The sequence below is a fragment of the Peromyscus eremicus genome, unplaced genomic scaffold (assembly GCF_949786415.1).
Source record: "Peromyscus eremicus unplaced genomic scaffold, PerEre_H2_v1 PerEre#2#unplaced_106, whole genome shotgun sequence".
Lineage (NCBI taxonomy): Eukaryota > Metazoa > Chordata > Mammalia > Rodentia > Cricetidae > Peromyscus > Peromyscus eremicus.
This window is the reverse complement of record NW_026734345.1, coordinates 417,438-561,616: the sequence shown is the minus strand read 5'-3', so window position 1 is coordinate 561,616 and position 144,179 is coordinate 417,438. Positions and strand designations below refer to the sequence as shown.

Sequence of the window (144,179 nt, the reverse complement as noted above, 5' to 3'; positions counted from 1 at the left end):
TAGTTACAGAAGAGCCAAGGTTACATGAAGAAACCCTGTCTTGATGCCTCCTACCCCGCCAAAAGAAAATGTCTCCATGAGATCCAGCTACAGGGCATTTTCTTAATTAGTGATTGACTGGGAGGGCCCAGCTCAAAGTGGGTGGTGACAATCCTAGGCTGGTGGTTCTGAGTTCTATAAGAAAGCAGGCTGAGCAAGGCAGTAAGCAGCACCTCTCCATGGCCTTTGGCTCAGTTCCTACCTCCAGGTTTGTGCCCTGTTTGACTTCAGTCCTGACTTCCTTCAATGATGGACTCAAATGTAAAAGTATGTGCAAAATAAGCCCTCTCCTCTCCAACTTGGTTATTGGCCATGTTGTTATATTGCAGCAATAGAAACTCTAACTAAGACAAATTGGTACCAGGAGTGGGGTCTTGCTTTGACAGACTTGACCATCTTGTTTTGTAGGAGGATTTTGGAGGGACTTTGAAACATTGTATAAGAAAATCCTTTGAGTGTTTTCTGAATGGTGAGCTGTTCTGCAGTAGCTTGGAATATAAGCATGTTGAGGGTAATGCAGAAGATGGGAACATGGCTTATGAAGTTTCAGAGGGAAGTTTAAAGTCTCTGTTGGGGCAATTTGTTATTTTGAATTAAGATTTTTGTGGCCCAGGTTAGCTAGGGCTGAATAATCATCTATGATTAACAAAATATCTGAACTACTAAAATGAAACCTTTGTTTTATGGAGATACTCGATGCTGGTTGGCTGGAGTTGAGAAAATAGTGTTGATTAAGATGAGCCCACAGTGGTGGCGGTGCTGAATGACTTTAATCCCAGCCCTCAGGAGGCAGAGCCCGGTGGATCTCTGTGAGTTCAAGGCCAGCCTGTGTATAGATTGAGTTCCAGTACAGGCACCAAAACTACACTGAGAAGTGTTGTCTCGAAAAAAAAAAAAACTAAAAAAATTTAAAAAAAGAGGAGGCCAGCATTGCTGAGTTGAAATCTTCTGAGAAATGTTTCCTGAGAGCACATGGGTGCTGTGTCCCAGAGGCAGTTGTATTTCATGCTGGCAGTCAAATTTGGTGGTGTGAGAGTCACCCAGGTGGTACTGGTTTTGAAGGCATGAATTGGTCATGGATTCCAGCAGAGGCTCGGTACTGTGAGAAGCCAGGAGATGCCATTGGTGAAGGTGGAAGTACACTAGCAGTTGAATGTCTAGAATTAAAGGAGTCATACAGAGAATTTGAGACTTGGAACCATGAAGAGAGTCCATGAGAGGCGTTGATGAAAGTGCAGCCATGTTGCAGCAGAAGACCCAGCATTGTGGTTGATGTCAGTACTGTGGGGTGACTGACAAGAACAGCAGCAGCTATAGAGTGGAGCCATCATGAGCCTGGAAGGCAAGCTGTGTGTGCTGCCGAGGATGGAGCTGAAGAAGTGACCTTTGGAGAAGCCCTTTGGAGAAGCCCAGAAGACAGTAAGTGGATCCAGACATTGGAAATCAAACTATTACACAGTTGGAGAGTGGATTTTATTTGTCAGAGAGAGAGAGAGACTTTGCCTTGTGCCTTTTCCTCTAGAAGTAAGGAATTATTTAATCTAATTTTTATTTTTTTAGGAGCCCACACTTGGGAGATTTCAAACTTTTAAAAGCATTTTTGGGTTTGAAAAGATACTAGATATGATAAAGGGACTGATTTTTCTGGTTTTTTTTTTTTTTTTTTTTTTTTTTAGACAGTGTTTTTTTGCGTAGTACTGTCTGGCCTGGAACTCACTCTGTAGATCTGACTGGTTTTGAAGTCACAGAGATCCACCTGTCTCTGTCTCCTGAGTGCTGGGAGTAAATGTGTGTGCCACCACTTCCCGGCAGGACTGCATTTTTAAGAAAGATTTATTTATTATGTATAGTGTTCTGCATGCATGTGTTTCTGAATGCAAGAATAAGGCACCAGCTCTCATTATAGCTGATTGTGAGCCAACGTCAAATTGCTGGGAGTTGAACTCAGGACCTCTGGAAGATCTGCCAGTACTCTTAACCTCTGAGTGAAATTTTAGTGTGTTCCATTGTGGAACTTTTAAAACTGTGGGACACGTAAAGTTACTTATGTTTTTAAAAATACTTGTTTATTTTTATTTTATATGCATTGGTGTGTTGCCTGAATGTGTATCTGTGTCAAGGTTTTGGATACCATGGAACTAAAGTTACAGACAGTTGTGAGCTGCCATGTTGGTGCTGGGACTTGAACCTGGCTTCTCAGAAGGAATAACTAGTGCTGTTAAATGCTGAGCCATCTCTCCAGCCCCTTCATAGAATTTAATGTGAGATCTTGGGGATGAATGGGTAAGGAAAAGCAGCTTTGTAGTGATGTATTTGTGTGTCAAATTATATGGTGTCAATTGTGCTCGATAGTTTTCTAACTTGATGACTTGATACATCTGAGTCATGACATCTAAAGTCTCTGAGAAGAGGGGACATCAACTAAAAGAATGCCTTCAGCACTTAAGACTACAGGGCCAGCTCTTCAGACCACAGGGCCAGCTCTTCCACATGAACCAGGCATTGCTGGGTGAGGGGAGAGGGAGGAAGCAAGCTAATGCCTATCCCATGCCAACATCAGACAGATGGGTACTAGGGAGAGCATGTCCTGTGGTCATAGGAATGGGAGAACTATCCCTGACCCCCAGAAGCTGCAACACTTGGGAGAGAAAACCCTATACTTCATGAGAAAAGCAGAATAGAGCCAAATTTGTTAGTGTGGTTGTGGATTAGCCAGCCAAAAAATTGTGAGCATGGGAGATTTGTCCCAATTATGCATCTGTCTTGTGGTAGCATCTGTGGAGGAGCGTTAGCCTCTTCCCCTATGCCCATCAATATCTGGGGTTAGTGATAGAGCTGGCTTCGTGGTCATAGAGTGGGAGAGCTATACATGACCCCCACCAGCTGCAACACTTTGGAGAGCAGGCCCTGCACCTCACCAGAGAATCACAATGGAGCCATCCTTGTTAGTGCAGGTGTGTGTGAGCCAGACCAGAAGTTGTAAACGTGGAACAGTTGTCCCCATTTGACATCTGGTAGACCAATCCCATAGCTTCGCAGTCCCAGACCCAAGGATATGACTTGGCCTGCCCCACAATCCACCCCATCTATGATCTGCTGGAGCTTGTGAAGGGACCTGGACTGTAGACCTAAAGTCTCAAGATTTCTAAAACACAGGGCAACAACAGGATATCCAGGAGGAGCCCTAGTTAGGGCCCAGCATTGATAAAATAGTAGAAACCAAAGGCCTCGAACCAGACCAATGACTCTTTGCAATGAACACTTGCAAGTAAAGATAAATGCACAAAGTGGTTCACGGCATGAATCATTGTCTCACACTGCAACTTCCATGATGAGATTAAAAAAATTTTCCCTTATTTTATTTTATTCCATTTTTCCTTTTTTCTCTTACATACACACTTTTTCTCTTGCACACACACATGCATACAAACACAAACACACACACACACACACACACACACACACACACACTATTTGAATGGAGCAGCCAACTGAACAAAGTGGATTTCCATGAGAATGAGGGAAATGCATCATGGGAAGAGTCCTGGGGCTTTAGAGACACATGAGGCATCCTCTTCCTCTTTTGGGGACCCTGTGTGTATAAGAGTGTGTGCCAGTCCCTAGCTTCTTCAAGGATTATTATTTATTCTTGTCTTCCTGACTGATCTGGCTTTCTCAGACATGGTTCATGAAGTCCTGTTTCACATACAGGCATCACACAGACCAGTTGCAAACTTCTACAGCCACTTTGGAAGTCTGTATAGCCGTTTCTCAGAAAATTGGGAATTAATCTCCCTCAAGACTCAGCTATACCATTCTTGGATATATACCCAAGGAACGCTCAATCATACCACAAGGACTCATGCTCAACTATGCTCATAGCAGCATTATTTGTAATGGCCAGAACCTGGAAATAACCTAGATGCCTTTCAACTGAAGAATGGATAAAGAAAGTGTGGTACATATACACAATGGAATACTACTCAGCAGAGAAAAACAATGACATCATGAGGTTTGCAGGCAAGTGGATGGAACTAGAAAATATCCTGAGTGAGGTAACTCAGACTCAGAAAGTCAAACATGTTAAGTACTCACTCATAAGTGGATACTAGATGTGAAAGAAGTGATGACCAGACTCCAGCAAAACCTCTTTAGAAGAGCCAGTGAAGTATACTTTGTACTCATTAAATGAAAAATCCAACAATAGAGTATTGCAATGCTAATCTTGTACACATCAAATACAGGAGTCCCCAATTTTACTAATTGAGGATTCTTAGATTTAAAGCATAGATCAACCCCAGCACAGAGATGGTGGGTCATTTCAATACTCCACTTTCAGCAACAGACAGGTAACATGAAAAAAAGTAAATAGAGATATTCTGAAGATAAATGACATCATAAGTCAGTTTTACCTCTATATTTTACAAACCCTGTGGACTTGTAAACCTCTAGATAGAGAACATATTTACAGAAAGTACTCTTTGTCCACTATTCACAAAGCAGCCTTAAATAACACATCAACATAAAACAATACTTTCAAAATATCCTCAAAATATGAGCATTCTGGCCCAGAAACTTTCCATTTGTTAACAAGCATTGGAATATGAAGCTCAAAATTGTGAGCAGACAATTTAAATACAAAATATATTAGTTTAAAGCATTTAACATATACAGAGCCTGGATGATTTCAATAAGGACTCCTTTATGTTTATATGCACTGTGTACACAACAAGGAAAAACTAAATGGGATGGTGGTTATCCATTTCATTGTGAGAATACAGACTTAGAGCTTGGCATTTTGTTCTCCTGGGAACCAAGATTCGAACACACTGTGGGTAACTCAAGAGGGGTATATATCTTCCCGAAATACTATTATATGTGAATTTTTCACTAAAAGGTATTTACAAACTATGATGTTTTAAGAGTTCTAATAAAGTAAGAGAATCTAAAAAGATATTTCTCAAAGAGTACTCAATATATGTATTTGCATGTTCCAGAATTTCTATGTAGTCCATGCTTGCCTTGAAAACATAGGTTGACCTTTCTGTGCCTCACAAATGCTCAGATTATTGGCATGCACCACCATGATATCCAGTAAGATGCTTGGTTCTGATAAAACATGGCTTTTTATAAAATGGATAATTAATATGATTAAAACTGAAAAGAAAGACATGTTAAATTCCATAGTTTAATCACTGCACGTATTTATATATGATGAATTATCATCCTCTACCCCCTAGATACCATTGTCATGATGATAAATGAACATGTATAAATATTACTGATAACTATGACAATGCAAAACTTAAAGAAAATAGTTTTAGAGCAAAGCATGAAAGCTGTGCCATTTCTGAAAAATAGTTTTGATCACTGATAAATAGACCTTGTACAACTAAAAGTTTGTTTTATTTTATACTTTCAATGTGACATACTATAACTATTAAAATAAATAATACCTTGTAAAAATAGTTTCAAACATCCAGTGAGCAGATATTTATGTCTTTTAATTAGAAAAAAGTATCAGCTGAAATATATCCCTAGTAAAATAGAATAAAAATTTTAAAATCTGACTTTTCATATTGTTCTAATACATCAATTGTTTCAAGTTATTAATATATAAATATACACATAATTGAGACAATGCAACTTGAACATACTAAGTCAGCCATATTTTTAAGTTAGTGTTAAGGAAAAGCTTTCCAACATAGTGGGAAACTGTCATTATTACTTTGCAGGGAAATTAATCACCATGCATAAAGATTCTATTAGTGTACATTGTAGAAATAACCGTCTTATTCAATAAGAAACACAGAGCCAGTACAGAGATGAAAGCCAAGAGGTCAGAGCAATAGCTAAGAGCTAAAAACCTTACCCTTCACTGTTGCTGTACCTCTCTGAAAGAGACCTACTTCCTGTGTCTGTCTTTTTTTTTTATAGAGTTTCTGTTCTGCCTTCTTATTCGTTGTAAACCCAACCACATGACCTCCTAGTAACTGCCTGTCTGTACAGACCTCCAGGTCTCTATGGTTAGTATTGAGATTAAAGGCATGTGTCTCCAATGCTGGCTCTATCCTGGAACACATAGAGATCTACCTAGCTCTGCCTACCAAGTGCTGGGATTAAAGGTGTGCACCACCACCACCCAGCTTTTGCTATGGCTTGCTAATAGATCTGACCCCCGGGCAACTTTATTTATTAACATACAAATAAAATCATATTTCAGTACAAATAAAATATCACCATAGTACATCAACATGTGCTTATGTAGATTAATCTGCTTTAATCAGATGGTAGACATATATTGTACCTATTAGACATTATTCAGTACCTATCAAACATTCATTTACTGTCTTCTTAATTTTGACAAAAAGGTAAATCCAATTAGAAAATTAGACTACACAAAATTAGTGTCATATAAAATAATGCTAGCTCTATGACTTATGTGCTGTGGGATGTATGGCAAATGTGTTGCTAATTAATCAATAAAACACTGATTGGCCGTTGGCTAGGCAGGAAGTATAGGCGGGGCAAGGAGGAGAATAAAGCTGGGAAGTGGAAGGCTGAGTCAGAGAGACACTGCCAGCCGCCATGATGAGAAACAGCTTGTGAAGATGCCGGTAAGCCACGAGCCATGTGGCAAGGTATAGATTAAAGGAAATGGATTAATTTAAGCTATAAGCACAGTTAGCAAGAAGCCTGCCACGACCATACAGTTTGAAAGCAACATAAGTCTCTGTGTTTACTTGGTTGGGTCTGAGAGGCTGTGGGACTGGCAGGTGAAAGAGATTTGCCCTGACTGTGGGCCAGGCAGGAAAACTCCAGCTACAAATGGCATCCAACGTGGTGGCAAGAGTTTCCACCTAAAAACTGAGAAAAAAGATTCTAAAACGGAGCTAAAACCAGCTTCCTAATTGTCTCTCTCAAATGAGCGGCAGCTGCCAGTTGGAGCTACTGGCAGGAATGAGGCCTCTGCAAGTGGCACATTAAGCTGCATGGTGGATTTAGACATTGACAGTACAAAACAAAAAAAGAGGTTTCTGGACTACATGCTGCTTGGATAAAAGCATAGACCCACGATAGCTCCCAGAGCTGGTGGTAAACGTAGCCATGTTGGGAAGCTGAGGTGGGCAGAGCCAGCAGCCACAGCTGCTGCAGTTTAAAGCAATAGATTCACAATAAGACAGATTCAGGTGTAATAGTTTACAATGTGTGTAAAAATGTACGTAGGCTTGAAAGAGAAAGAAAAAGAAATATATACAGTTATATAAAGAAATAGTTTTTAAAAATAAAGTCTTTAAAGAGACAGTAAAGGTAGTATAAAAAATAAGCCATGTATAAATGGATATTACACAGAGAATCTGGATTATGTTGTCTTTGGGACTTTTAACTGCAGAAAAACATTTGATCATAAAAGATGTTGAGTTAAATCAAAATGTATATTTTAAAGGTACCTTGACTTCAAAATTTGGATATAAGGATATGTTACTTTGGAAAGGAGTCTCTGCTTTTGTTCCCACAGAAAGCCAAAGGCTATGGATTTGTTCCAGATTAAGATACATCAGGTTTGACCAGCCAAGACCCCCTTAAGGTCTCCAATGACACCATGGCCCAGATGATCCAACATCCAGAATGGTTTGAAGGCATCTGGCTCAGATGATACAGCCTCATGGACTATTCCATAATTCTAAAATTTTCTTTGTTTCCCCATAAGATACAGCGCCCCCTTCCAGCAGGAAGTAGTAAGAGAAGCTACGCCCAAATTCCCAAATTATATTTAATTTTACTTTGTTAAGGTTAAAACCTTCCTTTTTGAAAAAAAAAGGGGGGGAAGTGCTGTGGGATGTATGGCAAATGTGTTGCTAATTAATCAATAAAACACTGATTGGCTGTTGGCTAGGCAGGAAGTATAGGCGGGGCAAGGAGGAGAATAAAGCTGGGAAGTGGAAGGCTGAGTCAGAGAGACACTGCCAGCCGCCATGATGAGAAACAGCTTGTGAAGATGCCAGTAAGCCACGAGCCATGTGGCAAGGTATAGATTAAAGGAAATGGATTAATTTAAGCTATAAGAACAGTTAGCAAGAAGCCTGCCACGGCCATACAGTTTGAAAGCAACATAAGTCTCTGTGTTTACTTGGTCGGGTCTGAGAGGCTGTGGGACTGGCAGGTGAAAGAGATTTGCCCTGACTGTGGGCCAGGCAGGAAAACTCCAGCTACACTTATGGTGTTTTTTAGTTATTTAATTAAGATAAATATACTTATTCAGCCACAGTGAGGAAATTCAACTGGAGAATGACAGAACAATCTCTCTTTCAAATTACACACATAGTTCCTCACACCTATGTAAAAAATTTTTATCAAAAGCATGAAAGTGGTTGTGAAACTTGAAGTGCATATGCTTGCATATGTCTCACTCTCTATTGAAAGTATAAATTGAAAATGGCTTGTCTAATCAAATATGTTAAATGCTTATAGCTTTTATAAGTTTATTTTAGTTTCTTTCTGACTTCATAAGAGATCAAATCACATTGACAAAACACTCTCTTCTTGCACACATTAGACAAGCCAGCCACAGAGAGATCATGTAACTATAAGTGTGATCTCTGCATGCATGGGATTGCTGCTGTAGAACCTGGTGCCTGAGCTGCTGAGATTGGAGAGCAGAGGAGAAGAGGAGGAACAGGGAGGAACAGGGACACCATCTGCTGTAAAGCAGAGGAGTCTCCTAGCGTGCAAGATCCAGTGTCTGGTAGACCATACAGCACTGTAACCTTACATGAAGTAAGCAATGTTCCCTGGAGCCAGTTGACTCTTCCATAGAATATTTTATCTAAATTAAAAATTTTAAATTTTTAATGGACTTTGATAAGTCCATTTCACACTAAACCTATCACAATATCCTTTATGTCAAATGACCTTTCACACTTGAACATTTTTCTTCTTCCATTGCTGAACTGATGACTTACTCCACAGCCATATTTCAGCAGTCACAGTAATGTCAAATGGACAACAATCCATCTGTATTTGTTTTAGGTGGGTTTCCATCCAATGCTTCCAACCTAATTCCTGAATATATATATATTCCATGTTGCCTTTGTTGAGTACAGACTTGAGTGTAAGCTGCACTTCTCATTTTCTGATACTTATTATATAGTTATCTCCAGCTATGGGCATGTCAGCCTGGGATAAAATATACCTGACTTCTTTCAAATCCTAACATACATGATTATTTCTCTTTAGCAGGACCAAAGACACTCACACAGATTAGTCTGGCAGTATGCCTTAATCTTGCTTCTTTGAGAATGCCTAGAAACATCCTTCAGAGTCCCAATCAAGTCAATGTGTGCAGAGAAACACATTCATAACAATGAACAAAATACACTTTGGATAAATTATATATGCAGCAAACAGGTGAACAAGGTACATTATCAGATAATACAAATAATAAATGTCAGATGAAGGATCTGAGACAGATGAAAGCATTTCTAATGCATAGAGTGGTTCCCAGTGTCTAATTCCTACATTATGCTCTGAAATCTTCTGCAGCAAACCGAGACAGTATTTGTCACTATAGCTTCACACAAGGAAATTGCTAGTAACTAACTTTAGTGACATCATCCCTCCTCACAGGAGCATGTCTACACTTCTAGAATCCCCTCAAATATTCTGTAAATCCTCTATAATATAATCTTTCTCTTTCAGAACTAACATTCCAAACATCAAAATCCCGAGGAGATATAGGCATGACAGGGAATATGGGGGAAATTCCTTATGTCTACAACAGAAAAGAGAAAGAATAAAACCCAAATTCCTTTTTCTATTTGAAAATACTAGAAGAGTCACTATGAAATACCTTTTTTATTATTATTTTATTTTATTTTACAATATAATTTATTTCTACATATCAGCCACGGATTCCCTTGTTCTCCCCCCTCCCGCAACCCTCCCTTTCCCCCGCCCCACCCCCCATTCCCATCTCCTTCAGGGAAAAGACTCCCCTGAGGATTGAGATCAAGCTGGTAGACTCAGTCCAGGCAGGTCCAGTCCCCTCCTCCCAGGCTGAGCCAAGTGGCCCTGCATAAGCCCCAGGTTTCAAACAGCCAATTTATGCAATGAGCACAGGACCCGGTCCCACTGCCTGGATGCCTCCCAAACAGATCAAGACAGTCAATTGTCTCACCTATTCAGAGGGCCTGATCCAGTTGGGGGCCCCCTCAACCATTGGTTCATAGTTCATGTGTTTCCATTCATTTGGATATTTGTCCCTGTGCTTTATCCAACCTTGGTCTCAACAATTCTCGCTCATATAAACCCTCTTCTGTCTTGCCAGTTGGACTCCTGGAGCTCCACCCGGGGCCTAGCCGTGGATCTCTGCATCCAGTTCCCTCAGTCATTCGATGGGATTTCTAGCACGACAATTAGGGTGTTTGGCCATCCTATCACCAGAGTAGGTCAGATAGGGCTGTCTCTCTACCATTGTCAGCAGTCTTTTGTGGGGGCATCATTGTGGATTTCAGTGGGCCTCTCTAGCACTTTGCTTCTTCCTATTCTCATGTGGTCTTCATTTACCATGGTCTTCTTTTCCTTGTTCTCCCTGTCTTTTCTTGATCCAGCTAGGATCTCCCTCTCCCCTAAGCTCTCTTTCCCTCGACACTTGCCCTTCATTTCCCCTACTCATGTCCAGGCTGTTCATGTAGATCTCATACATTTCTCCATCATTGGACGATCCCTGTGTCTTTCTTGGGGTCCTATTTTCCAGGTAGCCTCCCTAGTGTTGTGAGTAGCAGTCCAGTCACCCTTGTTCCACATCTAGTATCCTCCTATGAGTGAGTACATACCATGTTTGTCTTTCTGAGTCTGGGTTACCTCACTCAGGATAATTTTTTCTAGATCCATCCATTTGCCTGCAAACCTCATGATGTCATTGTTTTTTTCTGCTGAGTAGTATCCCATTCTGTACATGTACCACATTTTATTTATCCATTCTTCAGTTGAAGGGCATCTAGGTTGTTTCCAGGTTCTGGCTATTACAAACAATGCTAATATGAACATAGCTGAGCAAGTGCCCTTGTGGTATGATTGAGCATTCCTTCTGTATATGCCCAAGAGTGGTATAGCTGGGTCTTGGGGGAGATTGATTCCCAATTTTCTAAGAAAGCACCATATTGATTTCCAAAGTGGTTGTACAAACTTGCATTCCCAACAGCAGTGGAGGAGAGTTCCCCTAGCTCCACATCCTCTCCAGCATAAGGTATCTTCAGTGTTTTTGATCTTAGCCATTCTGACAGGCATAAGGTGGTATCTCAGAGTTGTTTTGATTTGCATTTCCCTGATGATTAGGGATGTTGAGCAATTCATTAAATGTCTTTCAGCCTTTTGAACTTCCTCTGTTGAGAATTCTCTGTTTAGTTCTATAGCCTATTTCTTAACTGAACTGTTGGGCACATTGATGTCTAATTTCTTGAGTTCCTTATATATTCTGGATATCAGTCCTCTGTCAGATGTGGTGTTGGTGAAGACCTTTTCCCATTCTGTAGGCTGTTGGTTTGCCTTGTTGATTGTGTCCTTTGCTCTACAAAAGCTTCTTAGTTTCAAGAGGTCCCATTGATTGATTGTTTCTCTCAGCATCTGTGCTACTGATGTTATATTTAGGAAGTGATCTCCTATGCCAATGTGTTCAAGACTACTTCCTACTTTCTCTTCTAGCAGGTTCAGAGTAGCTGGATTTATGTTGAGGTCTTTGATCCACTTGGACTTAAGTTTTGTGCAAGGTGATAGATATGCATCTATTTGCAGCCTTCTACACATTGATATCCAGTTATGCCAGCACCATTTGTTGAAGATGCTTTCTTTTTTCCATGGTACACTTTTGGCTTCTTTGTCAAAAATTATATATTCATAGGTGTGTGGATTAATGTCAGAGTCTTCAATTTGATTCCATTGGTCTACATGTCGGTTTTTATGCCAGTACTAAGCTGTTTTTATTACTGTAGCTCTATAGTAGAGCTTGAAGTCAGGGACTGTGATGCCTCCAGAGGCTGTTTTATTATACAGAATTCTTTTGGCTGTCCTGGGTTTTTAGTTTTTCCATATTAAGTTGAGTATTATTCTTTCCAGGTCCATGAAGAATTGTGTTGGTATTTTGATGGGGATGGCATTGAATCTGTAGATTGCTTTTGGTAAGATTACCATTTTTACTATGTTAGTCCTGCCTATCCATGAGCAAGGGAGATCTTTCCATTTTCTGACATCTTCTTCAATTTCTTTTTTCAGGGACTTAAAGTTCTTGTCATATAGGTCCTTCATTTGCTTGGTTAGTGTTACCCCAAGGTATTTTATGTCATTTGTGGCTATTGTAAAGGGTGATGTATCTCTGATTTCCTTCTCAGCCTGTTTGTCAATTGTATATAGTAGGGCTACTGATTTTTTTGAGTTGATCTTGTACCCTGCTATGTTGCTGAAGGTGTTTATAAGCTGTATCAGTTCCTTGGTGGAATCTTTGGGGTCACTCAAGTATACTATTATGTCATCTGCAAATAAGGGAAGCTTGACTTCTTCCTTTACAATTTATATCCCCTTAATCTCCTTATGTTATCTTATTGCTCTGGCTAGAACTTCAAGTACTATATTCAATTAGTATGGGGAGATCGGACAGCCTTGCCTCATTCCCGATTTTAGTGGAATTGCTTTTAGTTTCTCTCCATTTAATTTGATGTTGGCTGTTGGCTTGCTGTAAATTGCCTTTATTATCTTTAGGTATGTTCCCTGTATTCCTGATCACCCCAAGACCTTTATCATGAAGGGGTGTTGGATTTTGTCAAATGCCTTTTCTGCATCTAGTGAGATGATCATGTGGTTTTTTTCTTTGAGTTTGTTTATGTGGTCTATTACATTGATGCGCTTTTGTATGTTAAACCACCCTTGCATCCCTGGGATGAAGCCTATTTGATCATGGTGGATAATTGTTTTGATGTGTTCTTGGAGTCTGTTTGCCAGTATTTTATTGAGTATTTTTGCAGCAATGTTCATGAAGGAGATCGGTCTGTAGTTCTCTTTCTTTGTTGTATCCTTGTTTGGTTTAGGAATCAGGGTAATTGTAGGCTCATTGAAGGAGTTTGGTAATGTTCCTTCTGTTTCTATTGTGTGGAACAATTTAGAGAGTATTGGTATTAACTCTTCTTTGAAGATCTGGTAGAATTCTGCACTGAAACCGTCTGGTCCTGGGCTTATTTTGGTTGGGAGATTTTCATGACTGTTTCTATATCCTTAGGGGTTATTGGACTTTTTAAATAGTTTTTCTGGTCTTGTTTTAACTTAGGTGTGTGGTACCTATCCAGAAAATTATCCATTTCTTTTAGATTTTCCAATTTTTTGGAGTAGAGGTTTTTGAAGTATGACCTGATGATTCTCTGGATTTCCTCAATGTCTGTTGTTATGTCCCCCTTTTCATTTCTGATTTTGTTAATTTGGATGCTCTTTCTCTGTCTTTTGATTAGTTTGGATAAGGTCTTGTCTATTTTGTTGATTTTCTCAAAGAACCAACTCTTCATTTCATTGATTTTTTTGTATTGTTCTCTTTGTTTCTATTTTACTGATTTCAGCTCTCACTTTGATAATTTCCTGGCATCCATTCTTCCTGGGTGACTTTGCTTCTTCTTGTTCTAGAGCTTTGAGGTGTGCTGATAATTCACTAGTGTGAGATTTCTCCAACTTGTTTATGTTGGCATTTAGTGCTATGAATTTCCCTCTTAGCACTGCTTTCATAGTGTCCCATACATTTGGATATGTGGTGTCTTCATTTTCGTTGATCTCTAAGAAGTCTTCAATTTCTTCCTTTATTTCTTCCTTAACCCATTGGTGATTCAGTTGAGTATTATTCAGTTTCCATGAGATTGAACGTTTTCTGTAGTTTTTCTTGATGTTGACATCTAACTTTAAACCATGGTGGTCTGATAGAACACAGGAGGTTATTCCAATTGTTTTGTGTCTGTTGAGGTTTGCTTTGTGGCCAAGTATGTGGTCAATTTTAGAGAAGGTTCCATGGGGTGCTGAGAAGAAGGTATATTTTTTTTTGTTAGGATGGAATGTTCTGTAGATGTCGATTAAGTCCATTTGAGTCATGACATCAGTTAAGTCCTTTATTTCTCTGTTAAGTTTCAATTTGGGAGATCTGTCCATTGGTGAAAGTGGGATGTTAAAATCTCCCACTATTAATGTGTGGGGTTTTATATGTGATTTAAGCTTTAGTAATGTTTCTTTTACATATGTGGGTGCCCTTGTGTTTGGGGAATAAATGTTCAGAATTGAAACTTCATCTTGGTGGATCTTTCTTGTGATGAGTATGTAATGCCCTTATTGATCTCCTTTGATTGATTTTAGTTTGAAGTGTATTTTGCTGGATATCAGGATGGCTACACTTGCTTGTTTCTTAAGACTGTTTGATTGGAAAGTCTTTTCCCAGCCTTTTATTCTTAGGTAGTGTCTATCTTTGAATTTGATGTGAGTTTCTTGTATGTAGCAGAATGATGGGTCCTGCTTTTGTATCCATTCTGTAAGCCTATGTCTTTTTTATAGGTGAATTAAGGACATTGATATTAAAGGATATTAATGACCAGTGATTGTTCATTCCTGTTATTTTTTGGTGGTAGTGTGTGTGTACTTCTTTTCTTTGGGGTTTACTGCTGTAGTATTATCTATTGCCTGTGTTTTCAAGGGTGTATCTGACTTCCTTGGTTGGAATTTTCCTTCTAGTGTTTTCTGTAGGTCTGAGTTTGTGGATAAGTATTGCTTAAATCTGGCTTGGTCTTGGAACGTCTTATTCACTCTGTCTGTGATGATTGAAAGTTTTGCTTGGTATATTAGTCTAGGCTGGCATCAATGGTCTCTTAGTGTCTGCATTACATCTGTCCAGGTCCTTCTGGCTTTCAAAGTCTCCATTGAGATATCGGGTGTTATTCTGATGGGTTTGCCTTTATAAGTCACTTGGCCTTTTTCCTTTGCTGCTCTTATTATTCTTTCTTTATTCTGTACATTTAGTTGTTTAATTATTATGTGGCAAGGGGACTTTTTTTGGGTGTAGTCTGGTGTTCTATAGGCTTCTTGTATCTTCATAGGCATTTCCTTCTTTAAGTTGGGAATGTTTTCTTCTACGATCTTGTTGAATGTATTTTCTGTGCCTGTGAGTTGGTATTCTTCTCCTTCTTCTATCCCTATTATTTGTAGGTTTGGTCTTTTCATGGTGTCATGACTTTGTTGGCTTTAGTGTTTTCTTTGACTGATGAATCTATTTCCTCTACCATATCTTCAATGCCAGAGATCCTCTCTTCTATCTCTTGCATTCTGTTGTTTATACTTGCATCTGAAGTTCCTATTCTATTACTCAGATTTTCAATTTCCAGCATTCCCTCTGTTTGTATTTTCTTCATTTTTTCTATTTCCCTTTTCAGGTCTTGGACTTTTTCCTTCATCTGTTTCATTGCTTTTTCATGATTTTCTTTCAGGGCTTTATTGTTTTCTTCCAGGGCTTTATTCTTTTCTTCTACTTTATTTGTCCTTTCCTCTGGTTTTTGATAGTGTTCTTCCCATTTTTTGTTTGTCTTTTCCTCTATATAAGCTTCTACCTTCTTCATGATCTTATTCATAAGGCTGTTTTCTTCTGCTTCTTCCAATTTTTGATGTTCAGGTCTAGATGTTGGAGGAGGGCTAGGTTCTGGTGATGCTGTGTTGCTCTTCGTTTTGTTGTATGTACTTCTGCCTTGATGTCTGCCCTTCTCCTTGTGGTTCATTCTTGGTCTTATCAGTGCACTTGGTCCAGACAGAGCTGAGAGATTCAGGAAGTCTCTCTCTCTTGTCCAGATGGGAGCTCTCTTGTCCAGATGGAAAGTCTGGGGCAGGATGGGAGCTCTTGTCCAGACAGGAAGTCCATGGCAGGATGGGCGCTGGGGGCCGGTCTCTAAGTTTCAGGAAGTGGCTGGGGTCTTGGGCGATGATGGGTGTGGGGGCAGGTCTTGGAGATTGCAGGGTTTGCCGGCGGTCTTGGAGAAGGGGAGCCTTCCCAGTAGGGGTAGAGGTAGAAGGGATCCTGCCCGGTGTCCAGAACCTGGGGCCAAGTTGGGCAGATCTTTCCCTGAGTGGCTGCCAGGGATGGGATCTAGGCTGAGCCCATGCACTCACCTCTTGATCAGAAGGGAAGTTCTGAGGAGGATGGGAGCTGGGGACCAGTTTCTAGGTCTCAGGAAGTGGCTGGGGTCTTGGGCGATGATGGGCATGGGGGCAGGGCTTGGAGACTGCAGGGTTCTCCAGGGGTCTTGGAGAAGGGGAACCTTCCCAGTAGGGGTAGAAGGGAACCTGCCCGGTGGCCAGAACCTGGGGCCAAGTTGGGTAGGCCTTCTCCGGAGTGGCTGGTGCCCAGGGATGGGATCTAGGCTGTTCCCAGGCACTCACCTCTTGTCCAGAAGTCCGGGGCAGGATCACTAGGAAATATCTTAATGGGATAGAGACGGAATAATGTTTGAGTCTGTACTTCCCCTAGGGCATATGAATGTCAAACCTTGAAAAGGAATAAATGAATAAAAGACTTAATCATAATATCTCTGTTAAATTTAGCCATTGTCCAATCAATTGTTTTGTTGAGTGGGTAGACAGTAAAAGCTGGGAAAAATCCAACAATCACCACATTTCCTTCACCAGTTAAATGGTAGTTCATTCTGACTAAGCACTCGCTGCTTCTGTAGGAACACACAAGAATAGGAATCTGCAGAAAGCAAGAGATAAAAATCCAAGAGCACAGTGTATTAACGAAGTATCTGCCCACCCTTGAGTATAGTAAGGTGGACTCTGCAGGTTCCAGCCCGTATATACATAGCTCATGTATGTAAGTATTTGTTTATAATTTTATTGGTAACTGGAGTTATCCCTTGAAACATCCCAAGTTCTTTCTGAAAGGATTCTTCACTCCTCCTCTGTGGAATTACCCAGTGATTACTTCCCTCAGGCATTGAATCTGAGGCCTTGCTTTCAGAATAACAAACAGTATGCATAAAAATAATTTTGTAGACTCTTCTCCGGCCACAAGCAGTATGATTTCATCCAAGACCATAGAGAACAATTCCCAAGACATGAAATACTCTTAGTGGATTCTGCCACAAGTGTGAACCAAGTGACTGTTCATGGTTAATCCATTTATGGTGATACAAACTTTTTTATACTAAATGATGCCATGGTAAACAAAAGGGAAAAGGGCCATAAAGGTCCCATGGCAGGTCTGACCATGTCACAATAGCAGACACCATGTTCTGTAGAACTGAGACTCTCCATCCTAGTTTTGCTTTCCTGGAGTTACAGAGTGTTCCTTTTTCTACAGATGTATGTGTGAACACCAATATTACGTTCATGCCCCTCTGTAAACAAAACTGTCTCTTTCTGATGAAACTAATGGTTCTACCAAATTGATTTCCAAATGTTCAACTTCATGTTAATGCAGAAATCAAGTTTTCTTTTTGAATCTGAACTGTGACTTTCTGTAATATTCTTTTAACCACCATGAACCAATGAATTGTCATCATATGGCCAATCCCATAACATTGAGTCCACCCACTAATTATCTGTATCTGAGAACATAGTGCCATAAAGAAATATAGTACTTTAGAAATACATCTAGGTTTTTATCCCTCCAAACACCGAGTCAAGACATTAGGAGAAGGGCTCTGTTTCCAAAAGCATGGGGATCAGTTAAGTCAGTGACTCCACTGTGTGTGTGTGGCACTGTAGCCATGATGCAGGTTAATGTAGTGGTGACCACAATGAAAACTATACACAAAGTAGAATGTGAATCATTGTGCAAACAATGACTTCTCCTTGATAGTGATGAATCAGTATTACTGGACTAGGACACAGCTAAGTGAGGTTCACTATCCTTCTTGCCCTCCTCTACCTTAGCAGTCCAGCTACAGGAGTCCTGCTCCCACCCTACCTCCACACCCTGAGGTTTCGATGGCTTGAATAGAATTGTACTACCACCAACATTTGTTGTCCATTGTTTTGTTAATCTTTGCCATTGTGACAGGTAAGATGAATTATCAAAATTCTTTTGATTTGCATTTCTCTAATAGCTAAGAATGATGATATTTTTGGAGGTTTCCTGGCAATTTTTCTTCTTTTTGTAACTCTCTGTACAGTTCCCAGGCCCACAGTTTTGAATTGGTCATTTTTTCTTTTTCTTTTTTTTGACTACTGTTTTTGGGTCTTTTTATATTCTGGATATTAAATTCTCTGTCGATATCTAGCTGGCAAGGATTCTCTGCAATACTGTGGGACTTCTTTTCATCTGGTGGATTGTTGTTCCTTTAGCCATGCAGAAGCTTTAGTTTTATGAAATCCCACTTGTAGGCTGTTGGCTATTATTCTTGTGTTAATGGAGGCCTATTCAGAAAGTCCTTTCCTGTTTGAATATCATGTGGGGTACTGTCCGTGCATCCTTCTAGAAGTTTCAGGTTTAGGTCTCTAATCAATTTCAAGTTTGTTTTTATGTAGGTGACAGACAATAGTCTAACTTCATTCTTCTGTATGTGGACATCCAGTTTTCTCAGCACTATTATTTGAAGATATTTGTTTTTTCTGCTGCATATGTTTGTGACATCTTTGTCTAATATGTCCGTTTTCCTGCCAGTGAATAATATTTTTATTACTATGGCTCTGTAATTTACCATAAGATCTGGAAAATAATACCCCAGGATTGTTTCTTCTGAATTATTTGGACTATCTGGGGTCTTTTGTCTGAGGTCCATATGAATTTTAGGATAATATTTTTCTGTTTCTAGGAAGGGGGAGATGCAGATTTTGATTGGGGTGCAGTTATAAATCGCTTTTGGTAAAATGGTGATTTTTACAACGTTAATTTTACCAGTCCATGAGCATGGAATATCTGTTTTCTATTGTATTTCTTGGTCTCTTTCTGAAGAGGTTTAAAGTTTTCATCATAGAGTATATTCACTTCTTTGGTTAGATTTATTACTAGATAGTTTTTGAGACTCTTGTAAATGGGAGCATGTTTATGAATTCCTTCTCCGTGCATTTGTTATTGATGTATTGAAAAGATGTATTGATGTATTGAAAAGATATTTATTCGAGCAAGTCGACTCTCTTTATGCCCAAATTGCTGAATCAGTTGATAATTTCTAGAACTTTTTTCTGTAGAACTTTTGGCATCTCTAATGTATAGCATCATGTCATTCACATATATAGATAGTTTGACTTCTTTTTCTCTCTGTGCTCTCTTTGGCTTTCTTCTCTTGCCTTATTGCTCCAGTCAGTACTCTAACCACAGTTCTGTAAAGGAGTGGGGAGAGTGTGCATCTCTCTCTTGTTCCTGACTTCAGTGGTGTTACTTCATGCTTTTTGCCATGTGAGATCAGGTTGTCTGTGGGTTTTGTTCCATGATACGATGGTAAAAGTTTACTTTGGCTCTTTTGCAGAACAATATAACAAAATGCAGATGGTATTCCTCCCCTAGTGAACACTACAGCAGCTTCTCTATAGATCATTGTGCACAGATGGTGAGAGGGTTCTTATTCTGAAAACCACTCAGCATTAACTGTCACCTTGCATCCAGTTTCCTGTACCTTGTGGAAGATTATTGTGTCTCACCGCAGGTTTTAATGATAATCTAATCCCTGGTATCCTGTAATTCTTCTTTAGGAATTGGTTGTTTTTTGAAGTAATCCAATAAGGATAGGTAAACTGTGGATGGGCTTCACATTATTTGGTTTCTTTAATAAATTACAGCCTATGTCCTGGCTTAGATAAAGAATAAGGTGTTGTAACAACAATGCAAGGGTGTCTAAGGTTGTCTGTAGTGGATTCGAAGAGACAATTCTTTCTCCATCCATTTCAGAGAATAAAAGACACAGTGAAACGTTTTTATTCTCAATGTCCCAGGATCATGGGGTCTATCCATCTTTTGTAAGAAGATACAAATTTTTTATTCTGTGTTACAATCATGCTGGAAAAAGAATATCAGTAAATAAATGGGTGAGTTCATGAAAGACTGATTTTGAGAATGACATGCCTTATACAATTCCTTCAATACAATATGGGATGTTTGTTGTTATTGTTGCATTCCTGTTTTGAGTCTGAAATTAGCTGTTTAACTTTAGCTCTCAGAACTCCATAATATGTTCCATGTTCAGTCATATGTATCCTAAAACCAAGTTCGTCTATCAATGTGAGAAGACAAATGTGACTAGCTCCTAGACAACACATGCTTGTTACATACATGAATGAATAATAACCGTGCTTATATGTATAAGGCTTCAAAGAGATCAAGAAAGTAAGCAATTTTATCATGGAAAGGGTAATTGTTTCATGATTCTCACACACAGTTGAGGGGTTGTGGATTTTTTTGTGTTTGATTTTATTTTTTTTTGAAAATTTAAATTTATATAACAATGAATTAAAATCAAAGTCATCAACATAGAAATGAAAGTAACCCTCTACAGGTTAGATATGGTAACAACTGGCAAGGCAGGATATGCCTTATCTGTAGTTGTGGCACAAATGTTATATTGGTAACCAATTACTTTCTTATTGGATTTAAGGTGTGCTCAGTAGACAGCAATACATGCCTGGTGACATATTCTGGCCAAGATCCCCAAGGGCATATCACTTCCATTAATTATCTAAGTGAACTTGGTATCAAATAGTCCTCTAAATTCATCTTCATATCCCCTGGTTAGTGCAACTCTACACTTAATTAGTGAAGCACATTTGTGCAGTGGACACTCATTAACACAGATACCCAGAAGTCATCAGAGTGCAGAGAATAAGTGACAGTAGAATGGTCAGCCACATCTGGAAATATATATTAACCCACTGACATAGGCTCAGGGACCACCATGAAGGAAGACAAGAACAGGTTTTCAAGAATCAGAGGTTAGGGATCACCTGATCAAAACAATATCTTCTGTACCAAATTGGACTGCAGTACTCATGAACTAATACCACTGTGTTTGCCAGAACAAAGCCTGTAGATGAGCAATCCATTTAACCAAGAATGGAGATGGGAGTGGCTCCTTAATCCCCATGGCTAACTGAGAAGCTACTGAACTGTGAAAGCCTCCAGAAGGAGAGTCAGTTTTTATTAATGGTATGGCACCTGCTAGGTTAACCATGTTGTAGTAAATGACCTCACAGCCAGTAGTGTATGGGCAACACATAGGGCACAGTGGCTTACCTAAAATACAGAGGATAAAATGCTGGAGTCATTTTAAGAGAATACAATCAGTAATTTTGAATTTTGAATTTTCAATAAAAGATGAGATACTAGTCTAAACATCCATATTTTTATTTTCATATAAGGCATAGTTTCTAGTTAATACTATTTAATTATAGGATTCATTTCTACCAGAGACAATTTTCTCATTCATGAAGTCCTTTAAAGTTTCAAGTCATCATGGTATCTCCTTCCCTGCTCTCCCACTTGGTCCCCACTCCAGCTCGACCCTCCTAGTTCCCTGTTCTCACCCCCTTTCCTTGCCCTCCATAACCCCTTGCACCCCTAGCCCGCTCATGCAGATCCCATCCACTTCTCCTTTGCTGGACAATCCATGTGTCCCTCCCTGTCAGCTAGCCTCTCCAAAGCTATAGGCTGCAGTCTGCCATCCCTTGCCCTACATCATGTGAGTGTGAAGAGGCAGGGTGCCGGGGAAGCTCTCAGGAATCCACAGGGATAACCCCACCTTGGACTGCTGGCAGTGATGGAGTGGGTTCCTGGAGTGGTCTACTCTGGTGACCGGTGTTGTGAATACCCTGTGATCATAGGACCTTTTCCCAGTGACTAATTGAGGTAGATGCAGGGTTCCACAGCCAGGCACCAGGCTGAGCTCTGGGAATCCAGTGGGTGGGAGAGAAGAGGGATTCCTGGGGTGGGGGTGGATGGGGAGATCATGATGGGAAGACATGCAGAGATGACCAGCCATATTGGTGGAGACCCATGAACTGTGGACTAGTAGCTTTGGAGCCCCCATGGGTCTAGACTAGACCCTCTGGATATGGGAGAAAATTGTGTAGCTTGAGCTCTTTGGGGGACAACAGGGAGGGGAAATGGGATTGGTCCCTGGTGCATGGGCAGACTTTTGGTAGCCCAGTGCCTGCTCTGTGGCACCTTGCACAGCCTTGGTGAGGAGGGGAGTGGCTTGAACCTGCCTCAGCTGGGTGTGCCGGGCTCTGCTGATTCTCCATGGAGACCTTGATTTGGAGGATATGGAGATAGGGGGTGGCTTGGGAGGGAAGGCTGGGGGTGGGAGGAGGGAGGAGGTGGGAGATGTGGATGGTATGTAGGGTGAGTAGAAAATTTCTTAATACAAAAAATGGGAAAAATAATTAAATTAAATGTGAAATGGAGACCGTGGTTTCCTTAATTTTTCAGTAAAAATCCTAATATAAATATTATGTAGTTTTAAACACTTTCCTTTATGAGAGGAATTAGAATTCTCAGAACAGAAAATCTACAAATACAACCACATTAAAAAATTGGCGACTAGAGGAACTGTCAGCCACCTTGATTTTTCTCAAATAAAACTTTGAAGTGTTACATGAACATAAGCATTCAGATGCCATGACCGTCAGTCTGACAGTGGGTAGTTTGTCCAATATGGACATGTTGGACAAAGTTATTCATGTCTCAAGTAAGAAAGAATGAAAAGACACAGTATTTTATCATGTTACTTAAAATGACAATAACTTGGAACTCACGAATGACTTATATCTGGGATTTTTCCATTAAATATTTTCAGACTCTTGTTGGCAACGAGCACTGAAACCATGGGTACTGGGATATTGAGTAATTATATCTTAGGGACTGGAGAAGCAGCTGATGGAGTGATGAAATATTCCTGGTCCCTTTGTTTCCCCAACTAGAATCATTTGCTAGTTCTAGCATGGCTTCTAAACTGCCATCTTATCTGATCAACTTCAATTCTTAGTAACAACAGCAGATGTACTAAAAACTTATTCCAAGGCCAGCAAGATGTCTTGGTGGCAAGAGACACTGATAGACCTGAAGCTCTGAGACCAACCCCAGGATCCCACAGTGACAGGAGAGAATAGATTCTGAGAACTACCCTCTGACTTCCACACCCACACTTTAAGTGTCTGTATTTACATACAAATGGTGCTTGCATGCACACACACACATATACACACAAAATAAAAAATAATAAAAATTAAAATTCATACAATATTAAGAGTGTGATTTCTTAGTCTTTCATAAAAAACCTACCAGAAAAATTGTCATGCTAAATGATCAAATGGTAACAACAAAAACAACTTGGGGTAATTGGGAAAAGAACCTGAATTCCCATTATCTCCACTTTTACCCAACACTCTAGTTTAATCAGGCAATGAAAAGAAAATTTGATTGTGAAGGGAAAAAATAAATTTGTTATTTCCACTGGATGAAATTATAATGGTTAGATAGTCCAAAATTTTTAACTAAAGAGTGAATGATGAACTGAGCAGGTCTGTATGACTTTCAGCATACCTAGAGGATATTGCAAATTCAATGTCACACCCCCAATAAAGTAAATATTAAAAAAGATTATTGTTACATTGTTTAGTAACAAGATATAGCCAACCCAGTATGGACTCAGTCTCCCCTATTATCAGGAGATCTCATGAGGATCCCCTTCATATATTTTAGGAAGTCTTCAATGCACTAGGTTTCTAAACCATCCATCAACTGCTCCTCAATTTCAGCTATCTCTCCCCAGATTCCCTTCCTCAAGCCCATTTCTCTTCACACTGCCCACCTGACACCCCATTCCTGTCCCCCACCCTTATTCCACCCATAAATTCTATTCTATTTCTTCCCCTGAAAGATTCATGCATTTTCCCAGAGATTTTTTCTATACCTAAGCTCTCTGCGTCTGTGGGTTATAAGTAGGTTATCATTTATTTAATGGCTAATACCCACACATATGTGAGCACTTACCATATTTATCGTATTGGGCCTAGGTTATCTCAGTCAAGATGTTTCTTTCTCTAGTTCTATCCATTTGCTTGTAAATTTAATGATGCCATTTTTTGTCTTGTTTTTTGAGATAGGGTCTTTCTGTGTATCTCTGGTTGAACTGGAACTTTCTCTGTAGATCTAGCTGTCATGAACTCACAGAGATCCCTCTGCCTCTTCCTCTTGAGTCCTGGGATTAAAATCATGCACCACCATTGCCCAGCTGATGATGTCATTTTTTAAATAGCAGAGTAACACTCCATTGTGCAAATTTACCACATATTCACTCATATGAAACACATACATACATATGACATGAACTCAGAACACAGCTACTTGTGCTGAGTAAAAAAAATCAATAGTAAAATGAGTGACAAATGTGGGTAATAAAGGAGCAACCACAAGTAAAGTATACATCTATGAAAATGCCGCACTAAATCCCATTATGTTATGCACTAATTTAAAAACTAACAATAATTAGTAGAAAGAAAGCATTAATCCTGAATGCTGTGATCAACACAGATTCAGTTTTGAAACATGAATTTTCTCATTTTCATATGAACATCTACTCCCATCACATCTGTCTATATCCACATCTTACACAGTCTTAGGCAGCTCATCACGGAACCAGGGGGCCATGCATGTGTTAAATGTTGATTTTTAAATATTCCACAAGATCCAGAGAATAGCAGCCCTGTGTACCTCATCTCCAGTAATAAATAACATCTACCATCCTCACACCATGTAATTGCCCTGCTTTTGTGCTGTTTGCTTTATAGTCCATATCATCTAAAGGTGTTTCCTCAGCCCACACTCATCAATGAGCTCTCCCACTGGCAATACATATTCTAGAATGCAGCCACAATTCTATGAGCATGACAATGGAATAATAACTACTTACACACTGAACACAGGCTTTATTCCCAGTTACTAACGTGTTCTAAGCTACTGGACACAGTGCTGCTTTGGAGTCACTACTCAGATTTGAGATAAGCATGAGCAAATAGATAATGAAGGATAAAGTTGAAGAAATAGGTCACCAGAAGGAATTGAATTCAGAGAAGGAGATTATGTTTTATATCCAATTACTCAACTTAGTTTCTCATGGAGAATGATGGCCTGGGCATTTCTGGACACAGTATAAGGCAAGAAATTTGTGGATTTGACCTGATTATTGGAGCATCACACAATGGAGAGCAGGGATACTGGTTGGTTATATTGTCTCTGTGACTGATGTAGCATGGTCCATACTGCTCATGATCTATGAAATGTGGATGCCTTACACAAGAGAGTGAGGTTTTCTCATTTGCTCTTGGGAATAGAACACACAGTGTGTCCACATGAACTCTGATAGTCATGGGTCGTTTCAATTCTTTAACTTCACATCTAACCGTCCATCTTCTGATACATTCTGCTGAGATCATTTCTGAAGGTGTTGAAACAAATAACTCATTGACGCTGTCCTGGGACCAATCTGCCCAACATTGCTTTCTCCCATGGGCCTCAATACCCAGGGATATGAGCTGATGTCATAGGACCTAAGGCTGAGATGTCCTCAGATTGTTTTCCAACCCATGTTTTTGTACATCTGCTGTGGACCTCACCTGCAGAGCCCTAGGTCAGAGACTGCTTGACATTTCTCCAGGGTAGTGGAGCCACGTGGAGAGCAAGGCATCTCAGCCACATAAGTGATCTCTCCAGTAGGCAGCAGACATAAAAGCAGATGTGTATACATGGTTATCTATTTGATAAACCCTTCTGTATCCACAGACCACACTACCGGCTTAGAGATTTGGAAGCAGGACCTGATGCTCACTCTGCATTTCTTCTTCTGGCTTGTGAACATCCCCCTCCTCATGTCCAACCTCACTCTCCCCAAGTGCTTTTGGAGAATGAAGCAGAATGAAGACAAGCATGGAGCAGTGGTGTCAGGTTGTGTCTTTTACCTTCTTGCAGCGCAGAGCAGTGAAGTGCAGATGTACTTAAAAGGCTATTTCAGGTTTGCCCTGGATGTGATGTAAGTGTATTTGGATTTTTCATATAAATGTCATGATATATAATGCATGATAGGTGTGTGAATGGGCAGAGCAATGCTGTGATCTTCCATCCTTTTCTCCCAATCTGATGCAAAATACATTTTGATTTTCAATAGTCACTGTATTCATAGTAGCAACGTGTGAGATTTTTAAATTTATTCCAATTAGCCTCCATTTACATGGCTGAAAGCGAAGTTGAAAACAACATTCTTTACTTTGTTCTACCATAGGTAACCTTCCTTTTCACAGGTGCCATTGTGAGGTAGACAGTGGTGTCCTAAGACAAGAAACTCCAGACTACCACAATGAGTTCAGTAGTCACAAGGTGCATTCAAGTCTCTTTCCGAGTCTTCTAATGTCACATGTATGAGTGTGTGACTCCTAGTTCAGAGGCAGGGTCTCTAATATTTGTGCCACTCCTCAGTGGGGAGAGTATCCATGTAGCCATTTAGTTAAGCTTTCAGATACTCTGCATGTGATCACTCCACACCTCTGCAGCTGTGAGGAGAAGGATGTATGAGATCTGTCTACTGTCAGGTACTTGGGTGTGTCCTTTGTCCCCCCTCACTTGAACACATGCACAGTCATAGGCTTTTAGGGGTTGCAAAGGTCAAGTCTGTCTCTATCTTCAAAGTCAAAAAGGAATGTCTGCATTTCCAATGTTGTGTTTTCATCCAGAAAATGATAGGATATCACTTATAGTGGTGACTCCTTACTCCCCTTCTCACTTGTTAGAGCGACAGGTGCTGCCTGTTGTAGCTGTCAATGTTTGAGAACTGAGATGGAGACACTGGGTCATCTCTGCTACTGTAAATGATATGTGTGTCTGATGTTTTAAGTCTAAATGTTTTATTCTCTGATACTTACATTTACCTCTACTCTTCTTTTTCTTGTTTCTTTTTTTGTTAAGGATTTTTTTTTATTAATTTTACATACCAACCGTGTACTCCCTCTCTTCCCTCCTCTCACACCTCCAGCTTTCTCCCCTCCCCAAACCACTATTCATTCCCTCCTCCAATAAGGTGTCCTCCATGGGGAATCAGCAGAACATTCAGTAGAGGCAGGCCCAAGGCCCTCTCCCTGCATCAAGTCTGTAAAAGTTGTTCCATCATATATAGTGTGCTCCAAAAAGCCACCTCATGCACCAGGGATGGATCCTGATCCTAATGCCAGGGGGCCCATTAATCAGATCATTACACAATTGTCTGCCTTATGCAGAGAGCCTAGTCCAGTCTCATGGAGGCTCCACAGCTGTTGGGCAAAGTTCATGAGGTCCCACTAGTTTGGTTTGGTGTTCTCTATAGGTTTCTCTATCATGATCTTGATGCCCCTTGCTAATAGAATCTCTCTTCTCTCTCTTTGATTGAAGCCCTGGAGATTGGCCTGGTGCTTGGCTGTGGATCTCCACAAGTGCTTTCATTAGTTACTGGATGAATGCTCTATGATGACAGATAATAATATTCACTGATGTGATCACTAGGGTAAGCCAGTTCAGGCACCCTCTCCACCATTGCTAGTAGTCTAAGCTGGGGCACTCTTGTGGAATCCTGGGAACTTCCCTAGTACTCAGTTTCTAGCTATCCCCATGATGTCTCCCTTTATCATGGTATCTCTTTCATTGCTCTCCCACTCCTTCCAAATTCCAGTTCGACCATGCCGTCCTCCTATATTCTCTCAATTAAGTTTTAAAAGGAAACATTTTCACAATATTGAGTATCCATATATATATATATATATATATATATATATATATATATATATATATGTATGTATGTATGTATTTATGTATGTGTGTGTGTGTGTAAGATTTCCCCATCTACTAATGATATATTCAGTTTCTTCATTATTTTGAAGCTTTCATTATTGATGTTTTTCAAGTTTTTATTAAGTTTATTTTACCGTATTTCTGAGGCTATAGTGAACTCGGTTTCTTTAATTTCTTTCTCAGCAAATGTGTTCTTTGTATGTAGGGAAGCAACTGAGTTTTGTGGTAATTTTGTATTCTGTCATTGTGATGTAAATATGTTTCTGTGGAGTGTTTAGGATCTCAAATATGGAAGCCTGTTGTTGGTTTCTACTGTGTTCATTGATATGAAAAGAGGTTGAATTTTTGTCCCAAGTATTTTTGGCATCTAGCCAGATGACACTGTGATTCATTTCTTAAGCCGTTTATGCAATACGTTACATTCTTAGATTTCCTTATCCTGATCCATTGTTGCATCTCTGGAAAGAAGCCTACGATCATTGTGAATGATTTAATCTAAGGTGTTCTTTAATTGGTTTTAAAAGTACTATATTAAGAATCTACAAATAGCTGGTCATGGTGGAGCATGTCTGTAACCCTAGCACTCTGAAGGCAGACATAAGCAGTCTCTGGTGATTTCAAGACCAACCTTGTCTACATTGTGAATTACAGGATAGCCAGGGAGACATAACTGACCCTGTCTCAAAAAGATATAAGAGTGTTTTATTAAATGATCATATGTTTTGTTTTGTATAAATCTTTTTTGGACATCAGAACGACACTTCCTTCATATCTATATTTAGAAAATACTTCATCCATTTCTGTTGAATGGACTAATTTAATAGCTCAATAGCATTGGTGTTAGTTATTGGAAGATTTATTTCTATCTAGTAGTGACTACTACTACTCTGGTGGGTTTTAGTTGGAAAACTGCCAGCTCCCACCGTGACAAGTGAGCTGTAAGGTACCGGTAAGCCATGAACCACGTGGCAAGTTACAGATTAATAAAAATGGGTTAATTTAAGATATAAAAACAGATAATAAGAAGCCTGCCATACCCATACAGTTTGTAAACAGTATAGGTCTCTATACTGTATAGTGTTTACTTGGTGGGGTCTGAGCGGCTGTGGGACTGACGGATGACAGAGATTTGTCCTGACTGTGGACCAGGTAAAAAACTCCAGCTACAGATACCTTAAAAAAATGCAACAAGAATGTCATTCAAACAATTCTCAGAAATTTAAAGGAAAGTAATAGAAACAATGATATTTTAAAAACTCAGTATATCCCTGACACCAAAACCAGACAAGGAATCATCAAAACAGAATAGAGGAAAACGCAATCATAGGCAAAGATTACTGATGTACTTAAACCAAATATTCTCCAGAAAATACATGCAATCCAAATTCAAGTATGTATCAGAAAGATCCACTATGGACTAGGTAGCATTATTCCAGGGTTAGAAAGATGGTTTAACACCAAAACTCAGTGAATGTCACAGATAGCTTTAATAGACAAGGCAGGCATGACATGATCATCTCAACAGATGCAGAAAAGGCATCTGACAATCTACAGTATCCCTAAAACTTTAGGGATAGAAGGATAATGTCTCAATGGGATGAAGTCTGCACAGGACAAACCCATGTCAAGCATTATACCAAATGGAGGATATCTGAGAACCTTTCCTTAAAAACACCAAAGGAGGGAAGATGCTCATTCATGTATCACCAAAGTAAATCTTGTTCATATTCTGCTAAAACAATAAGCCCAGAAAAACACTGAATGAATCAAGAAAAGAAGTCAAACATTTTCACCAGTAGATAGTATGAACTTGTACATGAGGTGGTCAACACTCCCTGAGTGTGTCTTAGACCTAAAGTATACAATCAGGAATAGAGGAGAATACAAAATCAAGATACAAAATATCATTTTTGTGTACAAGGAATGATGATACTGAAAATAAGTCAAGAAAGCAATCACAGTTACAATAGCTTCCCACAATAAAACACCTGAGAAAAATGCAACCAAGGAACTCATGGGTCTTCATGGTGAAGATTTTGTAACTGTAAGGAAAGAAAGAGAAGACAATGGAAGATGAAACTATCTGACATATTGATGGGTTTGCACAATCAATGTGTACATTAATACTTGGTTGCATTACCAATATAATCTAAGATTCTATGCAATCTCCATCAAAATTCCATTGAAACATAACTAATAAACACAGGCAAAAACAAAGCAAAATTTCCCATAAAAATCAGACTCCAGATAGACCAAGCAAAGGTGAAGAAAGGAAACAATGCTGGAGTTATCACAATGTGTGTGTCCAAGTTATAACCTAGGGCAATAGTAACAGAGGACAACAGTGCTAACTCGGTATTATATAAATGTTTCAAGAAAGCAAAATGGAAAACTCATAATTCAATTCTATGAGTATAGTCACCTGGGCTTTGACAAAGGGTTCAGCAACAACCAGTGTAGAAGAATCAGTCTCCTCAACAAATATTGGTAGGAAAATGAACATTAAAGATTAGTATCACAAATGTATAAGAACATCAAGGAAATAATAGCCAAATTAAAAATGGGGTAAAGAATTAATCAGTGGGATCTCAGAAGATTAAACACAAATGTCTGAACAACACTTAAAGAAAACATTCTTAGCCATCACAGAAATGCAAATAAATACTCCTTTGAAAATTCTTCTTACATCAGTCAGAATGGCCAAGATCAATAAAACAAATGACAGCCTATGCTGGTGAGGATTCCAGGAGTGGGGAACACTTATTGATTGCTTGTGGGGGTAAAAACATGTGCAGCCACTATGGACACCAGTGTGACAATTCCTCATGAGGTTGTGAATCTATCTCCTTCAAGATCCAGCGATATTATTCTTGGGCACATACTCAAAGTATTCTGCATCTTGCTACACAGACACTTGTTCATCATTTTCTCTCTTGTTTTATTTATAATTATTGGAAATTGTAAGCATCCTAGAACCTCATCAACTGAGGAATGGATAATGAAATCATAGCACATTTGAACTATGAGGTTTTTTTTCAGTTGTAATAATTTTTTTTAAAAGGAATTCCGGAACAATGCCAGAGGCCCACCTATGGTGATATTTTATTTGTACTAAAATGTTATTTGTATGTTAATAAAAAAAGTTTTCCAGGGGTCAGAGGTATTAGCAAGCCATAGGAAAGCCAGGCGGTGTTGGTGCATGCCTTTAATCCCAGCACTTGGTAGGCAGAGCTAGGTAAGTCTCTGTGTGTTCAGGGATAGAGCCAGCATTGGATACACACGCCTTTAATCTCAATACCAACCATAGAAGACCTGGAGGTCTGTACAGACAGGCAGTGACGAGGCGGTCATGTGGTTGGGTTTACAACCAATGAGAGGGCAGAATAGAAAGTCTATATAAAGACTTTATCACAGGAAGTAGCTCTCTTTTGGAGAGGTAGGACCACCGCAGGAGGAAGGGTAAGGTTTTAGCTCTTAGCTCTGACCTCTTGGCTTTCTTCCTTGCATTGGTTCTGTGCTTCTTATTTAATAAGACTGTTGGTTACATCTACACCCACCATCAGACACTGTTCTGTGTTTAGGGATTCCTACTGGAGAGAGAGAGAGAGAGAGAGAGAGAGAGAGAGAGAGAGAGCAAGGAGCGTAGGATGCAGAGTGATCAAGGACATCACAAGAAAACTCACAGAAACATCTAACCTGAGATCATTGTGGCTCACGGAGACTGAACCAACAACAGGGAGCCTGCATGGTAGTGACAGTTTTGTAGCTTTGTCTTCTTGTGGGACTCCTAACAGTGCGAACAGGGCCTATCTCTGACACTTTAACTGGCATTGGAACCCTACTATTTATCCTGGGCTGCCTTAACAAGGGGATGTGCTTAGTCTTCCTGATACTTGGTATGGCATAATATGTTGATAACCATTGGAGGCCTGACCCTTTCTGAATAGGAAAGTAGGAGAAGTGGATGGTGGAGGGGAAGAAATGAGGTGGGGGAATGGCTTGGATGAGAGGATATAAAATAATAAAGAATTATTTTTAAACTGCTACTTGTAAGTTTCCTAAAGTATTTACATGTGTAAAGGAAGTCTGAATGGAATCACCAAATAAAGGGGGGAACAGTGCCCCAGCTAGACATTTTCTGCACCAAATATTTATCTAATGCCAGGAACAGGTTTCATATCTTGTTGAGTCATTAGCCAAATTGAATCCATCGAAACTACCAAACATCATTGGCTGTTCCCAAGGCTATGGGTTACTCTACACAAGTTTCTGTAAAGGCTTTATTGCATAAGACACCACTTATTATTTCAATGAACATGGAGAAGTCAAGCTAGTGCTCTCTAAAGCCTTCACCACCACTGACTTGCATTCATGGTCCTGGCAGGTATTCTGCATTCTACCAGAGGAGAATTGTAACCACCAATCCAGCTACAGACTTTGTGATCTACAGTGATGACCTGCCTGTATGATACATAAGTACAATAATGGCATAAATACTAGGGGTTTAACCAACCAATGTCTGACTGGATTTAAAGTCCACTCCATGAAATGGAACTCGACCTGACATGGATAAAGATTCCCTGAACTTCAGAGTATACATGTCAAAGACATAGGGGGAAATTTAGTAATATTATTCTGTTTAAGGAACACAGTAATAAATTGAATTCTAATGATATTCTGCTATACCATTGATCAGTGCATCACTCAATTCTCATCAGAGAAGATGCTTCTTGTAGTAGATGGGAACTAACCCAGAAATCCACAAATGAACAGTGTACAAAGAATGAGGAACTTTGGAGCACATTGTCTTCAGTGAGTTGTCTCATCAATTCCTTCAACTCTAAGCTCAGAGATCTAAGTGGAAGAGGAGACAGACAAAATGATGAGTCAAAGGTGGTAAATAACTGCAAGGAAGTAGTGTCTTCCATACACTGTTACATATATAAGCTCACCCAGACTGTATGAGCATGCCGAAGGCCTGTTGAGTTTCAAATGGTACAGGTTCATATGGTGTCTCATAATTGTGAGGAGCAAGTGTACACCAATTCTCACTCCTAAAAAGGAAGCTATTTGAAATTGATACTTGCTTTGAAAAGGAAAATCTGTTTTCTCTAGTGGAGTCTCACTGAGCATATTATTAGACACATTTTAGGACCAGTCCCATGCACAGAAGTAGTTGGATAACATAAAATGGAGAGAATGGTATTTTTTAGACTTTTTTGTCTTAATTTGCTTCCCTTTGTCTTCTTTGTGTATTTGTTTATTTTTCAATTTTTATATTTATTATTATATTTTATTTATTTATTTCTTGATTTTACATTCCACCCAAAGGTTCCCCTCCTTACCCTCTTCCTAGGTCCTCCTCCTTTATTCTCCAACCTCACCACATCCAATGTTCCTTCACTGTTATTCTTTAGATACAGGCAAGAATCCCATGGATATCAGTGAGTCCTGGAATATCAAGCTGCAGTGAGAACAGGCAACCATTCTTCCACCAAGGTTGGATCAGGCAGTCCAGCAGGAGAAATGAGTCCCAAAAGCAGGCAACAGAGTCAGAGACATCCCCCTGCTCTCACTGCTAGGAGTCCTACTTGAAGACCAATTTACATAATTGTAACATATAGGCATGGAGTCTTGGTCAGTCCTATGTAGGTTCCCTGGTTGTCCTTTCAGTCTCTGTGAGCCCTTCTGAGCCCAGGTTAGTTTATTCTGTGGGTTTCCATGTGGTGACCTTGACACCACTAGGTCCTACAATCCTTGCTTTCCCTCTTCTGCAGTATATTTCCCATGCTCTGCTCAATGTTTGGCTGTTACAATTTGTTCCACCTACAAGATATGTTGTGGTAAATGTGGTGCAGAAATTGTGGGAGTGACCAACAGATAAATGGAACTGCTGGAGGCCCATACCATGAGAGGAAATAACCCTTGAGGACCAGGACTCAGAATCAGGATATCCAAGAGACCTAGGATAGAACCAAACAAGAATGGAAAAAAAAGTCAATGGAGTGATTCCAAATGATATCCCTTTATAGTCATAAACTGATGTCTAGACCAATTGTCATAAGAGACACTTCACAATCAGCTTGTGGAAAGAGATGTCTATTTGGTTTTTGATGTTTATTTTAATTTTCCTTTTTTTCCTTTTTTTTCTTTTCATAGCTGAGAACCAAACACAGGACCTTGCACTTTCTAGGCAAGTGCTCTACCACTAAGCTAAATCCTTAAACCCCCTTGTGGTATTCTCTTTGCACTTTTCTCCTCTTTTTGGTTTTTTTTTTTTTAATGAAAAATAGAGGACAAAACAATATAAAGGGAGGTAGGTAGGTAGTTGAGGAGGACCCAAAAGAAATTGGGAGAAGAGAAAAACATTATCAAAAAACACTCTAGGAACAAATTCAATTTAATAGGCAATCCCCACATAGATAGAGTGGAGAAGAGACAGCCTACTCAAGAAATGCTAGTGGAAAACCTGCCAACCAGGGGTTGAAAAGAAGTATCTCCCAACCATTGTCCTGTTCCAAAATCAAGTCCAAATGTATCAAACACTTTAGTGTAACTCCATAAAGCATGAATCTGATAAAGAAAACATGGAACAAACATTTAAATATATAGAATAACTCAGGAAATAAGACCACATTTTAACAAGTGTGATTGCATAAAACTAAATTTGTTTGCATTCAAATATGTTATGAGGATGTTAAGAGGCAGCCCACACACAGAGGGAAAAATATCTACTGGCTGCACTAGACTGAAGAATATCTAGAATATAGAAAGTAGCAATAGACTGGGGCTGTAGACACGAGTCATTAGGTAAGAGCACTTGCTGATCTGTCAAAGGATCTGAGTTCAGTTTCAACCACCCATGTTGGCAGGCACCTCAAAACCACTTCAAATTCCAGCTCTGCAGGATCCAGCTTCCTCTTCTGGCCCCCAAGAAAACTGCATTCTCAAGCTTCCTACAGATACACACACATATCATTTATCAAATGTGAATCCATTACTCAAATTGCCAAGATCAAATTCTCTGTCAAAGTGGACAAGAACACATTTCTCATTTTTGTGACATCCACTCTCATCAACCATTTAAGTTTTTTTTTAAGCTCTCAAGCATCTCCTGTTTTGCCAACTTGACAACACAGGGGAATTTGTCAATCTATATATGAAAATGACATCGAATGCATGATAATCCTTGTATTAACTACAAAGCATTCATCTATAGTGCCTTATCCATACTAAAACCTGTGTCTTTATTTTCAGAATACCACCAGCAAATCAACAGTTTGCTCTGCCTCTGGCTTTTGCTGTGGACGAAATCAACAGGAATCTATATCTTCTACCAAATGTGTCTCTCATATTTTACTTCTTCACAGACCTTTTTCATGATAAACATGCATTTCAAAAGTTCATATACATTACTATGAAAAGGCATAGACCTCTTCTTAACTACATCTGTAAACATAAGACCAAATGTCGTGTAATGATTACAGGACCAATGTTAACCCCATCCATGAGCCTGGCACAATTATTTGAGCTCTACAGATATCCACAGGTGAGGTTGTTTGGGTGTAAATTATGGAATCTTTCTCATTTTTTGGCTAAGCCTGATGCTGAGGAGAGCATAAGGGGGAGATTGGCTTCACATTAATGTAAATCTGGTTCAAGTGTAATTAATCAGCCACTCAATAGGTCATTCCCAATTCATCATTTGATATGTAGATGAGAAGAAGAATTAGCAGTCAAGGTGATTTTCCTTGAACAAATTGTATAAAGTTGATTTTCTGCAGGTTTCTAAAAGTGTAGTATAACTGTAATAATAGGGAAAATTGCCCTTCCTGTCATTTCAAACTGGTGCTTCACACACTTCAGGGCTCCCATTGAGATTTCTGACAGTCTTCTACCTCATGCTGCTCCCTGTGTTTTATGTCCTTCAGCTCACCTATGGACCTTTCCATCCTATCCTGAGTGATCATGAACTATTTCCCAGTCTGTATCAGATGGCCCCCAAGGACACAGCTCTGGCCCTGGCCATGGTCTCTTTGATGATTCGTATCAACTGGAACTGGGTTGGGCTGGCCATCTCAGATGATGACCAGGGTCTCCAATTTCTCTCAGATCTGAGAGGAGAAACTGAAGTCCAAAGAGTCTGCTTAGCCTTTGCGATCGTGATCCCAGTCAACATGGACTTATACATTTCAAGAGCTGAAGTGTATAACAAGCAAATTGAGACATCATCTACAAATGTTGTTATCATTTATGGTGACACAGACAGTACTCTAGCTGTGTGCTTCAGAATGTGGGTATCACAGGGTATACAGAGAATATGGGTCACCACCTCACAGTGGGATGTCACTACAAGTAAGGGAGACTTCACAGTTGACTCATTCCATGGGGCTCTTTCTTTTGCACATCACCATGCTGAGATTTCTGGTTTTAAAAATTTTGTTCAGACATTGAACTCTTCCAAATACACAGACCTATTCCTGGCACGACTGGGGTGGATGTACTTTAGCTGTGAAGCCTCCACATCTAACTGTAAGACACTGGAGAACTGCTCATTCAATGCCTCACTGGAATGGTTAAAGCTACAGAGTTTTGACCTGGCCTTTAGTGATGATGCTTATGATATATACAATGCTGTGTATGCTATGGCCCATGCTCTCCATGAAATGCTTCTTCAACAAGTAGAAAACCAGGCAATCAAGACTCAGAGAAGTGGATTCTGACTGCTCACAGGTACTGTATCTTTCAATGGATGGTACTTGGTGCCATCAATTTTATAATCTTTAAAGAGTGTCTCACATGCTGAAACCAATATTTGTCATGTATGTGTTGTTCACTATAAGGGATGGTGTGCATAAGTGTACACACCTGATTCTGACACCACTGTAGGCTCTGGGGAACTTATCCGTCATGATTCAAGATATACTGCTGATTCAGTTCAGTAGTTACTTGTGTACCTGTGTGTGTGAGTATATTTGCAACTGATTTTCTGTATGTTTTTGTGTTTGTTTCTGTGTACGTGATTGTGTCTTTGTGGGTGTCTAAATGCATTTCTGTGACTTTGTATGCATGTGTATAGATGTGCTACTTTGCATGTGTGAATATCTCTCTCCTGTGTATTTTCATGACTGTGCATATTTTTATTGTGTGTGTCTCTTTGTGAATGTTTCTTATCAGTGTGTGTCTCTCTGTGTGTATTTTTTGTCTTTATGTGCCTATGTGTTTCTGTGTCTGTGTCTGTATTTGATTGCTTAGGTCTGTCTGTATGTGTGTGTTAGTGTGTATGTGTATTAATGAGTGTGGCTGTATTATTTGTGTGCCTCTGCATGGGTGTCTGTGTGGAAGTGTTTGTTGGTTTGTTTGTTTGTGTGTGTGTGTGTGTGTGTGTGTGTGTGTGTGTGTGTGTGTGTATGTGTGTGTTTATGGTGCATATTTATGTTTGATGTTTGTGTGTTTGTCTTTGTTTGTGTTTGATGGTTTCCCCTGAGAGAACTAAAATTCTAGGGACATAATTATTTTATTTATTCACATGCTTTCATTGAGTTTCTCCCTTGGGCACCTTCAATGAATTTGCCTTAGGATAAAATAAAATCATTTTCAGACTTAAAGGAATATAGAATAAAGAATATTGCCTATCTTCCAGCTTCACCTATTTCTGAAGAAGATGCACTTTGTTAATCCTGTTGGAGATGTAATAAATATGAATCAGAAAGAAAAACTGCAAGCAGACTATGGCATTTACCACATTTGTAATTTCCCCCATGGTGTTGGACTTAAGGTGAAAATAGGCGAGTTTAAGCCATATTTTCCACATGGTCAACAGCTCCATGTATATGAAGATATGATAGAGTGGGCCACAGGAAGTAGACAGGTAGGTCTGACCAAAATGTATTGATGTACACTTCAGAGTTGTAGCCACTGTCAAGTGAGGCCGTTTGGGTTTCTCTGTGACTTAGTGAAATTAGAAGGATGGTCATGTAAAGACTCAATTTTAAACTTCTAGATAATGTTTCTTCCCTTCAGATTTTAAAAATATGATTTTTTGGTAAGTTTTTGAAAATCTAAGACCAACATATGATGTATTTTTATCATATCAAAAACACTCTGATTTATAAACAAATATAAAACTAGATATGACCAACATTTGATGTTATTCCCAGTAAATTTATCAATATTTTCTTGGTTCCATTGATTACTGCCCATTTATTTTCTTCTCTTCTGTTGAATCTCTAATCCACATGCTGGAAAGACTGAAGCTATTTGTAAGGAAAGATTTGGAACTAGGAACAGATATGGAAGTCATTAATTTATAGTCTATAAATTTATTCAAGTATGTTGACTAGGAGGTCCTAAACTGCCTACTTGTCTAACAATACGTTCATATTTCATGGGCCACCTTAGATATTTTATTAATTAAAGTTTGTTTTTTAGAATTTTTATGTATATGGATGTTTTGCCTGTATATATCTCTTGCATATGAGTATTAGGTATGTCAGTATGCCCAGAGAGGGATTATGACACACAGGAACTGAAGACCATTTTGAGCCTGTGTGTAGGAGTTGGGAGATTGAGCAGCAAGTGTGGTAGGTTGCTAAGCCACCTCTCCAGCCCTCAGTCATAATTTCTAAATGAATCCTTTATTAGAAGAGCATTGCTTTGCACCTTAATTCTTGCATAACTATTCAAAAAAACAAACAAATGAAAAAATAAACAGAAAGATTTGTACTGTTTTTTTTCTTTGGTTGGGCAGGCACTCATAATTTGGCTTTGAGATAATTTGAAAATAAAATATCCCATTATGTGTCCCCAGATATATCATAGTTACTGATTCTGATTTGTCTAGTTTTATAGTATCTGAACTACATTGCCTAGTACAATATTGTTTGTTGCATTTGAAAGGGTTTTACTTCCAGAAAGTGTGCAAAATTAATCTGAAGTGATATCTCAAGTTGCTATGATAGAGTTGAATCAAGATTTAATATTCTATTTTCACAGTGATGAGAAAATTATGGTCAGAGAACAGAGCAAATGGGTTCAACTTTTAGCTACTAGCCTGTACCACTAGATCAGATGTGAGCAATGAAATCACAAGTCTGCTTCTACCAGGCCTAACTTGAATGAACATTACAAAACATCAACCAGAAGGATAGGGAGGACTAAAAACAAACCCATATGTGCCATATTCTAGATATGCAAATTGTAAGCAGAAATGAAACTTGCAAACAATGAGGAAGCAGGACTCCAAATGATACAATCATAGGCTTACATGACAGTGAACTCAATGACATACTAAACAAAGACTTCAAAGAATAATTATAAGAATGTTCCAGAAATCAAAGAGCATACAAATTACGTCTAAGGAAAATCCAATTAGATCACAAACACTTGCAAATAATAAAGAATTTTGTGAAGATGTGACAAAAATTCAATAAAGGTACAATAGCAATGAAGAATTCATACTTACATTCTGAAAATGAAAGACACAACAATTCACACAGCAAACTGTATCAAATATGTTACTAAGAGAATAGCTCAAGTAGAAGACAGGCTATTGAGACTTGAAAGAAGACAGATGAATTATAATTCAGACTATGACAAAGATAAAACAATAAGGAAGGATGAAGAAAACACAAGAGATATAGGGGATATCAATAAAAGACCAAATTAAGAAAGTACAGGCACAAGAGGAGGACAACATGTGAAAGGACCAAAGGTGTTTCTAATAAAATGACAGCCAATATTTTACCAAATGCTGGAGAAATATGGCCATCCAGATACAGGAGGCAGTCAGAGTGCCCAACAGACAGGTTCAGAAAAGGACCTGCCTTTTTAGAATATTCCTTAAAATCTCCATTATGCAGAATACAGAGGAATTTTAGGTTAAAGGACAGAAGGTCAAAATCATTGAAAGTCCTCATCATAATCACAGTATCTTTAATCATAGACACTTTAAAATGAGGGAGTATCAATTATGTGTTTCATACAGAGACAAAATTTACAACTTCAATTACTATACCCAACAAAGCTATCCTTCATAATTTCAGGAAGATAGAAAAACTTGTAATGGTGAACACAACTTGCAGGAATATTTAGCTACTGGAACATCATTAAGGAAGACACTCCCACAGTGTCTTTACACATTACACACTCCTTTAAAATGAATATTAAGTTAATCAGTAGATGTCACAGGAATGTGTAGACTACACTAGATCACTAGACAGAAGAGCATAGGTTTGAAATTCATCAAAACTTAAAAAAAAACACAAATTGACAATAATCACAAATAACTCATTAATAACTGAATTTGAAGAATCCCACTCTCTAACCAAAGGACACAGACAAGGAAATTTAAAAAACAAACAAACAAACAATATTGTCTTGCTAGTGCACTCATAAAAAAGAATAGAGTCTCTGCAGTACAGGAAAAAGACCATTCCAGGTGCAGTGAAATACAAAGAAGAAAATTGTAGTCCAATCAATGAACATGGGTGGAGAAATTCTCAAGTAAATACTAGGAAACAGGTCTCAACAGCACATCAGAAAGATCAATCCCTACACACAAGGTGACTATATTACAGGGATGTAAGGCTGGTTCAACATATGCAGATCAATCATTTATAATATGTCACATAAATATATGCTAGGACAGAAATTATATGCTCTTTGAAAAAGAGGCAGAAAAGGTCTTAAACGATGTCCAGCATCCCTTCAGAGAAAGCAAACAAAGAAACATAAAAAAAAACACATTTGAAAAATAGAAAGGACATTTTTTTGACAAAATATGTTTTTTATAAAAAAGAACATAGAAAACATTGTACTGTATGGAGAGAAACTTAAAGCATTTCCACTAAATTCAGAAATGGAATCAAGTGTGGTGGTGGTTCTCAGAATTAATGAAAAACTAAAAATTTGGTCAACAATATGACCAAAGACCAATTAGACAGAGACAACTTCTGAATTAAGTCTCTCTTTTTTTGTTGTAGCTATGCTTTGTGTCAAGTTGACAAAACTAAGCTACACAGTGGGAGGGTGGGTTGTTCAGTTCAGTCATTCCAGTGGTGATACAACATATACTCCTAGATCTTCCTGAACTTTTAGTAGTTCAGAAGCACCTCAACACTTCATCAATTTATTCTCACTTATTCATGTGTGGACTTGTACAATGTACTGAAAGAAATGTGTTCACTCAGGTCATGTATAGAAAGAAAACTTGTTAACTACTCAACATGATGAGATGCTATAACTATTGAAGGAGTAGTCAAACTCCTGCCCAGCATCTGTCTGCTTTTCCTCAGATGCCCTCTGCTGTGTGCAGTGGTGATTGTCCCCCTGGATTCATTAAAATCCATCAAGAAGGAATGGCAGCCTGCTGTTTTGATTGCACCCTCTGCCCAGCAAATGAGATTTCCAATGAGACAGGTAAGTGTTTACTGCAGGGAGATTGACTGTCTTCTGCTATCCACACTGCACTTTCGAAGGGGCCTTGAAGGGTGCTGCACTGCTGTGTGATATTCACAAGAGAAGACTGCTCGGACATAGGTTTAGGCCAAATAATGTCTTCATTAGCTGGATGTCATCTACAGTTGATGTTTAGGACTCCAGTGTAGCACTGAGCCTTTCTCAGGGTGAGATTTGAAGCAAAAGAACCATGTTCTGGGTTGACATACTTCAGTTACCAAGAACAGTGAGCCAAAAGCAGATCTACAGAAGCTAAAATACAAGATTAGTACATTTTGAGACTTTCCCAGAACTATAAGGCGTATGATGGATTAGGCCTTTGCTTCAGATTGGCAGGTGGTGCTGCTAGGTGGTGAGTTTTATAGTCTGAGTGGTACTTCTATCATGGAGTCAGTTGATCTAGGGAGGGTCTGGGGACCTACTAAGTTCTGTGGCCCTTTTGCAGCACAAATAAAATCTATTCCTTTCTTAATTTTGTTTTTACAACTATGTGATCAATAATCGTGTCCTCATAAAGAAAAACCTGTGCCTCCACATACATCTTTGACTCATTGTAAAATCATTGTTGTTAGTATTTTATAAAAGAAGTGTTTTGAAAAATCAAACAGCCCTGTGATGTAATTCTACACTATATCTTTCCCAATGATTATATCCCTGTAAAGGTACATGTAGACTAGATTTTTAGTCATGAGTCTTTATAAATATTTGGTTATTCATTTATCCTCCTTGAATGTATGTATGTGTTTCTGTGTGAGTTGATGTGCAGGAGATTGTGGAGGCTAAAACAGTACATACAAGCCCCTGGACCTTGAGTTACAGACAGGTAAAAGCTTCCACATGGATGCTGAGTCCAAACCCTTGTTCTCTGCAAGCTGTAAGCACTCTAACTGTTGAGTCATCTCCCGACACTGAAGTCATGAATTCTACACAACTTGTTCTTGCCACTTCCCACAACATTGCTGACAAAGAGAGATATTGTGTCACTGCACATTGGGATGGTAAATAAGTATTGTGTGGTGGTGGGCATGCTCTTTATACAGCATTAGATGAATGGCTAGTATTTTGTGTTGTCATTTAGCTGACAGGAGATTGGGGAAGACAGCATGATGATGTGAATTCAGGGTGGTACCATAAGGCTGCAAAAAGGAAACTCTGGGATGATGCAAGTGCTGTTACTTCCATGTGAGGGAGGTTTTAAGAGAGTTCTGAGACTGATGCCATTGTAGGTTGTGGTGACTAAAGATTAGTACTTGTGGGCAAAATTACTAGATAAAGCTATAGTGAGACAGCTCTATGCCATGCATTTTCTAGTGCTCCTGTTTACAAGGTCAATATGATTTTATATCAAAAAAGAGGGGAAAAGTGTGGACACTTGATGTTGAGAAAGACAGGTGTCCTACTAAAGATTTTTGTACACAGCAGTAATGAATAATGTCACAATATAATAAACAAAATAGCTTTGTAGTGAAGAGAAACAGCCACAGTTATTCCAATTATAGTGTGGCATACATAATCCATATAAGTCAACTGGTTATTAATTTGGAGATGGCCAAATTCAAAGGTGAGGCCAGAATTGTTTTTGACTTTTATTGCCAGTCATTGTCTATAATGCAAAGAACAATTAAAAAAGACCTTTATGGCGTTGGAGAGGTCTTTCAGCGGTTAAGAGCATGGGCTGCTCTTCCAGAGGTCCTGAGTTCAATTCCGAGAACTACATGGTGGCACACATCTATGTGTAATGAGAATTGGTGCCCTCTTCTAGTGTGTAGGCATACATGCAGGCAGAGCACTGTATACATAATAAATAACTAAATCTTTAAAAAAAGTATTTAGGATCAGTGAGAAGAGTTAGCATGTAAATCTCTTGCCACAATTCTGATGACCTGAATTCATCTTAGGAAGCCCATTGAAATGAGATGGAGCCAACTCCTACACGATGCCCTCTTGACACTTTGTACTGTATACACACACACACACACACAAAAAAAAAAAACACTCACACATATTTGTAAAAAATAAACAGAATGTAATAAAATTGATTTAAGGTAATAACTATAAAGGGCATTTATAATAATAAATACCAACAAAAATAAACAAAAACTTTATGTTTATATATATATTTGTGCTGTGGGATGGTCTGTATGTCAAATGTGTTGCTGATTGGTCAGTAAATAAATCACTGATTGGCCATTGGCTAGGCAGGAAGTATAGGCGGGACAAGGAAAAGAATTCTGGGAAGTGGAATGCTGAGTCAGAGAGACACTGCCAGCCGCCACCATGACAAGCCGCATGTGAAGATCCCGGTAAGCCACGAGCCATGTGGCAAGGTATAGATTAATGGAAATGGATTAATTTAAGATATAAGAACAGTTAGCAAGAAGCCCGCCACGGCCATACAGTTTGTAACCAATGTAAGTCTCTGTGTTTACTTGGTTGGGTCTGAGTGGCTGTGGGACTGGCGGGTGAGAGAGATTTGCCCTGACTGTGGGCCAGGCAGGAAAACTACATCTACATATTTGAATTAGGCATATGTAGACAGTAGTAAGTCCATACAGGGCCAGGTCCATGTGATGGCCACTGGAGGCATCTGATGCCTTTTGTACCAGAGTTACAGGTAGTAATATGACACTTCACATGTTCTGGGAACTGGACTTAGGCCCCCTGTAAGAGCAGATCATGTTCTTAACACATAGCCATCTTTCCAGCCCCTTAAAGAACAACAAACAAAAAATGTAACCATAGCTGACCATAAATGCTAGGTTGGTTTTGTTCATGGAATGACTTAAAATCCTGGAAGCACTTTATTGTTCTCCATTATTATCCACAGTTTAGCCCAATTACAATCATATTTCCCTTGCTTGCTGTGGTGGAAATTACAACTTATGAATGGCGTATTATTGTTCAATTCAAATATTCTGTGTTACCACTCTCACTTGGGAGTTCTCATGTTGTCTTGTTCATGCTGTTTTACCAATAACTACTTCACCATTGAGTACATTAGTAGAACCTCGGTCGGTTGGAATCCACAGAAGTTTCCTAGTGATATCTGTGCTTGCTTTCCCAGTAGGGCTGCATAAGAAGATGATTGGACCTCAGGCCTGGGTACTAGGTGTTTGGTAGCGTCTACATTTAGTTGTATCTAGTAAGGGGGATGTCTTTTGCCTCCCTCCTTGGCATTGATATAAAAAGCCCTTTGGAATAAAGTTCTGAGCTGGTGGATTAAGATCTAGACCTCTCTGAGGCTATCCTGTGTTCTCTCTCTCTCTCTCTCTCTCTCTCTCTCTCTCTCTCTCTCTCTCTCTCTCTCTCTCTCTCTCTGTCTGTCTCTGTCTCTCCCTCTATATTTCTATCTAAATCTCTTATCCCTCACTCCTCAAGAATACCCAGGGGGAAAATGTTGTGGCAAGTCCCCACACAGGTCTCATATAGAAGGAAATTAGGGAAGGAAGTAAGTGCTCTGTGCTCACAAAGGTGATTATATAAGATACAAGACTTATGGGTGCTATGTGTGTATAGAGTTTTCTACCTTAACAGCAGGGTTATTTCATATTATACATTGCTGCGTATCCCTATTTCCTGATGAGGATACAACTAAGGGCATTATATTTCATTAATTTTTCTTGAGAATTTCATACATCATTATAAAACCTCCCTTTGTCCCCATTCTCTTTTTAACATATCACATGCAAGAAAATCTCTCAAACTCATGAGCTCTTTTTCATTTATTGTTTTCAAACACTCTTTTTTATTTACTGCTTTCTCATACACATGCACTTGCACACACACACACACTAGATTTTATTTGTTGTTGCTCGGCTACTCATGTGTTTGGTGATGATCATATGGCAATAAAAAAAGGTATAAGAAGTTTGTTCCTGGATAAGACCAAGTCTCCATCTCTCATGAGGGCATCACTTCTAATTCAGACAGAAAAATTCATGTTATAGTGATCTGCGTTTGTCCTTGTAGAAGATAGGCATTATGAAATGGAAGCATTGCTCTTCAGAAAAGTATCAATTACATCTTTATCAATGAAGTATGTGGATGTTGTAAAGTTCCCAAAATACACTGGCATGACCTGTCCATAAGAAATACTGAAGTTGCACTAACAATATTTTTGCTTTCTGCATCAGATATGGATCAGTGTACGAAGTGTCCAGAGGACCAGTATGCCAATGCAGAGCAGAACCACTGCCTGTACAAAGATGTGACCTTTCTGGCCTTTGATGACTCCTTGGGGGTGACTCTGTCCAGTATGGTCTTGTGTTTGTCTGCATTCACCATTCTGGTTCTTGGGATCTTTGTGAAGCACCAAGACACTCCCATTGTGAAGGCCAATAACCTCACTCTCAGCTACATCCTGCTCATCTCCCTCATCTTCTGTTTCCTCTGTTCCTTGCTCTTCATTGGCCATCCCAACTCAGTCACTTGCATCCTGCAGCAAATAACATATGGAATTTTATTCACTGTGGCTGTTTCCACTGTGTTGGCCAAGACAATTACTGTGGTTTTGGCTTTCAAAGTCACTACTCCTGGAAGAAGGATGAAGTGGCTCCTGGTATCAGGGGTACCTAACTACATCATTCCCATCTGCACCACCATCTAAATTATTCTCTGTGCAATCTGGCTGGGAATATCTCCTCCCTCTGTTGACATTGATGCACACTCTGAGCATGGCCACATCATCATTGTGTGCAACAAGGGCTCAGTAACTGCTTTCTACTCTGTCTTAGGATACCTGGGCTCTCTGGCCCTGGGGAGCTTCACTGTGGCTTTCTTGGCCAGGAATCTCCATGACACATTCAATGAAGCCAAATTCTTGACATTCAGCATGCTTTTGTTCTGCAGTGTCTGGGTCACTTTTCTCCCTGTCTACCACAGTACCAAGGGCAAGGTCATGGTGGCTGTGGAGGTCTTTTCTATCTTAGCCTCCAGTACAGGCTTGTTGGGATGTGTCTTTGTCCGCAAGTGCTACATCATTTTGTTAAGACCAGAGAGAAATTCTCTTCAAAAGTTAAGGGAGAGATCATCTTCCAGAACTCACATTTCATAAATTTTTAAATGACATATGTAATGTTGGTACTGAACAACCTATTAGGATACGATGAAAGATTATTCGTTAGCTAGTGACTCTCACTGTTTCTTTTAATGATGCTGTTTATCAGTATACTACTCTATACTACTTTTATCTACATGGTCTCCCACAATCTTCCACTTAGCCACCTATTTTTACAAGACATGGCTGTTCGACATTAGTGCAGAGTAGTAATGTTCTATTTGTCTCATATATACTGTAAGATTTATAATAAAATCTGAGGCTTCTTTTTGATATTTTAGTGAATGTAAGACTTTGATATCACATGAATATTGAAATAATCTGAAGGAAGTTTGTGAACTCATGTTTGCAGATGAATGCAAAACAATGCTAGCCCTTATAGGGGGAAGACTAGAGAATCCTGATGCATCCTGGGAGTTAGAGGAGTAGAATTTAGGAAATCAGAATGTTTTGATAAACACACTATTGCAGAATATTGCAGAAGCTGGAGATATGTCTCAGCAGACAAAATCATGTGCTGCTCTTGCAAAGTGGCTGAGTTCAATACACAGCCCTCATAAAATGTAGTTCATACCACTTGTAATGGTAGCTCCAAGGGATCAATGCCCTCTTAGGGCCTCCAAGGACTCTTATATACACACATGCACATTACAATACACTCATCTCACACACACAAACACACACCCTTTCACACACATCTGAATCCAACACCTTTCTGTCTCTCACTAGAAAGCAAAGAGGTTTCTATGGGATAATAATAATATAAAATACATTACAGAAATTATACTAGGATAAAACAAAAAAAAACACATTAGGTTTAACAAAAGGAACAAAGAGAAAGAAAGAAAGGAGCCCAAGAAAAGTCAGATGAAGCAGAGACCCACTTGCTTGCACATTCTCAATCCCATCAAAACTTAAAGTGATAGCCATTGTATATACTCAAAGAAACTAATAGGGTAAAGTAAGAGAAGAAAAAAATAAGAAGACAAAACAACAAAAGAGGTTAAAAACAGCAAAGAACAAACAAGAAAGTAAAAGACCCCGACATGATATTGTGAGACAAGAAACATCCAAAGAAGCCATTGAGTTCATTCATCTGATGGCCATCTACTATTGCACATGCACTCTACCCTCTAAAGTAGTTGGTTTCCCCAGTGAGGCTCCCTTGGAGGAAACTAAACTTTCATTAGCAGCTGGCTATCAACTGGATATTTCTTCTGGGTTAAGAATGAAGCCTGTGTCCACTTCTCCTTTCAACTCAAGTACCCTGCACTGGATAGTTTTTGTCAATCTGACACAATCTAAACTTATCTGAGAGGAGGGAACCTCAGTTAAGAAAATGTTTTTAAGCTGTCGGTGGTGGTGCACACCTTTATTCCCAGCACTTGCAAGGTATAGGCTGGCACATGTCTGTAAGTTTGAGACCAGCCTGGTCTACAGAGTTAGTTACAGAAGAGCCAAGGCTACATGAAGAAACCCTGTCTTGATGCCTCCTACCCCGCCAAAAGAAAATGTCTCCATGAGATCCAGCTACAGGGCATTTTCTTAATTAGTGATTGACTGGGAGGGCCCAGCTCAAAGTGGGTGGTGACAGTCCTAATCTGGTGGTTCTGAGTTCTATAAGAAAGCAGGCTGAGCAAGACAGTAAGCAGCACCTCCCCATGGCCTTTGGCTCAGTTCTACCTCCAGGTTTGTGCCCTGTTTGACTTCAGTCCTGACTTCCTTCAATGATGGACTCAAATGTAAAAGTATGTGCAAAATAAGCCCTCTCCTCTCCAACTTGGTTATTGGCCATGTTGTTTTATTGCAGCAATAGAAACTCTAACTAAGACAAATTGTTACAAGGAGTGGGGTCTTGCTTTGACAGACTTGACCATGTTGTTTTGTAGGAGGATTTTGGAGGGACTTTGAAAACACTGTATAAGAAAATCCTTTGAGTGTTTACTGAATGGTAAGCTGTTCTGTAGTAGCTTGGAATATAAGGATGTTGAGGATAATGCAGAAGAATGGAACATGGCTTATGAAGTTTCAGAGGGAAGTTTAAAGTCTCTGTTGGGGCAATTTGTTATTTTGAATTAAGATTTTTGTGGCCCAGGTTAGCTGAGGCTGAATAATCAGCTATGATTAACAAAATATCTGAACTACTAAATTGAAACGTTTGCTTTACTGAGATACTAGATGCTGGTTGGCTAGAGTTGAGAAAATAGTGGTGATTAAGATGAGCTCACAGTGGTGGCGGTGCTGCATGCCTTTAATCCCAGCACTCAGGAGGCAGAGCCAGGTGGATCTCTGTGAGTTCAAGGCCAGCCTGTGTATAGATTGAGTTCCAGTACAGGCACCAAAACTACACTGAGAAATGTTGTCTCTAAAAAAAAAATATAAAAAAAGAGGAGCCCTGCATTGTTCAGTTGAAATCTTCTGAGAAGTGGTTCCTGAGGGCACATGGATGCTGTGTCCCAGAGGCAGTTGTATTTCATGCTGGCAGTCAAATGTGGTGGTGTGAGAGTCACCCAGGTGGTACTGGTTTTGAAGGCATGAATTGGTCATGGATTCCAGCAGAGGCTCGGTACTGTGAGAAGCCAGGAGATGCCATTGGTGAAGGTGGAAGTACACTAGTACTTGAAGATCCAGAATTAAAGGAGTCATACAGAGAATTTGAGACTTGGAACCATGAAGAGATGTTGAAAGTGCAGCCATGTTGCAGCAGAAGACCCAGCATTGTGGTTGATGTCAGTACTGTGGGGTGACTGACAAGAACAGCAGCAGCTATAGAGTGGAGCCATCCTGAGCCTGGAAGGCAAGCTGTGTGTGCTGCAGAGGATGGAACTGAAGAAGTGCCCCAAGCCCTTTGGAGAAGCCCAGAGGATAGTAAGTGGATCCAGACATTCGAAATCAAACTATTACACAGTTAGAGAGTGGATTTTATTTGTCAGAGAGAGACTTTGCCTTGTGCCTTTCCCTCTAGAAGTAAGGAATTATTTAACCTATTTTTTATTTTTTTAGGAGCCCATGCTTGGGAGATTTCAAACTTTTAAAAATATTTTTGGGTTTTAAAAGAGACTGGATATGATAAAGGAACTGATTTTTCTGTTTTTTTTTTTTTTTTTTTTTTTTTTTTTTTTTTTTTTTTTTTTTGAGACAATGTTTCTTTGCATAGTACTGGCTGGCCTGGAACTCACTCTGTAGATCTGATTGCTTTTGAAATCACAGAGATCCACCTGTGTCTGTCTCCTGAGTGCTGGCAGTAAAGGTGTGTGCCACCACTTCCCAGAAGGACTGTATTTTTTAAAAAAGATTTATTTATTATGTATAGTGTTCTGCATGCATGTATTTCTGAATGCCAGAATAAGACACCAGCTCTCATTATAGCTGGTTGTGAGCCAAATCAAATTGCTGGGAATTGAACTCAGGACCTCTGGAAGATCTGCCAGTACTCTTAACCTCTGAGTGAAATTTTAGTGTGTTCCATTGTAGAACTTTTAAAACTGTGGGACATGTAAAGTTACTTATGTTTTTAAAAATACTTGTTTATTTTTATTTTATATGCATTGGTGATTTGCCTGCATGTATATCTGGGTCAGGGTACTGGATCTGTAACTTGAGCTGCCATATTGGTGCTGGGACTTGAACCTGGGTTCTCAGGAAGAATATCCAGTGCTGTTAAATGCTGAGCCATCTCTCCAGCCCCTACTTAGAATTTAATGTGAGATCTTGGGGATGAATGGGTAAGGAAAGGCAGCTTTGTAGTGATGTATTTGTGTGTCAAATTATATGGCGTCAATTGTTCTGAATAGTTTTCTAACAACTTGATATCTGAGTCATCAAATAAAGTCGTCTGAGAAGAGGGGACATCAATTAAAAGAATGCCTTCAGCACTTAAGACCACAGGGTCAGCTCTTCAGACCACAGGGCCAGCTCTTCTACATGAACCAGGCATTGTTGGGTGAGGGGAGGGGGAGGAAGCAAGCTCATGCCATCCCATGCCAACACCAGACAGATGGGTACTAGGAAGAGCATGTCCTGTGGTCATAGGAAAGGGAGAACTATCCGTGACCCCCAGGAGCTGCAACACTTGGGAGAGCAAACCCCATACTTCAGGAGAAAAGCAGAATATAGCCAACCTTGTTAGTGTGGTTGTGAATTAGCCAGCCGAAAAATTGTGAGTATGGCAGATCTGTCCCAATTATGCATCTATCTTGAGGAAGCATCGGTGGAGGAGCGTTACCCTCTTCCCCTAATCCATCAATATCTAGGGCAAGTGATAAAGCTGGCTTTGTGGTCATAGAGTGGGAGAGCTATACCTGACCCCCACCAAATGCAACACTTGGGAGAGCAGGCCCTGCACCTCACCAGAGAAGCACAATGGAGCCATCCTTGTTAGTGCTGGTGTGTGAGTGAGCCTGCACCCAAGTTTTAAACATGGAACAGTTGTTCCCATTTGACATCTATTCCACCAATCCTACAGCTTCACAGGCCCAGACTAAAGGATATGACTTGGCCTGCTCCACAATCTGCCCCATCTATGATCTGCTGGAGCTTGTGAAGGGACCTGGACTGTAGACCTAAAGTCTCAAGATTTCTAAAACACAGGGCAACAACAGGATATCCAGGAGGAGCCCTAGTTAGGGCCCAGCATTGATAAGATAGTAGAAACCAAAGGCCTCGAACCAGACCAATGACTCTTTGCAATGAACACTTGCAAGTAAAGATAAATGCACGAAGGGGTTCATGGCTTGAATCATTGTCTCACACTGCAGCTTCCATGATGAGATTAAAACATTTTCCCCTTATTTTATTTTATTCCATTTTTTCCTTTTTTCTCTTACACACACACTTTTTCTTTTACACACACACATGCATACACGCACACCCCCCCCCCACACATCCTATTTGAATGGAGAAGCCAACTGAACAAAGTGGATTTCCATGAGAATAAGGGAAGTGCATCATGGGAAGAGTCCTGGGGCTTTAGAGACACATGAGGCATCCTCTTCCTCTTTTGGGGACCCTGTGTGTATAAGAGTGTGTGCCAGTCCCTACCTTCTTCATGGATTATTATTTATTCTTGTCTTCCTGACTGATCTGGCATTCTCAGACATGGTTCATGAAGTCCTGGTTCACATACATGCATCACACAGACCAGTTGCAAACTTATACAGCCACTTTGGAAGTCTGTATAGCCATTTCTCAGAAAATTGGGAATCAATCTCCCTCAAGAACCAGCTATACCATTCTTGGATATATACCCAAGGAACGCTCAATCATACCACAAGAATTCATACTCAGCTATGCTCATAGCAGCATTATTTGTAATGGCCAGAACCTGGAAACAACCTATATGCCTTTCAACTGAAGAATAGATAAAGAAAATGTGGTACATATACATAATGGAATACTACTCAGCAGAGAAAAACAATGACATCATGAGGTTTGCAGGCAAGTGGATGGAACTAGAAAATATCCTGAGTGAGGTAACTCAGACTCAGAAAGTCAAACATGTTAAGTACTCACTCATAAGTGGATACTAGATGTGAAATAAGTGATGGCCAGACTCCAACAAAACCTATTTAGAAGAGACAGTGAAGTATACTTTGTACTCATTAAATGAAAAATCCAACAATAGGGAATTGCAATGCTAATCTTGTACACATCAAATACAGTCCCCAATTTTACTATTTGAAGAGTCTTAGATTTAAAGCATAGATCAACTCCAGCACAGAGATGGTGGGTCATTTCAATACTCCACTTTCAGCAACAGACAGGTAACATGGAAAAAAGTAAATAGAGATATTCTGAAGATAAATGACATCATAAGTCAGTTTTACCTCTATATTTTACAATCCCCGTGGACTTGTAAACCTCTAGATAGAGGATATGTTTCCAGAAAGTGCTCTTTGTCCACTATGCACACAGCCTTAAATAACACATCAACATAAAACAATACTTTCAAAATATCCTCAAAATATGAGCATTCTGGCCCAGAAACCTTCCATTTTCTAACAACCAATGGAATATGAAGCTCAAAATTGTGAGCAGATAATTTAAATACAAAATATATTAGTTTAAATTCATTTTACATATTCAGAGCCCAGATGATTTCAATAAGGACTCCTTTATGTTTATATGCACTATGTACACAACAATGACAAACTAAATGGGATGATGGTTATCCATCCAATTGTGAGAATACAGACTTAAAGCTTGGCATTTTGTTCTCCTGGGAACCAAGATTCATACACACTGTGGGTAACTCAAGAGGGGTATACATCTTCCCAAAATATTATTACATATGAATTTTTCACTAAAAGTTATTTACAAACTATGTTGTTTTATTAGTTCTAATAAAGTAAGAGAATCTAAAATATTTCTCAAAGAGTACTCAATATATGTATTTGCATGTTCCAGAATTTCTATGTATCCCATGCTTGACTTGAAAACATAGGTTGACCTTTCTGTGCCTCACAAATGCTCAGATTTTTGGCATGCACCACCATGATATCCAGTAAGATGTTTGGTTCTGATAAAATATGGCTTGTTATAAAATGGATAATTAATACAGTTAAAATTGAAAAGAAAGACATGTTAAATTCCATAGTTTAATCACTGCACATATTTATATATGATGAATTATCATCCTCTACCGCCTAGATACCATTGTCATGATGATAAATGAACATGTATAAATATTACTGATAACTACGACAAAGCAAAACTTAAAGAAAATAGTTTTAGAGCGAAGCATGAAAGCTGTGCCATGTCTGAAAAATAGTTTTGATCACTGATAAATAGACCTTGTACAACTAAAAGTTTGTGTTATTTTACACTTTCAGTGTGACATAATATAAATATTCAAATTAGTAATACCTTGTAAAAATAGTTTCAAACAGCCAGTGAGCAGATATTTATGTCTTTTAATTAGATAAAAGTATCAACTGAAATATATCCCCAGTAAAATAGAATAAAAATCTTAAAATCTGACTTTTCATATTGTTCTAATACATCAATTGTTTCAAGTTATTAATATACAAATGTACACATAATTGAGAAAATGCAACTTGAACATACTAAGTCAGCCATATTTTTAAGTTAGTGTTAAGGAAAAGCACACCAACAGAGTGGGAAACTGTCATTATTACTTTGCAGGGAAAATTAATCACCATGCATAAAGATTCTATTAGTGTACATTGTAGAAGTAACTGTCTTATTCAATAAGAAACACACATCCAATACAGAGATGAAAGCCAAGAGGTCAGAGCAATAGCTAAGAGCTAAAAACCTTACCCTTCACTGTTGCTGTATCTCTCTGAAAGAGACCTACTTCCTGTGTCTGTCTTTTTTTATAGAGTTTCTGTTCTGCCTTCTCGTTGGGTGTAAACCCAACCACATGACCTCCTAGTAACTGCCTGTCTGTACAGATCTCCATGTCTTCTATGGTTGGTATTGAGATTAAAGGCATGTGTCTCCAATGCTGGCTGTATCCTGGAACACACAGAGATCTACCTAGCTCTGCCTACCAAGTGCTGGGATTAAAGGCATGCACCACCACCACCCAGCTTTTGCTATGGCTTGCTAATAGATCTGACCCCCGGGCAACTTTATTTATTAACATACAAATAAAATCACATTTCAGTACAAATAAAATATCACCATAGTACATCAACATGTGCTTATGTAGATTAATCTGCTTTAATCAGATGGTAGACATATATTGTACCTATTAGACATTATTCAGTACCAATCAAACGTTCATTTACTATCTTCTTAATTTTGACAAAAAAGTAAAATCCAATTAGAAAATTAGACTACACAAAATTAGTGTCATATAAAATAATGCTAGCTCTATGACTTATGGTGTTTTGTAGTTATTTAATTAAGATAAATATACTTATTCAGCCACAGTGTGGAAATTAAATGTGTGTGGAGAATGACCGAACAATCCCTCTTTCAAATTACACACATAGTTCCTCACACCTATGTAAAATTTTTATCAAAAGCATGAAAGTGGTTGTGAAACTTGAAGTGCATATGCTTGCATATGTCTCACTCTCTATTGAAAGTATAAATTGAAAATGGCTTGTCTAATCAAATATGTTAAATGCTTATAGCTTTTATAAGTTTATTTTAGTTTTTTTCTGACTTCATAAGAGATCAAATCACATTGTCACAGCACTCTCTTCTTACACATATTAGACAAGCCAGCCACAGAGAGATCATCACAAGTGTGATCTCTGCATGCATGGGATTGCTGCTGTAGAACCTGAAGAGAGATTCAGGCTGATTCAGAGTGGTGCCTGAGCTGCTGAGATTGGAGAGCAGAGGAGAAGAGGAGGAACAGGGAGGAACAGGGACACCATCTGCTGTAAAGCACAAGAGTGAACAAGGTACATTATCAGATAATACAAATAATAAATGTCAGATGAAGGATCTGAGACAGATAAAAGCATTTCTAATGCATAGAGTGGTTCCCAGTGTCTAATTCCTACATTATGCTCTGAAATCTTCTGCAGCAAACTGAGACAGTATTTGTCACTATAGCCTCACACAAGGAAATTGCTAGTAACTAACTTTAGTGACATCATCCCTTCTCACAAGAGCGTGTCTAGACTTCTAGAATCCCCTCAAATATTCTGTCAATCCTCTATAATATAATCTTCCTCTTTCATAACTAACATTCCAAACATCAAAATCCCGAGGAGACATAGGCATGAAAGAGAATATGGGGGCAATCCCTTATGTCTACAACAGAAAAGAGAAAGAATAAAACCCTAATTCCTTTTTCTATTTGAAAATACCAGAAGAGTCACTAGGAAGTATCTTTTTTATTATTATGTTATTTTATTTTACAATATAATTTAATTCTACATATCAGCCACGGATTCCCTTGTTCTCCCCCCTCCCACCGCTCCCTTTCCCCCACGCCACCCCCCCATTCCAATCTCCTCCAGGGCAAAGACTCCCCCGAGGATTGAGATCAACCTGGTAGACTCAGTCCAGGCAAGTCCAGTCCCCTCCTCCCAGGCTGAGCCAAGCGGCCCTGCATAAGCCCCAGGTTTCAAACAACCAACTCATGCACTGAGCACAGGACCCAGTCCCATTGCCTGGATGCCTCCCAAACAGATCAAGCCAATCAGCTAACTGTCTCACCTAATCAGGAGGCCTGATCCAGTTGGGGGCCCCTCAACCATTGGTTCATAGTTCATTTGTATCCATTTGTTTGGCTATTTGTCCCTGTGCTTTATCCAACCTTGGTCTCAACAATTCTCACTCATATAAACCCTCTTCTGTTTCACCAGTTGGACTCCTGGAGCTCTACCCGGGGCGTAGCCATGGATCTCTGCATCCAGTTCCCTCAGTCATTGGATGGGGTTTCTAGCACGACAATTAGGGTGTTTGGCCATCCTATCACCAGAGTAGGTTAGTTTGGGCTGTCTCTCAACCATTGCCAGCAGTCTTTTGTGGGGGCATCTTTGTGAATTTCAGTGGGCCTCTCTAGCACTTTGCTTCTTCCTATTCTCATGTGGTCTTCATTTACCATGAACATTCCTTGTTGTCCCTCTCTGTTCTTGATCCAGCCAGGATCTCCCGCTCCCCTAAGCTCTCTTTTCCTTGACCCTTGCCCTTCATTTCCCCCACTCATGTCCTGGCTGTTCATGTAGATCTCACCCATTTCTCCATCATTGGGCGATCCCTGTGTCTTTCTTTGGGTCCTGTTTTCCAGGTAGCCTCCCTGGTGTTGTGAGTAGCAGTCCAGTCATCATTATTCCACATCTAGTATCCTCCTATGAGTGAGTACATACCATGTTTGTCTTTCTGAGTCTGTGTTACCTCACTCAGGATGATTTTTTCTAGATCCATCCATTTGCCTGCAAACCTCATGATGTCATTGTTTTTCTCTGCTGAGTAGTATTCCATTCTGTATATGTACCACATTTTATTTATGCATTCTTCAGTTGAAGGGCATCTAGGTTGTTTCCAGGTTCTGGCTATTACAAACAATGCTGATATGAACATAGCTGAGCAAGTGTCCTTGTGGTATGATTGGGCATTCCTTGGGTATATGCCCAAGAGTGTTATAGCTGGGTCATGGGGGAGATTGATTCACAATTTTCTAAGAAAGCACCATATTGATTTCCAAAGTGGTTGTACAAGCTTGCATTGCCACTATCAGTGGAGGAGAGTTCCCCTAGCTTCTCATCCTCTCCAGCATAAGGTGTCTTCAGTGTTTTTGATCTTAGCCATTCTGAGAGGCGTAAGGTGGTATCTCAGAGTTGTTTTGATTTGCATTTCCCTGATAATTAGGGATGTTGAGCAATTCCTTAAATGTCTTTCAGCCATTTGAGCTTCCTCTGTTGAGAATTCTCTGTTTAGTTCTATAGCTCATTTCTTTTTTTTCCTTTTTTTTGATTTTGTATAGCTCATTTCTTAATTGGACTGTTGGGCATTTTGATGTCTAATTTCTTGAGTTCCTTATATACTCTGGATATCAGTCCTCTGTCAGATGTGGGTTGGTGAAATCCTTTTCCCATTCTGTAGGCTGTCGCTTTGCCTTGTTGACCATATCCTTTGCTCTACAAAAACTTCCCAGTTTCAAGAGGTCCCATTGATTGATTGTTTCTCTCAGTGTCTGAGCTACTGGTGTTATATTTAGAAAGTGATCTTCTATGCCAATGCATTCAAGACTACTTCCTACTTTCTCTGCTATAAGGTTCAGAGGAACTGGATTTATGTTGAGGTCTTTGATCCACTTGGACTTAAGTTTTGTACATGGTGATAGATATGCATCTATTTGCAGCCTTCTATACATTGACATCCAGTTATGCCAGCACCATTTGTTGAAGATGCTTTCTTTTTTCCATTGTACAGTTTTGGCTTCCTTGTCAAAAATTATATGTTCATAGATGTGCAGATTAATGTCAGTGTCTTCAATTCGATTCCATTGGTCCACATGTCGGTTTTTATGCCAGTACCAAGCTGTTTTTATTACTGTAGCTCTATAGTAGAGCTTGAAGTCAGAGATCATGATGCCTCCAGAGGTTGTTTTATTATACAGGAATTTTTTGGCTATCTTCAGTTTTTAGTTTTTCCATATGATGTTGAGTATTATTCTTTCCAGGTCTGTGAAGAATTGTGTTGGTATTTTGATGGGGATGGCATTGAATCTGTAGATTGCTTTTGGTAAAATTGTCATTTTTACTATGCTAGTCCTGCCTATCCATGAGCATGGGAGATCTTTCCATTTTCTGCATCTTCTTCAATTTGTTTTTTCAGGGACTTAAAATTCTTGTCATATAGGTTCTTCATTTGCTTGGTTACTGTTACCCCAAGGTATTTTATATCATTTGTGGCCATTGTAAAGGGTGATATATCTCTGATTTCCTTCTCAGCCTGTTTGTCAATTGTATGTAGGAGGGCTACTGATTTTTTTGAGTTGATCTTGTATCCTGCTATGTTGCTGAAGGTGTTTATAAGCTGTATCAGTTCCTTGGTTGAATCTTTGGGGTCACTCAAGTATACTATCATGTCTGAAAATAGGGAAAGCTTGACTTCTTCCTTTCCAATTTGTATCCCCTTATGTTATCTTATTGCTCTGGCTAGAACTTCAAGTACTATATTGAATAAGTATGGGGAGAGCAGACAGCCTTGCCTCATTCCTGATTTTAGTGGAATTGCTTTGTGTTTCTCTCCATTTAATTTGATGTTGGCTGTTGGCTTGCTGTAAATTACCTTTATTATGCTTAGGTATGTTCCCTGTATTCCTGATCACTCCAAGACCTTTATCATGAAGGGGTATTGGATTTTGTCAAATGCCTTTTCTGCATCTTGCGAGATGATCATGTGTTTTTTTCTTTGAGTTTGTTTATGTGGTGTATTACATTGATGGACTTTCGTATGTTGAACAACCCTTGCATCCCTGGGATGAAGCCTACTTGATCATGGTGGATAATTGTTTTGATGTGTTCTTGGAGTCTGTTTGCCAGTATTTTATTGAGTATTTTTGCATCAAAGTTCATGAGAGAGATCAATCTGTAGTTCTCTTTCTTTGTTGTATCCTTGTTTGGTTTAGGAATCAGGGTAATTGTAGGCTCATAGAAGGAGTTTGGTAATGTTCCTTCTGTTTCTATTGTGTGGAATAATTAGAGAATATTGGTATTAACTCTTCTTTGAAGATCTGGTAGAATTCTGCACTGAAACAACCTGGCCCTAGGCTTTTTTTGTTGACAGACTTTTAATGACTGATTCTGTTCCAGGGCAGGATGGGAGCTCTTGTCCAGACAGGAAGTCTGGGGCAGGATGAGAGATAGGGGCTGGTCTCTATGTCTCAGAAGTGGCTGGGGTCTCAGGTGATGATGGGCATGGGGGCATGGCTTGGAGGTTTCAGGGTCTGCCGGAGGTCTTGGAGAAGGGGAGCCTTCCAGGTAGGGGTGGATGTAGAAGGGATCCTGCCCGGTGGCCAGAAACTGGGGCCAAGTTGGGCAGGTCTTCCCCGGAGTGTCTGGTGTCCAGGGATGGGATCTAGGCTGATCCCAAGCACTCACTTCTTGTCCAGAAGGGAATTCCAGGGCAGGATCACTAGGAAATATCTTAAAGGGATAGAGACGGAATAATGTTTGAGTCTGTACTTCCCCTAGGGCATATGAATGCAAAACCTTGAAAAGGAATAAATGAATAAAAGACTTACTCGATCATAATATCTCTGTTAAATTTAGTCATTCAATTGTTTTGTTGAGTGGGTAGACAGTATAAGCTGGGAAAATTTCCAACAATCACCACATTTCCCTCACCAGTTAAATAGTAGTTCATTATGACTAAGCACTCATTGCTTCTGTAGGAGCACACAAGAATAGGAATCTGCAGAAAGCAAGAGATAAAGATCCAAGGGCATAGCATATTAAAAAAGTATCTGCCTACCCTTGAGTATGGTAAGGTGGACTCTGCAGGGTCCAGCATGTATATACATACATAGCTCATATATGTAAGTATTTGTTTATAATTTTATTGGTGACTAGAGATATCTCTTGAAACATCCCACGTTCTTTCTGAAAGGATTCTTCACTCCTCCGCTGTGGAATTACCCAATAATTACTTCCCTCAGGCATTGAATCTGAGGCCTTGCTTTCAGAATAACAAACAGTATGCATAAAAATATTTTTTTTTAGACTCTTTTCCAGCCACAAGCAGTATGATTTCATCCAAGACCATAGAGAACAAGTCCCAAGACATGAAATCCTCTTAGTGGATTCTGCCATAATGGTGAACCAAGAGACTGCTCATGGGAAAGCCATTTATGGTGATACAAACTGTTTTACACCAGATGATGCCATGGTAGATAAGAGGGAAAAGGGCCACAAAGGGCCCATGGCAGGTCTGAACAAGTCACTATAGCAGACACCATGTTCTGTAGAACTGGAGACTCTCAATCCTAGCTTTGTTTTCCAGGAGTTACAGAATGTTCCTTTTCTACAGATGTATGTGTGAATGCCAATATTACATTCATGCCCCTCTGTAAACAGTTTGTGTCTTTCTGATGAAATTAATGGTTCTACTGAATTGATTTTCAAATGATCAACTTCATGTTAATGCAGAAATCAAGTTTTCTTTTTGAATCTGAACTTTGACTTTCTGTAATATTCTTTTATCTACCATGAACCAATGAAATGTCATAATATGGCCGATCCCATAACATTGAGTCCACCCACTAATTATCTGTATCTGAGAACACAATGTCATAAAGAAATATAATACCTTAGAAATACATCTAGGTTTTCATCCCTCCAAACACTGAGTCAAGCTGACAGAAGAAGGGCTCTGTTTCCAAAAGCACAGGGATGAGTTAAGTTTGTGACTCTGCTGTGTGTGTGTGGCACTGTAGCCATGATGTGTGTTAACGTAATGGTGACCACAATGAAAACTATGCACAACATAAAATGTGAATTATTGTGCACGCAGTGACTTCTCCTTGATAGTGATAAATCAGTATTACTGGACTAGGACACAGCTAAGTGAGGTTCACTATCCTTCTTGCCCTCCTCTCCCTTAACAGTCCAGCTGCAGGAGCCCTCCTTCCACCCTACCTCCACTGCATGAGGAGGTCATGGCTTGAATAGAATTGTACTAACCTTCACATTTGTTGTTCATTGTTTTGCTAATCTTTGCCATTGTGACTGAGGTAAGATGAATTATCAAAATTCTTTTGATTTGCATTTCCCTAATAGCTAAGAATGATGATCATTTTGGAGGTTTCCTGGCAATTTTTTTTCTTCTTTTTGTAACTCTCTGTACAGTTCCCAGGCCCACATTTTTGAATTGGTCATTCTTTTTTTTTTTTACTTACTGTTTCTTTAGTTCTTTGTGTATTCTGGATATTAAATTCTCTGTTATATATCTGTATATACACTGTGGGCCTCCTTTTCACCTGGTGGATTGTCCCTTTAGCCATGCAGGAGCTTAGGTTTCATGAAATCTCACTTGTAATCAGTTGGCTATTATTCCTGTGCTAATGGAGGCCTATTCAGAAAGTCCTTTTCTATACGAATATCATGTGGGCTACTGTATGTGCATCCTTCTAGAAGTTTCAGGTTTAGGTCTCTAATCAATTTTTAGTTTGTTTTAATGTAACTTTATTCTTCTGTATGTTGGCATCCAGTTTTCTTAGCACTATTAGTGGAAGATGTTTGTTTTTATCCGCAGCATACGTTTTTGACATCTTTGTCCAATATGTTTGTTTTCCTGCCAGTGAATAATGTTTTTATTACTATGGCTCTGTAATTTACCATAAGATCTAGAAAATAATACCCCAGTATTGTTTCTTTCTTCTGAATTATTTGGACTGCCTGGTGTCTTTTGTTTGGGGTCCATAAGAATTTTAGAATAATATTTTTCTGTTTCTGTGGAGAAGGGGTTGGGGATTTTGACTGGGACTGCAGTGACAAAATTGTTTTGGTATAACAGATTATATTATTACAATGTAATTTTTACCACTCCATGAGCATGGAATGTCTGTTTCCTATTGTATTTCTGTCTCTTTCTTAAGAGGTTTAAAGTTTTCATTGTAGAGTACCTTCAATTCTTTGGTTAGATTTATTACTAGAAATTTTTTGAGACTCTTGTGAATGGGAGTATGTTTATGAATTTCTTCTCTGTGCATTTGTTATTGATGTATATAAAAGATATTTATTTGAGCAAGTCAATTGTCTGTCTGCCCAAATTACTGAATCAGTTGATCTTTTCTAGATTTTTCCTGTAGAACTTTTGGTATCTCTAATGTACAGCATCATGTCATTCACAAACATGGGTAGTTCGACTTCTTTTTCTCTCTGTGCCCTCTTTGTTTTTCTTCTCTTGCCTTATTGCTCCAGTCAGTCCTCCAACCACAGTTCTGTAAAGGAGTCGGGAGAGTGTGTATCTCTCTCTTGTTCCTGACTTCAGTGGTGTTACTTCATGCTTTTTGCCATGTGAGATCAGGTTGTCTGTGGGTTTTGTTCCATGATACGATGGTAAAAGTTTACTTTGGCTCTTTTGCAGAACAATAAAATAAAATGCAGATGGTATTCCTCCCCTAGTGAACATTACAGCAGCTTCTCTGTAGATCACTGAGCACAGATGGTGAGAGGGTTCCTATTCTGAAAACCACTCAGCATTAACTGTCACCTTGCATCCAGTTTCCTGTATCTTGAGGAAGACTATTGTGTCTCACCACAGGTTTTTAATAATACTCTAATCTCTGATACCCTGTAATTTCTTTAGAAATTGGTTGTTTTTTGAAGTAATCAAATAAGGATGGGTAAACTGTGGATGGGCTTCACATTATTTGGTTTCTTTAGTAAATTACAGCCAATGTCATGGCTTAGATAAAGAAAAAGGTGTTGTAACGACAATGCAAGGGTGTCTAAGGTTGTCTGTAGTGGATTCCAAGAGACAATTCTTTTCCAACCATTTCAGAGTATAAAAGACACAGTGATACCTTTTTATTCTCAATGTTCCAGGATCATGGGGTCTATCCATCTTTTGTAAGAAGATATAATTTTTTAAATTCTGTGTTACAATCATACTGGAAAAATAATATGAGTAAATAAATGGGTGAGTTCATGAAAGATTGATTTTAAGAATGACATGCCTTTATACAATTCCTTCAATACAATATGAGGTGTTTGTTGTTGTTGCATTCCTGTTTGGGGTCTGAAATTATCTGTTTAACTTTAGCTCTCTGAACTCCATAATATGTTCCATGTTTAGTCATATGTATCCCAAAACCAAGTTCATTTATCAGTGTGAGAAGACAAATGTGACTAGCTCCTAGACATCACATAGTTGTTACATACATTAATGAATAGTAACTGTGGTTATATGTGTAAGGCTTCAAAGAGATCAAGAATATAAGCACTTTTAGCATGGAAAGGTGATTGTTTCATGATTGTCACACATAGTTGAAGGGTTGTCAATTTTTTACTATTTGATTTTATTCATTTATTAGAAAATTTAAATTGATATAATGATGAATTAGAATCAAACTCATCAAGATAGAAATAAAAGTAATCTTCTACAGGCTAGATATGGTAACAACTGGCAAGGCAAGATATGCCTTATCTGCAGTAGTGGCACAAATGTTCTATTGGTAACCAATTACTTTCTTATTGGATTGAAGATGTGCTCACTAAACAGAAATGCATTCATGGTAATATAATCTGGCCAAGATCCCCAAGGGGAAATCACTCCCATTAATTATCTAAATGAACATAGTATCAAACAGTCCTCTAAGTTCATCTCCATATCCCCTGGTTAGTGCAACTCTAGACATCATTAGAGAAGCACATTTGTGCGGTGGACAGTCGTTAACACAGATACCCAGAAGTCATCAGAATGCAGAGAATAAGTGACAGTAGAATGGTCAGCCACATTTGGAAATATATATCAACCCACTGACATAGGCTCAGGGACCACCATGAAGGAAGACAAGAACAGGTTTTCAAGAATCAGAGGTTAGGGATCACCTGATCAAAACAATATCTTCTGTACCAAATTGGACTGTGGTACTCATGAACTAATACCACTGCATTTGCCAGAACAAAGCCTGTAGATGAGCAATCCATTTAACCAAGAATGGAGATGGGAGTGGCTCCTTAATCCCCATGGCTAACTGAGAAGCTACTGAACTGTGAAAGTCTCCAGAAGAAGGAGAATCAGTTTTTATTAAAGGTATGGCACCTGCTAGACCAACCATGTTGTAGTAAATGACCTCATAGCCAATAGTATATGGGCAACTCACATGGCATAGTGGCTTACATAAAATATGGAGGATAAAATGCTGGAGAGGAGGTGAGGGCTGGATCTGGGAGGACTGGGTGGTGAGTATGACGGAAATATGAGGGATTATATACTCTAAGAGGTAATCAAAATATTATATTAAATTGAACTTCAATAAAGTGTATAGACATATGCAAAACAGCAAAACCCACAGAACACTACAGCACACAAAATAACATTATTAAATAGAAAGACAAGTCCATCTGGAGAAAAATTTAAACTTCAATTCTAAGAGAACACAATCAATAATTTTGTATTTTTAATAATAAGTGAGTCTAATCCTCCATGTTTTGAATTTTATATAAGGTACAGATTCTGGTTACTAATTTTTAATTATAGGGTTCATTTTTGTCAGTAACAGTTTTCTCATTCATGAACTCCTTTAGAGTTTCATGTCATCACAGTATCTCCTTCCCTGATCTCCCACTCCATCCCTGCTCCAGCTAGACCCTCTCATTTCCCTATGTTCTCACTCCCTCATTCCATGCCCTCCACCACCCCCTCCCACCCCAGCCTGCTCAATGCAGATCCCATTCACTTCTCCTTTGCTGGGCTATCTATGTGTCCCTCCCTGTCAGCTAGCCTCTCTGAAACTTTGGGCTGCAGTCTGGCCATCCCTTGCCCTACATCATGGGAGTGGGAAGAGGCAGGGTGCTGGGGAAGCCCTCAGGAATCCACAGGGATGACCCCACCTTGGACTGCTGGCAATCATCGAGGGGGTGCCTGGACTGGTCCACACTGATGAAGGGTCTAGTGAATACCCTAGCTGTTATCATAGACCTTTATCCAGTGACTGATGGAGGCAGATGCAGGGATCCACAGCCCAGGGCCAGGCTGAGCTCTGGGAATCCAGTCATGGGAGAAAGGAGGGATTCCGAGGGCTGGGGGACGTTGAGATCATGATGGGAAGACATGCAGAGATGACCTGCCACACTAGTGGAGACCTATGAACTATGGACTAATGGCTGCAGAGCCCCCATGGGACTGGACTAGGCCCTTTAGATATGGAAGACAATTGTTTAGCTCGAACTATTTGGGGGACACACAGTGTGTGGCGGGGGTGGAGGAGATCAGGATCCATCTCTGGTTCATGGGCAGGCTTTTGGGAGCTCGGTGCCTGTGGTGTGGCACCTTGCTCAGCCTTGGTGCAGCAGGGAGGGGCTTGGACTTGCCTGGGGTTGGTATTCTGGGCTCTGCTGACTTCCCATAGGAGAACTTGATTTCTAGTATGTGGAGATGGGGCGTGGTTGGGGAGAGAGGGCTGTGGGGGTGGGAAGAGGGAGGAGGCGGGATCTGTGGTTGGGTTGTACGTCGGGTGAGTAGAAAATTTCTTAATAAAAAATGGAAAAAAAGAAAAAAATAATTAAATTAAATGTGAAATGAAGACCTTGGTTTCCTTAATTTTTCAATAAAAATCCTAATATAAATACTATGTAGCTTTAAATACTTTCCTTTATGAGTGGAATTAGATTTCTCAGAACAGAAAATCTACAAATATAACCACATAAAAAATTAAGGACTAGATGAAAAGACATGGCAATGTCCAACCACTCTGATTTTTCTCAAATAAAAACTTTAAATAAGTGTTACATGAACATAAGCATTCAGATGCCATGACCGTCAGTCTGACAGCCAAGACGCTAATTAGTGGGTAGTGTGTCCAATATGGACATGTTGGACAAAGTTATTCATGTCTCAAGTAAGAAAGAATGAAAAGACACAGTATTTTATCATGCTACTTAAAATGACACTAACTTAGAACTCACAAATGACTTATATCTGGGATTTTTCCATTAAATATTTTCAGACTATTGTTGGCAATGAGCACTGAAACCATGGATACTGGGATATTGAGTAATTATATCCTAGGGACTGGAGAAGCAGCTGATGGAGTGATGAAATATTCCTGGTCCCTTTGTTTCTCCAACTGTAATCATTTGCTAGTTCTAGCATGGCTTCTAAACCGCCATCTTACCGGATCAACTCCATTTTGTAGTAACAACAGCAGATGTACTGAAAACTTATACTAAGGCCAGAAAGATGTCTCCGTGGCAAGAGACACTGATAGACCTGAGGCTCTGAGACCAACCCCAGGATCCCACAGTGACAGGAGAAAATAGATTCTGAGAACTATTCTCTGACTTCCACACCCTTACTTTAAGTGTCTGTATTTACATACAAATGCGTGCATGCATGAACACACACACAAACACACATGCACATATACACACAAATTAAAAAATAATAAAAAATTTAAATCTTAAGAGTTTGATTTCTTAGTTTTTCATAAAGCACCTACCAGAAAGATTGTCATGCTAAATGATCAAATGTTAACACCAAAAACAACTTGGTGTACCTGAGATAGAACCAGAATTCCCATTATCTCCACTTTTACCCAACACTCTAGTTTTTATTTTTATTTATTTATTTATTTATTTATTTTGTGTGTGTGTGTGTGTGTGTGTGTGTGTGTGTGATATCCATGTTTACATGGCTATTTTTAATTTATTTTTACTTTCTCTTTAAAGACTTCTTTTTTTTTTTAAATTTTTATTTTGCAATACAATTCAGTTCTACATATCAGCCACAGATTCCCTTGTTCTCCCCCCTCCCGCCCCCCCCTCACCTTCCCCCCAGCCCGCCCCCCATTCCAATCTCCTCCAGGGCAAAGCCTTTCCCACAGACTGAGATCAACCTGGTGGACTCAGTCCAGGTAGGTCCAGTCCCCTCCTCCCAGGCCGAGCCAAGGGACCCTGCATAGGCCCCAGGTTTCAAACAGCCGACTCATGCAATGAGCACAGGACCCGGTGCCACTGCCTGGATGCCTCCCAAACAGATCAGGCCAATCAACTGTCTCACCCACTCAGAGGGCCTGATCCAGTTGGTGACCCCTCAGCCATTGGTTCATATTTCATGTGTTTTCGTTTGTTTGGCTATTTGTCTCTGTGCTTTATCCGACCTTGGTCTCAACAATTCTCGCTCATATAAACCCTCCTCATTCTCGCTAATTGGACTCCCAGAGATCCACCTGGGGCCTAGTCATGGATCTCTGCATCCAGATCCCTCAGTAGTTGGATGAGGTTTCTAGCATGACAATTAGGGTGTTTGGCCATCCCATCACCAGAGTAGGTCAGTTCGGACTGTCTCTCGACCATTGCCAGCAGTCTGTTGTGGGGGTATCTTTGTGGATTTCTGTGGGCCTCTCTAGCACTTTGTTTCTTCCTATTCTCATGTGGTCTTCATTTACCATGGTCTCCTATTCCTTGTTCTCCCTCTCTGTTGTTGATCCAGCTGGGATCTCCCACTCACCCAAGCTCTCTTTCCCTCGACCCTCGCCCTTCACTACCCCCACTCATGTCCAGGCTGTTCATGTAGATCTCATTCCATTTCTCTGTCATTGGGCGATCCCTGTGTCTTTCTTGGGGTCCTGTTTTCCAGGTAGCCTGCCTGGTGATGTGAGTAGCATTCCAGTCATCCTTGTTCCACATCTAGTATCCTGTTATGAGTGAGTACATACCATGTTTGTCTTTCTGAGTCTGGGATACCTCACTCAGGATGATTTTTTCTAGATCCATCCATTTGTCTGCAAACCTCATGATGTCATTGTTTTTCTCTGCTGAGTAGTATTCCATTGCCAACACTCTAGTTTAATCAGGCAATGAAAAGAAAATTTGATTGTGAAGGGAAAAAATAAAATTATTTGTTATTTCCACTGGATGAAACTGTAATTATTAGAAAGTCCAAAATTTTTAACTAAACTAAAGACTGAATGATGAGCTGAGCAGGTCTGTATGACTTTTGGCATACCTAGAGGATACTTCAAATTCAGTGTCACAGCCCCAATAAAGTAAATATCAAAAAAAGATTTTTGTTACATTGTTTAGTAACAAGAGATGGCCAAGCCTGTTGGGACTCAATCTACCCATTATCAGGAGACCCCATGAGGATCCCCTTCATGTATTTTAGAAAGTCTTCAATGCACTAGGTTTCTATACCATCTATCAACTGTTCCTCCATTCCAGCAGTCTCTCCCCAGATTCCCTTCCTCAACCCCATTTCTCTTCACCCTGCCCACCGGACACCCCATTTCTGTCCCCGACCCCCGAGTCCACCCATAACATCTATTCTATTTCTCCCACCTCTGAAAGAGTCATGTGTTTTCCCAGAGCCTTCTTCTATACCTAACCTCTCTGGGTCTATGGATTTTAAGTTGGTTATCATTTTTCTAATGGCTGATACTTACACATAAGTTAACACATATCATATTCATCGTTTTGGGCCTAGGTTACCTCACTCAAGATGTTTCTTTTTTCTAGTTCTATCCATTTGCCTGTAAATTTCATGATCCCATTTTTGTTGTTGTTTCATTTTTTGAGACAGGGTCTTTCTGTGTATCTCTGGTTGTCCTGGAACTTGCTCTTTAGACCTTGCTGGCTATGAACTCACAGTGATCCCTCTGCCTCTGCCTCTTGAGTCCTGGGATTAAAGTCATGCACCACCATTGCCCAGGTGATGATACCATTTTTTAAAGAGCTGAATAACACTCTATTGTGCAAATTTACCACATATTCTCTCATATGAAACACATACACACATATGACATGAACTCAGAAGGCAGCTACGTGTGCTGAGTAAGAAAATCACTAGTAAATGAGTGCCAAATGTGGGTAATAAAGGAGCAATCACTAGTAAAGTACACCGGTACACACATATGAAAATGCCACACTAAATCCCATTATATTATGCAGTAATTTAAAAACTAACAATAATTAGTATAAAGAAAGCATTAATCCTGATTGCTGTGATCAATACAGATTCAATTTTGAAACATGAGTTTTCTCATTTTCATATGAACATCTACTCCCATCACATCTGTCTATATCCACATCTTAGTCTTAGGCAGCTCATCATAGAACCAGGGGCCATGCATATGTTAAATGATGATTTTTATTTATTTATTTATTTTTTTTGGTTTTTTGAGACAGGGTTTCTCTGTGTAGCTTTGCGCCTTTCCTGGAACTCACTTGGTAGCCCAGGCTGGCCTCGAACTCACAGAGATCCGCCTGGCTCTGCCTCCCGAGTGCTGGGATTAAAGGCGTGCGCCACCACCGCCCGGCTAAATGATGATTTTTAAATATTCCACAAGATCCAGAGAACACCAGCCCTGTGTACCTCACCTCAAGTACTAAATAACATCTACCATCCTCCACACCAAGAAATTGCCCTACATTTGTGCTGCTTGCTCTGTAGTCCATATCATCTAAAGGTGTTTCCTCATCCCACACTCATTAATTAGCTCTCGCACTGGCAATACATATTCTAGAATGCAGCCAAAAATATATGAGCATGACAATGGAATAAGAACAGCCTACACATTGAACATAGGCTTTATTCCCAGTTACTAATGGGTTCTGTGCTATTAAACACAACGCTGCTTTGGAGTCGCTACTGGATTCTAATAAAAGCAGAAATGAAGGATAAAGTTGAAGAAATATGTCATCAGAAGGAACTTGACTGCAGAGAAGGAGTTCATGTTTCATAACTCAAATACTCAACTTAGTTTCTCATGGAGAACGAAGGTCTGGGCATCTCTGGACACAGTATAAGACAAGGAATTTATAGATTTGAACTGATTATTGGAGCTTCACACAATGGAGAGCAGGGATACTGGTTGGTTTTATGGTCTCTGTGACTGATATAGCATGGGCCATACTGCTCATGCTCTATGAATGGTGGGTGCTGTACACATAGGCTGAGGCTCTCTGATTTGCACTAGGGAATAGAACACACAATGTGTCCACATGAACTGATTGTCATGGGTCATTTCAAATCTTTACCTTCATATTCTGCTAAGATCATTTCTAAAGGTATTCAAACAAACTACTCATTGACACTGTCCTGGGACCAATTTGCCCAACATTGCTTTCTCCCATGGACCTCAATACCCAGGAATATGAGTTGATGTCATAGGACCTGAGGCTGAGATGTCTTCCGATATATTTTCCAACTAATGTTTTTACCTCTGTTGTGGACCTCAACTGCAGAGCCCTAGAGAGAGACTGCTTGTCATTTCTCAAGGGTAGTGGAATAATCTGGAAAGCAAAGCATCTCATCCACATAAGTGACCCTTCCAGTGGGCAGCATACATAAAAGCAGATCTGTATACATGGGGATCCATTTGATAAACTGGTCTGCATCCACAATGAACACTATGGGCTTAGTGATTTGGAGGCAGAACCTGATGCTCCCTTTGAATTTCGTCTTCTGGCTCATGAACATCCCCCACTTCATGTCCAGTTTCACTCACCCCAAGTGTTTTTGGAGAATGAAAGAGAATGAAGACAAACATGAAGATGTGGTGAGAAGTTGTTTATTTTTCCTTGTTGCAGTTCAGAACCCCATGAAAAAAGAGAACTTCAGCTTTGTTCTGGAGGTGCCGTAAGTGTTTTTCATTTTTCATGTAAATGTCATCATATATAATGCATGATAGGGGTGTGAATGGGCAGAGCAATGCTGTAAGCTTCTGTCCTTTTCTTTCGAACTTATCACCAATAAATGATGCAAAATATATTTTATTTTTTAATAACCACTGTTTTCCCACAATCAAACAGTGAGACATTAATTTTTCTTCCAATTAGCCTCCATTTACAAGGCTGAGAGCCAAGTGAAAGACAGAATTCTTTACTTTGTTCTATCATAGGTAGCCTTTCTTTTCACAGGTGCCATTGTGAGGTAGACAGTGGTGTCCTAAGACAAGAAACTCTAGACTACTACAATGAGTTCAGTAGTCACAAGGTGCATTTCAAGTGTCTTCCTGACTCTGCTAATGTCATGTTTATCAGTGTGTGACTCCTAGTGCAGATACAGGGTCAGTAATATTTGTGCCACGCCTCACTGGGGAGAGTATCCATGAAGCCATTTAGTTAAGCTTTCAGATACTCTGCATGTGATCACTCCACACCTCTGCAGCTGTGAGGAGAAGGATGTATGAGATCTATGTACTGTGAGGTACTTGGCTGTGTCCTTTGTCCTTCCCTCACTTGAACACATGCACAGTCACAGGCTTTTAGGGATTGCAAAGGCCAGATCTATCTCTGTCTTCAAAGTCAAAAAGGAATGTCTGCATTTCAAATGTTGTGTTTTCATCCAGAAAAAGCCAGGATATCACTTAGAGTGGTGGCTGCTTACTCCCCTTCTCACTTGCTATAGTGGCAGGAGCTGCCTGTGGTAGCTGTCAACATTTGAGAACTGGGATGGAGAGGCTACACACTGGGTCATCTCTGCTACTTTAAATATGTATGTGTCTGATGTTTTTATGTCTAAATATTTTATTCTCTGACAGTTACACTATATTTACCTCTGTATCTCTTTCAGTAATTTTACTAAGCACGACTGCATATTTTACCAATAGGGACACTACACACATTTTGTTCTGAGAATTGCTGGCAGTTGTTTCTCAATCACATCACCTTAGGCCATCTTGTAAAATCACATAATCATCATTTCTTAAAGTTGTATGTGTGCAGAATTTTGTTTGTTAGTTGAGTAAGTCTAAACCATTGATGTAAAAACCTGTTTGTGCCAGTATTGTATGATGTATGTAACTAACATTATTCTTTTTGGTCAGGGCTGCTATGCCCATCAATGGTATTTTTTTTATCATACAAATTTCACCTCTCTTTTTCTCTTTATACAAAGAATGGCAGTAAATGTCTGTGGGCGTCAACTCTAAGTCTCTAGATTAATTTTTTAATGTAGTCATTTTCACAGTATTGACTATTTCAATTTATATGCATGGAAGGTTTCCCCATCTTCTAATGACATACTTAATTTCCTCATTATTTTAAACTTTTCATCATTGATGTCCTTCAAGTTTTTATTTAGTTTATTCCACCATATTTCTGAGGCAATTATGAATAAGGTTTTCTTTTTTTATAATTTAGTTTTTATTATTTTATGTACATTGGTATTTTGCCTACGTATATGTCTGTGTAAGGGTGTCAGATCCCTTGGAACAGGAGGCACAGAGAGTTGTGAGCTTCCATGTGAGTGCTGGGAATTGAACCCAGGTCCTCTGTAAGAGAAGCCAGTTCTCTTGACTGCTGATCCCTCGTTCCAGCCCCTAATGAGGTTTTCTTAATTTCTTTCTCAGCAAATGTGTTCTTTGTACATAGGGAAGCAAATTAGTTTTGTGTTAATTTTGCTTTCTGCCATTTTGATGAAACCATTTTCTCTGGAGTGTTTAGGTTCTCAAATAAAGAAGTGTCTTAGTGATTTCCTTTTACTATTTGCGTGACCGGCCAACTTGCTTCCAAATAAGACTTCCAAAGAGTCTTATTTTTACTTATGAATGGCCAACCTTAGCTTGGCCTCTTTCTAGCCAGCTTTTAGTAACTTTAAATATCCCATATACCTTTTGCCTCTGGGCTTTTGTCTTTCGATGTTTCTGTATTTCTTTCTTTACTTCTTACTCCATGACTTGAGGTGTAGCTGGGTGGCTGGCCCCTCGAGTCCTCCTCTCCTCCTTTTTTTGCTTCTTGTTCTTTTCTTCATAGATTTCTTCTCCTTTTTATCCTCTCTGACTGCCAGCCCTGTCTGTCCTTTCTCCTGCCTAGCCACTGGCCATTCAGCACTTCATTAGACCAACCAAGTGTTTTAGACAGATATAGCAACGCAGCTTCACAGAGTTAAACATATGCAACACAAAATTATGCAACATAACTTTGCATCATTAAAACAAATGTTCCCTAGCATAAATAAATGTAGCACATCCAAAAATAATATTCCACAACGGAAGCATATCTTCTTCAAGGGAGGAAACTTTGGCTTCTTGCTTTCCTTTTTACATCCCTTGTATGTCATCTCTTGTCCTTTTCCTTTGGCTAAGACTTCAATCACCACATAGCATAAAATGCTGGAGAAATAAGATGGATATAGTGGTGAACTACTTTAATCCTAGCACTCAGAAGGCAGAGGCAGAGGCAGAGGCAGACAGAACTGTGTGGTTTTGAGGATAGCATGTTTTGCATAGTATGTTCCTGGCCAACCAGAGTTGCCTTCTGTGATAATTTGAAAGAAAATGGCCCCCAAAGCGAGTGGCACTATTAGGAAGTGTGGCCTTATTGAAAAAAGTATGCCATTGTGGGGGCAGTCTCTGATGGCTCTTTTCTCAAGCTTCCCTCAGTGTGACATTCAGTTCCTGTTGCCTCTGAGTCAAGATGTAGGACTCTCAGCTCTAGCACCACTTCTGCCTGTGTTCTGCCATGCTCCCCATTCTGATGATAATGGAGTGAACCACTGAAACTGTAAGCAAGCCACTTCAACTAAATGTTTTTTATTTATGAGTTGCCGTGGTCCTGGTGTCTCTTCACAGCAATAAAGAACCCTAACTACGACATCTTTTATAATTCTGTCCCATCCTCATTCTCAGAATGGATGATATGGATGCCCTTTTCTTGTTCCTGCTTTTAGCAGAAATAGCTATAGTTTCTTTCTGTTTATTACATTGTTGGTTCCTTGTCATAAATATTATTATGTTGGTCTATACTTTAGTTTGCTTTGTTGCTGTTATAAATCACTGACCAAAAGAAAGTAGTAGAGGAGATGTTTTATCTTGCTTTCCCGTCCTGATTACAGTCCATCACTGAAGAAAGACAGGTTAGAAACTTAAGCAGGAACAGAGGCAGGAACCATGGAGGAACATTGCCTACTGGCTTGCTCTCCATGGCTCGTTCAACTTGCTGTCTTGTACAGTCTTGGTCTATATGCCCAGGCGCGGTTTGGACCATAATGAGCCATGCTGTAGGAATCGAGGTACCAATCCCAGCCCCTATCTAGGGTCCTCTGAGAAACTGCTTCTCAGGAGCTAGGGAAATGGGAAAGATATCTATAATAACTTTATACACACAGGCAGATGCTCATCATTCTATGTGCTCTTTATTGTGTTCTTTGTTTCTTCCATCTTTATTCTCCTACCTGCTTTGAAAGGTAAAATCTCTTTTCTCCAGTGGAGTCTCACTGAGAATATTATTAGACACACTTTAGGACCAGTCCTGTGCACAAGAGTAGTTTGATAACACAAAATGGACAGAATGGCATTTTTGTAGACTTTTTGTCTCATTTTGCCTCCCTTGGGCTTTTTTCTGTCTGTTTCTTTTTCATATTTATTATTATACTTTATTTATTTATTTTCTTGATTTTGCATTCCACCCCAAGCTTCCCTTCCATTCCCTCTTCCCAGTTTCCCCTCCTTTATTCTCCCAGGCCTCACCATCCACTCCTTCTACTGTTTATGTTGAGGTATAGGCAGGTATCCCATGAATATCCTGAGCCATGGTTTATCAAGCTGCAGTGAGACCTGGCACCCCTCCTCCACCAAGGTTCAATCCAGCAGGAGGAAAGGGTCATCATTGCAGGCCACAAAGTCAGAGATATCTGCCCACTCTCACTGCTAGGTGTCCTACGTGAAGACCAAGTTACACAATTGTAACATACAGGCAGAGAGTGTAGATCAGTCCCATGTAGGCTCCCTGGTTGTCTGTTCAGTCTCTGTGAGGCCTTCTGATCCTAGGTTAGTTGATTATGTGTGTTTTCTTGTGGTATCCTTGATATCACTGAGTCCTACAATCCTTCCCCTGGACTTTCTTCAGGATTCCCCATGCTCTGCTAATGTTTGACTGTTACAATTTGTCCCGCCTACAAGATATGTTGGGGTAAAGATGGTGCAGAAATTGTGGGAGTGACCAACTGATGACTGGCATAGCTGGAGACCCATATCCTGAGAGGGAGTTCCCCCACGTGAGCCAGGACTCAGAAGTGGGATATCCCAGAGACCTAGGATAGAACCAAACATGAATGGCAAAAAAGTCAATGAAATGATTCCTGATTATATTCTGCTCTACTCGTAAATTGATGTCTAGTCCAACTGTTTTAAGAGAGCCTTCACCAAGCAATTTATGGAAACAGATATCCTTTTGGTTTTTGATGTTTATTTTGATTTTCATTTTTGTGGTTTATTTTTTTTTTTTGCAGAGCTGAGGACTGAACCCAGGGCCTTGCACTTGCTTAGAGCTCTACCACTGAGATAAATTCCCAAAGTCTTTTGTGGGTTTTTTTTTTATGCATTTTTATTCTACTCTTTTTGATTTTGTTTATAAAGAAAAATAGAAAAATAATATAGAGGTAGGTGGGTAGGGAGTTGGGGAGGACCCAGAAGAAATTAGGAGAGGAGAAAATCATTACCAAAATACACTCTAGGAAAAAATACAGTTTAATAGTAGGCAATCCCACCATATTTAAAATGGAGAAGAGACAGTCTGCTCAAGAAATGCTAGTGGAAAACCTGCCATCTAGAGGTCGAAAAGAAGTATCTTCCAACGATTGTCCTGCTTCAAAATCAAGTCCAAATGGATCAAAGACTTTAGTGTAAGTCCAGAAAACATGAAACTGAAAAAGACAACAAGGAGAAAACACTTAAAGATATCGAATAATTCAGGAAATAAGACCACAAACTAACAACTGTGATTGCATAAAAGTAATTTTGTCTGCATTAAAAAATTTATGAGCTGGGTAAGGGGCACCCTACAAACAGATGGAAAAATATCTACTGTCTATAAGAGACTGAAGAATATCTAGAATATAGAAAGAATTAATACACTGTGGCTGTAGACACAGTTCAGCATTTAAGAACACTTGCTGTGCTATCAAAGAACCTGAGTTCAGTTTCAACCACCCATGTTGGCAGGCACCTTAAAAACCACTTAAAATTCCAGCCCTGAAGGATCCAGCTTCCTCTTCTGGCCCCCATGAGAACTGCATTCTCAAGTCCCCTGCAGATACACACACACATATGTTTTATCAAATGTACATCTAGTGCTCATATACCCGTGGTGAAATTCTCTGTCAAAGTGGACAAGAACACATTTCTTATTTTTGTGACAACCACTCCCATTAACATTTTAGGTTTTTTTTCAAGCTCCCAAGCATCTCGTGTTTTTCCAACCTTACAACATTGGGGAATTGTCAAGCTATATCTGGAAAGACATGAAATGCATGATAGTCCTTGTATTAACTACAAAGCATTCATCTATAGAGCATTATTCATACTGAACACTGTGCCCTTATTTTCAGAATACCAACTCAAAACCACCAGTTTGTTCTGCCTTTTGCTTTTGCTGTGGAAGAAATCAACAGGAGTTTATATCTTCTACCAAATGTATCTCTTATATCTGTCTTCTTCCAAAACAATTATGATGATAAAGAAGGACTTCAAAATTTCATAAACAGTCTTGCAGAAAGGCATATTTTTCTCCTTAACTACATCTGTGAACATCAGACCAAATGTATAGTAGCAATTACAGGACCAATGTTAGCAATATCTGTGAGGGTGACTCCAATTCTCCAGCTCTACAGATATCTACAGGTGAGATTGTTTGGGTGCGAAAGAATGGATTTTTTTTCCCTTAGTTGGCATAGCCTGATACTAAGGAGGAAATGAGGGGGAGATTGACTTCACATTTGTGTAAATCAGTTTCAAGGGTGATTAATCAGGCACTCAATGGGACATTCACAATTCATTAGATAATGTAGCTAGAGTTTTTCTCTCCAGGTGCCACGAAGTCCCATAGCCCACTTATAAAATCAACATACAGACACTTATATTATTTAAACTTCTCGGCCATTAGTTCAATCCTACCACTGTCTAGCTCTTCCTCTTATACTCAGCTCATTTCTGTTCATCTATATGTCGCCATGTGTTCCATGGCTTTACCTGTTGCCTTTACATGATGCTCCCTGGATGGCAGGCTGGCGTCTCTCTCCGCCTTCCTGTTCTCTCAGTTCTCCTCTCTGCTAGTCCCGCCTATACTTCCTGCCTGGCTACTGGCCAATAAATGTTTTATTTCTCAATCAATCATCCATCGCACTTCCCCTTTTCCTTTTTTTTTCAAAAAGGAAGGTTTTAACTTTAACATAGTAAAATTACATATAACAAAACAATTATCAAATAAGAATTACAGTTACAATACTAAAGAAGATATCCTATCTATCTTATATTTGTGAGTCTAAGGTTTTATATCTAACTTACCTTTTATCATAACTGAGGAAATTATAACTATCTACTCTTCAACTACATCAAAGACCCCAGAAGGATATACTATTACCTGAGAAATGGGAGAAGGATGCAAGCAACTTTTGGGAGTCTTGCAGGATAGACAGAGACAGCTGGCAACCTGGACAGTCATCCAATGTTCCTCTGTAAAGTTGAAGCTTCTGTCTTTAGCCCACAGGCCTAGAGTCTCTCAGTCACTTCTCTCAGTGTCCTGTAGAATGTGTGGCAGTTTCCTCTGTGAAGCAGGAACCTGAAGGACCATTTCGCCAAGCAAAGTTCAGTGGTCAACTTCCTATGGGTCCTGCATGTCCAGTTGATCAAGCAGTCCAGGCAAGAACAGTTTCTTGCCCAAATGGCTATTTTTGCCAAGGTGAAGATAAACTCCATATGGAGTGTCTTCGATGCCCATCCTCCTCTCTGAAGTAAATTGGTGCTGCCAGGAGCAGACATGTCTCATTGTCCAGAAAGTCTAAATTTTTAAAACATTTTCAATGCCATATTCTATAGTTCTTTGAAGTGTTTGAAGATTACCTACCTAATTGAATTATATCTATGTATACCTAGAAAACAATATGACTATAAGTTTGACTATCATAGAAGACTAATTAATAATCTGAATTTCTTAATTGTCCATTAAAATTTATATGAGTTATATAAACCTAATACCTCAAACAAGAATAGAAATATATGTACAGTATAACAAAATTAAGTTTAAACTTGTATCAATAATCTAAAATCCATAGCAATGTGAAATATTTTAAACAAGTTGATCTTTAAAAGTAGATTCAATAATGTACCCTTTCATCCTATCATATCTATATCATATCCCCTTTTCTTCTTTAGAAAGAGATCACATTTATAATCAACCTGATTTAAATAAAAATATTGGTTTTTCTCTGTCCCACACCAGAGGGCTCTTCTGATATGGGACAAAAGAATTTCTTAACCTTTTTATTTTTTAAGTAATATGTTTGGGTTTAGAGAAGGAGTGAGCCAATTCCATCTCCAAAGCCAGCTTGGTATATTTGGAAATTTGGGCATAGCTTCTCTTACTACTTCCTGCTGGAGGGGGGCACTGTATCTTATGGGGACACAAAGAAAATTTTAGGATTATGGAGTGGTCTGTGAGGGTGTATTGTCTGAGCCAGTTGTCTTCAAACCATTCTGGATGTTGGATCATCTGGGCCATAGTGTCATTGGAGACTTTTCAGGAGGTCTTGGCTGGTCAAACCTGATGTATCTTAATCTGGAAAGAATCCATAGCCTTTGGCTTTCTGTGGGAACAAAAGCAGAGTCTCCTTTACAAAGCAACATATCCTTAGATTCAAATTTTGAAGTCAAGGTATCTTTAAAATATACATATTGGTTTAACTCAAGAGCTTTTATGATCAAATATTTTTTTGCAGTTAGAAATCCCAAAGACAACATACTCCAGATTCTCTGTGTAATATCCATCTTTACATGGCTTATTTTTTATACTACCTTTACTGTCTCTTTAAAAACTTTATTTTTAAAAACTATTTCTTTATATAACTGTATATATTCTTTTTTTCTCTTTTAAGCCTACACACATTTTTACACACATTGTAAAGCATTTAAAGTCTTGTTCCATCTGAATCTGTCTTGTTATGAATCTATTGTTTTAAACTGCAGCATTTGTAAGACTGAAATGGCCGCTGTGGCTGGTGGCTTGTGGCTCTGTCCACCTCAGCTTCCCAACATGGTGGTGGTATGTTTACCAGCGGCTCTGGGAGCCATCAACTCTTAGAAACAGTTGTTTCATGTTTTGATCAAAGCGGCATGTAGTCCAGAAACCTTTTTTTTTTTTTGTACTAGCAAAGATTAAATCCACCAAGCAGCATAATATGCCACTTGTAGATGCCTCATTCCCACCATACTGCTGGTCAAACATACAGACTGCCACTAATTTTAGAGAGACAACTAGGAAGCTGTTTTTAGCTCCATTTTAGAATCTTTTTTGGTCAGGTTTTAGGTGGAAACTCTTGCCAACCAGTTGGGCTCCATTTGTAGCTGGAGAGCGTTTCTCCAGGTCCCACCAAGCAAGGGCAGTCCAACAGCCCACTTGGAGGGACCTGAAGAGAAGCTCTCCAACTACAAGTTGATATATAGATGAGAAGAAGAATTAGCAGTCAAGGGGATTTTCCTTGAACAAATTGTAGAAAGGTGATTTTTTTTCAGGTTTCTAACAGTTTAGTGTAACTGTAGTAATAGGAAAAAATTGTCTTCCTGTCGTTTCAAACTGGTGCTTCACACACCTCAGGGCTTCCATTGAGATTTCTGACAATCCTCTACCTCATGCTATGTTTTATGTCCTTTAGCTCACCTATGGACCTTTCCATCCTATCCTGAGTGACGGTGAACAGTTTCCCAATCTGTATCAGATGGCCCCCAAGGACACAGCTCTGGCCCTGGCCATGGTCTCTTTGATGTTTCACTTCAACTGGAACTGGGTTGGGCTGGCCATCACAGATGATGACCAGGGTCTCCAATTTCTCTCAGATCTGAGAGGAGAAACTGAAGTCCAAAGAGTCTGCTTAGCTTTTGTGATCGTGATCCCAGTGAACATGGAGTTATACATGTCAAGAGCTGAAGTGTATAACAAGCAAATTGAGGCATCATCTACAAATGTTGTTATCATTTATGGTGACACAGACAGTACTCTAGCTGTATGCTTTAGAATGTGGGTATCACAGGGTATACAGAGAATATGGGTCACCACCTCACAGTGGGATGTCACTACAAGTAAGAGAGACTTCACAGTTGATTCATTCCATGGGACTCTTGCTTTTGCACACCATCATGCTGAGATTTCTGGTCTTAAAAATTTTGTTCAGACATTGATCCCTTCCAAATACACAGACATAACGCTGGCAGGACTGGGGTGGATGTACTTTAGCTGTGAAGCCTCCACATCTAACTGTAAGACACTGGAGAACTGCTCATCTAATGTCTCACTAGAATGGTTAATGCTACAGATTTTTGACATGGCCTTTAGTGATGATGGTTATGATGTATACAATGCTGTATATGCTGTGGCCCATGCTCTCCATGAAATGCTTCTTCAACAAGTAGAAAACCAGCCAATCAATACTCTCAGAGCACTGGATTCTGACTGCTCACAGGTACTGTATCTTCCAATGGATGGTACTAGGTGTCATCAATGTTATAATCTTTAAAGAGTCTCTCACATGCTGAAACCAATATTTATCATATACGTGATGGTCACTATAAGGGATGGTTTGTATAAGTGTACTCAACTGATTCTGACCCCACTGTAGGCTCTGTAGACCTTATCCCGCTTGATTTTCTGAGAGCAATATCACAGAAAATTTTGCTGAGATTCAGTTCAATACCTACTTTTTTACCTGTGTGTGAGTATATCTGATTGTCTTTATGTCTTTGCGATTGTTTCCATGTATGTGTATTGTATCTTTGTGAGTGTCTAAATGCATTTCTGTGCCTTTGTATGGTTGTGTATAGATGTGCTTCTTTGAATATATGAGTATCTCTCTCCTGTGTTTGTGCATGACTGTGTATATCAGCATAGATTTGTTCTGTGTACATATGTCTCTTTGTGAATGTTTGTATCAGTGTGTGTCTCTCTGTGTGTGTTTTGTGTCTTTATGTGCCTGTGTGTTTCTGTGTCTGTGTTTGATTGCTTAGGTCTGTCTGTAAGTGTGTGTTAGTGTGTATGTGTGTGAATGAGTGTGGCTGTATTATGTGTGTGCCTCTGTATGGGTGTCTGTGTGGAAGTGTTTGTGTGTGTGTGTGTGTGTGTGTGTGTGTGTGTATGGTGCATATTTATGTTTGATGTTTGTGTGTATGTCTGTTTGTGTTTGATGTTTTCCCTGAGAGAACTAAAATTCTAGGAACACAATAACTTTATTTATTCACATGCTTTCATTGAGTTACTCCCTTGGGCACCTTCAACAAAGTTGCCACAGGATGAAATAAAATCATTTTTAGACTTAAAATAAAGGAATATAGAATAAAGAATGTTGCCTATCTTTCAGCTTCACCTATTTCTGAAGAAGATGCACTTTGTTAATCCTCCTGGAGATGTAATAAATATGAATCAGAAAGAAAAACTGCAAGCAGAGTATGGCATTTACTACATTTGTAATTTTCCCCATGGTGTTGGACTTAAGGTGAAAATAGGAGAGTTTAAGCCATATTTTCCACACGGTCAACAGCTCCATTTATATGAAGATATGATAGAGTGGGCCACAGGAAATAGACAGGTGGGTCTGACTAAAATGTACTGATGCACACCTCACAGTTGTAACCACTCTCAAGTGAGGCCATTTGTGTTTCCCCGTGACTTATTGAAATTAGATGGATGATCATATAAAGACATAATTTTAAACTTCAAGATGATGTTTCTTCCCTTCAGATTGTAAAAATGTTTTTTTGGTAAGTTTTTGAAAACCTAAGACACACATATGATATATTTTTATCATATAACCAACACTCTGATTTATAAGCAAATATAAAACTAGATATGACCAACATTTGATTTTATTCCCAGTAAATTTATCAATATTCTCTTGGTACTATTCTGATTGCTGCCCATTGATTTTCTTCTCTTCTGTTGAATCTCTAATCCACATGCTGAAAAGACTGAAGCTATTTGTAAGGAAAGATTTGGAACTAAAAACAGATATGCAAGTCATTAATTCATAATCTAAAATTTATTCAAGTACATTGACCAAGAGGTCCTAAATTGCCTACTTGTCTAACAATACATTCATATTTTCATGGGCCACCTTAGATATTTTATTAATTATAATTTGTTTTTTATACTTTTTATGTATATGGATGTTTTGCCTGTATATATCTGTTCCATATGAGTATTAGGTATGTAAGTATGCCCGGAGAGGGATTATGATACCCAGGAACTGAAGACAATTTTGAGCCTTAGTGTAGGAGTTGGGGGATTGAGCAGCAAGTGTGATATGTTGCTGAGCCACCTCTCCAGCCCTCAATCATAATTTCTAAAGTAACCCTTCATTAGAAGAGCATTTCTTTGTGCCTTAATTCTTGCATAACTCATTTAAACAAACAAACGGAAAACAAACAAAAAGATTTGTATTATTTCCTTATTTGATTGGACAGGCACTCATAGTTATCATAACTTGGTTTTGAGAAAATTTGTAAATAAAATATCCCATTACGTGTCCCCAGATATATTATAGGTATTGATTCTGATGTATCTGGTTTTATAGTATCTGAACTACGTTGCCTACTACAATGTTATGTGTTGAGTTTGAAAGGGGTTTACTTCCAGAAAGTGTGCAAACTTAATCTGAAGTGATATCTCAAGTTGCTCAGATAGAGTTAAATCAAGAGTTAATATTCTATTTTCACAGTGATGAGAAAATTATGCTCAGAGAGAGAACAGCCAAATGGGGAGAAGTTTTAGCTACTAGCCTATACCACCAGATCAGAGGAGAGCAATGAATCACAAGTCTGCTTCTACCAGGCCTATCTTGAAGGAACATTACAAAAACATCAACCAAAAGGAATAGAGAGGACTAAAAAAAAAATCCAACATGTGTCATACTCTGGATATGCAAATTGTAATGCAGAAATGAAACTTGCAAACAGTGAGGCAGCAGGACTGCAAATGATACACTCATAGGCTTAAGTGACAGTGAATTCAATGACACACCAAACAAAGACTTCAAAGAATAATTGTAAGAATGTTCCAGAACAGGGACATAATGGGAGAGCAAGGAAAGAGATACCATGATAAATGAAGACATCATGAGAATAAGAAGAGGCAGGGTGCTGGGGAAGCTGTCAGGAATTCACAAGGATGACCTCTTCTTGGACGACTGGCAATAGTCAAGAGGGTGTCTGGACTGGTCTACTCTGGTGACTGGTCTAGGGAATAATCTACTTGTCATCATAGAGCCTTTATCTGACTGATGGAAGCCAAAGCAGAGATCCACAGCCTGCCTGGCGCAAGGCAGAGCTCTGAGAATCCAATCAATGAGAGTGGGCAGAGGACGTCGAGATCATGATGAGAAAACATGCAGAGATGACCAGCCACACAAGTAGAAACCCATGCTGTGGACCAATTGCTATGGAGCTCCCATAGGACTAGACTAGGACATCTGGATATGGGAGTAGTAGTTTAGCTTGAACTGTTTGGGGGACATCCAGGCAGGGGGATAGGGATCTGTCCCTGGTGCATGGGCAGGCTTTTTGGAGCTCAGTTCTTAGGGTGTGACACTTTGCACAGCCTTGGTGCAGTGGGGAGGGGCTTGAAGTTGCCTCAGTTGAGTGTGCCAGGCTCTGCTGACTACCCATGGGAGACCTTGATTTGGAAAATGTAGGGATGGAGGGTGGCTTGGGAGGGAAGGCTGGGGGATGGGAAGAGGGAAGAGGTAGGTTCTGTGGTTGATATGTAAAGTGAATAAAAAAATTTCTTAATAAAAAAATGAAAGAAGAAAAGAATGTTCCAGGAAATCAAAGAGCATATAAATTACCTCTAAGGACAATTCAATTAGTTCACAAACACTTGGAAACAATGGGAAATTGAGAGAGGATGTGACAAAAATTCAGTAGAGTTACAATAACAATGAAGAATTCAGACTAACATTCTGAAAATGAATGACACAACAATTCCAACAACAAATTGTATAAAACATGTTTCTCTGAACATGTCTCAAGTAGAAGTCAGGCTTTCAGGACTTGAAACAAGATAGAGGATTTATAATTCAAACTATGACAAAGATAAAACAATGAGGAAGGATGAAGAAAACACAAGAGACTTAGGGGACGTCAGTAAAAGACCAAATTAAGAAAGCACAGGCACAAGAGCAGGACAACATGTGAAAGGATCAAAGGTATTTTTAATAAAATGACAGCCAAAATTTTACCAAATGCTGGAGAAATATGGCCATCCCGATACAGGAGGCAGTCAAAGTGCCTAACAGACAGGTTTATTAAAGGACCTGCCCCTTTTGAAGATTACTTAAAATCTCAGTTATGCAGAACAAAGAGGAATTTTAGGTTACAAGAGAGAAGGTCAATTTCATTGAAAGTCTCCATCATAATGACAGTAGCTATATTCATAGACACTTTAAAAGGAGGAATGATCAGTTATGTGTTTCAAACAGAGACAAAATTTCCAACTTCAATTACAATACCCAGCAAAGCTGTCCTTCATAATTTCAGGGAGATAGAAAAACTTGTAATGGTGAACACAAATTGCAGGAATATATAGCATATGTAGCTACTGGAGCATCACTAAGGAAGACACTTCAGGAGTGTCTTTACACTTCATACTCCTTCACACTGAATATTCAGTTAAACAGTAGATGTCACAGGTATATGTAGACTACACTAGATCACTAGACAGAAAATCAAAGGTTTGAAATACATAAAAACTTACAAACACACAAATTGACAATAATCACCAAATAACTTTCATTAGTAACTGAATGAATAATCCAACTCTCTAATCAAAGGACACAGACAAGGAATTTAAAAAAAACCCACAATACTCTGTTTCTCAGAAGGAAAACACTGCACTCATAAGGAAGAACAGAGTCTCAGCAGTAAAGAAAAAAGACCATTCCAGGTAAAGTGAATCAGAAAGAAGAAAATTGTAGTTCAATCAATGAGAATGGATAGAGAAATTCTCAAGTAAATACTGGCAAACAGGTCTGAACAGCACATCAGAAAGATCAACTCCTATACACAAGATGACTTTATTACAGGGATGTAAGGCTGTTTCAACATGTGCAAATCAATCAAGTATAATATGTGACATAAATATACACTAAGATAGAAATTATATCCTCATGAAAAAGATACTAAAAAGGTCTTGAGCAATGTCCAGAATCCCTTCAGGGAAAGCAAAAAAAAAACACATTTGAAAAATAGAAAAGATATTTTTTCACAAAATAAGTTTCTGTAAAACAGAAAATAGAAAACATTGTACTACATGGAGAGAAACTCAAAGCATTTCCACTAAATTCAGAAATCGAATCAAGTGTGGTGGTGCTTCCCAGAATTAATGAGCAACTAAAAACTAGGTCACCAATATGACCAGAGACCAATTAGATGGAGACATTTTCTCAATTAAGTTTCTCTTTTTTCTTGTAGCTCTGCTTTGTGTCAAGTTGACAAAAACGAAGCTACACAATGGGTGGGTAGGGTGTTCAGTTCAGGCATTCCAGTGGTGACACAACATATACTCCTAGATCTTCCTGAACTTTTAGTAGTTCAGAAGCACCTCTACACTTCATCAGTTTGTTCTCATATATGCATGTCTTGTCTTGTACAAAGTACTGAAAGAAATGTGTTCACTCAGGTCATGTATAGAAAGAAAACTTGTTAACTTCTCAACATGATGAGATGCTATAACTATTGAAGGAGTAGTCAAACTCCTGGCCCAGCATCTGTCTGCTTTTCCTCAGATGCCCTCTGCTGTGTGCAGTGTTGATTGTCACCCTGGATTCAGAAAATTCCAACAAGAAGGAATGGAAGCCTGCTGTTTTGATTGCACCCCCTGCCCAGCAAATGAGATTTCCAATGAGACAGGTAAGTGTTGACCGCAGGGAGAAATACTTCAGACTGACTGACTTCTGCTATCCACCCTGCACTTTCAAAGGGGCCTGGAAGGGTGCTGCACTGCTGTGTGGTATTCACCAGAGAAGACTGCAAAGACATAAATTTAAGCCAAATAAAGTAATCATTAGCTGGATTTCAACTACAGTTGATGTGCAGGACCCCAGTGTAGCACTGAGCGTTTCTCAGGGTGAGATTTTAAGCAAAAGAACCATGTTCTGGGTTGACATACTTCAGTTACCAAGAAAAGTGAGCCAAAAGCAGATCCACAGATGATAAAAAGCCAAGTTAGTACATTTTGAGACTTTCCCAGAATTATAAGGACTATGATGGATTAGACATTTGCTTCAGTTTGGCAGGTGGTACTGCTAGGTGGTGAGTTTTAAATTCTGAGTGGCACTTCTATCATGGATTCAGTTTTGCTAAAGAGGGTCTGTGGACCTACTAAGTTCTGTGGCCTTTTATAGCACAAATAAAATTTTTTTTCCTAATTTTGTTTTACAAGTATGTAATCAAAAATAATGTCCTTATAAATAACAACCTGTGCCTTCACATATACCCTTCACTCACTGTATAATCATTGCTGGTAGTATTTTGTAAAAGAAAGTGTCTTGAAAAATCAAACAGCCCTGTGAGGAAATTCTACTCTATATCTGTCCGATGATTATATCCCTGTAAAGGTACATGTAGACTAGATTGTAGTCATGAGTCTTTATAAATATTTGGTTATTCATTTATCCTCCTTGAATGTATGTATGTATTCCTGTGTGAGTTTATGTTCAGGAGATTGTGGAGGCCCAAACAGTGCATACAAGCCCCTGGACCTTGAGTTACAGACAGGTATAAGCTTCCTCATGGATGCTGAGTCCAAACTCTTGTTCTCTGCAAGAGCTGTAAGCACTCTTTTTTTTTCCTTTTTCTTTATTAAGAAAATTTCTACTCACTCCACATACTATCCACAGACCCACCTCCTCCCTCATCCCACCCCCAGGCCCCTTTCCCAAGGCACCCCACATCCCCACATCCCCCAAATTGAGTTCTCCCATGGGAAGTCAGGGAGCCCAGCACACTGAGCCTAGGCAGGTCCAAGCCCCTTCCCACTGCATCAAGGCTGTGCAAGGTGTCACACCACAGGGGAGTCTTTGCCCTGGAGGAGATGGGAACTGGGGATAGGCTGCGGGAAAGGTAGGGGGCGGGAGGTGGGAGAATCCATGGCTGACATGTAAAATTAAATTAAATTATAAAATAAAAAATATAAGAACAGTTAGCAAGAAACCTGAGCCATTAGGCCAAACAGTTTAAATAATAAAAAAAATAAATAAAAAAGACAATTGAGGAGTTGGAGAGATGTCTCAGCAGTTAAGAGCGTGTGATGCTCTTCCAGAGGTCCTATGTTCAATTTCCAGAAACCACATGGTGGCTCACAACTATCCATAGTGAGATTCACTGCCCTCTTCTTGTGTGCAGGCATACATGCACGCTGAGCACTCTATATATAATAAATAACAAAATCTTAAATAAAGGTATTTAGGGTCAATGAGAAGAGTTAGCAGGTAAATCTCTTGGCACAAGTTTGATTACCTGAACTCAATGTAGGAAGCCCATTGAAATGAGATGGAGCCAACTCCTAAAAGATGCCTTCTTGACAACTTCCACTTTACACACACAAACACACACACACAAAATACTCACACACATGTGTAAAACATAAACAGATTGTAATAAAATTATTTTAAGATAATAACTATAAAGGGCATTTATATTAATGAATACCAACAAAAAATTAACAAAAACTTGATGTTTATGAATATTTGAATTAGGCATATTTAGAGGGTAGTAAGTCCATACAGGGCCAGGTCCATGTGAAGGCCACTGGAGGCATCTGATGCCCTTTGTACCAGATTTACTGGTAGTAATATGGTACTTCACATGTTCTGGTAACTGGACTTAGGCCCCCTGTAAGAGCAGACCATGTTCTTAACACTTAGCCATCTTTCCAGTCCCTTAAAGAACAACAAACAAAAAAAGGAATCAAATGCTAGGTTGGTTTTATTCATGGAATGACTTAAAATCCTGGAAGCACATCATTGCTCTACATTATTATCCACAGTTTACCACAATTACAATCATATTTCCCTTACTTGCTGTTGTGGAAATTACAACTTAGGAAGGGAGTATTATCGTTCAATTCAAATATTCTGTGTTACCACTCTCACTTGGGAGTTCTCATGTTGTCTTGTTCATGCTGTTTTACCAATAACTACTTCACCACTGAGTACATTAGTAGAACCCAGGTCTGTTGGAGTCCACAGAGGTTTCCTAGTGATATCTGAGCTTACTTCACCATCAGGGCTGCATAAGAGGATGATTGGACCTCAGGCCTGGGTACTAGCTGTTTGGTAGGGTCTACATTTAGTTGGATCTAGTAAGGGGGAGGTCTTTTGCATCCTCCCTTGTCACTGATATAAAAAGCCCTTTGGAATAAAGTTCTGGGCTCGTGGATCAGGATCTAGGCTCCTCTGAGGCTATCCTGTGTTTCTGTCTCTCTCTCACACTCTTCCCTCTATATTTCTATCTAAATCACTTATCCCTCACTCCCCAAAAACACCCAAGTGGAAAGTCCCCAAAGAAGTCTCATGTAGAAAGAAATTAGGGAAGGAAGTAGGTGCTGTGTGCTCACAAAGGTGGTGATATAAGATACAAGACTTCTGGGTGTTACATATGTATCGAGTTTTCTACCTTAATACTAGGATTATTTCATTTTATAAACTGTTTAGTGTCCCCGTTCCCTGATGAGGACACAACTAAGGGCATCATATTTAATTAATTTTTCTTGACAACTTCATACATCTGTATAAAACCTCTCTCTCTCCTAATTCTATTTCCCATATATCACATGCAACAAAAACTCTCAAACTCATGAGCTCTTTTTCATTTACTATTTTCAAACACTCATTTTCATTTACTGCTTTCACATACATATGCACTTGCATGCATAGACACAATAGATTCAATTTGTTGTTGCTCAGCTACTCATGTGTTTGGTTATGATCATATGAGAATAAAAAAAAGCTATAAGAAGTTTCATCCTGGATAAGACCGAGTCTCCATCTCTCATGAGGGCATCACTTCTAATTCAGACAGAAAGATTCATGTTATAGTGTATCATTAGGATCTGTGTTTGTCCTTGAAGAAGATAGGCAGTATGAAATGGAAGCATTGCTCTTCAGAAAAGTCTCAATTAAATCTTTATCAATAAAGTATGTGGATGTTGTAAAGTTTCCAAAATACACTGGAGTGGCCTGTCCATAAGAAATGCTGAAGTTCCACTAACAATACTTTTGTTTTCTGCATCAGATATGGATCAGTGTACGAAGTGTCCAGAGGACCAGTATGCCAATGCAGAGCAGAACCACTGCCTGTATAAAGATGTGACCTTTCTGGCCTTTGATGACCCCTTGGGGATGACTCTGTCCTGCATGGCCTTGTGTTTGTCTGCACTCACCATTCTGGTTCTTGGAATTTTTGTGAAGCACCAAGACACTCCCATTGTGAAGGCCAATAACCTCACTCTCAGCTACATCCTGCTCATCTCCCTCATCTTCTGTTTCCTCTGTTCCTTGCTCTTCATTGGCCGTCCCAACTCAGTCACCTGCATCCTGCAGCAAATAACATATGGAGTTTCATTCACTGTGGCTGTTTCCACTGTGTTGGCCAAGACAATTACTGTGGTTTTGGCTTTCAAAGTCACTACTCCTGGAGGAAGGATGAAGTGGCTCCTGGTATCAGGGGCACTTACCTACATTATTCCCATCTGCATCATCATCCAAATTATTCTCTGTGCAATCTGGCTGGGAACTTCTCCTCCCTCTGTTGACATTGATGCACACTCTGAGCATGGCCACATCATCATTGTGTGCGACAAGGGCTCAGTAACTGCTTTCTACTCTGTCTTAGGATACCTGGGCTCTCTGGCCCTGGGGAGCTTCACTGTGGCTTTTTTGGCCAGGAATCTCCCTGACACATTCAATGAAGCCAAATTCTTGACATTCAGCATGCTGTTGTTCTGCAGTGTCTGGGTCACTTTTCTCCCTGTCTACCATAGCACCAAGGGCAAGGTCATGGTGGCTGTGGAGGTCTTCTCCATCTTAGCCTCCAGTGCTGGCTTGCTGGGATGCACCTTTGTCCCCAAGTGCTATATCATTTTGCTAAGACCAGAGAGAAATTCTCTACAAAAGTTAAGAGAGAAAACATTTTCCAGAACTCACATTTCATAAATTTTAACTGACAAATGTAATGTTGGTACAGAACCACCTATTAGGATACAATGCAAGGTTATTTATTAGCTAGTGACTCTCACTGTTTCTTCTAATGGTGTTTTTTATCAGTGTCATGTATACTGCTTTTATCTATTTTGTCTCCCATATGCTTATGTCGCTAGAGTTTTCCTGCCTGGCCCACAGTCAGGACAAATCTCTATCACCTGCCAGTCCCACAGCCGTCAGACCCAACCAAGTAAACACAGAGACTTATATTGGTTACAAACTGTATGGCCGTGGCAGGCTTCTTGCTAACTGTTCTTAAAGCTTAAATTAATCCATTCCCATTAATCTATACCTTGCCACATGGCTCGTGGCTTACCGGCATCTTCACATGCGGCTTGTCATCATGGCGGCGGCTGGCAGTGTCTCTCTCACTCAGCCTTCCATTTCCCAGCTTTATTCTCCTCCTTGTCCTGCCTACACTTCCTGCCTAGCCAATGGCCAATCAGTGTTTTATTTATTGACTAATCAACACATTTGCCAGATATTGGTGAAATTATTAAGGTCACTCCACATAGTTAAAAGGAGATTTATTTAATGGCGTAACTTACAAATTAAGGGATAGGTAGGTCTCGGGTTCTGGGGAAGGTGTATCACAGTCCAGCAGTGTTCTCTGGAGCTCTGCTTGGTCCACCTCCACTATCCAGGGTCCCGGAACCAAGAGAGCGCCCGCCAATCCAGATCTCGGGTCACCAGGCGCCGCCCTTGGCCCCGCCTTGTAGGCGTGACAGTTGCCGAAGTCTCAATGGGGGTTGGAACTTCCAGATCAAAGCTGGAATGGCTACCCACTACATGCTTCCACTCAGCCACCTATTTTTACAGGACTTGGCTTTTGGACATTAGTGAAGAGTGGAAGTGTTCTCTTTGTCACTAATATGTAATAAGATTTGAAATTAACTCAGAGGTTTCTTTTTGATATCTTAGTGAATGTAAGACTTTGACAGCAATTGATTATTGGGGAAATTGAAGGAATTTTGTGACCTCATGTTTGCAGATGAAGGCAAAACAATGTTACCCCTTGTAGGGGGAAGACTAGAGAATCCTGATGCATCCTGGGAGTTAGAGAAGTAGAACTTAGGTGTGAGAGGGATGTTTCAATAAAGAGATGTTGCAGAATATTGCAGAAGCTGGAGAGATATCTCAGCCGACAAAATTATGTACTGTTCTTGTAAAGTGGCAGAGTTCAATACACAGACATCATAAAATGTAGTTCACATCCACCTGTCACAGTAGCTGCAAGGGATCAAAGTCCTCTTTGGGCCTCTGAAGACTCTTTTACACACACATGCACATAAAAATACACTCAACACACACACACACATTCGCACACACATATATACAACACACACACACACACACACACACACACACACACACACACACACACCAGAATCCAAACCTTTTCTGTCTATCACTAGAGAATAAACAAATAGACTTCTATGGGTTAAGAATGAAATAAAATATACTAAGATAAAAGAAAAAATAACACATTAGATTGAACAAAACAAACAAAAAGAAGAAAAGAATCCCAAGAAAAGTTAGATAAATCAGAGACCCACTTGGTTGTACATTCTCAGTCCCATAAAAACTGTAAAGTGGTAGCCATTGTACATACTCAAAGAAACTGATAGGGTAAAATGAGAAAAGAAAAAAAAATAAGAAGAGAAAACAAAACAAAATGAAACAAAACAAAAACGATTAAAACAACAGGTAAATAAACAAACAAAAAAGGAAAACACCCTGACATAATATTGTGAGACAAGAAACATCCAAAGATGCCACTGAGTTCATTTTCTGTTGGTCATCTACTGTTACATATGCATTCTACCCTTCAGCATAGTTGAGACAGTCAAAGTCCCTTGGAGGAAACTAAACTTTCATTAGCAGCTGAATATCAACTGGATATTGCTTCTGGGTTAGGAATGAAGCCTGTGTCCACTTCTCCTTTCAGGTCAAGTACCCTGCACTGGAGGTTTTTTTGAAAATCTGACACAAATTAAAGTGATCTGAGAGGAGGGAACCCCAATTAAGAAAATGTTTTTAAGCTGTTGGTAGTGGTGCACACCTTCAATCCCAGCACTTGGGAGACACAGGCTGGCAGATGTCTGTGAGTCTGAGGCCAGCCTGGTCTTCAGAGTTAGTTACAGAATAGCCAAGGCTACATAAAGAAACCCTGTCTTAAAGCCTCCCACCCCTCAAGAAAGAAAATGTCTCCATGGGATCCAGCTATAGGGCATTTTCTTAATCAGTAATTGACTGGGAGGGCCCATTTCAAAGTGGGTGGTGACATTCCTAGGCTGGTGGTCCTGAGTTCTATAAGGAAGCAGGCTGAGCAAAGCAGTAAGCAGCACCTCTCCATGGCCTCTGCCTCAGTTTCTCTTTGACTTTGGTCCTGGCTTCCTGTAATGATGGACTCAAATGTGAAAGTGTATGCAAAATAAGTCCTTTCCTCTCCAAATTGGTTTTTGGCCATGTTGTTTTATTGTAGCAATAGAAACTCTAACTAAGACAAGTTGGTACCAGGAGTGGGGTCTTGCTTTGACAGACCTGACCATGTTGTTTTGTAGGAGGATTATGGAGGGACTTTGAAACACTGTATAAAAAAAATCCTTTGAGTGTTTATCAAACAGCAAGCTGTTCTGTAGTAGCTTGGAATGTAAGAATGTGGAGGGCAATGCAGAAGATGGGAACATGGCTTGTGAAGTTTCAGAGGGAAGTTTAAAGACTCTATTGGGGACATTTGTTATTTTGAATTAAGATTCTGTGGCCCAGGTTAGCTGGAGCTGAATAATCAGCTATAATTAACAAAATATCTGAACTACTAAAGTGAAACCTTTGTTTTACTGAGATACTCAATGCTGGTTGGCTAGAGTTGAGAAATTAGTGGTGATTAAGAAAAGCTCACAGTGGTGGTGGTACATGCCTTTAATCCCAGCACTCAGGAGGCAGAGCCAGGCAGATCTCTGTGAGTTCAAGGCCTGCTTGTGCTATGGAGTGAGTTCCAGGACAGGCACCAAAACTACACCTAGAAACAATGTCTCGAAAAAAAAAAACAAAAGAAAAAAAAAAGAGGAATGCCAGCATTGCTGAGTTGAAATCTTCTGAGATGTGGTTCCTGAAAGCACATGGATGCTGTGTCCCAGAGGCAGGTGTATTTCATGCTGGCAGTCAAATTTGGTGCTGTGAGAGTCACCCAGGTGGTACTGGTTTTGAAGGCATGAGTTGGTCATGGATTCCAGCTGAGGCTTGGCACTGTGAGAAGCCAGGAGATGCCATTGGTGAAGGTGTAAGTACATTAGCAGGTGAAGGTCCAAAATTAAAGGAGTCATACAGAGAATTTGAGACTTGGAACCATGAAGAGAGTCCATGAGAGACACTGTGAAAGTGCAGCCATGTTGCAGCAGAAGACCCAGCATTGTGGTTGATGTCAGTATTGTGGGGGTGACTGACAAGAACAGCAGCAGCTATAGAGTGGAGCCATCCTGAGCCTGGAATCAAGCTGTGTGTGCTGCAGAGGATGGAGCTGAAGAAGTGACCCAAGCCCTTTGGAGAAGCCCAGAAGGTAGTAAGTGGATCCAGACATTGGAAATCGAACTATTACACAGTTGGAGAGTGGATTTTATTTGTCAGAGAGACTTTGCCTTGTGCCTTTCCCTCTAGAAGGAAGGAATTATTTAACCTAATTTTTAATTTTTTAGGAGCCCACATTTGAGAGATTTTAAACTTTTAAAAGTATTTTTTTTGGGTTTGAAAACAGACTGGATATGATAAGGGACTGATTTTTTTCTGCTTGTTGAGATAGAGTTTCTCTGTGTAATACTGGCTGGCCTAGAACTCACTCTGTATATCTGCCTCGTTTTGAAAACACAGAGATCCACCTGTCTCTGTCTCCTGAGTGCTGGTAGTAAATGTGTGTGCCACCACTGTCCAGCAGTTCTGCATTTTTAAAAAAGATTTATTTATTATGTATAGTGTTCTGCATGCATGTATTTCTGAATGCCAGAATAAGACACCAGCTCTCATTATAGCTGGTTGTGAGCCAACATGCAATTGCTGGGAGTTGAACTCAGGACCTCTGGAAGATCTGCCAGTACTCTTAACCTCTGAGTGAAATTTTAGTGTGTTCCATTGTGGGACTTTTAATACTGTGGGACATTTAAAGTTACTTATGTTTTTAAAAATATGTGTTTATTTTTATTTTATGTGCATTGGTGTTTTGCCTGAATATTTATCTGTGTCAGGGTATTAGATCCCTTGGAACTAAAGTTACAGACAGTTGTGAGCAGCTGTGTTGGTGCTGGGACTTGAACCTGGGTTCTCAGGAAGAATAACCAGTGCTGTTAAATGCTGAGCCATCTTTCCAGTCACTACTAGGAATTTAATGTGAGATCTTGGGTATGAATGGGAAAGGAAAGATAGCTTTGTAGTGATGTATTTGTGTGTCAAAATTATATGGTGTCATTTGTGCTGGATAGTTTCCTAACAACTTCATACATCTGAATCTTCACATCTAATGTCATCTGAGAAGAGGGGACATCTATTAAAAGAATGCCTTCTGTTAAGACCACAGGGCTAGCTCTTCCACATGGCCCAGGCATTGCTGGATGAGGGGAGGGAGAGAAAGGCAGCTCATGTCTACGCATGGCACCACCAGACAGATGGGTACTAGGGAGAGCATGTCCTGTGGTCATCGGAATGGGAGAACTATCCATGATGCCCAGCTGCTGCAACACTTGGGAGAGCAAACACTATACTTCATGAGAAAAGCACAAGGTAGCCATCCTTGTTGATGTGGTTGTGGATGAGCCAGGCGAAAAATTGTGAGCATGGGAGATCTGTCCCAATTATGCATCAGTCTTGAGGTGGCATGGGTGGAGGAGAGTTGCCCTCCTCCCCCATGCCCATCAATATCTGGGGCAAGTGATAGAGCTGGCATTGTGGTCATAGAGTGGGAGAGCTATACCTGATCCCTACCAGCTGCAATACTTGGGAGAGCAGGCTCTGTACCTCACCAGTGCAGCACAATGGATCCTTCCTTGTTAGTGCAGGTGTGTGTGAGCCAGACCAGAAGTTGTAAGCATGGGAGAGTTGTTCCCATTTGACATCTATTCCACCAATCCTACAGCTTCATAGGCCCAGACCCAAGGATATGACTTGACCTGCCCCACTATCCACCCCATCTATGATCTGCTGGAGCTTGTGAAGGGTCTTGGTCTGTAGACCTAAAGTCTCAAGATTTCTAAAATATAGGGCAACAACAGGATATCCAAGAGGAGCCCTAGTGAGGGCCCAGCATTGATAAGATAGTAGAAACCAAAGGCCTTGAACTAGATCAATGACTCTTTGCAATGAACACTTGCAAGTAACGATAAATGCACAAAGGGGTTCATGGCATGAATCATTTTCTCACACTGCAGCTTCCACGATGAGATTAAAAAAGTTTTCCCCTTATTTTATTTTATTCTATTTTTTCCTTTTTTTCTCTTATACACACACTTTTTCTCTTACACACACACACACACACACACACACACACACACACACACATGCACACACACACTATTTGAATGGAGCAGCCAACTGAACAAAGTGGATTTCCATGAGAATAAGGGAAGTGCATAATGGGAAGAGTCCTGGGGCTTTAGAGACACATTAGGCATCCTCTTCCTCTTTTGAGAACCCTCTGTGTATAAGAGTGTGTGCCAGTCCCCACCTTCTTTATGGATTATTATTTACTCTTGTCTTCCTGACTGATAAGGCTCTCTCAGACATGGTTCATGAAGTCCTGGTTCACATACAGGCATTACACAGACCGGTTCTGAAGCTGAGTGTCAAGTATTTTCTGCTGATTCTATTGGAGTCCTGGGTACAGAGAAGCCTCCTCCTCAATGGCTGCAAATGGCCTTCCTGCATGGTAGGTCTTTCCCAGTCTGTATGAGTTGAAGGAATATGCACCAATTTAGCAAAAGGTGATGGACTGTGAGGAAGTGAAAAGATAAAGGCTGACTGGATGTTTTGAGTAACACAGAGAAATGAGTACACAGTCAGTGGGAGTAGTTACATCAGGGCATTTGACACAGGGCACCATAATTCATAGAGAGGTTCCAGGTATTGACTGCAAATTGGTTGTTCTGGTTGACATTTGGTGTCGGGCTATAAAATGAGGTCTTAAATTTGCCATAAATTAGTATGTAGCTCATTATGCAGTGGTCTGTTACATTATAATCTTCACGAAAAGTTACATCGAATGTGAATAATTTGAACTTCTTCAGAATAAAAACATATAAGAATAGAACGCATAACAAATTGGAGAAATTTCTCAAGGGCTTCAGAAACAAAACACTATATTGACAGAAATTTGTTGTATTGAATGTCAAATTTACAGAATGTTTAAGAATATTTACATGCATAACTCTTGAATCTGTTCATCAGCATATGTAATTGACAGTGGAAATAAATTTTTTTGGAATAATCTAGTGGTCAAATTAATAAATATGTGAATGATCCAAGTGGAAGCACTCCCAAATTAGCATTTCATCAGCAAATGAAATCAATAACACAAAAGTAATAGTGAATGTAAGAGGAGGACTGAACATGCAAGCTACATCCAAACATGAATAAGAGGATGGATACAGAATTCATTTAGCCTGATATGATTACTTAAAGAAATAATAGCCTATGGGATCAAATACCAAATTATGACTTCATATGTGAGTATTCAGATAGTGAAGAACAATCATGCTTCAAAACTCTTTAATTTAAGAAATATGGGAGCTAGATTTTAAGGTTTATTCTTCTAGCATATGTTGTGTCCCTAATGTGATGAAGTGAGTTCCTTTCTGGTCTTAATAGTATTATGTAGCACTTGGGGACAAAGATGATGCCTAAGATTGATGTACTAGAAGCTAAGATAGAGAGGATTTCCATAGCCACCATGATCTTTCCCTTGGTGCTGTGGTAGACAGGGAGGAAGCTGACCCAGACACTACAGAACACCAGCATGCTGAAAGCCAGGAACTTGGGTTCATTGAATGTGTCAGGCAGATTCCTGGAGAAAAAAAATCCATAAGGTAGCTGCCTATAGCCAATGTTCCCAGGTATCCCAGGAAGCAGTAGAAAGTAATAGCTGAACCTTTGTTGCAAATTATGATGATGTGCCCATGTTCTGAATGAACATCTTTGTCAATAAATGGAGGAGAGGTTGCCAGTCAAATTCCACATAGAACAACTTGCATTAGGGTACAGATGGGAATGATCAAATTAGGGGCTCTTGCTATCAGCAGCCACCTTCTTATTTTCCCTGGAGTAGTGATCTTGAAGGCTATACATACAGTGAAAGTTTTGGCCAGGACAGTGGAAAGAGCCACAGTGAACAGAAGTCCAAATATGTTCTGCTCTAGGATACAGGTGACTGTGCTAGGATGGCCATTGTAAAGCAAGGGACAGAGAATACAGAGGATGAGAGTGATGAGCAGGATATAACTGAGATGCAGGTTATTGGCCTTGACAGTGGGAGTGTCTCGGTGTTTCAGAAACACCCCAAGGACAACAGCTGTGAGTAAGGAGAAACCCAAGGATGTGACACTGAATATCTTCCCCAAGGGATCATTATAGGCCAGAAATGTCACAGTCTTATGTTGACAGCGGCTCTTCTCATTATTTGCATAATGTGTTTCTGGACACTTCACACACTGATCCACATCTGGCAGAAATGCAGGTGATTATGAATGCATACTCAGGTTTCCCCTTTTATTCTAAGTCAGTTCCCTGCTCCAGAACATTGCAATGATATCTTAACCACCTTGCTTTGTTTCACATACAAGTACAGAAGTTTTTTTTTTTTTTTTTTTAATTTTTATTTTGCAATACAATTCAGTTCTACATATCAGCCACAGATTCCCTTGTTCTCCCCCCTCCCGCCCCCCTCACCTTCCCCCCAGCCCGCCCCCCATTCCAATCTCCTCCAGGGCAAAGCCTTCCCCACAGACTGAGATCAACCTGGTGGACTCAGTCCAGGTAGGTCCAGTCCCCTCCTCCCATGCTGAGCCAAGGGACCCTGCATAGGCCCCAGGTTTCAAACAGCCAACTCATGCAATGAGCACAGGACCCGGTCCCACTGCCTGGATGCCTCCCAAACAGATCAGGCCAATCAACTGTCTCACCCACTCAGAGGGCCTGATCCAGTTGGTGACCCCTCAGCCATTGGTTCATATTTCATGTGTTTCCGTTTGTTTGGCTATTTGTCTCTGTGCTTTATCCGACCTTGGTCTCAACAATTCTCTCTCATATAAACCCTCCTCATTCTCGCTAATTGGACTCCCAGAGATCCACCTGGGGCCTAGTCATGGATCTCTGCCTCCAGGTCCATCAGTAGTTGGATGAGGTTTCTAGCACGACAATTAGGGTGTTTGGCCATCCCATCACCAGAGTAGGTCAGTTCGGATTGTCGCTCGACCATTGCCAGCAGTCTGTTGTGGGGGTATCTTTGTGGATTTCTGTGGGCCTCTCTAGCACTTTGTTTCTTCCTATTCTCATGTGGTCTTCATTTACCATGGTCTCCTATTCCTTGTTCTCCCTCTCTGTTTTTGATCCAGCTGGGATCTCCCACTCACCCAAGCTCTCTTTCCCTCGACCCTCGCCCTTCACTACCCCCACTCCTGTCCAGGCTGTTCATGTAGATCTCATTCCATTTCTCTGTCGTTGGGCGATCCCTGTGTCTTTCTTGGGGTCCTGTTTTCCAGGTAGCCTGCCTGGTGATGTGAGTAGCAGTCCAGTCATCCTTGTTCCACATCTAGTATCCTGTTATGAGTGAGTACATACCATGTTTGTCTTTCTGAGTCTGGGATACCTCACTCAGGATGATTTTTTCTAGATCCATCCATTTGTCTGCAAACCTCATGATGTCATTGTTTTTCTCTGCTGAGTAGTATTCCATTGTGTATATGTACCACATTTTGTTTATCCATTCTTCAGTTGAAGGGCATCTAGGTTGTTTCCATGTTCTGGCTATTACAAACAACGCTGATATGAACATAGCTGAACAAGTGCTCTTGTGGTGTGGTTGAGCATTCCTTGGGTATATGCCCAAGAGTGGTATAGCTGGATCTTGGGGGAGATGGATTCCCAATTTTCTAAGAAATCGCCATATTGATTTCCAAAGTGGTTGTACAAGCTTGCATTCCCACCAGCAGTGGAGGAGAGTTCCCCTAGCTCCACATCCTCTCCAGCATAAGGTGTCTTCAGTGTTTTTGATCTTAGCCATTCTGACAGGCGTAAGGTGGTATCTCAGAGTTGTTTTGATTTGCATTTCCCTGATGATTAGGGATGTTGAGCAATTCCTTAAATGTCTTTCAGCCATTTGAGTTTCCTCTGTTGAGAATTCTCTGTTTAGTTCTATAGCCCATTTCTTAATTGGACTGTTGGGCATTTTGATGTCTAATTTCTTGAGTTCCTTATATATTCTGGATATCAGTCCTCTGTCAGATGTGGGATTGGTGAAGATCTTTTCCCATTCTGTAGGCTGTCGCTTTGCTTTGTTGACCGTTTCCTTTGCCCTACAAAAGCTTCTCAGTTTCAAGAGGTCCCACTGATTGATTGTTTCTCTCAGTGTCTGTGCTACTGGTGTTCTATTTAGAAAGTGGTCTCCTATGCCAATGTGTTCAAGACTACTTCCTACTTTCTCTTCTAGCAGGTTCAGAGTAGCTGGATTTATGTTGAGGTCCTTGATCCACTTGGACTTAAGTTTTGTGCACGGTGATAGATATGGATCTATTTGCAGCCTTCTACATGTTGATATCCAGTTTTGCCAGCACCATTTGTTGAAGATGCTTTCTTTTTTCCATTGTGCACTTTTGGCTTCTTTGTCAAAAATTATTTGTTCATAGGTGTGCGGATTAATATCAGGGTCTTCAATTCGATTCCATTGGTCCACATGTCGGTTTTTATGCCAGTACCAAGCTGTTTTTATTACTGTAGCTCTATAGTACAGCTTGAAGTCAGGGATCGTGATGCCTCCAGAGGTTGTTTTATTGTACAGGATTCTTTTGGCTATCCTGGGTTTTTTGTTTTTCCATATGAAGTTGAGTATTATTCTTTCCAGGTCTGTGAAGAATTGTGTTGGTATTTTGATGGGGATTGCATTGAATCTGTAGATTGCTTTTGGTAAGATTGCCATTTTTACTATGTTAGTTCTGCCTATCCATGAGCATGGGAGATCTTTCCATTTTCTGACATCTTCTTCAATTTCTTTTTTCAGGGACTTAAAGTTCTTGTCATATAGGTCCTTCACTTGCTTGGTTAGTATTACCCCAAGGTATTTTATGTCATTTGTGGCTATAGTAAAGGGTGATGTATCTCTGATTTCCTTCTCCGCTTTTTTGTCCATTGTATATAGGAGGGCTACTGATTTTTTGGAGTTGATCTTGTATCCTGCTATGTTGCTGAAGGTGTTTATAAGCTGTATCAGTTCCTTGGTGGAATCTTTGGGGTTGCTCAAGTATACTATCATGTCATCTGCAAATAGGGAAAGCTTGACTTCTTCCTTTCCAATTTGTATCCCCTTAATCTCCTTATGTTGTCTTATTGCTCTGGCTAGAACTTCAAGTACTATATTGAATAAGTATGGGGAGAGCGGACAGCCTTGCCTCGTTCCTGATTTTAGTGGAATTGCTTTGAGTTTCTCTCCATTTAATTTGATGTTGGCTGTTGGCTTGCTGTAAATTGCCTTTATTATGTTTAGGTATGTTCCCTGTATTCCTGATCGCTCCAAGACCTTTATCATGAAGGGGTGTTGGATTTTGTCAAATGCCTTTTCAGCATCTAGTGAGATGATCATGTGGTTTTTTTCTTTGAGTTTGTTTATATGGTGTATCACATTGACAGACTTTCGTATGTTGAACCATCCTTGCATCCCTGGAATGAATCCTACTTGATCATGGTGGATAATTGTTTTGATGTGGTCTTGGAGTCTGTTTGCCAGTATTTTATTGAGTATTTTTGCATCAATGTTCATGAGGGAGATCGGTCTGTAGTTCTCTTTCTTTGTTGTATCCTTGTTTGGTTTGGGAATCAGGGTAATTGTAGCCTCATAGAAGGAGTTTGGTAATGTTCCTTCTGTTTCTATTGTATGGAACAATTTAGAGAGTATTGGTATTAACTCTTCTTTGAAGATCTGGTAGAATTCTGCACTGAAACCATCTGGTCCTGGGCTTTTTTTGGTTGGGAGACTTTTAATGACTGTTTCTATTTCGTTAGGGGTTATTGGACTATTTAAATAGTTTATCTGGTCTTGATTTAATTTAGGTATGTGGTACCTATCCAGAAAATTATCCATTTCTTTTAGGTTTTCCAGTTTTGTGGAATAGAGGTTTTTGAAGTATGACCTGATGATTCTCTGGATTTCCTCAATGTCTGTTGTTATGTCCCCCTTTTCATTTCTGATTTTGTTGATTTGGATGCTCTCTCTCTGTCTTTTGGTTAGTTTGGATAAGGGCTTGTCTATCTTGTTGATTTTCTCAAAGAACCAACTCTTTGTTTCATTAATTTTTTGTATTGTTCTCTTTGTTTCTATTTTATTGATTTCAGCTCTCACTTTGATAATTTCCTGGCATCTATTTTTCCTGGGAGACTTTGCTTCTTCCTGTTCTAGAACTTTCAGGTGTGCTGTTAAGTCACTAGTGTGAGATTTCTCCAGCTTATTTATGTGGGCGTTTAGTGCTATGAATTTCCCTCTTAGTACTGCTTTCATAGTGTCCCATAGGTTTGGATATGTGGTGTCTTCATTTTCGTTGATCTCTAGGAAGTCTTTAATTTCTTTCTTTATTTCTTCCTTAACCCATTGGTGATTCAGGTGGGTATTGTTCAGTTTCCATGAGATTGTAGGTTTTCTGTAGTTTTTGTTGTTGTTGAAATCCAACTTTAGACCATGGTGGTCTGATAGAACACAGGAGGTTATTCTAATTGTTTTGTATCTGTTTAGATTTGCTTTGTGACCAAGTATGTGGTCAATTTTAGAGAAGGTTCCATGGGGTGCTGAGAAGAAGGTATATTCTTTTTTGTTAGGATGGAATGTTCTGTAGATGTCGATTAAGTCCATTTGAGTCATGACATCAATTAAGTCCTTTATTTCTCTGTTAAGTTTCGATTTGGGGGATCTGTCCAGTGGTGAAAGTGGGGTGTTGAGGTCTCCCACTATTAATGTGTGGGGTTTTATATGTGATTTAAGCTTTAATAATGTTTCTTTTACATATGTGGGTGCCCTTGTGTTTGGGGCATAAATGTTCAGAATTGAGACTTCATCTTGGTGGATCTTTCCTGTGATGAGTATGTAATGCCCTTCTTGATCTCTTTTGATTGATTTTAGTTTGAAGTCTATTTTGCTGGATATCAGGATGGCTACACCCGCTTGTTTCTTAAGACCGTTTGATTGGAAAGTCTTTTCCCAGCCTTTTATTTTTAGGTAGTGTCTATCTTTGAATTTGAGATGTGTTTCTTGTATGCAGCAGAAAGATGGGTCCTGCTTTCGTATCCATTCTGTAAGCCTATGTCTTTTTATAGGTGAATTAAGTCCATTGATATTGAGGGATATTAATGTCCAGTGATTGTTCATTCCTGTTATTTTTTGGTGGTGATGTGTGTGTACTTTTCTTCGTTGGGGTCTACTGCTGTGGCTTTATCTATTGCCTGTGTTTTCGAGGTTGTATCTGACTTCCTTAGGTTGGAATTTTCCTTCTAGTGCTTTCTGTAGGGCTGGGTTTGTGGATAAATATTGTTTAAATCTGGCTTTGTCATGGAATGTCTTGTTCACTCCATCTATGACGATTGAAAGTTTTGCTGGGTATATTAGTCTAGGCTGACATCCATGGTCTCTTAATGTCTGCATTACATCTGTCCAGGACCTTCTGGCTTTCAAAGTCTCCATTGAGAAATCAGGTGTTATTCTGATAGGTTTGCCTTTATATGTCACTTGGCCTTTTTCCTTTGCTGCTCTTAATATTCTTTCTTTATTCTGTACGTTTAATTGTTTAATTATTATGTGGCGAGGGGACTTTTTCTGGGGGTCTAGTCTGTTTGGTGTTCTATAGGCTTCCTGTATCTTCATAGGCATTTCCTTCTTTAAGTTGGGAAAGTTTTCTTCTATGATCTTGTTGAATATATTTTCTGTGCCCTTGAATTGGTATTCTTCTCCTTCTTCTACCCCTATTATTCGTAGGTTTGGTCTTTTCATGGTGTCCCAAATTTCTTGGACATTTTGGTTCATGACTTTGTTGACTTTAGTGTTTTCTTTGACTGATGAATCTATTTCTTCTATTGTATCTTCAACGCTAGAGATCCTCTCTTCCATCTCTTGCATTCTGTTGATTATACTTGCATCTGAAGTTCCCAATTGTTTTCTCAGATTTTCTATTTCCAGCATTCCCTCTGTTTGTGTCTTCTTCATTTTTTCTATTTCCTTTTTCAGGTCTTGGACTGTTTCCTTCATTTGTTTCATTGATTTTTCTTGATTTTCTTTCAGTATTTTATTGTTCTCTTCCAGGACTTTATTGATTTCTTCTAATTTGTTTGCCCTTTCCTCTAGTTGTTTACAGCGTTCTTCACATTTTTTTGTCTTTTCCTCTACACGAGCCTCTAGCTTCTTCATGATGACATTCATAAGGCTATTTTCTTCTGCTTCTTCCAATTTCTGATGTTCAGGTCTAGGTGTTGGAGGAGGGCTAGGGCCTGGTGATGGTGTATTACTATTCATTTTGTTGTATGTGTTTCTGCCTTGACGTCTGCCCATCTCCTTGTGGTTCGTTCCTGGCCTTATCCGCACACTTGGTTCAGAGCTGACAGATTCAGGAAGTCTCTCTCTCTTGTCCAGATGGGAGCTCTCTTGTCCAAATTGGAAGTCCGGGGCAGGATGGAAGCTCTTGTTCAGAAGGGAAGTCCGGGGGAGGATGGGTGCTCTCCTCTCTCTCTCTCTCTCTCTCTCTCTCTCTCTCTCTCTCTCTCTCTCTCCTCCAGATGGGAAATCCACGGCAAGATGGGAGCTGGGGGCCAGCCTCTAAGTCTCAAGAAGAGGCTTGGGGCTCAGGCGGATGGGCGTGGGGGCAGGGCGTGGAGACTGCAGGGTCTGCCAGGGGTCTTGGAGAAGGAGATCCTTCCCGGTGGGGCTAGAAGGGCACCTGCCCGGGGAGCAGAACCTGGGGCCAAGTTGGGCAGGTCTTCCCCGGAGTGGCTGGTGCCCAGGGATGGGGTAGGGGGCAAGCTAGGGCACTCACCTGTGCTTCAGAAGGGAAGTCCTGGGCAAGATGGGAGCTGGGGGGCCTGGCCTCTAAGTCTCAGGCAGAGGCTTGGGGCTCAGGCGGATGGGCGTGGGGGCAGGGCGTGGAGACTGCAGGGTCTGCCAGGGGTCTTGGAGAGGGGGATCCTTCCCAGTGGGGCTAGAAGGGCACCTGCCCGGGGAGCAGAACCTGGGCCCAAGTTGGGCAGGTCTTCCCCTGGAGTGGCTGGTGCCCAGGGATGGGGTCGGGGGCAAGCTAGGGCACTCACCTGTGCTTCAGCAGGGAAGTCCGGGGGAAGATGGGAGCTGGGGGCTGGCCTCTAAGTCTCAGGAAGAGGCTTGGGGCTCAGGCAGATGGGCGTGGGGGCAGGGCGTGGAGACTGCAGGGTCTGCCAGGGGTCTTGGAGAAGGGGATCCTTCCCGGTTGGGGTAGAAGGGCACCTGCCCGGGGTCCAGAACCTGGGCCCAAGTTGGGCAGGTCTTCCCCGGAGTGGCTGGTGCCCAGGGATGGGGTCGGGGGCAAGCTAGGGCACTCACCTGTGCTTCAGAAGGGAAGTCCTGGGCAAGATGGGAGCTGGGGGCCGGCCTCTAAGTCTCAGGAAGAGGCTTGGGGCTCAGGCAGATGGGCGTGGGGGCAGGGCGTGGAGACTGCAGGGTCTGCCAGGGGTCTTGGAGAAGGGGATCCTTCCCGGTTGGGGTAGAAGGGCACCTGCCCGGGGTCCAGAACCTGGGCCCAAGTTGGGCAGGTCTTCCCCGGAGTGGCTGGTGCCCAGGGGTGGGGTCGGGGGCAAGCTAGGGCACTCACCTGTGCTTCAGAAGGGAAGTCCTGGGCAAGATGGGAGCTGGGGGCCGGCCTCTAAGTCTCAGGAAGAGGCTTGGGGCTCAGGCAGATGGGCGTGGGGGCAGGGCGTGGAGACTGCAGGGTCTGCCAAGGGTCTTGGAGAAGGGGATCCTTCCCGGTTGGGGTAGAAGGGCACCTGCCCGGGGTCCAGAACCTGGGCCCAAGTTGGGCAGGTCTTCCCCGGAGTGGCTGGTGCCCAGGGATGGGGTAGGGGGCAAGCTAGGGCACTCACCTGTGCTTCAGAAGGGAAGTCCTGGGCAAGATGGGAGCTGGGGGGCCTGGCCTCTAAGTCTCAGGCAGAGGCTTGGGGCTCAGGCGGATGGGCGTGGGGGCAGGGCGTGGAGACTGCAGGGTCTGCCAGGGGTCTTGGAGAGGGGGATCCTTCCCAGTGGGGCTAGAAGGGCACCTGCCCGGGGAGCAGAACCTGGGCCCAAGTTGGGCAGGTCTTCCCCTGGAGTGGCTGGTGCCCAGGGATGGGGTCGGGGGCAAGCTAGGGCACTCACCTGTGCTTCAGAAGGGAAGTCCGGGGGCCACATTAAAATTTTACTCAGAGGTTAAGAGTACTGGCAGATCTTCCAGAGGTCCTGAGTTCAACTCTCAGCAATTGCATGTTGGCTCACAACCAGCTATAATGAGAGCTGCTGGTGCCTTATTCTGGCATTCAGAAATACATGCATGCAGAACACTATACATAATAAATAAATCTTTTTTTTAAATGCAGTCCTGATGGGCAGTGGTGGCACACACATTTACTGTCAGCACTCAGGAGACAGAGACAGGTGGATCTCTGTGTTTTCAAAACCAGGCAGATATACAGAGTGAGTTCTAGGCCAGCCAGTATTACACAGAGAAACTCTATCTCAACAAACAGAAAAATCAGTCCCTTTTCATATCCAGTCTGTTTTCAAACCCCAAAAAAAATACTTTTAAAAGTTTAAAATCTCCCAAGTGTGGGCTCCTAAAAAATTAAAAATTAGGTTAAGTAATTCCTTACTTGAAGAGGGAAAGGCCCAAGGCAAAGTCTCTCTGACAAATAAAATCCACTCTCCAACTGTGTAATAGTGCGATTTCCAGTGTCTGAATCCACTTACTAAGTTCTGGGTTTCTCCAAAGGGCTTGGGTCACTTCTTCAGCTCCATCCTCTGCAGCACACACAGCTTGCCTTCCAGGCTCAGGATGGCTCCACTCTATAGCTGCTGCTGTTCTTGTCAGTCATCCCACAATACTGACATCAACCACAATGCTGGGTCTTCTGCTGCAACATGGCTGCACTTTCATCAACGCTTCTCATAGACTCTCTTCATGGTTCCAAGTCTCAAATTCTCTGTATGACTCCTTTAATTTTAGACCTTCAACTGCTAGTGTACTTCCACCTTCACCAATGGCATCTCCTGGCTTCTCACAGTGCCAAGCCTCACCTGCAATCCCTGGCCAGTTCATGCCTTCAAACCCAGTACCACCTGGGTGACTCTTACACCACCAAATTTGACTGCCAGCATGAAATACAACTGCCTCTGGGACACAGCATCCGTGTGCTCTCAGGAAACACTTCTCAGAAGATTTCAAGTCAGCAATGCTGGCATTCCTCTTTTTTTTTCTTTTGGTTTTTTTCGAGACATTGTGTCTTGGTGTAGTTTTGGTGCCTGTCCTGGAACTCACTCCATAGCCCAAGCAGTCCTTGAACTCACAGAGATCTGCCTGGCTCTGCCTCTTGAGTGCTGGGATTAAAGGCATGTGCCACCACCACTGTGGGCTTTTCTTAATCACCACTAATTTCTCAATTCTAGCCAACCAGCATTGAGTATCTCAGTAAAACAAAGTTTTCACTTTAGTAGTACAGATACTTTGTTAATTATAGCTGATTATTCAGCCCCAACTAACCTGGGCCACAGAATCTTAATTCAAAATAACAAATGTCCCCAATAGAGTCTTTAAACTTCCCTCTGAAACTTCACAAGCCATGTTCCCATCTTGTGCATTACCCTCTACATTCTTATATTCCAAGCTACTACAGAACGGCTTGATGTTTGAGAAACACTCAAAGAATTTTCTTATACAGTGTTTCAAAGTCCCTCCATAGTCCTCCTACAAAACAACATGGTCAGGTCTGTCAAAGCAAGCCCCCACTCCTGGTACCAACTTGTCTTAGTTGGAGTTTCTATTGCTACAATAAAACAACATGACCAAAAACCAATTTGGAGAGGAAAGGGCTTATTTTGCATACACTTTCACATTTGAGTCCATCATTACAGGAAGCCAGGACCAAAATCAAAGAGAAACTGAGGCAAAGGCCATGGAGAGGTGCTGCTTACTGCTTTGCTCAGACTGCTGTCTTATAGAACTCAGGACCACCAGCCTAGGAATGTCACCACCCACTTTGAAATGGACCCTCCCAGTCAATCAATGATTAAATAAATGCCCTATAACTGGATCACATGGAGACATTTTCTTTCTTGGGGGGGGGTGGGAGGCTTTAAGACAGGGTTTCTTTATGTAGCCTTGGCTATTCTGTAACTAACTCTGAAGACCAGGCTGGCCTCAGACTCACAGACATCTGCCAGCCTGTGCCTCCCAAGTGCTGGGACCAAAGGTGTGCACCACCACCAACAGCTTAAAAACATTTTCTTAATTGGGGTTCCCTCCTCTCAGATGACTTTAGTTTGTGTCAGATTTGCAAAAAAAACTTCCAGTGCAGGGTACTTGACCTGAAAGGAGAAGTGAACACAGGCTTCATTCCTAACCCAGAAGCAATATCCAGTTGATATCCAGCTGCTAATGAAAGTTTAGTTTCCTCCAAGGGACTCTGACTGTCTCAACTATGCTGAAGGGTAGAATGCATGTGTAACAGTAACAGAAAATGAACTCAGTGGAATCTTTGGATGTTTCTTGTCTCACAATATCATGTCAGGGTGTTTTCCTTTTTTGTTTCTTTATTTACCTGTTGTTTTAATCGTTTTTGTTTTGTTTCATTTTGTTTTGTTTTCTCTTCTTATTTTTTTTCTTCTCTCATTTTACCCTATCAGTTTCTTTGAGTATGTACAATGGCTACCACTTTACAGTTTTTATGGGACTAAGAATGTGCACCCAAGTGGGTCTCTGATTTATCTAACTTTCCTTGGGATTCTTTCCTTCTTTTTGTTTGTTTTGTTCAATTTAATGTGTTTTTTTTCTTTTATCTTAGTATATTTTATTTCATTCTTAACCCATAGAAGTCTGTTTATTTTCTAGTGATAGACAGAAAAGGTTTGGATTCTGGGGTGTGTGTGTGTGTGTGTGTGTGTGTGTGTGTGTGTGTGTGTGTGTGTGTTTTGTGTATATGTGTGTGTAAAAGAGTCTTTAGAGGCCCAAAGAGGACTTTGATCCCTTGCAGCTACTGTGACAGGTGGGTGTGAACTACATTTTATGATGTCTGTGTATTGAACTCTGCCACTTTACAAGAGCAGTACATAATTTTGTCTGCTGAGACATCTCTCCAGCTTCTGCAATATTCCACAACATCTCTTTATTGAAACATCCCTCTCACACCTAAGTTCTACTTCTCTAACTCCCAGGATGCATCAGGATTCTCTAGTCTCCCCCCTACTAGGGGTAGCATTGTTTTGCCTTCATCTGCAAACAGGAGGTCACAAAATTCCTTCAATTTCCCCAATAATCAATTGCTGTCAAAGTCTTACATTCACTAAGATATCAAAAAGAAACCTCTGAGTTAATTTCAAATCTTATTACATATTAGCGACAAAGAGAACACTTCCAATCTTCACTAATGTCCAAAAGCCAAGTCCTGTAAAAATAGGTGGCTGAGTAGAAGCATATGGGAGACAATATAGATAAAAGTAGTATACATTACACTGATAAAAAACACCATTAGAAGAAACAGTGAGAGTCACTAGCTAATAAATAACCTTGCATTGTATCCTAATAGGTGGTTCTGTACCAACATTACATTTGTCAGTTAAAATTTATGAAATGTGAGTTCTGGAAAAGGTTTTCTCTCTTAACTTTTGTAGAGAATTTCTCTCTGGTTTTAGCAAAATGATGTAGCACTTGGGAACAAAGATGCATCCCAGCAAGCCAGCACTGGAGGCTAAGATGGAGAAGACCTCCACAGCCACCATGACCTTGCCCTTGGTGCTGTGGTAGACAGGGAGAAAAGTGACCCAGACACTGCAGAACAACAGTATGCTGAATGTCAAGAATTTGGCTTCATTGAATGTGTCAGGGAGATGCCTGGCCAAGAAAGCCACAGTGAAGCTCCCAAGGGCCAGAGAGCCCAGGTATCCTAAGACAGAGTAGAAAGCAGTTACTGAGCCCTTGTTGCACACAATGATGATGTGGCCATGCTCAGAGTGTGCATCAATGTCAACAGAGGGAGGAGATGTTCCCAGCCAGATTGCACAGAGAATAATATGGATGATGATGCAGATGGGAATGATGTAGGTTGGTGCCCCTGATACCAGAAACCACTTCATCCTTCTTCCAGGAGTAGTGACTTTGAAAGCCAAAACCACAGTAATTGTCTTGGCCAACACAGTGGAAACAGCCACAGTGAATGAAACTCCATATGTTATTTGCTGCAGGATGCAGGTGACTGAGTTGGGATGGCCAATGAAGAGCAAGGAACAGAGGAAACAGAAGATGAGAGAGATGAGCAGGATGTAGCTGAGAGTGAGGTTATTGGCCTTCACAATGGGAGTGTCTTGGTGCTTCACAAAGATCCCAAGAACCAGACCGGTTAGTGCAGACAAACACAAGGCCATACAGGACAGAGTCATCCCCAAGGGGTCATCAAAGCCCAGAAAGGTCACATCTTTGTGCAGGCAGTGGTTCTGCTCTGCATTGGCATACTGGTCATCTGGACACTTCAAACACTGATCCATATCTGATGCAGAAAGCAAAAGTATTGTTAGTGCAACTTCAGTATTTCTTATGGACAGGCCACTCCAGTGTATTTTAGAAACTTTACAACATCCACATACTTTATTGATAAAGATTTAATTGAGAATTTTCTGAAGAGCAATGCTTCCATTTCATAATGCCTATCTTCTTCAAGGACAAACACAGATCCTGTTGATACACTATAACATGAATCTTTCTGTCTGAATTAGAAGTGATGCCCTCATGAGAGATGGAGACTTGGTCTTATCCAGGCTCAAACTTCTTATAGCTTTTTTTTATTCTCATATGATCATCACCAAACACATGAGTAGCTGAGCAACAACAAATTGAATCAATTGTGTCCGTGCATGCAAGTGCATATGTATGTGAAAGCAGTAAATGAAAATGAGTGTTTGAAAATAGTAAATGAAAAAGAGCTCATGAGTTTGAGAGTTTTTGTTGCATGTGATGTATGGGAAATAGAATTGGGAGAGAGAGAGGTTTTATAATCATATATGAAATTCTCAAGAAAAATTAATTAAATATGATGCCCTTACTTGTGTCCTCATCAGGGAACAGGGACACTAAACAGTTTATAAAATGAAATAATCCTAGTATTAATGTAGAAAACTCGATACATATGTAACACCTAGAAGTCTTGTATCTTATATCACCACCTTTGTGAGCACACAGCACCTACTTCCTTCCCTAATTTCTTTCTACATGAGACCTCTTTGGGGACATTCCACTTGGGTGTTCTTGGGGAGTGAGGGATAAGTGGTTTAGATAGAAATATAGAGGGAAGAGAGAGAGAGGGACAGAAACACAGGATAGCCTCAGAGGAGCCAAGATCCTGATCCACGAGCCCAGAACTTTATTCCAAAGGGCTTTTTATATCAGTGACAAGGGGGGATGCAAAAGACCTCCCCCTTACTAAATACAACTAAATGTAGACCCTACCAAACAGCTAGTACCCAGGCCTAAGGTCCAATCATCCTCTTGTGCAGCCCTGCTGGTGAACTAAGCTCAGATATCACTAGGAAACCTCTGTGGACTCCAACAGACCTGGGTTCTACTAATGTACTCAATGGTGAAGTAGTTATTGGTAAAACATCATTAACAAGACAACATGAGAACTCCCAAGTGAGAGTGATAACACAGAATATTTGAATTGAACAATAATACCCCATTCATAAGTTGTAATTTCCACCACAGCAAGTAAGGGAAATATGATTGTAAATGTGGTAAACTGTGGATAATAATGTAGAGCAATGATGTGCTTCCAGGATTTTAAGTCATTCCATGAATAAAACCAACCTAGCATTTGTGGCCAGCTATGATTCCTTTTTTTGTTTGTTGTTCTTTAAGGGACTGGAAAGATGGCTATTGTTAAGAACATGGTCTGCTCTTACAGGGGGCCTAAGTCCAGTTCCCAGAACATATGAAGTGCCATATTACTACCTGTAACTCTGGTACAAAGGGCATCAGATGCCTCCGGTGGCCTTCACATGGACCTGGCCCTGTATGGACTTACTACCCTCTACATATGCCTAATTCAAATATTCATAAACATCAAGTTTTTGTTAATTTTTTGTTGGTATTCATTAATATAAATGCCCTTTATAGTTATTATCTTAAATTAATTTTATTACAATCTGTTCATTTTTTTTACACATGTGTGTGAGTATTTTGTGTGTGTGTGTTTGTGTGTGTAAAGTGAAAGTTGTCAAGAAGGCATCTTTTAGGAGTTGGCTCCATCTCATTTCAAAGGGCTTCCTGCAATGAGTTCAGGTCATCAAACTTGTGACAAGAGATTTACCTGCTAACTCTTCTCATTGACCCTAAATATCTTTTTTTAAGGTTTTTGTTATTTATTATGCATACAGTTCTCAGCCTGCATGTATGCCTGCACACAAGAAGAGGGCAGTGAATCTCACTATGGATAGTTGTGAGCCACCATGTGGTGTATGGAAATTGAACATAGGACCTCTGGAAGAGCATCACATGCTCTTAACTGCTGAGACATCTCTCCAACTCCTCAATTGTCTTTTTTATTTTTTTTATTATTTAATCTGTTTTGCCTAATGGCTCAGGTTTCTTGCTAATTGCTCTTATATTTTTTATTTTACAATTTAATTTAATTTTACATGTCAGCCATGGATTCTCCCGCCCCCCCCCCCTACATTCTCCCCAGCCCATCCCCCATTCCCAACTCCTCCAGGGCAAAGACTCCCAGGCGGTGTAACACCTTGCACAGCCTTGAAGCAGTGGGAAGGGGCTTGGACCTGCCTAGGCTCAGTGTGCTGGGCTCCCTGACTCCCCATTGGGAGAACTCAATTTGGGGGATGTGGGGATGCGGGGTGCCTTGGGAAGGGGGGCTGGGGGTGGGATGAGGGAGGAGGAGGGTCTGTGGATAGTATGTGGAGTGAGTAGAAATTTTCCTAATAAAGAAAAAAGAAAAAAAAGAGTGCTTACAGCTCTTGCAGAGAACAAGAGTTTGGACTCAGCATCCATGAGGAAGCTTATACCTGTCTGTAACTCAAGGTCCAGGGGCTTGTATGCACTGTTTTGGCCTCCACAATCTCCTGCACATAAACTCACACAGGAATACATACATACATTCAAGGAGGATAAATGAATAACCAAAGATTTATAAAGACTCATGACTACAATCTAGTCTACATGTACCTTTACAGGGATATAGTCATCGGACAGATATAGTGTAGAATTCCCTCACAGGGCTGTTTGATTTTTCAAAACACTTTCTTTTACAAAATACTACCAGCAATAATTTTCCAGTGAGTCAAGGGTATATGTGAAGGCACAGGTTGTTATTTATAAGGACATTATTTTTGATTACATACATGTAAAACAAAATTAGGAAAGGAATAGATTTTACTTGTGCTGTAAAAGGACACAGAACTTAGTAGGTCCACAGACCCTCTTTAGCAAAACTGAATTCATGATAGAAGTGCCACTCAGAATATAAAACTCATCACCTAGCAGTACCACCTGCCAAATTGAAGCAAATGTCTAATCCATCATAGTCATTATAATTCTGGGAAAGTCTCAAAATGTATCAACTTTGCTTTTTATCTTCTGTGGATCTGCTTTTGGCTCACTTTTCTTGGTAACTGAAGTATGTCAACCCAGAACATGGTTCTTTTGCTTAAAATCTCACCCTGAGAAACGCTCAGTGCTACACTGGGGTCCTGCACATCAACTGTAGTTGACATCCAGCTAATGATGACTTTATTTGGCTTAAACCTATGTCTGAGCAGTCTTCTCTGGTGAATACCACACAGCAGTGCAGCACCCTTCCAGGCCCCTTTGAAAGTGCAAGGTGGATAGCAGAAGAAAGTCAATCTGAACGATTTCTCCCTGCAGTCAACACTTACCTGTCTCATTGGAAATCTCATTTGCTGGGCAGGGGGTGCAATCAAAACAGCAGGCTGCCATTCCTTCTTGTTGGAATTTTCTGAATCCAGGGGGACAATCAACACTGCACACAGCAGAGGGCATCTGAGGAAAAGCAGACAGATGCTGGGCCAGGAGTTTGACTACTCCTTCAATATTTATAGCATCTCATCATGTTGAGAAGTTAACAAGTTTTCTTTCTATACATGACCTGAGTGAACACATTTCTTTCAGTACTTTGTACAAGACAAGACATGAATATATGAGAACAAATTGATGAAGTGTAGAGGTGCTTCTGAACTACTAAAAGTTCATGAAGATCTAGGAGCATATGTTGTGTCACCATTGGAATGCCTGAACTGAACTCCCTACCCACCCATTGTGTAGCTTCGTTTTTGTCAACTTGACACAAAGCAGAGCTACAAGAAAAAAGAAAAACTTAATTGAGAAAATGTCTCTGTCTAATTGGTTTCTGGTCATATTGGTGACCTAGTTTTTAGTTGCTCATTAATTCTGGGAAGCACCACCACACTTGGTTCAATTTCTGAATTTAGTGGAAATGCTTTGAGGTTCTCTCCATGTAGTACAATGTTTTCTATGTTGTTTTACAGAAACTTATTTTGTGAAAAAATGTCTTTTTTATTTTTCAAATGTGTTTTTTTGCTTTCCCTGAAGGGATTCTGGACATTGCTCAAGACCTTTTTAGTATCTTTTTCATGAGGATATAATTTCTATCTTAGTGTATATTTATGTGACATATTATACTTGATTGATTTGCACATGTTGAAACAGCCTTACATCCCTGTAATAAAGTCATCTTGTGTATAGGGGTTGATCTTTCTGATCTGCTGTTCAGACCTGTTTGCCAATATTTACTTGAGAATTTCTCTATCCATTTTCATTGATTGAACTACAATTTTCTTCTTTCTGATTCACTTTACCTGGAATGGTCTTTTTTCTTTACTGCTGAGACTCTGTTCTTCCTTATGAGCACAGTGTTTTCCTTCTGAGAAACAGAGTATTGTGTTTTTTTTTTTAATTTCCTTGTCTGTGTCCTTTGATTAGAGAGTTGGATTATTCATTCAGTTACTAATGAAAGTTATTTGGTGATTATTGTCAATCTGTGTGTTTGTAAGTTTTTATGTATTTCAAACCTTTGATTTTCTGTCTAGTGATCTAGTGTAGTCTACATATACCTGTGACATCTACTGTTTAACTGAATATTCAGTGTGAAGGAGTATGAAGTGTAAAGATACTCTGGAAGTGTCTTCCTTAGTGATGCTCCAGTAGCTATATATTCCTGCAATTTATGTTCATCATTACAAGTTTTTCTTTCTCCCTGAAATTATGAAGGACAGCTTTGCTGGGTATCATAATTGAAGTTGGAAATTTTGTCTCTGTTTGAAACACATAACTGATCATTCCTCCTTTTAAAGTGTCTATGAATATAGCTACTGTCATTATGATGGGGACTTTCAATGAAATTGACCTTCTCTCTTGTAACCGAAAATTCCTCTTTGTTCTGCATAACTGAGATTTTAAGTAATCTTCAAAAGGGGCAGGTCCTTTACTAAACCTGTCTGTTAGGCACTGTGCCTGCCTCCTATATCTGGATGCCCATATTTCCCCAGCATTTGGTAAAATTTTGGCTGTTATTTTATTAGAAATACCTTTGGTCTTTTCACATGTTGTCCTGCTCTTGTGCCTGTGCTTTCTTAATTTGGTCTTTTACTGATGTCCCCTAAGTCTCTTGTGTTTTCTTCATCCTTCCTTATTGTTTTATCTTTGTCATAGTTTGAATTATAAATCATCTATCTTGTTTCAAGTCCTGAAAGCCTGACTTCTACTTGAGACATGTTCAGAGAAAGATGTTTTATACAATTTGTTGTTGGAATTGTTGTGTCATTATTTTCAGAATGTTAGTCTGAATTCCTCATTGTTATTGTAACTTTACTGAATTTTTGTCACAGCTTCTCTCAATTTCCTATTGTTTCCAAGTGTTTGTGAACTACTTGAATTGTCCTTAGAGGTAATTTATATGCTCTTTGATTTCCTGGAACATTCTTTTTTTTTTCATTTTTATTAAGAAATTTTCTATTCACTTTACATACCAACCACAGAACCTACCTCTTCCCTCTTCCCATCCCCTAGCCTTCACTCCCAAGCCACCCTCCATCCCCACATTTTCCAAATCAAGGTCTCCCATGGGTAGTCAGCAGAGCCTGGCAAACTCAATGAGGCAAGTTCCAGCCCCTCCCCACTGCACCAAGGCTGTGCAAAGTGTCACACCCTAAGAACTGGGCTCCAAAAAGCCTGCCCATGCACCAGGGACAGATCCCAATCCCCCTGCCTGGATGTCCCCAAAACAGTTCAAGCTAAACTACTATCTCCCATATCCAGATGGCCTAGTCTAGTCCTATGGGAGCTCCATAGCAATTAGTCCACAGCATGAGTTTCTACTTGTGTGGCTGGTCATCTCTGCATGTTTTCCCATCATGATCTTGACGTCCTCTGCCCACAGAATCCCTCCTCTCTCTAATTGATTGGATTCTCAGAGCTCTGCCAGGCGCCAGGCCGTGGATCTCTGCTTTTGCTTCCATTAGTCGGATAAAGGCTCTATGATGACAAGTAGATTATTCCCTAGACCAGTCACCAGAGTAGACCAGTCCAGACACCCTCTTGACCATTGCCAGTAGTCCAAGAAGAGGTCATCCTTGTGAATTCCTGACAGCTCCTCCAGCACCCTGCCTCTTCTTATTCTCATGATGTCTTCATTTATCATGGTATCTCTTTCCGTGCTCTCCCACTCTGTCCCTGTTCTGGAACATTCTTACAATTATTGTTTGAAGTCTTTGTTTGGTGTGTCATTGAGTTCACTGTCACTTAAGGCTATGAGTGTATCATTTGCAATCCTGCTGCCTCACTGTTTGCAAGTTTCATTTCTGCATTACAATTTGCATATCTAGAGTATGACACATATTGGATTTTTTTTTTAGTCCTCTCTATTCCTTTTGGTTGATGTTTTTGTAATATTCCTTCAAGTTAGGCCTGGTAGAAGCAGACTTATGATTTCATTGCTCTCCTCTGATCTGGTGGTACAGGCTATTAGCTAAAACTTCTCCCCATTTGGCTGTTCTCTGAGCATAATTTTCTCATCACTGTGAAAATAGAATATTAACTCTTGATTTAACTCTATCTGAGCAACTTGAGATATCACTTCAGATTAAGTTTGCACACTTTCTGGAAGTAAACCCCTTTCAAACTCAACACACAACATTGTAGTAGGCAATGTAGTTCAGATACTATAAAACCAGACACATCGGAATCAATACCTATGATATATCTGGGGACACAGAATGGGATATTTTATTTACAAATTTTCTCAAAACCAAATTATGATAACTATGAGTGCCTGTCCAATCAAATAAGGAAATAATACAAATCTTTTTGTTTGTTTTTCATTTGTTTGTTTGTTTATTTGTTTAAATGAGTTATGCAAGAATTAATGCACAAAGAAATGCTCTTTAATGAAGGATTACTTTAGAAATTATGATTCAGGGCTGGAGAGGTAGTTCAGCAACCTATCATACTTGCTGTTCAATCCCCCAACTCCTATATTTAGGCTCAAAATTGTCTTCAGTTCGTGGGTATCATAATCCCTCTCCGGGCATACTTACATACCTAATACTCATACGGAACAGATATATACAGGCAAAACATCCATATACATAAAAAGTCTAAAAAAACAAATTATAATTAATAAAATATCTAAGGTGGCCCATGAAAATGTGAATGTATTGTTACACAAGTAGGAAGTTTAGGACCTCCTAGTCAATGTACTTGAATAAAATTACAGATTATAAATTAATGACTTGCATATCTGTTCCTAGTTCCAAATCTTTCCTTACAAATACCTTCAGTCTTTTCAGCATGTGGATTAGAGATTCAACTGAAGAGAAGAAAAACAATGGGCAGCAATTAGAATAGTACCAAGAGAATATTGATAACTTTACTGGGAATAATATCAAATGTTGGTCATATCTAGTTTTGTATTTGCTTATAAATCAGAGTGTTTCTGATATGATAAAAATATATCATATGTGTGTCTTAGATTTTCAAAAACTTACCAAAAAACATACTTTAACAATCTGAAGGGAAGAAATATCATCTAGAAGTTTAAAATTATGTCTTTACATGATCATCCATCTAATTTCACTAAGTCACAGGAAAACTCAAGTGGCCTCACTTGAGAGTGGTTACAACTGTGAGGTGTGCATCAGTACGTTTTAGTCAGACCCACCTGTCTAGTTCTTTTCTTTTTTCATTTTTATTAAGAAATTTTCTATTTGATTTAACTCTATCTGAGCAACTCTATCATATCTTCATATAAATGGAGCTGTTGACCATGTAGAAAATATGGCTTAAACTCTCCTATTTTCACCTTAAGTCCAACACCATGGGGAAAATTATAAATGTAGTAAATGCTATACTCTGCTTGCAGTTTTTCTTTCTGATTCATATTTATTACATCTCCAGCAGGATTAACAAAGTGCATATTCTGCAGAAATAGGCAAAGCTGAAAGATAAACAACATTCTTTATTCTATATTCCTTTATATTAAGTCTAAAAATGATTTTATTTCATCCTAAGGCAAATTTATTGAAGGTGCCCAAGAGAAACTCAATGAAAGCATGTGAATAAATAAAGTTATTGTGTTCCTAGAATTTTAGTTCTCTCAGGGGAAACCATCAAACACAAACACAGACATACACATAAACATCAAATATAAATATGCACCATACACACACACACACACACACACACACACACACACACACAAACACTTCCACAAAGACACCCATGCAGAGGCACACACATAATACAGCCACACTCATTCACACACATACACACTAACACACACATACAGACAGACCTAAAGAATCAAACACAGACACAGAAACACAGGCACATAAAGATACAAAACACACAGAAAGACACACACTAATACAAACATTCACAAAGAGACATATGTACACACAACAAATATATGCTGATATACACAGTCACGCACAAACACAGGAGAGAGATACATATGCAAAGAAGCACATCTATACACAACCATACAAAGGCACAGAAATGCATTTAGACACTAAAAAGATACAATACACATACACAGAAACAATCATAAAGACATACAGACAATCAGATACAAATATACTCATACACAGGTACAAAAGTAGGTATTGAACTGAATCTCAGCACTATTTTCTTTGATACTGCTCTCAGAAAAATCAAGAGGGATAAGGTCTCCAGAGCCTACAGTGGGGTCAGAATCAGTTGAGTACACTTATACAAACCATCCCTTATAGTGACTATCACATATATGATAAATATTGGTTTCAGCCTGTGAGAGACTCTTTAAAGATTATAACATTGATGACACCAAGTACCATCGATTGGAAGATACAGTACCTGTGAGCAGTCAGAATCCAGTGCTGTGAGAGTATTGATTGGCTGGTTTTCTGCTTGTTGAAGAAGCATTTCATGGAGAGAATGGGCCATAGCATACACAGCATTGTATACATCATAACCATCATCACTAAAGGCCATGTCAAAAATCTGTAGCATTAACCATTCCAGTGAGACATTAGATGAGCAGTTCTCCAGCGTCTTACAGTTAGATGTGGAGGCTTCACAGCTAAAGTACATCCACTCCAGTCCTGCCAGTGTTATGTCTGTGTATTTGGAAGGGTTCAATGTCTGAACAAAATTTTTAAAACCAGAAATCTCAGCATGATGGTGTGCAAAAGCAAGAGTCCCATGGAATGAATCAACTGTGAAGTCTCTCTTACTTGTAGTGACATCCCACTGTGAGGTGGTGACCCATATTCTCTGTATACCTCGTGATTTCCACATTCTAAAGCACACAAATACAGTACTGTCTGTGTCACCATAAATGGTAACAACATTTGTGGATGATGTCTCAATTTGGTTGTTATACATTTCAGCTCTTGACATGTATAATTCCATGTTGACTGGGATCACAATCACAAAAGCTAAGCAGACTCTTTGGATTTCAGTTTTTCCTCTCAGATCTGAGAGAAATTGGAGACTCTGGTCATCATCTGAGATGGCCAGCCCAACCCAGTTCCAGTTAAAGTGAATCATCAAAGAGACCATGGCCAGGGCCAGGGCTGTGTCCTTGGCGGCCATCTGATACAGATTGGGAAACTGTTCATGATCACTCAGGATAGAATTGAAAGGTCCATAGGTGAGCTAAAGGACATAAAACATAGCATGAGGTAGAGGATTGTCAGAAATCTCAATGGAAGACCTGAGGTGTGTGAAGCACCAGCTTGAAATGACAGGAAGACAGTTTTCCCTATTATCACAGTTATACTACACTATTGGAAACCTGAAAAAAATCACCTTTCTACAATTTGTTCAAGGAAAATCCCCTTGAATGCTAATTCTTCTTCTCATCTATATATCAACTTGTAGCTGGAGAGTTTCTCTCCAGGTCCCTCCAAGTGGGCTGTTGGACTGCCTGAGCTTTTTGGGACCTGAGAAGCTCTCCAGCTACAAATGGAGCCCAACCGGTTGGCAAGAGTTTCCACGTAAAACCTGACAAAAAAAAGATTCTAAAATGGAGCTAAAACAGCTTTCTAGTTGTCTCTCTAAAGTTAGTTGCAGTCTGTATGTTTGACTGGCAGTATGGTAGGAATGAGGCATCTCCATTTGGCACATTATGCTGCTTGGTGGATTTAATCTTTGCTGTTCAAAAAAAAGGTTTCTGGACTACATGCCACTTTGATCAAAACAGGAACCAATTGTTTCTAAGAGTTGATGGCTCCCAGAGCTGCTGGTAAACATACCACCACCATGTCGAGAAGCTGAGGTACATGGAGCCACAAACCACCGCCACAGTGGCCATTTCAGTCTTACAAATGCTGCAGTTTAAAACAATAGATTCATAACAAGACAGATTCAGATGTAATAAGACTTTAAATGCTTTACAATGTGTGTAAAAATGTGCGTAGTCTTAAGTGAAAAAAAAAAGAATATATACAGTTATATAAAGAAATAGTTTTTAAAAATAAAGTCTTTAAAGAGACAGTAAAGGTAGTATAAAAAATAAGCCATATAAAGATGGATATTACACAGAGAATCTGGAGTATGTTGTCTTTGGGATTTCTAACTGCAAAAAAATATTTGATCACAAAAGCTCTTGAGTTAAACCAATATGTATATTTTAAAGATACTGTGACTTCAAAATTTGGATAAGGATATGTTGCTTTGTAAAGGAGGCTCTGCTTTTGTTTCCACAGAAAGCAAGAGGATATGGATTTGTTCCAGATTAAGATACATCAGGTTTGACCAGCCAAGACCCCCTGAAAAGTTTCCGATGACACCATGGCCCAGATGATCCAACATCCAGGATGGTTTCAAGGCAACTGGCTCAGACGATACACCCTCACAGACTACTCCATAATCCTAAAATTTTCTTTGTGTCCCCATAAGATACAGCGCCCCCCTCCAGCAGGAAGTAGTAAGAGAAGCTATGCCAAAACTCCCAAATATACCAAGCTGGCTTTGGAGATGGAATTGGCTCACTCCTTCTCTAAACCCAAACATATTGCTTAAAAAAAAGGTTAAGAAATTCTTTTGTCCAATATCAGAAGAGCCCTCTGGTGTGGGACAGAGAAAAACAATATTTTTATGTAAATCAGGTTGATTATAAATGTGATCTTAAAGAAGAAAAGGGGATATGATATAGATATGATAGGATGAAAGGGTACATTATTGAATCTACTTTTAAAGATCAACTTGTTTAAAATATTTCACATTGCTATGGATTTTAGTTTATTGATACAAGTTTAAACTTAATTTTGTTATACTGTACATATATTTCTATTCTTGTTTGAGGTATTAGGTTTATGTAACTCATATAAATTTTAATGGATAATTAAGAAATTCAGATTAATAATTAGTTTTCTATGATAGTCAAACTTATAGTCACATTGTTTTCTAGGTATACATAGATATAATTCAATTAGGTAGGTAATCTTCAAACACTTCAAAGACGTATAGAATATGGCATTGAAAATGTTTTAAAAATTTAGACTTTCTGGACAATGAGACATGTCTGCTCCTGGCAGCACCAATTTACTTCAGAGAGGAGGATGGGCATCGAAGACACTCCATATGAAGTTTATCTTCACCTTGGCAAAAATAGCCATTTGGGCAAGAAACTGTTCTTGCCTGGACTGCTTGATCAACTGGACATGCAGAACCCATAGGAACATGACCACTGAACTTTGCTTGGCGAAATGGTCCTTCAGGTTCCTGCTTCACAGAGGAAACTGCCACACATTCTATAGGACACTGAGAAAAGTGACTGAGAGACTCTAGGCCTGTGGGCTGAAAACAGATGCCTCAAATTTACAAAGGAACATTAGGTGACTGTCCAGGCTGCCAGCTGTCTCTGTCTACCCTGCAAGACTCCAGAAAGTTGCTTGCATCCTTCTCCTGTTTCTCAGGTAATAGTCTATCCTTCTGGGGTCTTTGATGTAGTTGAAGACTAGATAGTTATAATTTCCTCAGTTATGATAAAAGATAAGTTAGATATAAAACCTTAGACTCACAAATATAAGATAGATAGGATATCTTCTTTAATATTGTAACTGTAATTTTTGTTTGATAATTGTTTTGTTATATGTAATTTTACTATGTTAAAGTTAAAACCTTCCTTTTTGAAAAAAAAAAAGAAAAAGGGGAAGGGCTGTGGATGATTGATTGATAAATAAAACACTGATTTGCTGTGGGATGTTCCGTATGGCAAATGTGTTGCTAATTAGTCAATAAATAAAACACTGATTGGCCATTGGCTAGGCAGGAAGTGTAGGCGGGACAAGGAGGAGAATAAAGCTGGGAACTGGAAGGCTGAGTCAGAGAGACACTGCCAGCCGCCACAATGACAAACAGCATGGGAAGATACCGGTAAGCCACACACGAGCCATGTGGCAAGGTATAGATGAATGGAAATGGATTAATTTAAGGTGTAAGAACAGTTAGCAAGAAGCCTGCCATGGCCATACAGTTTGTAACCAATATAAGTCTCTGTGTTTACTTGGTCGGGTCTGAGTGGCTGTGGGACTGGCAGGTGAGAGAGATTTGTCCTGACTGTGGGCCAGGCAGAAAAACTCTAGCTACACTGATTGGCCAGTAGCCAGGCAGGAAGTATAGGTGGGACTAGCAGAGAAGAGAACTGAGAGAACAGGAAGGCAGAGAGGAGGAGACTCCAGCCTGCCATCCAGGGAGGATCATGTAAAGGCAACAGGTAAAGCCATGGAACACATGGTGATATATAGATTAACATAAATGGGCTGAATATAAGAGGAAGAGCTAGACAGTGGTAGGATTGAGCTAATGGCCGAGAAGTTTAAATAATATAAGCATCTGTATGTTGATTTTATAAGTGGGCTACATGACTTGGCAGCACCTGGAGAGAAAAACTCTAGCTACATCAACTAATGAATTGTGAATGTCCCATTGAGTGCATGATTAATCACACTTGAAACTTATTTACACAAATGTGAAGCCAATCTCCCCCTCATATCCTCCTTGGTATCAGGCTATGCCAATTAAGGAGAAAAATTCCATTCTTTCCCACCCAAACAACCTCACCTGTAGATATCTGTAGAGCTGGAGAATTGGAGTCACCCTCAGAGATGTTGCTAACATTCGTCCTGTAATTGCTACTATACATTTGGTCTGATATTCACAGATGTGGTTAAGGAGAAAAATATGCATTTCTGCAAACCTGTTTATGAAATTTTGAAGTCTTTGTTTATCATCATAATTGTTATGGAAGAAGACAAATATAAGAGATACATTTGGTAGAAGATATAAACTCCTGTTGATTTCTTTCACAGCAAAAGCAAAAGGCAGAACAAACTGGTAGTTTCGAGTTGGTATTCTGAAAATAAAGGCCCAGGGTTCAGTATGGATAATGCTCTATAGATGAATGCTTTGTAGTTAATACAAGGACTATCATGCATTTCATGTCTTTCCAGATATAGCTTGACAAATTCCCCAGTGTTGCAAGGTTGGAAAAACACGAGATGCTTGGGAGCTTGAAAAAAAAAACCTAAAAATTTAATGGGAGTGGTTGTCACAAAAATAAGAAATGTGTTCTTGTCCACTTTGACAGAGAATTTCACCTGGCTGTATGAGCACTAGACGTACATTTTATAAAAGATATATGTGTGTGTATCTGCAGGGGACTTGAGAATGCAGTTCTCATGGGGACCAGAAGAGGAAGCTGGATCCTTCAGGGCTGGAATTTTAAGTGGTTTTTAAGGTGCCTGCCAACATGGGTGGTTGAAACTGAACTCAGGTTCTTTAATAGCACAGCAAGTGTTCTTAACTGTTGAACTGTGTCTACAGCCACAGTGTATTAATTCTTTCTATATTCTAGATATTCTTCAGTCTCATATAGACAGTAGATATTTTTCCATCTGTTTGTAGGCAGCCTCTTACCCAGCTCATAACTTTTTTAATGCAGACAAAATTAATTTTATGCAATCACAGTTGTTAGTTTGTGGTCTTATTTCCTGTATTGTTTGATATCTTTAAGTGTTTTCTCCTTGTTGTCTTTTTCAGTTTCGTGTTTTCTGGACTTACACTAAAGTCTTTGATCCATTTGGACTTGATTTTGAAGCAAGACAATGGTTGAAAGATACTTCTTTTCAACCTCTGGATGGCAGGTTTTCCACTAGCATTTCTTGAGCAGATTGCCTCTTCTCCATTTTAAATGTGGGGGGATCGCCTACTATTAAACTGTATTTTTTCCAAGAGTGTACTTTGGTAATGATTTTCTCCTCTCCTAATTTCTTCTGGGTCCTCCCCAATGATGACCCTTTCCTCCTGCTGGATCCAACCTTGGTGAAGGAGGGGTGCCAGGTCTCACTGCAGCTTGATAAACCATGGCTCAAGATATTCATGGGATACCTGCCTGTACCTCAACATAAACAGTAGAAGGAGTGGATGGTGAGGCCTGGGAGAATAAAGGAGGGGGAAATGGGAAGAGGAAATGGAAGGGAAGCTTTGGGTGGAATGTGAAATCAAGAAAATAAATAAATAAAATATAATAAATATGAAAAAGAAACAGACAAAAAAAGCCCAAGGGAGGCAAAATAAGACAAAAAGTCTACAAAAATGCCATTCTGTCCATTTTGTGTTATCAAACTACTCTTGTGCACAGGACTGGTCCTAAAGTGTGTCTAATAATATTCTCAGTGAGACTCCACTGGAGAAAAGAGATTTTACCTTTCAAAGCAGGTAGGAGAATAAAGATGGAAGAAACAAAGAACACAATAAAGAGCAGATAGAATGATGAGCATCTGCCCGTGTGTGTAAAGTTATTGTAGATATCTTTCACATTTCCCTAGCTCCTGAGAAGCAGTTTCTCAGATGACCCTGGATGGGGGCTGGGATTGGTACCTCGATTCCTACAGCACGGCTCATTATGGTCCAAACCATCCCTGGGCAGATAGACCAAGACTGTACAAGACAGCAAGTTGAGCGAGCCATGGAGAGCAAGCCAGTAGGCAATGTTCCTCCATGGTTCCTGCCTCTGTTCCTGCTTAAGTTTCTGACCTGTCTTTCTTCAGTGATGGACTGTAATCAGGACAGGAAAGCAAGATAAAACATCTCCTCTACTACTTTCTTTTGGTCAGTGTTTTATAACAGCAACAAAGCAAACACTTTAATAATATTTATGACAAGGAACCAACAATGTAATAAACAAAAAGAAACTATAGCTATTTCTGCTAAAAGCAGGAACAAGATAAGGGCATCCATATCTTTTGTTCTGAGAATGAGGATGGGACAGAATTATAAAAGATGTCGTAGTTAGGGTTCTTTATTGCTGTGAAGAGATGCCAGGACCATGGCAACTCATAAATAAAAAACATTTAGTTGAAGTGGCTTGCTTATACTTTCAGTGGTTCACTCCATTATCATCAGAATGGGGAGCATGACAAAACACAGGCAGATGTGCTAGAGCTGAGAGTCCTACATCTTGACTCAGAGGCAACAGGAACTGAATGTCACACTGAGGGAAGCTTGAGAAAAGAGCCATCAGAGACTACCCCCACAATGGCATACTTTTTTCAATAAGGCCACACTTCCTGATAGTGCCACTCGCTTTGGGGGCCATTTTCTTTCAAATTATCACAGAAGGCAACTCTGGTTGGCCAGGAACATACTATGCAAAACATGCTATCCTCAAAACCACACAGTTCTGTCTGCCTCTGCCTCTGCCTCCTGAGTGCTAGGATTAAAGTAGTTCACCACTATATCCATGTTATTTCTCCAGCATTTTATGCTATGTGGTGATTGAAGTCTTAGCCAAAGCAAAAGGACAAGAGATGACATACAAGGGATGTAAAAAGGAAAGCAAGAAGCCAAAGTTTCCTCCCTTGAAGAAGATATGCTTCCGTTGTGGAATATTATTTTTGGATGTGCTACATTTATTTATGCTAGGGAACATTTGTTTTAATAATGCAAAGTTGTGTTGCATAATTTTGTGTTGCATTTGTTTAACTCTGTGAAGCTGCGTTGCTCTATCTGTCTAAAACACTTGGTTGGTCTAATAAAGTGCTGAATGGCCAGTGGCTAGGCAGGAGAAAGGACAGACAGGGCTGGCAGTCAGAGAGGATAAAAAGGAGAAGAAATCTATGAAGAAAAGAACAAGAAGCAAAAAAAGGAGGAGAGGAGGACTCGAGGGGCCAGCCACCCAGCTACACCTCAAGTCATGGAGTAAGAAGTAAAGAAAGAAATACAGAAACATCGAAAGACAAAAGCCCAGAGGCAAAAGGTATATGGGATATTTAAAGTGACTAAAAGCTGGCTAGAAAGAGGCCAAGCTAAGGTTGGCCATTCATAAGTAAGAATAAGACTCTTTGGAAGTCTTATTTGGAAGCAAGTTGGCCGGTCACGCAAATAGTAAAAGAAAATCACTAAGACACTTCTGTATTTGAGAACCTAAACACTCCAGAGAAAATGGTTTCATCAAAATGGCAGAAAGCAAAATTAACACAAAACTAATTTGCTTCCCTATGTACAAAGAACACATTTGCTGAGAAAGAAATTAAGAAAACCTCATTAGGGGCTGGAACGAGGGATCAGCAGTCAAGAGAACTGGCTTCTCTTACAGAGGACCTGGGTTCAATTCCCAGCACTCACATGGAAGCTCACAACTCTCTGTGCCTCCTGTTCCAAGGGATCTGACACCCTTACACAGACATATACGTAGGCAAAATACCAATGTACATAAAATAATAAAAATTAAATTATAAAAAAAGAAAACCTTATTCACAATTGCCTCAGAAATATGGTGGAATAAACTAAATAAAAACTTGAAGGACATCAATGATGAAAAGTTTAAAATAATGAGGAAATTAAGTATGTCATTAGAAGATGGGGAAACCTTCCATGCATATAAATTGAAATAGTCAATACTGTGAAAATGACTACATTAAAAAATTAATCTAGAGACTTAGAGTTGACGCCCACAGACATTTACTGCCATTCTTTGTATAAAGAGAAAAAGAGAGGTGAAATTTGTATGATAAAAAAATACCATTGATGGGCATAGCAGCCCTGACCAAAAAGAATAATGTTAGTTACATACATCATACAATACTGGCACAAACAGGTTTTTACATCAATGGTTTAGACTTACTCAACTAACAAACAAAATTCTGCACACATACAACTTTAAGAAATGATGATTATGTGATTTTACAAGATGGCCTAAGGTGATGTGATTGAGAAACAACTGCCAGCAATTCTCAGAACAAAATGTGTGTAGTGTCCCTATTGGTAAAATATGCAGTCGTGCTTAGTAAAATTACTGAAAGAGATACAGAGGTAAATATAGTGTAACTGTCAGAGAATAAAATATTTAGACATAAAAACATCAGACACATACATATTTAAAGTAGCAGAGATGACCCAGTGTGTAGCCTCTCCCTCCCAGTTCTCAAATGTTGACAGCTACCACAGGCAGCTCCTGCCACTATAGCAAGTGAGAAGGGGAGTAAGCAGCCACCACTCTAAGTGATATCCTGGCTTTTTCTGGATGAAAACACAACATTTGAAATGCAGACATTCCTTTTTGACTTTGAAGATAGAGATAGATCTGGCCTTTGCAATCCCTAAAAGCCTGTGACTGTGCATGTGTTCAAGTGAGGGAAAGACAAAGGACACACCCAAGTACCTCACTGTAGACAGATCTCATACATCCTTCTCCTCACAGCTGCAGAGGTGTGGAGTGATCACATGCAGAGTATCTGAAAGTTTAACTAAATGGCTTCATGGATACTCTCCCCAGTGAGGCATGGCACAAATATTACTGACCCTGTATCTGCACTAGGAGTCACACACTGATAAACATGACATTAGCAGAGTCAGAAAGAGACTTGAATGCACCTTGTAACTACTGAACTCATTGTAGTAGTCTGGAGTTTCCTGTCTTAGGACACCACTGTCTACCTCACAATGGCACCTGTGAAAAGGAAGGCTACCTATGGTAGAACAAAGTAAAGAATGTTGTTTTCAACTTGGCTTTCAGCCATGTAAATGGAGGCTAATTGGAAGAAAAATTAAAAATCTCGCACGTTGCTACTATGAATACAGTGACTATTGAAAATCAAAATGTATTTTGCATCAGATCTTGGAACAAGATTGGGAGAAAAGGATGGAAGATCACAGCATTGCTCTGCCCATTCACACACCTATCATGCATTATATATCATGACATTTATATGAAAAATCCAAATACACTTACATCACATCCAGGGCAAACTTGAAATAGCCTTTTAAATACATCTGCACTTCACTGCTCTGTGCTGCAAGAAGGTAAAAGACACAACCTGACACCACGGCTCCATGCTTGTCTTCATTCTGCTTCATTCTCCAAAAGCACTTGGGGTGAGTGAGGTTGGACATGAGGAGGGGGATGTTCAGGAGCCAGAGGAAGAAATGCAGAGTGAGCATCAGGTCCTGCTTCCAAATCTCTAAGCCAGTAGTGTGGTCTGTGGATGCAGAACAGTTTATCAAATGGATAACCATGTATACACATCTGCTTTTATGTCTGCTGCCTACTGGAGAGATCACTTATGTGGCTGAGATGCCTTGCTCTCCAGGTGGCTCCACTACCCTGGAGAAATGTCAAGCACTCTCTGACCTAGGGCTCTGCAGGTGAGGTCCACAGCAGATGTACAAAAACATGGGTTGGAAAACAACCTGAGGACACCTCAGCCTTAGGTCCTATAACATCAGCTCATATCCCTGGGTATTGAGGTCCATGGGAGAAAGCAATGTTGGGCAGATTGGTCCCAGGACAGCATCAATGAGTTATTTGTTTCAACACCTTTAGAAATGATCTCAGCAGAATGTATCAGAAGATGGACGGTTAGATGTGAAGGTAAAGAATTGAAACGACCCATGACAATCAGAGTTTATGTGGACACACTGTGTGTTCTATTCCCAAGTGCAAATAAGAGAGACTCAGTCTCATGTGTATGGCATCCACCATTCATAGATCATGAGCAGTATGGACCATGCTACATCAGTCACAGAGACAAAATAACCAACCAGTATCCCTGCTCTCCGTTGTGTGAAGCTCCAATAATCAGGTCAAATCCACAAATTTCTTGCCTTATACTGTGTCCAGAAATGCCCAGGCCATCATTCTCCATGAGAAACTAAGTTGAGTATTTGGATATAAAACATGATCTCCTTCTCTGAATTCAGTTCCTTCTGGTGACCTATTTCTTCAACTTTATCCTTCATTATCTATTTGCTCATGCTTATCTCAAATCTGAGTAGTGACTCCAAAGCAGCACTGTGTCCAGTAGCTTAGAACACATTAGTAACAGGGAATAAAGCCTGTGTTCAATGTGCAAGTAGTTCTTATTCCATTGTCATGCTCATAGAATTGTGGCTGCATTCTAGAATATGTATTGCCAGTGGGAGAACCCATTGATGAGTGTGGGCTGAGGAAACACCTTTAGATGATATGGACTATAAAGCAAACAGCACAAAAGCAGGGCAATTACATGGTGTGAGGATGGTAGATGTTATTTATTACTGGAGATGAGGTACACAGGGCTGCTATTCTCTGGATCTTGTGGAATATTTAAAAATCAACATTTAACACATGCATGGCCCCCTGGTTCTGTGATGAGCTGCCTAAGACTGTGTAAGATGTGGATATAGACAGATGTGATGGGAGTAGATGTTCATATGAAAATGAGAAAATTCATGTTTCAAAACTGAATCTGTGTTGATCACAGCATTCAGGATTAATGCTTTCTTTCTACTAATTATTGTTAGTTTTTAAATTAGTGCATAACATAATGGGATTTAGTGTGGCAGTTTCATAGGTGTATACAAGTGTACTTTACTGGTGGTTGCTCCTTTATTACCCACATTTGTCATTCATTTCACTATTGATTTTTTTACTCAGCACAAGTAGCTGTGTTCTGAGTTCATGTCATATGTATATATGTGTTTCATATGAGAGAATATGTGGTAAATTTGCACAATGGAGTGTTACTCTGCTATTTAAAAAATGACATCATCAACTGGGCAATGGTGGTGCATGATTTTAATCCCAGGACTCAAGAGGAAGAGGCAGAGGGATCTCTGTGAGTTCATGACAGCTAAGTCAACAGAGAAAGTTCCAGTTCAACCAGAGATACACAAAAAGACCCTGTCTCAAAAAACAAGACAAAAAACATGGCATCATTAAATTTACAAGCAAATGGATAGAACTAGAAAAAGAAACATCTTGACTGAGATAACCTAGGCCCAATACGATAAATATGGTATGTGTTCACTTATGTGTGGGTATTAGCCATTAAATAAATGATAACCTACTTATAATCCATAGACGCAGAGAGCTTAGGTATAGAAAAAATCTCTGGGAAAATGCATGAATCTTTCAGGGGGAGAAATAGAATAGAATTTATGGGTGGAATGAGGGTGGGGGACAGGAATGGGGTGTCAGGTCAGCAGTGTGAAGAGAAATGGGCTTGAGGAATGGAATCCGGGGAGAGATAGCTGAAATTGAGGAGCAGTTGATGGATGGTTTAGAAACCTAGTGCACTGAAGACTTCCTAACATATATGAAGGGGATCCTCATGAGATCTCCTGATAATGGGGGAGACTGAGTCCCTACTGGCTTGGCTATATCTTGTTACTAAACAATGTAACAATAATCTTTTTTAATATTTACTTTATTGGAGGTGTGACATTGAATTTGCAATATCCTCTAGGTATGCTGAAAGTCATACAGACCTGCTCAGCTCATCATTCACTCTTTAGTTAAAAATTTTGGACTATCTAACCATTATAATTTCATCCAGTGGAAATAACAAATTTATTTTTTCCCTTCACAATCAAATTTTCTTTTCATTGCCTGATTAAACTTGAGTGTTGGGTAAAAGTGGAGATAATGGGAACTCAGGTTCTTTTCCCAATTACCCCAAGTTGTTTTTGTTGTTACCATTTGATCATTTAGCATGACAATTTTTCTGGTAGGTTTTTTATGAAAGACTAAGAAATCACACTCTTAATATTGTATGAATTTTAATTTTTATTATTTTTTTATTTTGTGTGTATGTGTGTGTGTGCATGCAAGCACACATTTGTATGTAAATACAGACACTTAAAGTGAGGGTGTGGAAGTCAGAGGGTAGTTCTCAGAATCTATTCTATCCTGTCACTGTGGGATCCTGGGGTTGGTCTCAGAGCTTCAGGTCTATCAGTGTCTCTTGCCACCAAGACATCTTGCTGGCTTTGGAATAAGTTTTTAGTACATCTGCTGTTGTTACTAAGAATTGAAGTTGATCAGATAAGATGGCAGTTTAGAAGCCATGCTAGAACTAGCAAATGATTCTAGTTGGGGAAACAAAGGGACCAGGAATATTTCATCACTCCATCAGCTGCTTCTCCAGTCCCTAGGATATAATTACTCAATATCCCAGTATCCATGGTTTCAGTGCTCATTGCCAACAAGAGTCTGAAAATATTTAATGGAAAAATCCCAGATGTAAGTCATTCGTGAGTTCCAAGTTATTGTCATTTTAAGTAACATGATAAAATACTGTGTCTTTTCATTCATTCTTACTTGAGACATGAATAACTTTGTCCAACATGTCCATATTGGACACACTACCCACTAATTAGCATCTTGGCTGTCAGACTGACGGTCATGGCATCTGAATGCTTATGTTCATGTAACACTTCAAGGTTTTATTTGAGAAAAATCAAGGTGGCTGACAGTTCCTCTAGTCGTCAATTTTTCTTTTCCTCTAGTTGCCAATTTTTTAATGTGGTTGTATTTGTAGATTTTCTGTTCTGAGAATTCTAATTCCTCTCATAAAGGAAAGTGCTTAAAACTACATAATAGTTATATTAGGGTTTTTACTGAAAAATTAAGGAAACCACGGTCTCCATTTCACATTTAATGTAATTATTTTTCCCATTTTTTATTAAGAAAATTTCTACTCACCCTACATACCATCCACAGCTCCCACCTCCTCCCTCCTCCCACTCCCAGCCCTCCCTCCCAAGCCACCCCCTACCTCCATATCCTCCAAATCAAGGTCTCCATGGAGAGTCAGCAGAGCCTGGCACACCCAGCTGAGGCAGGTCCAAGCCACTCCCCTCCTCACCAAGGTTGTGCAAGGTGCCACAGAGCAGGCACTGGGCTCCCAAAAGTCTACCCATGCACCAGGGACCAATCCCATTTCCCCTCCCTGTTGTCCCCCAAAGAGTTCAAGCTACACAATTTTCTCCCATATCCAGAGGGTCTAGTCTAGACACATAAGGGCTCCAAAGGTACTAGTCCACAGTTCATGGGTCTCCACCAATATGGCTGGTCATCTCTGTATGTCTTCCCATCATGATCTCCCCATCCACCCCCACCCCAGGAATCCCTCCTCTCTCCCACTGACTGGATTCACGGAGCTCAGCCTGGTGTCCGGCTGTGGAACCCTGCATCTACCTCAATTAGTCACTGGGAAAAGGTCATATGATCACAGGGTATACACAACACCGGTCACCAGGGTAGACCACTCCAGGCACCCACTCCATCACTGCCAGCAGTCCAAGGTGGGGTTATCCTTGTGGATTCCTGAGAGCTTCCCCGGCACCCTACTTCTTCCCACTCACATGATGTAGGGCAAGGGATGGCAGACTGCAGTCTATAGCTTTGGAGAGGCTAGCTGACAGGGAGGGACACATGGATTGTCCAGCAAAGGAGAAGTGGATGGGATCTCCATGAGCAGGCTAGGGGTGGAAGGGGTTATGGAGGGCAAGGAAAGGGGGTGAGAACAAGGAAATGGGAGGGTGGAGCTGGAGTGGGGACCATGTGGGAGAGCAGGGAAGGAGATACCATGATGACTTGAAACTTTAAAGGACTTCGTGAATGAGAAAATTGTCTCTGGCAGAAATGAATCCTATACTTAAATAGTATTAACTAGAAACTATGCCTTATATGAAAATGAAAATATGGATGATTAGACTAGTATCTCATCTTTTATTGAAAATTCAAAATTCAAAATTACTGATTGTATTCTCTTAAAATGCCTCCAGCATTTTATCCTCTGTATTTTATGTAAGCCACTGTGCCCTATGTGTTGCCCATACATTACTGGCTGTGAGGTCATTTACTACAACATGGTTAACCTAGCAAGTGCCAAAGCTTTAATAAAAACTGATTCTCCTTCTGGAGGCTTTCACAGTTCAGTAGTTTCTCAGTTAGCCATGGGGATTAAGGAGCCACTCCCATCTCCATTCTTGGTTAAATGGATTGCTCATCTACAGGCTTTGTTCTGGCAAACAGAGCGGTATTAGTTCATGAGTACCGCAGTCCAATTTGGTACAGAATATATTGTTTTGATCAGGTGATCCCTAACCTCTGATTCTTGAAAACCTGTTCTTGTCTTCCTTCATGGTGGTCCCTGAGCCTATGTCAGTGGGTTGATATATATTTCCAGATGTGGCTGACCATTCTACTGTCATCTAGTCTCTGCACTCTGATGACTTCTGGGTATCTGTGTTAATGACTGTCCACTGCACAAATGTGCTTCTCTAATGATGTCTAGAGTTGCACTAACCAGGGGATATGAAGATGAATTTAGAGGACTGTTTGATACCAAGTTCACTTAGATAATTAATTGGAGTGATTTGCCCTTGGGGATCTTGGCCAGAATATGTCACCAGGCATGTATTGCTGTCTTCTGAGCACACCTTAAATCCAATAAGAAAGTAATTGGTTACCAATATAACATTTGTGCCACAACTACAGATAAGGCATATCCTGCCTTGCCAGTTGTTACCATATCTAACCTGTAGAGGGTTACTTTCATTTTTATGTTGATGACTTTGATTTTAATTCATCGTGATATAAATTTAAATTTTCTAAAAAAAAATAAAATCAAACACAAAAAAATCCACAACCCCTCAACTATGTGTGAGAATCATGAAACAATTACCCTTTCCATGATAAAATTGCTTACTTTCTTGATCTCTTTGAAGCCTTATACATATAACCACGGTTATTATTCATTCATGTATGTAACAACCATGTGATGTCCAGGAGCTAGTCACATTTGTCTTCTCACACTGATAGACGAACTTGGTTTTAGGATACATATGACTGAACATGGAACATATTATGGAGTTCTAAGAGCTAAAGTTAAACAGCTAAGTTCAGACTCCAAACAGGAATGCAACAATAACAACAAATGTCCCATATTGTATTGAAGGAATTGTATAAGGCATGTCATTCTCAAAATCAATCTTTCATGAACTCACCCATTTATTTACTGATATTCTTTTTCCAGCATGATTGTAACACAGAATTAAAAATTTGTATCTTCTTACGAAAGATGGATAGACCCCATGATCCTGGAACATTGAGTATAAAAAACTTTCACTGTGTAGTTTATATTCTGATATGGATGGAGGAAGAATTGTCTCTTAGAATCCACTACAGACAACCTTAGACATACTTGCATTGTTGTTACAATACTTTATTCTTTATCTAAGCCTTGACATAGGCTGTAATTTATTAAAGAAACCAAATAATGTGAACCCCATCCACAGTTTACCTATTCTAATTTGATTACTTCAAAAAACAACCAATTTCTAAAGAATTATAGGATACCAGGGATTAGATTATTATTAAAACCTGAGGTGAGACAAAATAATCTTCCTCAAGATACAGGAAACTGGATGCAAGGTGCAGTTAATGCTGAGTGGTTTTCAGATAGGAACCCTCTCACCATCTGTGCTCAGTGATCTACAGAAAAGCTGCTGTAGTATTCACTAGGGGAGGAATACCATCTGTATTTTGTTTTATTGTTCTGCAAAAGAGTCAAAGTAAACTTTTACCATCGTATCATGGAACAAAATCCAGAGACAACCTGATCTCAAATAGCAAAAATCATGAATTAACACCACTGAAGTCAGGAAAAGGACAGAGATGCCCACTATCCCCACTCCTTTACAAAACTGTGGTTGGAGTACTACCTGGAGCAATTAGGCAAGAGAAGAAAGCCAAAGAGGGCACACAGAAAAAAAGAAGTCAAACTATCTATATATGTGAATGACATGATGCTATACATTAGAGATGCCAAAAGTTCTACAGAAAAAAAAATCTAGAAATTATCAACTGATTCAGCAATTTGGGCAGATAGAAAATCGACTTGCTTGAATAAATATCTTTTCAATACACCAATAACAAATGCACAGAGAAGAAATTCATAAATGTGCTCCCATTTACAAGAGTCTCAAAAACTATCTAGTAATAAATCTAACCAAAGAAGTGAATATACTCTATGACGAAGACTTTAAACCTCTTCAGAAAGAGACCGAGAAACACAATAGAAAACAGATATTCCATGCTCATGGACTGGTAAAATTAACGTTGTAAAAATCACCATTTTACCAAAAGCGATTTGTAACAGCACCCCAATCAAAATCTGCATCTCCCCTTTCACAGAAACAGAAAAACATTATCCTAAAATTCATATGGACCTCAGACAAAAGACCCCAGATAGTCCAAATAATTCAGAAGAAAGAAACAATCCTGGGGTATTATTTTCCAGATCTTATGGTAAATTACAGAGCCATAGTAATAAAAATATTATTCACTGGCAGGAAAACAGACATATTGGACAAAGATGTCACAAACATATGCGACAGAAAAAACAAACATCTTCAACTGATAGTGCTGAGAAAACTGGATGTCCACATACAGAAGAATGAAGTTAGACTATTGTCTCTCACCTTACATAAAAACAAACTCGAAATTGATTAGATACCTAAACCTGAAACTTCTAGAAGGATGCACGGACAGTACCCCACATGATATTCAAACAGGAAAGGACTTTCTGAATAGGCCTCCATTAACACAAGAATAATAGTCAACAGCCTACAAGTGGGATTTCATGAAACTAAAGCTTCTGCATGGCTAAAGGAACAATCCACCAGATGAAAAGAAGTCCCACAGTATGGCAGAGAATCCTTGCCAGCTAGATATCAACAGAGAATTTAATATCCAGAATATACAAAGACCCAAGAAACAATAGTCAAAAAAAAAGAAAAAGAAAAAATGACCAATTCAAAAATGTGGGCCTGGGAACTGTACAGAGAGTTACAAAAAGAAGAAAAAAATGCCAGGAAACCTCCAAAAAGATCATCATGCTTAGCTATTAGGGAAATGCAAATCAAAAGAATTTTGATAATTCATCTTACCTGTCACAATGGCAAAGATTAACAAAACAATGGACAACAAATGGTGGTGGTAGTACAATTCTATTCAAGCCATGGAAACCTGAGGGTGTGGAGGTAAGGTGGGAGCAAGTCTCCTGTAGCTGGACTGTTAATGTAGAGGAGGGCAAGAAGGATAGTGAACCTCACTTAGCTATGTCCTAGTCCAGTAATACTGATTCATCACTATCAAGGAGAAGTCATTGTTTGCACAATGATTCACATTCTACTTTGTGCATAGTTTTCATCATGGTCACCACTACATTAACACGCATCATGAATACAGTGCCACACACACACAGTGGAGTCACTGACTTAACTGATGCCCATGCTTTTGGAAACAGAGCCCTTCTCCTAATGTCTTGATTCAGTGTTTGGAGGGATAAAAACCTAGATGTATTTCTAAAGTATTATATTTCTTTATGGCACTATGTTCTCAGATACAGATAATTAGTGGGTGGACTCAATGTTATGGGATTGGCCATATGATGACAATTCATTGGTTCATGGTGGTTAAAAGAATATTACAGAAAGTCAAAGTTCAGATTCAAAAAGAAAACTTGATTTCTGTATTAACATGAAGTTGAACATTTGGAAATCAATTTGGTAGAACCATTAGTTTCATCAGAAAGAGACACAAAGTGTTTACAGAAGAGCATGAACGTAATATTGGCATTCACAGATACATCTGTAGAAAAAGGAACATTCTGTAACTCCTGGAAAGCAAAACTAGGATGGAGGGTCTCCAGTTCTACAGAACATGGTGTCTGCTATTGTGACTTGGTCAGACATACCTTGGGACCTTTATGGCCCTATTCCCTTTTGTTTACCATGGTATCATCTGGTATAAAAAAGTTTGTATCACCATAAATGGATTAACCATGAGCAGTCAGTCTCTTGGTTCACACTTGTGGCAGAATCCACTAAGAGTATTTCATGACTTGGGAATTGATCTCTATGGTCTTGGATGAAATCATACTGCTTGTGGCTGGAGAAGAGTCTAAAAAAAATATTTTTATGCATACTGTTTGTTATTCTGAAAGCAAGGCCTCAGATTCAATGCCTGAGAGAAATAATCATTGGATAATTCCACAGAAGAGGAGTGAAGAATCCTTTCAGAAAGAACTTGGGATGTTTCAAGGGATAACTCCAGGCACCAATAAAATTATAAACAAATACTTACATACATGAGCTATGTATATATGTGCTGAATTCTGTAGAGTCCACCTTACCATACTCAAGGGTGGGCAGATATTTTGTTAATATGCTGTGCTCTTGGAATTTTATCTCTTGCTTTCTGCAGATTCCTATTCTTGTGTGTTCCTACAGAAGCAGCGAGTGCTTAGTCAGAATGAATTACCATTTAAGTGGTGAAGGAAATGTAGTGATTGTTGGATTTTTCCCAGCTTATACTGTCTACCCACTCAACAAAACAATCGATTGGACAATGACTAAATTTAACGGAGATATTATGATCAAGTAAGTCTTTTATTCATTTATTCCTTTTCAAGGTTTGACATTCATATGCCCTAGGGGAAGTACAGACTCAAACATTATTCCATTTCTATCCCATTAACATACTTCCTAGTAGCCGGGCAGTGGTGGCGCACGCCTTTAATCCCAGCATTCAGGAGGCAGAGCCAGGCAGATCACTGAGAGTTCGAGGCCAGCCTGGGCTACCAAGTGAGTCCCAGGAAAGTCACAAAGCTACACAGAGAAACCCTGTCTCAAAAAAAAAAAAGATATTTCCTAGTGATTCTGCCCCAGACTTCCCTTCTGGACAAGAGGGGAGAGCCTGGAAACAGCCTAGATCTCATTCCTGGGCACCAGCCACTCCGGGGAAGACATGCCCAACTTGGCCCCAGGTTCTGGCCACCAGGCAAGTTCTCTTCTACCCCTACCGGGAAGGCTCCCCTTCTCCAAGACCCATGGCAGACACTGCAATCTCCAAGCCCTGCCCCCATGCCCATCATAGCCCAAGACCCCAGCCACTTCCTGAGACCTAGAGACTGGTCCCCAGCTCCCATCCTCCCCAGGACTTCCCTTCTGGACAAGAAGTGAGCGCCTGGGCTCAGCCTATATCCCATGCCTGGCAGCCACTCTGGGGAAGACCTGCCCAACTAGGCCCCAGGTTCTGGCCACCAGGCAGGATCCCTTCTACCTCCACCCCTACTGGAAAGGCTCCTCTTCTCCAAGACCCCCAGCAGACCCTGCAATCTCCAAGCCCTGCCCCCATGCCCATCATCGCCTGAGACCCAAGCCACTTCCTGAGACTTAGAGACTGGCCCCAAGTGCCCATCCTGCCCCGGACTTCCTGTCTAGACAAGAGTTCCCATCCTACCCCGGACTTCCCGTCTGGACAAGAGAGCTCCCATCCGGACAAGAGAGAGAGAGACTTCATGAATCTCTCAGCTCTGTCTGGACAAAGTGCACTGATAAGACCAAGAACAAACCACAAGGAGAAGGGCAGACATCAAGGCAGAAGTGCTGTGTTGCTGATTAGTCAATAAATAAAACACTGATTGGCCATTGGCTAGGCAGGAAGTGTAGGCGGGACAAATAGGAGAATAAAACTGGGAAGTGGAAGGCTGAGTCAGAGAGACACTGCCAGCCACCAAGATGAGAAACAGCGTGTGAAGATGCCAGTAAGCCACAAGCTACTTGGCAAGGTATAGATTTATAGAAATGGATTAATTTAAGCTATAAGAACAGTTAGCAAGAAGCCTGCCATGGCCATACAGTTTGTAATCAATATAAGTCTCTGTGTTTACTTCATCATGTCTGAGTGGCCCTGGGACTGGCAGATGAGAGAGATTTGTCCTGACTGTGGGCCAGGCAGGAAAACTCTTGCTACAAATGGCACCCAACGTGGGGCAAGAGTTTCCACCTAAAAATTGAGAAAGAAGATTCTAAAATGGAGCTAAAAACAGTTCCTAATTGTCTCTCTCAAATGAGCGGGAGCTGCCGTTTTGAACTACTGGTGGGTTCCTAGTGTGCTCACTCGACCTGCAGTGTGGCGGGAATATGGCCTCTGCAAGTGGCACATTAAACTGTGTGGTAGATTTAGCCTTTGCTAGTACAAAACAAAAAAAAGAGGTTTCTGGGCTACATAATGCTTGGATAAAAGCATAGACCCACGATAGCTCCCAGAGCTGGTGGTAAACGTAGCCATGTTGGGAGGCTGAGGTGGGTGGAGCCAGCAGCCACAGCTGCTGCAGTTTAAAGCAATAGATTCACAATAAGACAGATGTAATAGTTTACAATGTGTGTAAAATATACATAGGCTTGAAAGAGACAAAAAAAAGGTGATATATACAGTTATATAAACAAATACATAGTTTTAAAAAAATAAAGTCTTTAAAGAGACAGTAAAATTAATAAAAAGATAAGCCATGTAAAGATGAATATTACACAGAGAATCTTGATTGTGTTGTCTTTGGGATTTTTAACTGCAGAAAAACATTTGATTGTAAAAGCTGTTGAGTTATGCCAAAATGTATATTTTAAAGATATCTTGACTTCAAAATTTGGATATAAGGATATGTTGCTTTGGAAAAGAGTCTCTGCTTTTGTTCCCACAGAGAGCCAGAGGCTATGGATTTGTTCCAGATTAAGATACATCAGGTTTGACCAGCCAAAACCCCCTGAAAGGTCTCCAATGACGCCATGGCCCAGATGATCCAACATCCACAATGGTTTCAAGGCAACTGGCTCAGACGATACACCCTCACGGACTATTCCATAATCTTAAAATTTTCTTTGTGTCCCCATAAAATACAGCGCCTCCCTCCAGCAGGAATTAGTAAGAGATGCTACCCCCAAATTCCAAAATTATATGTAATTTTACTTTAAGGTTAAAACTTTCCTTTTTGAAAAAAAGAAAAGGGGAAGTGCTGTGGGATGTTCTGTATGGCAAATGTGTTGCTGATTAGTCAATAAATAAAACACTGATTGGCCATTAGCTAGGCAGGAAGTGTAGGCGGGACAAGGAGAAGAATAAAGCTGGGAAGTGGAAGGCTGAGTCAGAGAGACACTGCCAGTCGCCACGATGAGAAACAGCATGTGAAGATGCCGGTAAGCCATGAGCTACTTGGCAAGGTATAGATTTATAGAAATGGATTAATTTAAGCTATAAGAACAGTTAGCAAGAAGCCTGCCATGGCCATACAGTTTGTAACCAATATAAGTCTCTGTGTTCACTTGGCCTTGTCTGAGCGGCCCTGGGACTGGCAGGTGAGAGAGATTTGTCCTGACTGTGGGCCAGGCAGGAAAACTCTTGCTACACAGAAGTACATACAACAAAATGAAGAGCAATACAGCATCACCAGAACCTAGCCCTCCTTCAACATCTAGACCTGAACATCAAAAATTGGAAGAAGCAGAAGAAAACAGCTTTATGAATAACATCATGAAGAAGGTAGAGGCTTATATAGAGGAAAAGACAAACAGAACATGAGAAGAACACTATAAAAAACTAGAGGAAAGGAAAAATAAAGTAGAAGAAAACAATAAAGTCCTGGAAGAAAATAATAAAGCCCTGAAAGAAAATCATGAAAAAGCAATGAAACAGATGAAGGAAACAGTCCAAGACCTGAAAAGGGAAATAGAAAAAAAGAAGAAGACACAAACAGAGGGAATGCTGGAAATTGAAAATCTGAGTAAACAAATGGGAACTTCAGATGCAAGTATAAACAACAGAATGCAAGAGATGGAAGAGAGGATCTCTGGCGTTGAAGATACGGTAGAAGAGATAGATTCATCAGTCAAAGAAAACACTAAAGCCAACAAAGTCATGAACCAAAATATCAAAGAGATTTGGGACACCATGAAAAGACCAAACCTACAAATAATAAGAATAGAAGAAGGAGAAGAATACCAACTCACATGCACAGAAAATATATTCAACAAGATCATAGAAGAAAACTTTCCCAACTTAAAGAAGAAAATGCCTATGAAGATATAAGAAGCCTATAGAACACCAAACAGACTAGACCCCCAAAAAACGTCCCCTTGCCATATAATAATTAAAATACTAAATGTACAGAATAAAGAAAGAATAATAAGAGGAGCAAAGAAAAAAGGCCAAGTGACATATAAAGGCAAACCCAACAGAATGACACCTGATTTCTCAATGGAGACTTTGAAAGCCAGAAGGACCTGGACAGATGTAATACAGACACTAAGAGACCATGGATGCCAGCCTAGACTAATATACCCAGAAAAACTTTCAATCATCACAGAGTGAATAAGACATTCCAAGAAAAAGCCAGATTTAAACAATATTTATCCACAAACCCAGCCCTACAGAAAGCACTAGAAGGAAAATTCCAACCTAAGTAAGTCAGATACATCCTCAAAAACACAGGTAATAGATAAAGATACAGCAGTAAACCCCAAAGAAAAGAAGTACACACACACTACCACCAAAACATCATAGGAATGAACAATCACTAGTCATTAATATCCCTTAATATCAATGGCCTAATTCACCTATAAAAAGACATAGGCTTACAGAATGGATATGAAAGCAGGACCCATCATTCTGCTACACACAAGAAACTCACCTCAAATTCAAAGATAGACACTACCTAAGAATAAAAGGCTGGGAAAAAACTTTCTAATCAAATGGTCTTTAGAAACAAGCAGGTGTAGCCATCCTGAAATCCAGCAAAATAGACTTCAAACTAAAATCAATCAAAGGAGATCAAAAAGGGCATTACATACTCATCACAAGAAAGATCCAACAAGAAGATGTTTCAATTCTGAATATTTATGCCCCAAACACAAGGGCACCTACATATGTAAAAGAAACATTACTAAAGCTTAAACCACACATAAAACCCCACACATTAATAGTGGGAGACTTCAACACCCCACTTTCACCAATGGACAGATCTCCCAAATTGAAACTTAACAGAGAAATAAAGGACTTAACTGATGTCATGACTCAAATGGACTTAATCGATATCTACAGAACATTCCATCCTAACAAAAAAGAATATACCTTCTTCTCAGCACCCCACGAACCTTCTCTAAAATTGACCACATACTTGGCCACAAAGCAAATCTCAACAGACACAAAACAATTGGAATAATCTCCTGTGTTCTATCAGACCACCATGGTTTAAAGTTAGATTTCAACATCAAGAAAAACTACAGAAAACTTCAATCTCATGGAAACTGAATAATACTCGAATCATCAATGGGTTAAGGAAGAAAATAAAGATTACCTAGAGATCAACGAAAATGAAGACACCACATACCCAAACCTATGGGACACTATGAAAGCAGTGCTAAGAGGGAAATTCATAGCACTAAATGCCCACATAAAGAAGTTGGAGAAGTCTCACACTAGTGACTTGTCAGCACACCTGAAAGCTCTAGAACAAGAAGAAGCAAAGTCTGCCAGGAGAATGGATGCCAGGAAATTATCAAAGTGAGAGCTGAAATCAGTAAAATAGAAACAAAGAGAACAATACAAAAAATCAATGAAAGGAAGAGTTGGTTCTTTGAGAAAATCAACAAGATAGAAAAGACCTTATCAAAACTAACCAAAAGACAGAGAGAACATCCAAATTAAGAAAATCAGAAATGAAAAGGGGGACATAACAACAGACATTGAGAAAATCCAGAGAATCATCAGGTCATACTTCAAAAACCTCTACTCCAAAAAATTGGAAAATCTAAAAGAAATGGATAATTTTCTGGATAGGTACCACACACCTAAGTTAAATCAAGACCGGATAAAATATTTAAATAGTCCAATAACCCCTAAGGAAATAGAAACAGTCATGAAAATCTCCCAACCAAAAAAAAAAAGCCCAGGACCAGATGGTTTCAACACATAATTCTACCAGATCTTCAAAGAAGAGTTAATACCAATACTCTCTAAATTGTTCCACACAATAGAAACAGAAGGAACATTACCAAACTCCTTCAATGAGGCTACAATTACCCTGATTCCTAAACCAAACAAGGATACAACAAAGAAAGAGAACTACAGACCAATCTCCCTCATGAACATTGATGCAAAAATACTCAATAAAATACTGGCAAACAGACTCCAAGAACACATCAAAACAATTATCCACCATGATCAAGTAGGCTTCATCCCAGGGATGCAAGGGTGTTTCAACATACAAAAGCCCATCAATGTAATAGACCACATAAACAAACTCAAAGAAAAAAACCACATGATTATCTCGCTAGATGCAGAAAAGGCATTTGACAAAATCCAATACCCCTTCATGATAAAGGTCTTGGAGTGATCAGGAATACAGGGAACATACCTAAAGATAATAAAGGCAATTTACAGCAAGCCAACAGCCAACATCAAATTAAATGGAGAGAATCTCAAAGCAATTCCACTAAAATCAGGAATGAGGCAAGGCTGTCCACTTTCCCCATATTTATTCAATATAGTACTTGAAGTTCTAGCCAGAGCAACAAGATAACATAAGGAGATTAAGGGGATATAAATTGGAAAGGAAGAAGTCAAGCATCCCTTATTTGCAGATGACATAATAGTATACTTGAGTGACCACAAAGATTCCACCAAGGAGCTGATACATTTATAAACACCTTCAGCAACATAGCAGGATATAAGATCAAATCAAAAAAAAAAATCAGTAGCCCTCCTATATACAATTGACAAACAGGCTGAGAAGGAAATCAGAGATACATCACCCTTTACAGTAGCCACAAATGATATAAAATACCTTGGGGTAACACTAACCAAGCAAATGAGGGACCTATATGACAAGAACTGTAAGTCCCTGAAAAAAAGAAATTGAAGAAGATGTCAGAAAATGGAAAGATCTCCCATGCTCATGGATAGGCAGGAGTAACATACTAAAAATGGCAATTTTACCAAAAGCAATCTACAGATTCAATGCCATTCCCATCAAAATACCAACACAATTCTTCACAGACCTGGAAAGAATAATACTCAACTTCATATGGAAAAACTAAAAACCCAGGATAGCCAAAAAAAATCCTGTATAATAAAACAGCCTCTGGAGGCATCAAGATCCCTGACTTCAAGCTCTACTATAGAGCTACAGTAATAAAAACAGCTTGGTACTGGCATAAAAACTGACATGTGGACCAATGGAATCGAACTGAAGACCCTGACATTAATCCGCACACCTATGAACATATAATTTTTGACAAAGAAGCCAAAAGCGTACAATGGAAAAAGAAAGCATCTTCAACAAATGTTGCTGGCATAACTAGA

General features: G+C 39.8%; 2 protein-coding genes and 1 pseudogene across 2 annotated transcripts; 2 read left to right on the top strand and 1 right to left on the bottom strand.

Moving 5' to 3' along the window:
- The first annotated feature begins 25,814 nt into the window (after positions 1-25,814).
- Positions 25,815-46,352, top strand: LOC131901525 (vomeronasal type-2 receptor 116-like; annotated as a pseudogene).
- Positions 46,353-69,897: 23,545 nt separating this feature from the next.
- LOC131901529 (vomeronasal type-2 receptor 116-like) lies at positions 69,898-89,645 on the top strand. The gene is made up of 6 exons (XM_059252644.1): positions 69,898-70,094; positions 75,786-76,077; positions 79,104-79,907; positions 80,799-81,026; positions 85,218-85,341; positions 88,726-89,645. The coding sequence occupies exons 1-6, from the start codon at positions 69,898-69,900 to the stop codon at positions 89,643-89,645; spliced, it is 2,565 nt and encodes an 854-aa protein (XP_059108627.1).
- Positions 89,646-108,753: 19,108 nt separating this feature from the next.
- On the bottom strand, positions 108,754-123,061 carry LOC131901528 (vomeronasal type-2 receptor 116-like). Its single transcript, XM_059252643.1, has 7 exons — positions 122,774-123,061; positions 118,559-119,362; positions 117,457-117,662; positions 115,740-115,764; positions 114,819-114,827; positions 113,068-113,191; positions 108,754-109,673 (listed from the first exon to the last, which is right to left on the bottom strand). The coding sequence occupies exons 1-7, from the start codon at positions 122,897-122,899 to the stop codon at positions 108,754-108,756; spliced, it is 2,214 nt and encodes a 737-aa protein (XP_059108626.1). The 5' UTR covers positions 122,900-123,061.
- Between the last annotated feature and the right edge of the window lie 21,118 nt (positions 123,062-144,179).

Coding starts and splice junctions, on each gene's coding strand:
- LOC131901529 (XM_059252644.1), top strand. CDS start 69,898: ATGCTCCCTTTGAATTTCGTCTTCTGGCTCATGAACATCCCCCACTTC. Junction 81,027..85,217: donor GGGCCACAGGAAATAGACAG/GTGGGTCTGACT, acceptor GCTTTTCCTCAG/ATGCCCTCTGCTGTGTGCAG. Junction 85,342..88,725: donor TGAGATTTCCAATGAGACAG/GTAAGTGTTGAC, acceptor TTTCTGCATCAG/ATATGGATCAGTGTACGAAG.
- LOC131901528 (XM_059252643.1), bottom strand. CDS start 122,899: ATGCATATTTTTCTCCTTAACCACATCTGTGAATATCAGACCAAATGT. Junction 115,765..117,456: donor TTATATGAAGATATGATAGA/GTTGCTCAGATA, acceptor GCAATGGTCAAG/AGGGTGTCTGGACTGGTCTA. Junction 109,674..113,067: donor TGAGATTTCCAATGAGACAG/GTAAGTGTTGAC, acceptor TTTCTGCATCAG/ATATGGATCAGTGTTTGAAG.